We start from the raw sequence: 141526 nt of genomic DNA, 5'->3' as shown, positions 1-141526 counted from the left end.
AATTCAAAGACTCTCTGCTCAGTTCCTTGTGTCATGGTTTTGGGACTTGTTTGGGGTTTTTATTTTTTTTGTTTTGTGTTGTGTTTATTTTGGTGTTTGGTTGGGGTTTTTTGGTTGGTTTGGGGGGTTTTTTTTTGGTACAGGAACAATGTTGACAGCAGGTCAACTTCAGGCCTTACAGGGATTACCGTTTAATGGAAAGCTAAAATTAAATAAATAGTCCCGCCGCAGAAAGTGCGCGCTGTGCGCAGGAGCAAGCGCTTCGGTTTTGAGGCGGTTTACGCTCCGCTGCACGTATGTAAAAAACGCGGTTGAGCTGTAAGGAAACCACAAATGGCAATTCTATAGTACGGCACCAGGGTTTAAAAGGTTGGGATATGAGGCTGAGGCGTGTTTTTTTGTGGTTTGGGTTTTTTGGGGTTTTTTTTTGTTTGTTTGTTTGGGTTTTTTGGGGTTTTTTTTTTGCGTGGGATCTGGGGCTCTTTGATGTGTAAACCTGGGGCGGCAATATTAGTTTGGAAGGGAATCCCTCAGTGCCCGCAGGTCACACAGGGCCTCTCACGGGGCGAGCGAAGACGACTCCAAGACTTCTGCAAAGTTAGGAGTAGGGTTTTTTTTTGGGGGGGGGATGGGGGGGAGAGGAGTGAGAAAAAAAACACTTTCCCCTGTGGCCTCCCTCTTCCCTCCCCCCTGGGAATTCCCTCTGCTGGGAATATTTTTAACCATAAAGGTTCTGCGGCGGGTTGGCGTTTACGATTAAGTGATGGGGAAGGGGGGAAAAAATGGAATAAAACGTTGTTATCGTTTTCGTGAAAAAAGGGGGTCTGGGGAAGGGGTCGGGACCTGCACCCCGGCCACCGCCGCGGGCTCCCCGGGGCCGGGGGACCCCGGCCCCGGGGAGCCCGCGGCGGTGGCCGGGGGTGGCTTAGGGCTTCCCAGCAGCTGTGACAGCGACCCGTTAAGATGGCTGCTGCCATCCCCGGTGCTTTAAAGACGGGCTGGTTAAGGTGGAGGAGCCGCCGCTCTCGGCGCGATGGCTGCCCCAAGCTTTGCAGCAAATTAAAGGCGGGGGGGGGAGGGGAAATAATAATAATAATTAAAAAAAATTAAAAAACGCCGTTTCTCTTAAATTTAGGAGAGAATGAGCTTTTATTATTTTTTATTATAAGCGTATGAGCGGTGTTTCAAAATAACAAATAGCCGCTGTTTGGTAACAGCCACCTAAGAACCTCTTTCTTTACTTGCCTTTTTTTTTTTTTTTTTTTTTTTAATGCCGGTTAGGTTTCTGCTTCTCTCCCCTCGGACTTGAAAATGAAAGTGTCATTGCTTAGTTTCACTTTCAGCTTTCCCACTTCTCTTCCTCGGTAGCGAATGCTACAAGCGCAGAGCGCAGCTGGACCAACACACCGGCTCTTACGGACCCCTTAATGTCCATGCCTGAACATAGGCTCCTAGTTTTGCTGGGAGCTGCTATAGCTTTTACATCCCCCCGATATGTTTTGGTTTTTTTTCTTTTTTCTCTCTCTTTTTTTTTTTTTTTTTTCCAGACCACCAACTTCTCCTTTAAGTGGTAAGCTAATGACATTTAAGCCAGCGTGAAGTTTGCACACCCCCATATAAATGAATTACGAGTTTCATTTCTGAAAATACGTTTACTATTTTCACGCGGGTGGGTAACTCCACTGATATTTATTAAGGCCGCTCAGCGTGCGTTTATGTCCGAAGCTGCACAGGCGAGTGTTCACAGGATCACAGCCCAGGAAAACAACCTTATTCCTTCACCTTATTCTTCAAGGTCCTTAAAAGCCTGAAAAGTTTTTACTTCCATTAAAGTAACATCAAAGATGAAAGTTGTTATGAAGCAGATACTGACTTTGGTTAAATGCCCGCATATTTGTTTACATTTCATGGTGTGCTTATGAGGGTCTAACGGAAAAAAAAAACCTGCTGTATGCATACAGTAAGGCACTGGTTTGTATAAAGGCAAAATACACTTTTACTGCAGTTCCTTCTTGAATCCTCAAAAGCACGGCTGCCTTACGATACTATGACTCTTTTTTTTTTCCTCTTTTTACCTTGCTACTCACTAGATAACCAGAACAGCAAGTCTACCAGCCTGTGGCTACGGATACAGTTACTATAGTAACATTTATAAACACTAATTTCACTACACATGCAGAACTACTGCCTGCTACTGCAGAGGAGCAGCTTGGAAAGAAATCACTCTAACTGCAAATAGGTAAATCTTTCTCTTTTTTAACTTTAAGCCTGACTTAAATCATTGCTCACATTCTAACTTTGTGCAAATATATTGTTTAAAACAAAAAGAAAAAAGCTTGACTTTGTCTTAACTGTTCCAGTGACAGGTAAAATAATACATTCACAATTTTGGCAAGTATAAGGAATGAAAACGTCATTTGCTGACTGGAAACATGGGGCTATAACTTGGGCTGTGTTGACTTGTGGTGGCTTCAGTAAATGTAATTTGGCCATGAGAGGTTACACTACATTAGGAAAAAAAAAATTTTGCTTTGACATATGAGTGTACACATGTCATTCTCAATTTCATATCTCTGAGCTGGCTTTTTCTGTTGACTGAATTTACAAGCAAGTACATGTTAATTTTCTAATTGTAATGCATGCGTAACTCCATTTGAGCACAACAGAATCACTCCGGTGCTTATTTCTCATCATTAAACATGCACTATGAGGATATTAAATTAACTTCAACCTCAAAGCGTTGTCTGAAAAAAACCCTCGCCGCGTTTTTCAGTTCCTGTCCTTGGGGGCACATCGATGGGTTTGCACAAGCCGAACCGACTCTGAGGCCCGTGTTTGGCCACGCTGGTGGGAGCCGAGGGAGCCGGGCTGCCTGCCTGCTCTCTGCAGCTCCCAAACTCGGGTGAGCAGCCGGACGGCTTCGGGAAGGCTACTCATCTGCACCGAATTAAGCCAGCCGGGAGATGGATGAGCCACCAGCGCCAGCTCCTGTGATTCCCAGGTCCCTCTCAGGCTGCTGGTGGTGCCTGCTCGGAGTCCGTGCTCCTGGGAGATCCGCGCCTCGCCTTTGTCGCTCTCGCCCGAAGTTCACTGCGAACACCCGACAGGCTTAAACGTTATTCCAGCAAGGGAGGCGGTTGCACTCTTGGTGCCAGAATGACAAAAGGGGAAATCAAAACGCAGTTTAGGGTGTGCCTGGTCCCTGCTTACTACCCACTTGTCGCTTGGGGCCTATCTCAGTGGCAGAAGTTAAAGAATGACTCAACTAATACCAGCCTCATGCTGAACGCTGCCTCTCTGAGAGGGACCTCCCAGCCTGTGGCCGAGCCCTGGGAGCCCACCCCTACCCCTCATCCCCGTCTCCCAGCCTAGCCGGAGCGAGTGTGCCCAACCCAGCCCGCTCTCCCTCTCCTTTTGTTCAAGATGGGACTTTCTTCCTGCTCTCCCACCTGTTTTTATTCTTGCCATTCAATGCAAATGTAAAAAGCGGAGCTCTTGCCCCTCCGGGAAATTTCTCCGGGTATAAAATCCTATTGTGTCCTTTCATTAGCGCATTCCTTGTGGGTGAAGTGGCCTCCCTCTTGGCCACTGCGCATTCAGGGCTGCTATCAATATTTTATGAATCACTGGAAGTATTAACAGTACAAAAGTTTTGTTCATTATGCTGTCTCTAGCATCTTGTCAGCTTCCCATGGTGCTTACATGTGACTTTAATAATGCAGATGGCAGGCCTTCCCACTAGGCCTTTGTCTGTTATAGGGAACCTCGCACCCCAATTACCCCGTCTTTAAAGGAAAAAAACGCGGGGAAAATAAAAAAGGAGAAAAAGTCACTGCAACGCTCGTGCCTGTTTCAGTAACACAAACTTCTTGTTAGTGATGGAGCACTTAGCAGTTTTTATTCACTTCTTACCCAGAGGACGCTCTTCTTGACAGCAGTCAGAGTTTTGATTTAACACAAGCCAAGCGAGAAAACTAAGGGCTGGGTTCCCGCAGCACAGGACATTCACTGCCTTTGCCAGTACAATGCGTGCTGTGCGTGCCAAGTTCAGAAGCTGCTTGTTAAAGTTATTTAGCCATCCGCAGTCACTACGTAAGCTTACACTGTGTTATTTCGTGGTAGTGAGAGCTGTAGATTGCTTCGCACAAACATGGGATGTACTCTCTATTTTTCCCTTACCTTCACTTTCTTCTGCCTCCCCGCATTTTTTTGTTGTTTGTTTATTCCTTTCTCTGACATCTTTTTGTCTTCTTCCTCCTACTTACTATGTGGCACAGGTCCCCGCGATTCTCTGGGACGCCACGTGTGCTTTGCCTGCCTGTGCTTTGACAGTTTTGCTGACCACCCCGGCCCCACGTAGGGCAGGGGGGTCGGTGCTGGCAGCTTGACAGCCCCCCGGGCGACTGGGAGGGAGGGGGCCTCCTTTCTGCTGCCTGCACTCAAGTAGCTGCCGACCAGCACCCTTGGTGTGACACTGATTTAGATAATAAAACTCCACATGGAAAGTCCCTTTTACTTCTGTAAAATGAATTTACGCTGGCCTAAGCACACGCGACCGTGAAGCCCGGGAATACAAGCAGTAACCCCAGATGTGGGTTTGTGGGGTGGGGGAGGCAGGGTGTCGCTGGGAGGAGAGTGCAGGTGGCACAGTTACCCTATTTTCACCCATCTCCCACCTTCTGCCACAGCTTTCTCCTTGTGGATCGCCAAAACCTCACGCGTCCACTGTGCCTCCCCCGCCACGCTGAGCCCCGCAGGCTCGCCGTTCCCTCTCGATGCTTCACAGCCTCTCTGCATCCCCTTGCTCTGCCCCACGCAGGCACTCGGTGGGCTACAAGCTGCCATTTCCACCCCACCAAGACAGACCCAGCTATCAGGATCAGGTAGAAAACACCTGGTGTGTGGGAAGACCTGGTTTTGCCATTTTTTTTGCTACTCCTGTTTCCCGGTTTGATGCTTTGCCCCAGCTGAGGAGCTGCACCTCTGCCCAAGCAGACGGTGTCACAAATTATAATTCTCATCCCTAACGATGGGGAATGTTTCCTCTTCGTAGGATGACACAAAACCGGTGGGCCTGGAATCCCAAGATTCCAGTTTTGGACAACACTTAGGAAGATAAATCAGGAGACCAATTATCTTAATTTATTCCATAATTATTTTAATTATTAATCACTTCCCTCTTTCTTACCTATTATCACATCTAGAGGTGGGAGTGTTCCCAAGTCCTGAAGGCAGGCTCTGCCCCCGGGATGCTCCTGTGACTCACCAGGTTCATCTTTATCTCTTCCCACACCTTTCATAACAAGACTTTCCTGAAGCTGCATCATGGCTTCTGGGGATACAGTAATTAGGCTACTACGCACACCTGAGTTGACTCACTTGGGAGAAGATGTCCTGTTCCTTCTGCATCGTTTCCTCTGCAGACGGTTTTGGAGAACGAGAGGGCCAGCCGCGCTAAAACTGGTGGGAGGTGCAGGGCACGGCCGCTGGGTTAGCAAATGAGTTTGGCTTTTCAGGTGGAGAGTTTTTCAGAGGTCTTATGAGAGTTTAAGGGTTTTTAAGTTTGAGTTGTGACGTTAAGGCTGCATAAGGGTTTTTACATAAGATACTAGCTCTTTGCTGCTTTGGCTAAAGGTGACCATGTAAAACTGGGGCCTGGCAGGCAGCCCCTGCTCAGGTGACGGTGCTTGCCCGCGCCCTGGCTGGGGCTGTGCCACAGGGCACTGCGACAGCCCCCCTGGCCACCCGTGGTGGCTCCTGGGCAGGTGCCAGTCCTGGCTATGCCGAGAGAGTCCCCGTCATAGTTTCTGTGTGCGGGTGTGATGCATTCACAAACAAATTTCCAGGGGAGGTGCCACTACCAAACCGTGTGACAGGGGGAGGGAAAGGAAATCAGCCGGGAGGAGAGGAGCAGGGCTGAAGGCACAGAGGCAACGGGAGCCATATCGGGGCATCACAGGGACGTGGGGAAGAGGGGATGGAGAGGAAAGCACTGGCTGAGGCATGAGCAGAGGAAAGGCGTAGCAAGAAGTAAAGCAGGGAAGGAGAAAAGACAGGCAAGGGAGCCAGTGCTCATTCAGCAAGAATTCGCAGCGGTGAGGCCTGTTTATACGTATTAGCTGATAACAGCCTGACGAGACTGTGACCTCCATTTTACATGACACAGCCCTTCTCTGCCTCCCCCCATCACCCGCAGGCAGGCAGGCATCTTCCCCGTGCTGCTTTCAGCATCAATAATAGTCACCGTTTCTCTAAGATCACAAGTACGTAGCAAATAGTAATAAATAATGATAAAATAACAAATATCACAGAGGAAGGAGTTCAGGACTAGAGATTGTGTAAGTCAAGTGCTGAGTATGACGAAGGTAAGCAAGGAAGAAGCAGGTTCTGGGTGGAGATAGGAACGACATGCGTCAGAGGGGGATGACTGCGCGCGGGACTCTTCCGTTTGGGTACGAATCAGATGCTGCGTCCTCGAAGCTCGATTAGTGACACCTTCGCTAATTAAAAGAATGAGACTGTCGCAGCGAACTGCAGAAAGAGAAAATAACCTCGCCTCGCGCTATGAACGGCAAGCAGCTCCAAGTGCCGCAGCTGGAGAGGGCTGCCAGAAATACGAGGTTTACTGGGATGATGGCATCCTCTGCCGTGCGCGTCCCCGGCCTGCAGCCGTGGGCTCTGCCCCTCTCAGACAGGGCAGCGGCCGGCGGAGGTGAAGCAGCCCCCTCCTGCCCTTCCTACGAGCAGGACCGAGCACCCATCAAGAGGTTCTCTGTAGTGACACAAACAATAAATATGATTTTTGCCCTTGAAAACACGTAAAACCCCAAACTGCGGTTCACTCCTCATTCTTCTACATCTTCCCTTTTTTTTTTTTTTTTTTAATCTGCTTCTATTTTCAGCTCAGAACATTAAACAGCGCTGAGTTTTGGCTCCCTAAATAGGCACAGGGAAACGGCTGTGAGCTAGAAAGCTGAATTTTATCTTTCGCTGAGGCTGAGAGTGCTTTAGCTTCATGTATTGTGTTGTCGGTATCTCACTGTTATCCTTTAACCTGACAGCAAAAAAACTTGCAAGCCCGTATTTACTCCTGATGAGGGAAATGCAAGGAGAGAAGGAAATACAGGCTAATCTTTTTACTTCATAAGCAATCAACAAAGGAAATGTTTCCTTTTTTCTTTCATTTTCACAAGGTCTTCAGCTTTTAACATAGGCAGTGTATGCAATGCTATAAAAATTTTAACGTCAGGGCTCCCCTTTTAATAATTATGAGCAACATGATTGCAACGGAAGAGTTACAGCATGTCTTGTTGTTCTGAATTATATACATGAATTATTATGTATATTATCCTGGTTATTTGCACATTGTAATAAATTGTAATAAAGTGGAACTGTTCTGGTGCTCCGAAATTGTGATTTGTTAGCACTTAAACTCACAGAGATATAAACACCTATAAAGTATGTTTGTTACAAATTAAGATTACTGACATCAAACTAACATTTTGTTGAAAGTTTTCAATTTCCTGTCTCTAACCCAAGGGGCTTTTACATACACTAAACATAAAAGGGGTTCATATTTAAAAGGCTGTCGAAAAGCAGCTTGCCAGATTTTCTGTATATATTAGTCCTCATTTTTCTCACGCCTGAATGCATCATCATGATGACAGCGGTGAAAAGGCTTGTGTGATCTCCCAGTCTCAAGTTCAAACTACGCAGAATAAAGGAAAAAGGATGCGTGCAAGCACACCTTTCCCCGCTGTTTTAATCACGTGCCTCCTTATCTCGCCCCACCAAAGCGGCGCAGCGTTTCTAGGGGAGGCTGGTGCTCACCTCTTGGATGGACTTTCCCATAAACCGCTCCTACAGCGGATTGAGAGCTGTAGTCACAGATTGAGAGCAAGCTCAACTCTGCCAGGACGAGGTATACTACAGTGTCATAAGGGGTTTTTTTAAGCGCCATCACCCTCTACTGAAGAGATCAGTTATAAAATTTTAAAAAGAAAGTCTACCCCAACTGATCAGAGGCATTTGATTCTTTAAGACATTAAGACTAATTGGAGCTGGAGGAGGCTGGGGCTTTGTCTTTCAACGCTGCTGTAATTCTCAGTCGAAGGAATTTTGTCAAACTGTCACTACAGGAAAAAAAGTGCACGCCTTGAAAAACAAATCATGGAAATGCTTATAACTCAGACGTGATGAACAGAAATAATGAGAGAGAAGAAAATGTACTTCCCAGATCAAATTCTAGAAGAGACAACAGTTGCAAAATAGCTACTTTAAGGTGTGGCTGTATCAAGTTTGAAGAGAGAGCCCCAGAAAATGGATGAGGCTGAAGCAGGATGAAATTACCAAAGGCTACTCTTGTAATGATGCTGTGGGACATTACCGCTGCTAAACCATCGCTGCTTGCCCTGGCGGTGGACTAACAGCAGTTAACATTGGTCACTGAAAGTCAGAAATCTCAGAAGAGAGAATAGAATAAAAACCTATAACAGATGCATTTTTGGCTGAGACTTCTCACCTGTACACACATCAATACTAAATGCTAAATAAATAAGCTTAATAAATATAAACAGTTTTCATACTTAGTAGGCAGATGATGTATAGGCTGGCAAGCTGAGCTTCTCAAGATGCTGTCAGGATTTTGGGCTGTTACGGTGTCTGTACGTGCGTGTTCTGTGCTGATCCAGGGGGAGAGGAGGTTACGCAAGCAGCTGTAAGGCTTAGCTGCACGGCACCCTATGGGACACAGCAGCCCTTCGGACTATTCTAATTTCACCTGCCGCCTAAGCAACATTGATATTTCCTCTGTATGTTATATATGTTTTCTTAACCATTTCAAATTACAGGCAGGATTATTAGTGCTGCTACCAATAGGGTCGCCTCATGTTTTCAACAACTTAAAGCTCTGACAGATATTAACTGTTCATACTGAAGTTCTCCAAGCCTGAAGCAGAACCATTTGAAAAAGTTCCAGGCAATACGGTTTGTCTGTTTCTGAGAACATGATTTGAAAAATATCTTAGCTTTGCTTGCATGAAACCGAAATTCTAATAACTCTTTTATGGAGACGCTCTAAGATTGTCAGGTTTTAAGCCAGGGCTTGGAAATTTGGCTGAGATGGCGTCAATAGCGCATCTGTTGTTATTCTTGTAGATTTACCCAAATCAGAGCAAGTTGCGATATTTATAAAGAAGCATGAGCTTGCCGAGGCATTCCAGCATGCAGGTGCTGCATTCAGGCAGCCCCCTCTGCACCGCCTGGCCTCTGCCAGGGACAGAGCAAGTGCCCCGCTGGGACTTACTCTACACCTCTGACCCTTGGGTTTGTAGCACCAGGTGCCAGACCCACGAATAGTCTCATTTTTTGTCCCAGCTCTCAGTGCTCCTTTTGCTAATACCGGGAAAAGGCTGAAGGTGTCTGTATATGCGCGCATCCCCATCACTAGCTGTAGGAGCGGTATGTGGAAGTAGATATTCAAGAGAACGTTATGTGCAGGAGTGCGGAGATTCCCAGGACTCAGGAGGTTCCTCAGCGTCGAGGAACAAGAATGAGGAGAGAGAGACTGGAACAAGGAGCCGAAGTGGGAGAAAGGAGGTGCATGGGGACAGCAGGAAGAGATTTGCTTGTGTTGGGGAACAGGCAGAGGGGCTTGTGCGGATCAGACCCCGCGTCCTTGCGGTACCTGGCCTTGATTCCCCATTTCCAGCCTCTTTGCTTTTCCGCGAGCTCTGTTGCAGAGCGTGTCTGTCTTCTCCTTCCACCCTGATGGCTGGCGAACACAGAGGGTGCCCGCTGCTGCTGGCAAGTCTCGCAGCTGAAGGAGCAGGGCTGTTTCCCTAAAAGCTCAAACGCTGCTTGGCCCATTTGATAATACTTTTGTTCTTCATTATATTTTCTGGGTTGAGAAACTGACGTATTCAAAATCCACCCTACATTAAAGGAACATGAACATTGCAAAATCTAGCTCTCATAAGCAAGGAAAAAACAATGGAATATTGTCCACATAAGTGTAATTTATCTTCTGTGTGCCTAAACACAATAGTATAAAATAATACAATTTTTTTCCAGCTGTCTCCTGAAGGCCTCATAACTAAAACTGGTGGCAGTGAGAGTGAGATTTGATGAAAGAGATACGAAACAGGGCCAGAAGCATTGGTGTATCTCCCATGCAAGATCGGCAGATTTTTTTTTTAATCTTAATCTTGAATATGCCTATTTTTATTTTTTTTTTTTTAAAGTAGGAATTACACTCCACTACCATGTCTGGAAAGTGATGAAAAAAGACAGAAAAGCTGATGAGGAACTGCTTCATGTTTCCAGTTCTAACAGCGTGAAGGCACAGGGCTACGCATTGAATCACAAGGAGGAAACAACTGAGACCTCATTAGGTACAAGAATAATCTAAATTGTGTTATGAATTCTGTATTTCCAAACTTTTCACTTCTTGAATTTGCTGTATTGATGATTTTTAACGTAGTTATTAGTTACCATTTTTATATAATCTCACACGAGGTTTGCAGTTTCTTGACCACGTATACATTAGTACACAGTGATGCAATTCAGAGTTTGTAAGGGAGCAAGAACAAGGCTTAGGTAAACGTAGTGCTACCTAATATTAAAATATTGAAATATGAAAACTCTTAACATACTCAACTCCTTTATAGAATGACATGGGAAGAAATGTCACAAGACGGAACAAACCCACCTGATTTTGAACATTCCAGAGATGAGGAAGATGAGCTGGAGGCGGCCACAATTGCACCTGAGAACCGCGACTCCAAGCACATTTCAATTTTTTGCTCGGCGTGTCAACAAACAATACATCCACACCGCCTTCTTTATCATAAAAAAACCCACAAAGCCCTAATTTTGCTGGGCTTTGATAGCCCACAAATAAAGACTGACAACAAAACACTTTTAGCTCAGAGACAGAAGCTCATTTCCAAATTGACCAAGATTCCCAAGTATTCTGAGGCATGCAGGCAGAAGATTGATTATTCATTTGAATTCCTTATGGATAACAACGCCCCTACACCATATTGTGATCTTGCTGACACTAACAATCCTAGTACTTTTAAGAAAGTAAATAATTCTTTAATAAAAGCATTATCAATTTGCCAAGATAAAAACTCCACGTGGCAGGCAGACATGGAAGACAGATTTATTGTGCTCGACCGCTATGGAAGTAGGTCAGACGCGTGTTTTCTGGGGTTAGTTGATGGCTCTCACGGTGCGACAGCTGCAGAAACAGTTGCAGCAGAGCTTCCCCTTCTATTTCTTGACCAGCTTGCTCAAACAGATCCCTCCTATAAGAAGAGTAAGGACGAACAGCAAGTTCTAGATTCTTTTGCCACAGTCATCAGGGCAGATTACAGGGAAAAAGAGCAGCTTTTCTCTGGTAAACCAGGCAACGAGAAGACCGACAAGACCAATACTTACGAATGGATTCACAAAGCATACGCAAAGTCCTTTTGGAGAATGGATAGACTTCTACGACTAGGAAGGAATGAGGTTTCCAAAGTTCGCTGGAGTGGCTGTTCAGCCGTTACCTGTTTGGTGGAAAGAATCCCCAGTGAAGAGACAAATGGCACCGAGGAAGAAGGAAAAAAACATTCTGAAGCCGCCACACGCAGCCCATTAACCAGCACGGCCAGAGGTGCTGCTGGGGTACTGCACGTTGCTAACGTAGGTACGTACGTTCCACACCAGGATATTTTTTTTTCCTCCCCCCAATAAGAAGAGAAAAACAAAGCTAATCTAGAGATTTGTCGGCAGCAGATATTTGGGAGATAAAAGGCTACAATTGCTTTAACTTGACAATGTGAAGGAGAAAAATTCCCCTGCAAATGGTATTAGTACTAAGCTTATCTAGTAAGTACCTTCAGTACGATATTTGAGTTACAGCAGTAAATTTACTAATGCAAAAGACACAGTTAAGAAACATTCTATAATACACAACACAGTACACCTCTGTAAGAACAATTTTTTTTTTTTTTTTTTTTTTTTAAATCAGGAAGTTTAAGGTGTCATGATTTTAGGGCAGACAACCATAACTCTTCTGAATTTAGATCTGATAAATCCCTTGTGTCAATGAAACATGCTTCAGATATTATTAATTTGTTTCATTGAGACTAAGTGCCACCACATTTCACTACCAGCAAACTGGAAGCAAGATCTCTGGGGATCATCTGAATTATTAGTTTCTGAAGTAAGAATTGGCTGTTATTTACTGTTTTTATGGAAGATGTATTCAGACCCGTTTCCTTAGGAAGGAGAACCCTGCTTTGCCTTTCTAGTGCAGAAAATCGGTTATTAATTACAATCAGGAACACTGATACGTTCCTAATGCTTCTTCACCCAGCCCTGCTGCAGGCAACACTAGACAAAGCTCTTGCTGTTCTTAGCAACTCATATAGTCATTAGATCTTCCCCCTTGGTGATTTTTGTTACCAGTTGAGTTCTCTTGCATACGTAAGACAGCTGCAAGATTACAAGCAAGACGCGTTTTCCCATAAAGAACACAAGCAGAATTATATTAAAAAAAAAAAAAAAGCTGTTGGGCGAATAGTTTCAAATGGATTTGTGCTACAGTTGTTTTCTTCAGTGTCTTCCAGTCTCTGCTCGAAGCGCATACCGAGCACTATACTGCTTTTCTGTCACTCGCCCCAGCATCAGTAAGGAGTGTGCTAACACTGCAACTCTCCATCAACAGGGGCACTCTATCCTCCTCAGACGAGTGCGTTCACAAAACTTGTAAGACTTCTTCATATGAAGTCTGACTGAAACGAATCAAGAGGGTCAAAGATCAGTAGGAAAAGGGAAAACCGTTTGAGAGACTTCATTTCTTCAGGCAGAAAAAAAACCAAACAAACAAAAAAACCCCCCAAAACCAACCCCAAACCCAAAACATATTCCACACTTGGGAAAACAGATCCCAAATTAAAAAAAAAACAAACCACACACCTATATATATATATATGTTTTTGGTTAACAATAATCCTCTGCCAGTCTGAGGCACACTATAAACCAACTTGAATATGCACTGACATTGAAGTAAGTAACCATGGCCTAACCCCTCCCTTTCCTCTCCTCTATTCTCCCGACGCTTGTTGCTGTATCCACACTTTCTCTACCTCCAACAAGCATTTTTGCAGCCACCAGAACTTCACTGTTACCGGTATCAAAATTGGTAGTTTAGCGCTAGCTCAGGTATTTTTGCAGGAGATGCAGTCACACCTTCAATGGAATACAGCAGTAACTCACATAAAGGTTGTCACGTTTCCAGAGCTAGTAATTGCATTTGATTTCACCTTATTGGGGAAGAAACGCGTTTTTATTACAATAAGCTGGAGAAGTAGGATGAAGGTAAGAGAATGTGGTAGAGAATTCACCCAGCCTAAGTTTTCTCGTTCTAGTTACTTGCTTCCATCCTTCCCTCCCAGCTGAGGTTTTATGCTGGCTGCAATTAAAGATACTGTAAAGCCAAGCTCTGCTAGTGAGTTAAGGCTTGAAGTTGGTCAGAGATACTTTAAGCCTTTTATGATTAAAGTCCACATTTCTGAACCACTTCTAAATACACATTTATTTAATCTAATACACTTAATTTTCCACCAAACGTATCACATCAAAGAAAAAAAGATTTGCACAACATCAAGCTTCATTTTCCCCCCAGGAATGTGTTCTTACAGAGGTATAGACATGTTCCTTCAGCACCAGGTAAGCAACTGAAGAGGATGGTCAGATATGTGGAGCAGGAGATGGTGGCACTGGCCAGCTTTGTCTTCTTCATTTAGTCCCACATTGATAGGCCAGCTTTTGTTGACTCTCTTGCCCTGTCTCTGGCTTGCAGACAAGAAACTTGCATCCAAAACCAAGCAGATTTTACTCTTTCTTGCAGTCAGATTGTTCCACATGGGTTATATTATGCCCTTTGTCAGGCTTACAGCTGGTGGTCTTGCTCCGAGGGTTCAAAGGAAATTCTAGACAATCTTCTAGCTCTCCATGGAAATCAGAAGAAGGAGGAGGGAGCAAGCACAAGGAAAAATTCACACAGCATAACTTAAGGCATCTACATTCTGTAATCAATAAAAAAGTGTGTCCTTCCGTTTGATATTCTGAATCACCTTCTAGAGAAATCTGCCTTCACACAGACTACACTTAGCTGTCTCCTACACTAGACAATGCCAAGAAATACATTGACTGCCCAAGAAATACAACTACCATATAAGCAGTGCCTACTTATAAACACTTCTCAGGGATCTGTGGCCTAGTGTAGCCAGATGATATTAAAAATACAATATAAATGAACACACAGCAGTGTCTGGAAAGCAATCATCCCACTCAAGTTCCTTCTGTAAGACATCACTTTTGCCCTTATGCCAACACTTGGGAGCAGACCAATCACCTCCCTAACGCAAAAAATTGTCTTCTCCCAGTGTAGCCACAGAGGACCTCAAACAATACACCACTGTTTCAGAGCTGCTTTCCTTTACGCTCTGCGTTCAAGTCTGAAAAGACTTGAAAAAGACATGCAGTGTTGCGATTTCTAACACATTTCATTCTCACCCAGCAGATTTCAAGTGTTGAGGGAAAGGTAAAGCACCTATTCTTGCTAAAGGAAAGAAGTCAGTCCTCGATTTCTCATGCTGACTGTGAGAACTCTTGCTCCCTTGGGTCCCTTAACTGAGGAAGAGATTTAAGGCATCGTGTTAGTAAACTGTAAATTCTACATGATGTCCAAATTATTTTCAGGTACTAGAAATTTTATACTGCTAAAAATAGTCTGAACCTGAAACTCCTTGATGAGTTCATTCAGCAATAATAATTTGAAAGCACACACTCTCTTAGGAGATAAAAAAAAAAAAGTATTTGAGAAAAATAAGCACTCTTGCTTAAAAAAAACCCAACAAACAGTCAAGGTGCAACATTTCTATCTGACTGCATTTTAAGCTGAATGAAACGTCACTTAAGACTCCTCACAAGAGTTTAGTTGCAGTCAGAAGAATAAGGTTCTGAGATAGTCTTCTGAATAAGGGGAGGAAAGAAACCCACAGAAAACTGCAGTAAAATAGCAACAGACTCATTGATGGACATATTGTTGCCTGTGGCAGTAGATAATTGAACTATGACCTCAGGTTTTTTCCCCAGTCCTTAGCAAAAGGCTGTTAACGTAACAGCAGTATATTACAAAAAATAGAATCAGTATGCTGTAATTCAAAATACTATCTTATTTCAACTTTAGGTAATGCACATGCAGTCTTATGTAAAAATGGAAAGAGTCACTGCCTCTCGAAAGAGCACAGCACTTCTAATGCAAGCGAGAGAAAACGCATACTTCAGAATGGTGGAAACATCAGCACTAATGAACCAGATGGATTAGTGGAGGGGTACCTGAGAACTACAAGGGGTCTTGGACATCACGGAGATCCGGTACTGAAGAGATCTGTGATACCTGTACCTCACACCATATCTGTCCCTATTGATGATACCTGTCAGTTTCTTATTTTAGCTTCTAATGGGCTTTGGGAGGTTTTGGATTACAATGAAGTACTTGCATTAACTCTAAAAACATTCACTCATTATTTGAAGAGATATGAATGCGTTCAACAAAACAGAACTTCTCCATATAAGTGTCAGCATTTGATGCCCCTCACTGAAGACAACTTAAATGACTCAAAGGCTATTGAAGATCTGCAAGATGGAATAGAGAGACTGTATTCCAATAAGCCAAAATGTTCTCGGAGGAAACATTTGCAAAGTGAAGAGGGAGTTCCTAAGGAAAGTGATGACCACAAAAATCAAGCTGACCCAGAACCGTCTCTTTTCAGTAATGATGAATAAGTTCACAGAACAGAGAGAGAAAGCAGTCTGATTCTAGCACACAAGGTGGCTCTGAAGAGCTGAAACAGTTTGAGGACAGAAATCTTTATCCGTGTAACAGTTTTCAGCCACAGACTGCAGTGCAAGAAGAAACAGACAGTGACGTGTCCTGCACGACAGGTCCAAGCTGCACCCATAAACAGCTGCAAAAGAATGCACTGGCAACAGGGTCTGAAGACATGGAACAGCCCCCAAAAGACATAAAAGCATGCCTATCTAATTATGGCTCAGGTCCACCAGTGGCAGAAAAAATGGATTCCGAGATATTTCGTGACCAACTTGCAAGTTATGCTGCGCAAGAACTGCTAAAGACTGTATCACCAGTGGGTTCTAAACCACCATCGCAGTTTGAAGAGGACACAAAAACATACTCGTCCCGTTGCAAACCACAATCTGCAGGAAGAGGCAGAGTCACCTCTGAGACACTCTACGACAACGCAGCAAGCTACATTAGTGAACAACTGGTAAAGACTGCATTAGCTGCTGGTTCAAGAGATAATATTACTATTTTGATTGTACTTCTAAATGGATGCGATAAGATACCCAATTACCTCAACACCTAAAAATTCATCACAGGATTACTGGGGTGCCACAGTACATATAGTACAAGCTTATATTTAGCCATGTCATGAATTTACTTGTAATCATCTCAAATGCTGACCCATATAGTAAATCAGACATCTTGTCTGGAACTGTGCAAATGCAATAAGACCTTCTGAAACTCTCAATAATAAACAGTAATCAAAAATATCTTTTTTTTTTAAACCACTTTATTCAAACCTGAGCACCTCAATATAAAACTAAACACTGGTGAACTGTCATTTTCCTTGCTAAACCCAGATTACTGCAAATTTTAAATCTGCACAAGTAAGTTTCTGCTATCAGTTCAACATTTAATAGACTAATTCATCTCTTCTGACACACTTGGTAGATTTCATATAATGAAAATAACTAAAAGAATTAGTGCAATATACTGGACAGATCAAAATAAAATGTACTTTGGAAAACAAAGTTGCGAAGTTCATTACTGACAGACAGCAGTACTCATGTTACAGATACAGGAGCATCATTTATTACTGTTCTAGCCGTAAAGGAAGAACTTAGAACCCCCTTTGATTAGAGAGGAAAAAAATTAGCCTTAAGTAACTGTACATTCTGTATACCTTTAAGCAACTCTTAAATATTACAGAAAGTATTAAACAAATGTAGACTACAATGCAGAGTACCTATTTACAGTACATTAATATCCAAATTTAAAATCAAGTTGGATGTACATAATCGTTAGTGCACTATTTTTTTCCTTAGGGGAAAAACAAAAACTGTAATGGCCAGCAATGATCAAAACCAAGAAAGGACTCACAGACACCAAGTTTGTTGTTGTTTTACTTGAAGAGCTCTTACACTTTGTAGAAGGAAAAAAAAAATCCTAAGTCATAAAGTTGAATTTACTGGTCTGTACCCTCTGAACAGATTAGAAATGAAGTTAAACTTGATTTATCACTAATTCCTTTAGATAACTAACTGGGTTGATATAATTTACATACAGTGTACCAACTAAAACTCCACTTTCCTGCAAGCACAGAATTCTTAAAATTGTTAATGCAAGTATTATTTGTAATTAAATTATTAAACTATGGAATGTATAACTAAACAGTAGATACCTGCAGAAACAACTGGTTGCATCAATACTGTGACTAAGTTTAAGTAATTTTTAGACCCTGTTTCTAAAAAGGTTTTAAAGCACAATTGAGAATTATGAAGAGTCCCAATTCTATTTATTATAACAGCAATCAGTATTGAGGCTACAGGAACTGGCCAATTAGGTCCACGGAAAGTAGTTCTTCTACACCTCTAATGGTAAGTGATTTTTAAAACCTTTCAACTGAAGGAAGTTTATTCCGATTCCATCTCTCCTCTACTGCTGAAACATTACAGCCAGTGGTGGATACATGCATGTTAAAATTTTAGGTCAAAAGAAAACTCTGTATCATGAACTTGGCTATTATCATAAGTCTCTTCGCTGTTTGGAAGCTGTACTGGGCCAGGTTAAGCACTCCAATTCCATGGTTATTAACAGTTAGGAAGCAGAAGAATATTCAGAACAGTTTAAAGCAATTGATGTTTTAGTTACTACAACATTGACTCTTGGGTGATTGCGTGGGTTCAGTAAGGTCTACTCCTCTTCCTCTGGCAGAGTTGGCTCCTGCATTCTGTGGTTCATTCTTGGGCAATTTTTTTGCTACAAAATCAACCAGAAACAAGAGTTAAAGCTAAAACTGAATTAAGATTAAATGACCTGAGTACACAGTCAACACTACTACTCTATAAGCATATCAATGTAATCACTCCAAAACCTGGTTTGATTCAGTGTGTTGGTAATAAAAGAAGTTGACACTTAACTTCTTAATGATTAACTACCTTATCTATGATTTTCAAGAGCATTTTTGAAATGCATTAGTAACTTGAGCACTTAAAATGTATCTGCACAGGTATGCTATGCCAGTAAATGACAGCTCTTCTGGGAATCCACCTACACAGAACAGGCTTTAAGATCAGGCTGTTACTGCTGAAACATATACAAAGAATAAAAAAGGGACAAAACACAGACAGAAATGGATCAAACTGCTGCCCAGCTTTCTCTCCAGAATAAGTATTTGCATACAACATACAAAATGGCCCTCAGCACTAGATCAAGTCTCTCCTCTTCCCCCCCCCCAAGCTGTCTCTTCTCTTCAGCTTGTATTAGTCAATTGACTGTGATAATTTCTTTGTTGTCCTTCTAGGTACAAGGCACCTTCTTGTTACCCTTCTGAGCAGTAGCTCCCCCTAGCTTTCTCACCATCAGAAAATTGCTAAATTCTACGTAAAAGGACTTCCATGGGGCTGTCCTGCTCATGTTACTGGGAGCCAACAGCCATTCCTGTTTTACAGTTTGGCTGCATGCTTCGACTCCAAAGTAATTACTTTGGCCAGCTTTTAAAAGAACGAGTTTTCATAAAAGGAATGACACGCAAGTATCACAGCCAGAAATCCATCAGAGTACACATCAACAAGATGTGTTGTGGTGCTGGAAGATCTCAGGATGCTAGATAATCTCATCTAGGCTCCCTTTCCAATGGAAGGCTCGACCAGACTATATTTTGAGGTTCCTTCCAACCTGGGCTGTTCCACAATTCTGTGACAAAACACAAGAATTCACACAATATTAAGTTGCTGAGACAGTACAAAGGGACAAAGCACCATTGAAAAAAAAAAAAGTCTTCAGAGCAGTGTCATTTTGGATTCTAGATACATTCTAGAATTGTAAATTACTATGAATTTTTTCAAGTGGTAGTTCTGAATGAGCTGCAAAGCAGTCCATTTACAAGCAGCTGTAGCTTTCATCCCACAATTCTGTTCATGTTCTCATTTTTCATTTTCTCCCATTTTTGATGATCATATTTATTCATGGTCCTTAGAACCACATCCATGTTGTGCAGAAGGCCATTCCCAGTTCCATGCAATACTTATATCCTTGTATCCTTGTCTAGATTTCCTTTCAGGGACCACTGCCGCACAGATTTTGTTCTGATGCACCAACAAAGCTGAATTTCACCCATCAATGTGAAAGAACACTCACACGGACGACCAACCTTGCAGACAAAATACCCAGGTACTAAATGGGCATTGATTTCTCAGATTTACTTTGTATACTTCATTAAAATACGGAGAGGTAAAAATTATTGTTGATATAACAAATTACCAAGAAAGTTATCAGACTTTGGGGATTCAATTTTCTTTTTTTGAACAGGATGTAAAATGCACCTTTAAGCAAATTAATTTTAAAATTTCACCAGAATGGTGTAATTGAGCATTTCTGTATCATTAAATGCAGGCCTATCTTAAGCATTTATGAGAAAAATATACTTTCTACTTACACAGTTAAATGTTTTTTTCCCCCCAAGTATTTATAGTTAATATGAAGCAAGTACTTGTTATAAAGTGTTGCTATAGTGATAATTTAATTTGCATCTGCTGGAAGTTTGAACCACACCGTAAATTACCTTCTGCTTTACTGATTTGGAAAGCAGAAGATAAGAGCTCTTTAGAAACATGTAATTTTGATAGCAATACTGTTTTTTCACAAAAAGAAGCGGGACAGAAGTCACTGCAGTGCAAAATACGAAACAGATTTAATAATGTTATTTGACAGTATACATTACTATTTCCCAGTAGCAGAACTACTACTGTGATTAAGGTTATTAATATATAGGTTGGTGACCCACCTAAAAATGTATACTTTCTTTTTCTTCCACTTTCAATTTGTTTATTAACAATGGAATACACTTCTGTATCAGTGGAATTCACAAAATTTCTTAGTAATTTATACTTACTATTACATGTTAGCATCTCTATAGAAATCCTGAAGATTGCTGGGGCTAAAAATATGTTAGTAAATTTACTTTTCACATGAAGTGTCCTTTACTTATACTCGGACATTGAATTTAAGCACACATTGTCATCTTTGGCACAACTTTTGGATAGCTACATTTGGAATTCAAACAAAATTTTAACACAAAGTGTATTTAGCAAATATTTTGCTTAGACTAAAATGAATACTTGACTTTTTTTTTTTAAGTCCTTTATCATTCTCCCACTTTGAAATGTTTCCAGCTTCAATTACCATTGTCTCATAAAAAGGAACATCATTCCAGGTTCTGCACCTATTTGATGCAGTGTGGAATCTGCTGCAAAGAACATACCATCAGAAGGCACACATTTATGCACTTTTCACTTACATTCTTATACTAATTTGATAAACAAAGCCAAGTACATCTTACAATTAAGAAAAGCTGTGTAAACCTTTTTTTATGGTTAACCTATACCATGGGAAAGTTGGGGGTTTTATATGTAACAACTAAAGCTTTATTTTGCTTGAACTTAAAGCAGTACAAGTTTTGACCATGAAATCAAAGCAGGTATACACAACTTGCTGATAGAATTCAAAAGTAACCTATATCTTAGCTATTCCAAATTAATCCAAGTGTTTTTGCGCTTGACAGAAGACCTGTGCAATTGTGCTTCAAGTAAGTTTATCTGACTTCTGAACATCAAAAGGGATCTGAAAAGGCCTAAGGAAACTTCAGTGTCAGAAATAATTTAGGTGAAAAACAAAGATCTTGGGTTAGGAAGATTGTGATGGTATGAATCTCATGAAAACAATTCCCTTAAATTCTCTGTTTGTTTGTAAACTCACCAATTGCCATGAATATTTCATTTACGTTCATAGATGTTTTGGCAGACGTCTCCATGAACAATAAGCTGTTGTCATCTGCATAAGCCTGTGCTTCCTGAAAATTAAAATAAGAATGCATTACTTCACTTAAAAAAAAAAATCACCCAATCATTACACATTGTACACTTCCTGTTAGCCAATTCAGCTGAGAATCCTCAGCTTCTTATGATTACATTAACTGCCTTTGCATTCAATAGGAAATCTGAAAAACACCAAACTACAGAATATCTGATGAAAAAAAAAATCTACAGCATTCTACATTCATTTAAGTGACATCTTCTACGATCTATGTAACTATATGTGAAATAACACATTATCAAATACCCAGAAATCTAAAGTGTGCTTTGCAGCGAGGATTGTCAAGCCTGCAAGAAGCCCGTGAATCCACATGAACAAAAAATGAACATTTGAACAATGTTAATATTGTAACTGTACAAAAACCAGTAAACATAGTAAACATAGTTCTACTTTGGTAATTAAATTTGATTAAGTTTTTGACTGCACACATGTATGAAATTTGTTAACTAACACAATTTTTCACAAAACGCAAAGGTTTTCTGTCACACAACTTTATGTTACAATGGACACGGAAATATAAAAATCAGAAAATCAAGTTGTTGAATCGTGGCAGAAAAATACCTAAAACACTGCTAACCTTCATAGTCTGACTCTTACAGTTACAAAACTATATATATATATTACTATATACAGCAGTATCTCACACAGTGACACCAAATACAGATTAAAACCATAGGAGAATTAATGACTAATAAATATGATCTTAATTCAAATTCAACCAATCATGAATGGACCAGAACCATCTGCAGTAAGTTTTATTTGCTTTGGAAGCTATGTTCCAATGACTTGGTTAAACTTTCTAGAAGACAAAACATAGCAGCAAGAGCACAGATACATCCACTAAACCAAAAAGAATGCCATGAAAAGCACAACTAAAACTTGAACACCGCTTCAAGAGTATAGCCCAGCAAGTTAAACACATCAATCAGCTTCGTATCATACAATAACCAAAATTCTCCTGCTGACAAGTCACAACAAATGGTTTGCACCGAGAGTTACTGCTCTCTCATGCACTGAAACCCTAGTTACCCATAATTTCAGGCAGAAGACAGGAAGAGGTCAGATCAAAGAACAGAAATTCAATTAGCCTTAAAGATATGCAAATAAATTAGTTATTCCTCAAAGTCAAACTTAATTATTCAAAAAAGTCTACTGCTACATATCACTTGTACAGAAATAATTTTTCAGTAGCATGTGTAATTTAATTACTCTCAGTTGATGTTTGTATTTAACAGCATGACCTCTATAACTAGCTAGGCTATGCATAGAAGCTCCTTGTAGGTTTATTTACTTTCTATTCCAACAAAATGTTATTTCTATAAATAGAAGTTATGTACATACCTGGAAATCCACAGCTCTTTTGTTAGCTAGATCAGCTTTGTTTCCTGCTAAAGCTATTACAATGTTAGGACTTGCTTGCCGCTGAAGTTCTTTGACCCAATTTTTCGCTCTGGCAAAGGACTCCTGTTAATGATTGCAAAATGATGCAACTGAGTTTTATCATCCTTTTGTACTCATCTATTATCCCAATCTCTGTTATCGATACTTCAAGCAAGAGGCCAACACGAGGCTGCTACCTTTGTCCAAAGGCATTCCAACTTGTCAACTGAGCTTTCAAAATTAAACATTCCAAGCTTAGTTCTCAAATGTGCTTAGTTGAGATAATGCTGAAGTAAGTAAGTAGAGATAGGAAGATCTTTTTGTAGACAGAGTAAGGAAAGAGAAGTGGTTAAGAGAATAAATGGGATTTTTATTTTTTCCTCTAGAGGAATCAAGCTATATTGAAAAGGCCTCAAAACATTTTCTAATTACTGAGCACTGTTCATTATGGTACAGGGTTTCTGGTTTTTTTGAGGGTTTTTAAGTCTCATTTTACCAAAAACAAATGAAGTTTATCCAATCTAAGTTCAAATAAAAAGAAATCAAATAACCTCAGGTTTTGGTCTTGCTACCTTTCCAATCCTTACCCGTAACTTGCAGTAATACAATATTAAAATAATGTCTTTCACTATCAGAAATAAATTGCCACCAGCAACGTGGTAAGAGTAACAGCTCAGTTCTGGTGAACTGATTTATAGGTGGGTTTGAAACACTTCTACAATGAAATTTGCTTTCTTTCTTTTTTTTTTTTTAAAGACAAAAAACCTAGAAACAGTCTTTTCACACGGTAAGTTTACAAACACTATTTAACATTACATAGTCCAATATGCAATAAGCAACCTGATCTAGTGGGAGGTGTCCCTGCCCATGGCAGAGGCACTGGACTAGGTGACCTTTGAAGGTCCCTTCCAACCCATTCTATGATTCTATGAAATGATGAGCTGATTCACACAAGTCAGCAAGAAAAATTAAGGAAAAAAAAAAAAAATCAATGCAAGACTGCTAACTTACAAGTCTCCCTTGTGCCTCCCTAATATATTACTTACCTCATTTGTAATGTCGTATACCACTATAGCTGCTTGCGCTCCTCTGTAGTACATGGGTGCTAAACTGTGGTATCGCTCTTGCCCAGCTGTATCCCAAATTTCAAATTTTACTGTTGTATCGTCGAGACATACAGTCTGGGTTAGAAAAGCAGCTACAAAAAAGATAGAGGTGCTGAAACCAGAAGTCTGCTTATATCTCTATATTCACATAAAATTATATTCAGAGATGCAAATATGATTTCCTTAAACAATTTAAGCCTATTATTAAAATATAGCAGGTCTGAAGCAAGCATTAGCTGATAGACCATAACTCTGTTTAACACAGAACAGCTATTTAAACAACCAATCTTTCCTTAAGTTAAAGACACAAGAATGCAGTAATTGGAAAGAATTCCCTTTTTTTTTTTCCAGTAATAGTTAATCTGAGTAACAACAAGCCTTTTCTTAAGCCTTCTAGATACACTTCATCCTGCTTCAACAGACTGTACAGAGTACCAGTAACAGCATCCCATCAGGCTATAATCCAACAGTTCAGATATTTACAGTTCTACACACATTTATATTACTTGAACAGTATTTTAAAGCCTTGAGTTTCAGCTCCTGACAACTCCACCTTAGCTAACGGGTATGGAAGAAAGAATCACTTCTCAAGAGTCCTTGTTTTTAAAGCAGACATATTTTTGACTTTGCAAGTGATCTCAATAATTAGTTTTAGCATAACTCCAACAGCCTGCAGTTTCAGGGAAACTTGCATCCATTGCAACTACAGCTGAAAGTACCACCATAAATAATGGTCTTCTAAGTGCAGAAAACAGTATCTTATTCCAAGTCTGCAAACACTCCTATTAAAGACTTTCCATTCAGATTAAGGTACTTAATAGCAACATGGAAGCGAGTACCCACACATCATAGATTTCCTTCTACTGAGTTCTCTTAACCCTTTGAGTTTTAACTCAGCCATCTGTTTTACCGTAGCTTTTGAAGTTTAAAAATAAGCACACAGCTATTACAGTGGTCTGACAAGCTGTCTTGATTACCTGCTCTATAGTCACGTTGTTTGCCCAGTTATAGTACATACACAGCAGAAGATGCAACAATCCCAAGAATTTAGATGAAAGTTTGAGCAATCCAGCATAAATGCTTGGAGTTGTTTTCCCAGTCATGACAGACATTAATGAAATACTTTAGACTGGCTTGCCCTTGCTCCTTCCACTAAGAACAACAACAACAAAAAACATTTAAAACCTTCTGCTTGATGAAATGCTAAAGGAGGCCCCCTACTTGGTGAAACTGGAGACTTCCATCACCAAGCATACTGACAGAACGTGACCAATTTAAATCAAATGTCTGAAGAGGCACTGACCCATAAATAACCCTTGCATACCAAGGATATTGCCCTGTCCCACATACTCCAAGACATCACAGCCTATGAATCATTCCAAAACTGCTGCAACTTTCAACTCAAGTTATTACAGCAAACCAAAAGCAAGTCAATCTTGCTTTATAAAGGACATTGTAACTAACATACAGAAGCTGACTAGTTAAGTTGTCAGGTGTTCCTGCTTCAGGGGTATTAGCATCCATCACAGATGAACAGGCAGGTTGGAGATGGTAAGGGCTTTGATGTTCCAATGTTCAATCACCATAAATCTCTCTAAATGCTAAATATCCAAGCACTGGTAAAACAGGCTCCTCTTGGTAGCTCCCTAAGCAGCCCAGAACCAAAATAAAGAGAAAAAAAAAAAATCCTGCACCAGGCTAAAGGTTTCATCCTCAGAACCAGCTCAATATTACATTTCTCCAAGGCAGAGACAACGTGTTAAACAAGTGGAATCTGAAGTTCATACAGGCATTACTCTCTTCAACAGAAGAATTTACCTACATTCCATACATGAAGGGATGTACTCAAAGAGAATTAAAACAAGGGGTTTATTTTAAGACACCTTGTTTTTGTTGAAACAGACATTTCAACCACCGTCAAACGCCAGTTAATTTCTGCAAACAAGGTAACTTTCTTCTATCTTACTACAGCAAGGCCATAGTAAATTGACAATTAATCAGCTGTGTTAATTATCTGAAAGCCTATCTTCCTTAACAGCCATACTTTTGTCTTAAGCAATGAACAGGCATTGCTAGACTAGTCTGAAGTGGCAAAACCACACCACTACCATCCAACATGCCTGCCTTTAACAGCACTCTCTTTCAGATGTTTTTATTCAGATTCACAATGCACATAAGGCCCTCTTTGTTAAAAGGCCCTTCTATATACAAAAAAATTTATGCCTTAGGCAACTGCAAGCTACAGAGTTAGCTTTTAGCTTTCTCTATAGAAAAGTTTTTCTGAATCCCAACATTGCTGCATTTAGGATCTCTCAGCTGTATTATATGGCATTTCCTTGTTTCTATTTTATATAGAAGACACACAAGTTAATACAGAGATTACACTAAACTCTATATACCTGAACTTTAACTTAAGCTCTTGTTTAACCTTTTGTATAGATTTTAAACAGTGTTAAAACGTTTGCGTTATCCCTAGTTCTACCTGTACACTAAATAAAGAAAAAACAAAAAGGAAGTTAAATGAATCGAAGCATGCTGAAATCCAACAATGGATTTCACTTAATTTTAACTTTTTTTTTTAAACTAAAAACCACATTGATATTGGGAAATTAATTCACTATAGATCTTTGAGAAGGCCCTCCACATTACCACGTAGTTGTATGAGATAATACAGAAACCTTTCACACTAACACCTATCCTAAAGCCATTATGAAACATACAAAGCCAAAAGCGAGCATTAATAAGACTGCTAAAGGAGAAAAAAAAAAAAGAGATTCTCCATTTATGCTGACAGATATACAAAATAAACACATGTAACAGCTAGAAATAGGGTAAACAATGGTGGAATGAAATCCAGCTTGTATTTATTTTTGTAAGCTTTGTAGATTTTTTTACATTTCAACAACACGTGTAAAGACACATACAGACCACTGAAACTGCTTCACATAAATATTACAATGAAACAGACTGATTCATGCAAGCAGCAACAGGGACTACTAGAGAATATTTATCAATCCATAAAATCCATATTTTGTTGAAGTCTGTATGCCATTAGGTAGTTTTAGGATAAGTTTAAATTTAACTAAGGAGGAATACAGCTCAAAGAACAACAAATAAAAAGGTGGATAAAATCTGTTCACAGTTAAACAGATTTTCTTTTTTTAATTCTAGTAGCCAGCAGCTGTTTTGTTTGAACTCACAAAATATAAAAACAGTACATTAAATTCTGTGATTACTAACAAAGAAAGGTATATCCAGAAATGTAGCAAGTTCTCCCAAATCAAAAGCAAAGCCAGGATGCATAAGTGACAACACAACCTTTTTGGAAGATGCAGCACTTTTTCTTTTTTTTCCACAGAAACTAAGTTCTTAATTCTTATGAAGCAGTTATTTCACGCATTAAGCATATGGCATAATTAAAACAGCCATACATCCACCCACAAACAAAATGTAACATCAAGCCCAGTTTTCAAAACTATGCAGTTCAAGCACCCATTTGCTTTCTCACTTGACATGGATGTTTGCTACAGCCTTGTGCCAACCACAGCTTTTAGCTTCGAAACTTATAGTTCTCAACTAGAGATAGGGCACAGATTTGATCCTTGCTGTCAATGACCCACTCTAGAAGTGCTGTTACGTTCAAGGTTGTCAAGGGCAATATAAACTCAGCGTGAAACAAATCAACAGGGTAACTTTCTCACCTCCAATCGTACTTTCTTGAAACTCATGAAACTGTCCTTTTACAAAACGAAGCACCAAACTTGATTTGCCAACTGCAGACTCTCCTAAAAGTACTAGTTTGAACTGGCAAATTTTATTTCCAGCATTTGGCCCATTGGGTCTTGTTGCTCCTCGATTAGCCATGCCCAAATTAGAAAGAAGTCCTTTGTTTCAAGCCCTTGAAAGCAAGTTCCAGGATTCAGATCTCAGCGGTGCTTCTGCCAGTAACAACCTGTTTATGAAAAGACAGTGGGTGGTATTAGATTTACAAACCAAGTAAGAAAAATCTAATTCACTAATGCAACACGGATTACATATAACTTGTTCTAATATTTACCAAAGTCAATAGTCCAGAGTACAACTACAGTCACTGTTAAGATGTCAACTATAGACAAAACCTATGACAAAGGAACCAGTTATCATCTTCTATACTCCATCTTCCCACTAAAGCTTCAAATTAGGACATTAAAATCCAATTACGTTTCTTCTTCTAAGACTTCAGTCTCTTTTCTTAACATATCAAGGCTGAAGTATAACACAACAGATTCAGACTTTCACATTATTGGTAAAATATCAAGTGACAAGAAAAAATATTTTTACCCAATGTTTTGCTATTGCTAAGCAATATTCCAAAGTCAGCACCACTAAAGGATGCTAAAAAATTGACCAAATTGTGAAAACTCAATCATCGCATCAAGTTCTTCACAAGTATACTTTGTCATCAATTCACTTCAATCATGTATATCAAATGCAATTTCCTTAAATAAACGTACAGAAGATCTTGACATACAAATCATTAATACCTTCTCTAGTTAACAATTGTACCTTGAGAAGCAAAAATAGAAAGCCTTCCATATGTAGAAAAATGGACTGTCTTGACCAGTAAGAATTCTAGATCACTTTGTTCAAGCCACCAGGGAACTATCATATGATGATAAATTAGTATCTCCAATACTAACACATGTCCTAGCAGATCAATATTCACAACAGAGATCTTCGTTAAGAACAAGTATGAACAGTGTATTCCTTAGTCTGCCTACTCATCTTTCAAACACCTTAAAAAATAAAAATCACAATATTTATTCATATGGACAGGGAAGCCTTCAGACACTGCTGATATCACTTCTGAGCTTAAGATCTATGTTTTTACACACTTAACTGTAGAGATTAAATCTTTTTGCAGGTAGGCATTGCTGTATGAAAGAGTGCCATAACACTTTTCTGTATTCTTCTTCCTCCCAGTTCCCAAAACAAAATTCCAAGTGAGCCCACAGGAAATACACCTAAGTGATGGTCACTCAGCTCTCGCGAGAGAAACTTCTACTTCTGTACTTCTGCTAAAAGAAAAAAATCCCCCCAAAACAGCCTACAACTTTGTCCTACTCCAGTTGATTATTTACTTGAATTGTGCACACTTGTTGGGGATACAGCTTTTCTAGTACATAGGATGCAAGCAAGTTAGTTTGGAGCACATTCTCCTAATGCAGAAAATGGCTTTAATACATATGTTGCAAAAAGGTAAGCAAACCTACTACTTTCAAATTACTTTTTGCTCTTTCTTCCTTATGGTAAAGCAACTGCACTTTAAACCAAGCAGTAGTCTTAGCCATCTTCCCACTTCAAACCACTTAGCACATATATCAGGCACTTGACATTGCAGTTTACTATACATGTAGCTCAGACACTAAGCCTTCATTCTCCTTCCTAACTCTCCCTTTTGTAAACTCCACACAAGTCCTGAAGAATTTTCTTTTCTGGGAAGTGCTTCTAGCACTCTAGCAGAGTGCCATCCTCCACTAAGATGCTCCCTTACAAACTAATTTCCATGCCATAAATGAGAAAGAAATCTTAACATTATTTCTTCAACAACATAACAGTTGAAAAACTGGTATTTTATTTCTCATACTAAACAGACTTGAATATAGGTCTTAGAAAAAAATATTTTTAACATCCTAATGACACTCCTGTTTGGTCATGTTGCTCCGTTCCACATACCTCTCAAAATAACTTAGCTTCTTCCAGTTAGGATATTCTAATCCTGTATTCATCCTTTTCTGTCCTGAGTTTGTGTCCTGTTTGGCTATTATGATATCCTTAAATCAACTGACTTTTTTTAATTTTAGTTGTTCAACATGATCTAATAAATATCTAATTTTACATCCATGTTTTTACAGACATGTGAAAGTATACCACAGTGAAAGAATTTTCACTGTGCAAGTTTGCAGATGACACGAAGCTAAGTGGAAGTGTTGATCTACATGAGGATAGGGAGGCTCTACAGAAAGACTTGGATAGATTGGACCGATGGGCCAATGCTAACGGTATGAGCTTCAACAAGGCCAAGTGCCAGGTCCTGCACTTGGGCCACAACAACCCCATGCATCGCTACAGGCTTGGGGAAGTGTGGCTGGAGAGCTGCCTGGCAGAAAAGGACCTGGGGGTTCTAATGGACAAGCGGCTGAACATGAGCCAGCAGTGTGCCCAGGTGGCCAAGAGGGCCAGAGGGCCAGGGCAATAGTGTGACCAGCAGAAGGAGGGAGGTGATTGTCCCCCTGTACTCAGCACTGGTGAGGCCACACCTTGAGTATTGTGTCCAGTTCTTGGCACCTCAATATGAGAGAGATATCGAGGTGCTGGATCGAGGGCAGAGGAGGGCAACGAAGCTGGTGAAGGGCCTGCAGAATAAATCTTATGAGGAGCGATTGAAGGAGCTGGGACTGTTTAGTTTGAGGAAGAGGAGGCTGAGGGGAGACCTCATCGCTCTCTACAACTACTTGAAAGGACATTGTAGAGAGGTTGGTGCTGGTCTCTTCTCACAGGTGATACAACAAGAGGGAATGGCTTCAAGCTGCAACAGGGTAGGTTTACGCTGGACATTAGGAAAAAATTCCTCACAGAAAGAGTGGTCAGACACTGGAATAGGCTGCCCAGGGAGGTGGTGGAGTCACCATCCCTGAATGTGTTTAAGACTCATTTACATGTGGTGTTAGGGGATATGGTGTAAGGGAGAACTTTGTAGAATGGAGTTGATGGTTGGACTCGATGATCCCAAGGGTCTTTTCCAACCTAAATGATTCTATGATTCTGTGAATGTTTTTATGAAGCAAAAAAGCCCCTGCATATCCCACCACCATTATTATTAAGTACTATGATAATTACATATTAAAATTCTTACTTATTAAATTAATTTTGGTTGAATATTTTAGAACACAGGAATGGATCCAGTTATTTTAAGAACACCAGACCTTTCATCCTTACAGCATAAAACAATTTATGCATAGCTGGTGTGCTGGTTCTCAAGCAAGACTCCTCCCTCCCAACTCATGCTGCTGAAATACACTTCAGAAGTCGCAGAGCAATTTCGATAAAAACAGACCAGTGACACAGTTAATCTCTCCCTGATTATACTACAAGAGAGAAAACAGCAAGGCATAGGCAAAATACAGGTAGCTCAGAATACTGTTAGCCATTTGTTTATCTTTTCCTTTGGAAAAGTAATGAAGACAATTAAGTTATTTCTGTTTTAAAATGAAACGCATCTGTTTGCTGTAGCGTTCTATTGTGTTTGGATAACCATGAAATAATTAAAAACCCTTGACTCTTAATTTATCCCATGTTCTTCTATACTCTGCAGCACTAATAAAGACATAGGGGCTACATCCAATGACCATGTGAGTTAGTACTCTTTGGAGCAAGTGATTTCTAGATGACACACTGCGAGGAATTCAACCCACTACACTGGTTACTCGCTATGACTACTTATTTGCTCCCCATCCCATATTGAAAGCAAAAGGAGGCACGACAGAAAAAAAAAAAAGGCAAGATTGATTTAACTTGCATAATACCTATTTGTTTCAACTGGCCATTTACAGCTTTTAGTTATTCATATTTATATCACTTACAAACCAGTAATTACTACCCCTTGCAAAATTACTTCAGGACCCAGAGCTGAAACAGGTTGTCAAGAAAAATACCTAATTCAATTTTAAAAGATGCCCAAGCTACAGAAGCTGCAGTTATCACAGAACTTCAAAGTTGTTTACACCTTTATAACATCACCTCCCCCCCCCCGAAATCATTCTAGAGACTCAGATACCATGTACAAAAATAACCAGCTGTCAAGCTGATAGAGATCGCGGTACCTGCGAGGAAGGCCATCGAGTCCCAGAAACATACTGCAAACATCATTCATTCAATAGTGATATCAATATATCTAATAATTTAATAATAAAACCTGCCACAGCCATACCACCCACTTTTTAACAGCTCAGGATAAAAAAAACCATACAAGACTGGAAAACTGATAGAGCACATCCAGATGATTTTGCTATACTAAAAAAGCCAGCAACACCTTCTATAAGCGTACATGGAAATCATCACCTTTTGAAGTTCCAGATGATATTGAAACTGTTCAGTAAGTTCACAACATGCCAGCATACAAACATGAAAACAGAAAAAAAATTCTTAATCAGAAGAGAAGCAGTACTACAGTCTGACACAACCATTACAGAATGTTTTTGGCCTCTTCTTTTCACAGTTGTGTGTTGAACACAGTGCCTCACAGGATTTAAAAGTAGACATCAATGCTACAGACCCCACACATGCTCCAGGCCTCAGGCCTCATTCACTCTCCAGTTCCTTAAGTTACCTGTAAAATACTAGCCTTGAGAACCATAAAAAAGCACCACACAGAAGACAGGAATACTACATTCAGTACCCTACACACATACACTGCAAATTCAAGTTTTTGACAAATCAGTTTCAAGACAATTCTGGACACTTACTTCAAGGGCTTAGCAACCTTGCCTATTTCCTACCCTTAGCTCCAGTGAAAATCTCCAGGAAAACATCCACTAATGCACCCCCCACCCCAGTTTCGTATGCTAAGTAAAATTTGCAATCTATTGTAAGTTTGGAACATGTGAAGGACAAAAAACACCTTGAAAAGGCATTTTCATTCATCTACACAAAAGCAAGTACACAAATGTTTGACTTGAACCAAGCTCTTCAACTGATATTATGTAAGGGAATTACTTGTATAAAAATCTGCTGAGGAAAATACTATCAAAGTTTCTTAGATGGATGGCTTCATATGGATAGAAATGAGGGAGATTTTCTTACTTTCATGGAGTTTAATGTGAGAACTCCATCATATGTTAAAAGGCAAGGCCCACTTCAGTCTTGGGCACTACAAATACATAGGTCCTTCTGGTAAGTAGGAACTTTCACTCTTCTCATGAATATCCCCCAAAGGGACAGCAGCTCCATGCTGAAATGCCAGAACAACAAAGTTTGGAGCATATTATTAGAACAGTACTCCAGCTAATCCTACCAGGTAATTTATCAGATGCTGGGTATTCTCACCACTTCAGAAGAGAAATTTATATTCTGCTAGTATTAGCAGTATAATATAGTATAGTATACCATATTAGTATAGTATTTTTTAATGAGTTTTATTTATGAAAGTCATAAGTATTTTAATAGATCACCACACAAATTTTATTGAGTCTGTGTACAAAATAAAATCAGTCCTAGACAACAACTACAAACTCACCATGTAATGACATAATTCAGTCATGTAAGCATTCAGATCTGTGCCTATTTTAAACTACAAGAAAGCTAATACAGAAGTATCAAAATAACACTAGTGACAAAAGCCAGCCTACTAAAGAGATTAAGACAGCTAACACTGCTCCTACAATTAATGCGGTTAAGTGCATTACCAAAGAAAGACCACAACAAAAATTCATGGTAAATTTAAAACTGGAACATTCCACCACTTTTATATTTCAAAACAAATGACAATGCTTCTTACCATGAATACACTTATTATTGTAGTAATTTCTAATGAACTTTTTCACACTTCATGAACAGAGACATATCGACTAATGTTGACGTTGCAATCGTTATCTACTTGAAATTTATTTATGCAGGACTATCTTGAATGTTTTAAAAAGCTGTATCTAAAAAGCCTTCTTTATTAGGCACTCCTACTAACCAACATTTTTGTTATTCCCTTATAGGTCTGGCAGAATTAGCGTGGCATCTTACTGCAGTGTTCAAGACAGTGACATGTACAACTCTCAAAACACTTGCCACATGTAAGCCAGTTTATACTGAAACATAATAAGACTAAGTTGAACAAGTGAATCAACAGTCACTGCAAAATATTCATAGCCTTTCAATTAAAGATAATAGCCGTCTCATAAGCTCACATGAATGATGTGTAGTACCAATTGCTTTCAGATAAACTGGTTTACCTACAGGAAATGTAAGTGATGATGACTGTACTATCATTGTCTTTAGACACCTCACTTCAGCCTTTTTCCTGACATTTTTTATTACAGAATAACAATACACAAATGCCAATCTAGCCTGCCCACAACTCTGAAAAGTCACTATCAAATTGGAAAAAACAAAGATGCCATGTTTTTTACTTGGTTTGAGTGTGATGTGGAAGAAGCTGATTAATTTCAGCTGCTTAATCAGCTGTTCAGCCTCTCTTTTCCATCCCCCGGCCCTGAAAGAGGCATAAGGTAGAAATGGCCCTACTACTTGCAACACTTTGATAGCTCTTAAACAATTCAGCTCTCCTCTAAACGTAAGAGAGCATAGGCTTGCTTCTCCACCATACTCTAGCTTTATGTTTAGTTCCAATTAAGTCTCACGTAGAGCATACTCAGTATACTACGCCTGTCGTGATCCCCCGGATGGCGACGTGTTGTCCAAGTATTTTACTTCCCACCTTATTCGCCGTCCCTCCTCCAGCCGCAAGTGAAAGGGAAAGCAAGGGATCCATCTCCCAACCTCCCCTTCCATACCTCACAAGCAACTCGAAGGGACCAACCCTGCCTCTGCAGCTGGGCTCGGGCAGCGATAACCCACTGCAGGAGAGCCCGCACACAGGGAGGATCGCCGTTCCCTCCGTCTCGCCGCCGTCCCGTGCCCAGCCCCTCCAATCGCCGCCGCCGCCGCCACCACCTCCCCTCCCCAGCGGCTCCCTTCCAGGCCCAGGAATAAGGGGAAGTGGGAAAATCGGGGGCGCCATTTTGAGACGGGAAGAGAGAGACCAGCCTCTCCTGCCCGCACGCCGGGCGGCCCACTGTCCCCGCAAGGCCCGGCAGCGCGGGCAGAGGAGGCGGTCGCCGGCGGGAGCCTCGAACAACAGACGCCCGCCTCCCCCCGGCCTCCTCACCGCCGACGGGCCCCCCCCGGCCTCCTCACCGCCGACGGGCCCCCCCCTGCTCCGCCAGCGCGGCCCCCCACCCGGCCACCGCCTCCTCACCTGTCTGGGCCGCGGCGGTGGGGAAGAAGGGGGAGCCGGGCGGCGGAGCGACGCCTGTCCGTCCGTCCGTCCGGCGGGTGGGCCGGAGGAGGAGGGGGGGGGGGGGGGGTAAGGGGGTGGGGGCGGCTCCTCGGCGGGGCGCGGGCGAGGGGTGGGGGCGAGGGGCGGGGGCGCAGCCGTGCCTCACCCAGCCCACGGCCGACTTCCGCCGCCGCCTCTGCCCCGACCAAAACACACACACACACACACTCACTCACTCACTCACTCACACAACACGTACTTCCGCCACCGCCGCCACGTCACGGCCCGCACGCGGCATGCGCTTCCGGTTCGCCCGCACGTCACGTGACTTATTTCCCACCTTCTCCCCCTTCTTCCTTTTGTTTCCTCTCCCCCCCGCCCCTTCCCCGGGGGCCCGGCCGTTACCATGGCAACGCGGGGGGGCGCCCTAGAACTCCTTCCCTACCCACCCCCCATCTCCGCAACGGGCGCCACGTGCCAGCCCGCGCGGGGGCCTCAGGGAGAGGCGCGAGGCGGCGCGCGCGACGCAGAGCCTGAGGGAGGTGAGGGGAGCCCCGGCCCCGCTTGTCTGGCGGTGTTTTGTAGCCGAGAAGCGACTACAAAGGCGGCCCCTCAGCGGGGTGTGGGAGCTTTGGGCCGTTTAATCCGCTGGGCGTCCCGCACCTCCTGCCTGCAAACATAAGAAAGACACGGACCTGTTGGAGCAGGTGCAGAAGGAGGGTCACGAAGATGCTCAGAGGGGTGGAGCACCTCTGCTATGGAGCCAGGCTGAGAGAGTTGGCGTTGTTCAGTATGGAGAAGAGAAGGCTCCAGGGAGACTTTATAGTGGCCTTTCAGTACCTAAAGAGTGTAGTGACAGGACACTGAGGGCGGTGAGACACCGGAACAGGTTGCCCGGAGAAGCTGTGGATGCCCCATCCCTGGAAGTGTTAAAGGCCAGGCTGGATGGGGCTTTGAGCAGCCTGGTCTAGTGGGAGGTGTCCCTGCCCATGGCAGGGGGCTTGGAACTAGGTGGTCTTTAAGTCCCTTCCAACCCGAACCCTTCTATGGTTCTATGATTCTCCTCAATGTCAAGGAGAAGAGTCTCTGGGATGACTTAGTAGGTGGATACAAACAATCTGACTTAATACATGCAGATATTAAATAACACACCTTGCTGTAGAGACTGTTGGATGTACATTGTTGGTTTTCTTTATTACTGGTGTATTTTCTGAAGACTTTTGTCATCCTGTGTGCCTTTTTTATGTCAATAACTGAGTAATAATGCTGAAAAAAATGATGATAATTCAGAGATGGCCTTTACGAACAGTTAAAAGATTGGAAAACTTGCCTCATAGTGGAAGATGCAAAGACCTTCTGACCTTGTCAGAGAGAAGGGTAAGGATCACTTGGTCGCGGACTATAAGTGGGCTCTATAGAAAACAAAACAGTGATGGTAAGTGTTTCTTCAGTCTAGCAGATTTAACAAGGTCTAATCGTTGGCATTTGAAGGAAATAATAAACAGAGCTGGTAAAGACATTTAATGAGTTTATCAATAATGGTATTTAGTGATTGGTACAATTTAATAAAGATTGTTTAGATACTCCATCACTGGAAATACTGAATCAAGATTTGATGTTTCTGTCTTCTCAAAATATGCTTTAGTTCAACCACATGTATTTAACTGAAGCAAAAATTGAGCTAGGGAAGGCCAGTGTTACACCAGAGCTGAGGCTCCATTATGCCATTCATTCAAAAAATATATGACATTAGTCTTGTCCAGTCAATCCTCCAGCCAATGCAGGTTTATCTTCTCCTGTTGTTGCTGCTCCTTTAGAAGTATGCCGAGAAATGAAAGACAGGTATAATGAATTATGTCACAGCCTTTTTTTTTATCATCTCTACTCTTTAGTGCAGCTTTAGAAATATCTCATTACTTGTAAAATACTATAGCTGATGGCCTTGTAGAATGAGAGGGAAATCAACAGTTCTTATATCTGTCTGCTTTTGTGTTTTCCTTTGTCTTTTTTTCCCTTCCCTAGTACGGACACATCAATACTTTAAAAATTACTGAAGTGAATGGAATAAAATCAGACTGTTCTTTTTCTTTTCTATGTACTTTTCCATTGTTAGCAGATTGTTCTCAGAGTAATGATTTCACCATTCTTATTTACTAAGTAAAAGTTAATCACTTACATAAATGCTTTTTGTAAGACCAATATGTAACTTAAAATAAGAGAAGAACACTTTGAGTTCACCAGTGATGTAGAATGCCAGACTAGCTCCTGAGAAACGTGTCTGAAAGTATGCAAGTTTTCTGAGCTGTGAGTTTGCTGAAGCTTACAGTAAAGACCGCCTTTCAGAATATTTCCAAGAGTTGCCCTTCAAATCAGGTAATCCTGCTCTAATGCACTGCTTATTTGCCATAGCCCTCTGACTGGTTTCAGGATGTTCAACTGGACTGCAGGATTTGCTGAGAAAAAAACATCAGAATCCTGATAAACAGATTTTTTTACTATATACATTATGAGCATACATCCAAGCACCAGCCAGCATCCAACCAACCTGGCAGCTGTTTGCTTGCTTGCTCGCTCGCTCGCACACCTCCCTGCAGTGGGACAGAGAATAGAATAGGAAGAACAAAAGCAAGAACACTTGTGGGTCAAGATAAAGACAGTTTAATAGATGAAGAAAAGAGGAGGGGGAAAAGGCAATATGAAGGGAATCACTTACCACCTCCCACAAACAGAGCAATGTCCAACCAGTCTCCAGGCAGCAGCCGTCTTGGAAGCCAGCTCTTTCTTCCTCTACCTCCAGTTTTTATTGCTGAGCATGATGCTATGGGATATGGAATATCCCTTTGCCAGGTGAGCTGTCCTGGCTGTGTTCCTCTCCCAAGTTTCTTGCCCACCTTGCCGACCCCCAGCATATCTCCTGGGTGGGGGCGATGGCAAAGTGGGGAAAAAGAACAAGCCTTGATCCTGTGCAAGGACTGTTCAGCAGTAGCTGAAGTATTGCTGTGTTATCAACACTGATTTAGTCACAAATCCAAAACACAGCACCATACAGGCTGCTATGAAGAAAATTAACTCCATCCCAGCCAGACCCAATACATACATGGACCATTTTGGATGAAAAAAATAAAAACATTACACTGTGAATCTTTAGAATGACTTGAACTTAAATTCAGTTTAGAGATTAAACGCTCGTGTCATACATGGCATTTCATGTTTCACTTAATCGACTCAAATGAAGAGCCACAGAGGAAAGGTATGATCCTAGTCCATTTCCATTCCCAGCTGCAAGCTTGCACCTCTTAAGTAAGTCGTGATACCCTGCAGCTGCAGAGTGAGCTGCATCGACCACTGATGCCATGCAAAAACTATTCACCAAAAGACATAGTTTTGTGGTGGCTCAGCTGACCGAACCAACTCATCTGTGGCTGCAGGATGACTAGATCTGGTGCAGATGAGAGTAAAGGAGTATGAGTTCAGAGAAGACAAAGAGCCAAGAACCACCTCTTTGGCAGTAAGCTCTGGTTAGACGTAATGTGAAACCACACGCTCAGTTTGCACAGGAAGAATAAGAGAAAATACAAAAAATGCAGCGATGTTCAGAAATGGAGAACTGTAACATTCCGTATGTAGGGATCAGATATTCTGTACTTCTAATATAAATAAAAAAATAAATAAATACTTTCTAAAATCAGAATAATTAGATAATAAAACAGATTATCAAATGTATCTGAAATTCAAGGCTGAATGGAATATTTGATGCAGGGATTATATTCATGTGATATAGTTGTGCTAATAAAAAGGGGGCAAAAGTGTTAAAGAATGCATTACTTTCACATGAGAGATTTTTTTCTCTTCAAAATCCATTGAGCAGACTTAAGTTATGTCACAGTAGGCCATTTTGGTGGAAGTGCTAGCATGAAGGCAAATCTCACATGCTTTTGTCTGTTAAGTATGCAGGTTCGGCTCATGTGATGGATACATTCTGAGACTCAGATGCTACAACAGCCGAGCTACGACACTGGTGTGCTGCTAGAAAGCGTGGGTTACAGGCATGGGATTCCTACTGGCTAACCAGCACCCTGATTGCAACACAGAGCAAGAGTGTATCTTCTTTACTTTGTGAAACTCCCAAATTGTTTATAGCTTGTTGACGCTGGCATACAGGGTCATCAAACAGCAAAAGTTGACTGTGAACGTCTGAAATAGAGGCAGAAGAGCGTGTGGCAGTAATCAAATGAGCGAGTTCCAGTTACTGTATTTTGTGCTTGACAGGTCTCTGTGAATGTTAGTGGTGAAGAAGGGTTCCTTCTGCGGTAGTCTGGGCAAAGAGCTGTTTAAGAAAAGCTCTGAAATCACCCGGATAGCCCTATCAGTGATCATCTTTTCATATTTTATGTCATCTTGGGTCATACGTCAAATACCAGAATTGAAACTGTGTTGGATGATGTTAACAAAAAATATTTGTTAGTGGGTCATGATTTCACCGGATGGATTTCTATTTCAGCATTTCTCTCTGCAGAGTTTAATAATGTGCTCTGTTCAGTCTTTTTGTGTTTAAATCTGACTCTAGATGTGTAATAATAAATGGAAGCTGACTTTAGAGGATGCGCAGAATCTCTTTATTCTGTTTGAACTTCCCAATATTTTTTTTTATGTGCCCATCTGCTATAATATCCCTTTTTGTGTCTTTCTTCTATCTCTCCTTGTGTACATTTTCTCTGTACATCCATTGGTTTGGTCATATCATAGCATATAGACTGTATGCAGCACATAGAAAGCAGTAATTTTCTATCCACTAATGAGTTGAATAAAAAACATGAAAGTAACCAGGCAATAACAAGAGCAAAGTGTATCAGCATAGCTAACACCCTTTAGGAGTTTTACAAAATTTGCAGCATTTTACATCAAGTTCTCTGGCCTTCAGAGACCTTAAGGAATTTACAGACTTAGCGCTTTTACTGCCATCTATGCCAGCACCATAGTCAGAATGAGAACTGTGTTGCAGAACATGGGATCTTTGTCCTTCGTAAAGAAAGTAAAATGCAGGGTTTTAGGAAGTTTCCATTCTTCAGTTTTAGCCTGAACAAGACAGAAAAAGGCACTATATTGTGGGAATTGGATGTCAGCAAGTAGTGGTAACTTTCAAATGACAGCACTGTTTAGTAAAAAAGTACTGCTGTAGAAGGCAGTATTTTGCTCAACTTTTCCAAAACAGATTTCTCTAGAGATCTGATTTTTTAACATAGGAGATGACAAATTCATGCTGTAGTCAAGAAAGTCTTGATCGTTTTTTCCTAAAATAGAGTTGGATTTTTTTGTTGTTGTTAATTCATCGGCTTATCTTTAAAATTTATAGATCCTTCCTACCCTACCAATGTTCTTCCTTTACACCAACTAACTTGGAATCTAAGGAGGAATAAATATGACACTGATTCCTAAAATGAGCAGAAATGTAGGGATAAGGGGCAGCTCTTTTGTTGGATGTACCTACATGGAACTTTGAGTTCACATTTTGTATCTGCACTGTGGGCTTACAAAAATACCTAGAGAACAGAGGTAAGGAACTCTAGCTTTTACTCCCCTTTATCGTATCACGTGTCTATCCATAACATGCTGAGAATGCACTGAGCCTGGCTTTTACCAGTCTGAATCCTATCTACTTTTAATGCAATTCATATGAAGGCAAAATCTTTCCAGATTCATCTACTACTATTTTAGTTTTGTTTCTATGAGTTCAGGATTTACATTTTAAAGAATATCTTTTTTCTCAGATAGGGCATCAAAATATGGATGCCATTTTTACAGCTTAATGGTAGAGTATTTTTTATATAGATGAGAGAGGTGCATTCTTCTCTACCTTTTTACTAGCAAGTTTTCTACAGTATCCACCCTGCAATAGAAATTTATAATAGAAGCAGCTCCTAAAATGTTTTCCTGCTTTCTCTGGCACCTGGATGCATCTCTTGTGGAAAGCAGACAGTGAGGCATTTCCCTCGAAGAGGCTAGAAAATGAGAGCATTTCTAAGAGCAGGTTTTTGGTCTGAGGAGGTTTAGGGTCTGCTTCCAAGTGGTGTGTGAAAGATAGTTATGAGAAGCCATGTATATTAGCAGGTTTCAAATTGATTCACAGGGACCTGCATCTCTGCTGAAAAAAAACAGAGAGGCAAAACAGAGAAGGCTGAGGGCTTCTGCTCTACTTGCTTCTGCAGTAGGCATACTTTTTACATGGCTAAATCATATTTTTCTACTTTTGACACAACACACTCTGTCAATGGTCAGTGTATTCTTCCATTTAGCAAGTGCAGCCACCTACTGGAGAAAGAAACAATGTAAAAATATAATAAATCATAAATAACAGAATGTTCAAAAATGGTAATACCTTCAGCACAGGTAGATAGCCAGCTAGAAATACAATAAACACAAGAACAAAAATTCAAGTCCCAGTTTCCTGTGCCCTAGTATTAACATATAATTTTGGTGATACTATACTTTGTTCTTCCTCAGTATAAATAAGATACCTCTTTTGCCAGCTTTATCTTTACCCAGTTACTCCTCTCCATCAGATCAAATCCATCTCTGATTTCTAACACTTGCAGTTTTGTTGAAACCACAATTTAGCCTTTACTAGATGGAAATTGCACCAGACAGATCACAAGGCAAGACGTAACTGATAATTTTATTTATTAAACTACCAACAATTATTGCTTTATTTGGCAGGAGCACTCTAAACTTCAAGTAACAACAAATATGACTGAAGTATGAATGAACTGAACATGTTAAGAGTTAACGAGAGCTTCTTTAGTTCCCAAGTGGTTGTGGATGTTCTGTATTAGTGGTGTTGTACAGCCTTGTCTGCAGCAGAAAACCACACCTACTTTTGAAAAAGGACACCAGCAAGTGCCACAGCTAGATAATAGCTGAAGATAACATATGTTACCTGGAGAAGATGAATCTACGTTCAGGCGTGTGAAGCTTGCTGATGATAGTACTGATATGCACCGTCGATGCCTGCGGCAGCCGGAGCAGGGAGTCAGGCATCCTTACTGCCTGGTGGCCATGTCATCAGAGAGCTATCGCTGCCCGAGCCTCTCATCTTCCATTTGTAGGGAAGAGTCACAGAGAATTCAGTTTTAATTTAGCTTCCTTCATTTTAAATCCTTATCAAACAAATGTTAGAGCCGAGAATAAAATGGCAACAGCTGGTAATGTTTGTTAATTAATTACGATTAAGGTCTGTATGTTTATGTAAAATTGGTTTTGGCGTCATAGGAGTATAGAGAATGGAGCAGGATGTGATTAAATTTAGATATTTTGCTGGGAAGAAGGGGAGCATTGACTAAATGTCACCTGAGAGGAGAAGTCTTTGTGAGAGCTGAGGGGCTTTTAAACAGGGGTGAAACTTGTTCAGTCTTACCCACCTTGCTTTTCTGAAATAATCCGCATCTGTTTCTGAAAGGCAAATACAGTGGTTTAGATATACGATGTGTTGACTCATTTAAGACAAACACTAAGAGCGTTCACGTGTCCTGGAATATGGGTAGCGCTGACAGGTTTCTGTCACCCACGTCTGTGTGGCTGCCTAGAGGGGAGTTGCTGTTTTCTCTGGAGGAAATCTCAGTATAAGATATTTTATTAATGTTTATACACGTGACAATTGTGAAAGGGGCTGTATTTTTTATTAGAACAATTAGTAAAGATTTCAAGTTCGACCAGACTTCTGACCACGTGTAAGACCTTCTTTCAAACCCAAAGAATGACTCAACCCACCTGCCTTAAATCTGGTGGATTTTCAAGGACTTTAGACAATTGGTCTAAGAACCGTACACGTGCTGTTGAACCTTTATTATTTTCTTAGATCATGGTGGTTACAAAATAGCCTAAATGCAATTTATCTAGGGATGGGAGCTTGGGGGTGGGTGCCGGGTGCGAGGGCGATGGCGGGCTGGCTGGCTGTGAGGGAGGAGGGCGGTGGGTGCCGGGTGCGAGGGCGATGGCGGGCTGGCTGTGAGGGAGGAGGGCGGTGGGTGCCGGGTGCGAGGGCGATGGCGGGCTGGCTGTGAGGGAGGAGGGCGGTGGGTGCCGGGTGCGAGGGCGATGGCGGGCTGGCTGTGAGGGAGGAGGGCGGTGGGTGCCGGGTGCGAGGGCGATGGCGGGCTGGCTGTGAGGGCGGCTGCTCCCGTCGCTGCCTCCGCTGCCGTTACCAAGCAAGCGGGGCAAACGGCCGCCGCGGCCCCCTGCCGCCATGGCGGAGCAGCTCCGGCCCGTCTACGAGGGGAAGTTCACCGACAGGTTTCCCGAGCTGTCGGCCGTGAGTGCCACTGCCGAAGGGGTCCCACCGCTGCCCCAGAGCCGCTCGCCCGCTCTCTGCACCTCTCAGCGGCCGGGATGTCGCCGCGGGCTGAAGGCAGAGGCTGGAGCAGCGGCAGCCTGTGGGGCCGGCGGGCCTGCCTGCCTGCGGGCCTGCCTCCCTGCGGTCCCCCCCGCTCTCCCCACAAAAAGCCCTTTGGCTCCTTTTCTTTCCCCTTTTATCAAAACGGGGAGCAATTAGACAACATCTCTTAAAAGGTGTAAGATCCCAGTTTGACTGGTTGTGCTTATTAGTACAATGGGTTAAGTTATGCTTTATTTTTTGATTGTATTATTTAGGCTGGAAAGTTGCTTCCCACTGGCGAGACGGCTGCGAGTTGCCTCACTGAGGTGTCACCCAGGGTGAGTTGGTTTTTCAGACTCTCCTTGTGAAACTTTTGTAATAATTGCCCATTAGTGATAGTTAGTGATAGTACTTTGAGACAGGTCCTAAAAAATAACAAAAAAAAAAAAAATCTGTGAAACCTTGGTCATTTTTTCTACATCCCTTCTCTTTAGAAATCAATTTTTTCCCCGATGTTAAGTTTTTGTCACAGGGAATCATAAAGAATAGCTGGTAGGACTGTAAAACGCTTCTGGCAGTTATTTTTCACTCTGCATGTTTTGCAAAATTAACTATGCCTGCTTAGATGGGACTAAATAGAATTGTTTTGGACAGTTTTTCTCATATAATACAATTACAGTGATTATTATTAGGAATTGTTATTACTTCTGATGGAGGCCCTTCTTCCTTATCAAGGATGCACCTCAGGATTGTGCATCCCACTGTCCCTTCCCCATGCCCCTGAAGAATCAGAGGGCACTGAAACACAAATGGATCCCTTAAATAGCAGCTCTCCCTTTAAATGGGTAATTAAAAACACACCAGACTGGTTAAAATAATTTCCGAAATTGCTTCATTGATGGTGGAATTGTTGTGAGGTTAAAGGTTTCTGAAGTTGATAAACATCTACTTTTCACGAAGTATACTTGAAGAAGCTGTTATCCATCTCAAAGATGGAACCAGAGAAAGTTGCTAAGTTGAAACTTAGTTGAAACTTAGCAACTTTCTCGTTACTTCTGTTGCTGGTTTGATAAAATTTAGGCTGGGCTATGTTGACCTAATGCTCAGAGTATCAGCATGTACATGTGTTACAGCCCTAAAACATCCTCACGTTTTGTTCTTACCTCTGTGGAATCACACTGAAATGGCTGCAGTATGTTTTCTTTTCATTAATATTTTGTGCATATCTGATGTAAAATTGTTTTTGCTTTGCCTTATATATAGCCCATTACTCCAACTACCGTGCGAAAGTTTCGAAATACAACAAATCCACCTCCTGGTGTTGAAAGAATATTCTACGGCAGAGCAGATGATCCTGACATTGCAGTTCACTTAACCCATGGCATAGAGTCACGTTCTTCTCTCAGTGTAAGAATGTGACTCGTTTACTTTTGTTTAAGAATGGACAGCTTAAGAATGTCTTAAAATTTGCTGTTTTTCCTGCCTCTTGTGTTGTTTGTGATGTCTTTAGGCAGCTTCATTGATAAATCCAATTCCTGAAACTGTTTTTCAACAAAACGTACAAAACAAAAAAGAAGCAATCTACTTTAGTAATCGTCAAGCACCCTTGGGCAGATCACGTGATCAATCTTCTATGTTACCTGAGGGCTTGAATATAATTAATACTACATTTGGAACAAAAGTCATTCAAGGTAGGAAAATCTAGTGATAAAACATTCTTCTTCTAAATACAAGATAATCTGCAGTTTAGTATCTAGCACATATCCTGTGCTTCCAACAATTCTGGCTTAATAGAAAAATTATTATTATACCAGTTATTGAAAGGCATAAAAATGTACTACTATTTTTCAGTTACAGTGAACAAACAAGCAACTGAGAATGTTTGGTAACTAGTAGGGCTTTTGGCTCTGTTCCAGATCTGTCTTTGTAGATTTTCCTGGAGAACTGTTCAGGTAGCTGATAACTTAACCTTCCTTTTCCCAACTATTCTAATAGGTCTAATAAAAGATATTACCTTGACCTGTGAGTCTTCCCTCCATAGATTGGAGCAAATCACATACGTGTTGACCATGTAGCTCTCTTGCAACAGTTATGTTCATCTCAGTTTCTGTGATTTATTTTTTCCCCCTAGTCTTATGTCATTATGCTGTAAGATTCCTATAGATTGACTAGAAATGTGGTAAAAAGTATCATTCTTCCACAGTAGTAGCACCTTCTCTAACAAGATATTGTTTAAAATTAGGAAACAACCAAACAAAATACCCACCCCCCCTTACCTCCCCCAACCATATATTTATTCCTTACTTTGCAGATGCATCAGCTGGAGAGCTCATAAATCCACCAAAAACATTTGAGGAAGTGGATAAAGACTCCAGAGAAGGACACGATCTGTACATCGTGTCACACAATGATTATTATGTGGGTAAGTTCAAGGGCTGATAAGAAACCGGATGAAAAGTTCTAGTATAAATAAAGGTAATTATTCTGCTTTGTGTCTTCAACACATATTGTATGCTAATTTTTGAGATATAAACTATTACTTTTTATTACTGTATTAGTATAATGTAAATTCTTTTTAAAAGTAATGATGTGAAAAAAACCCTCATATGCAATTGAGAGAGCATGACCTGTTTCTAGAACTGTAGATCACTTCATGGTGGGTGTATTAGGCAGTATAATAACTTAATGAAAGTGTTGGAAGCCTGATTTTTGTTGGCTGCTATTTGAAAAGCAAAGTATTTCCAGGAAACTAGAAACTCATAGGTGCCCTGGTTGCTTATCGAGTTTGGTGGTGTTTATGCCAATGAGAGCAGTATCAGGCTTAAAGCCACAGACTGAGCCCAGCTCATTCCAGTGCTTTCACCTCTAAGTTCGTCTCTTTTATCAGTATCCAAACATAACTTCAGTGCAGCTAGACATTCTAATGAGGAGCTCAGCATCAAGCTCTGGTTACAAAGAATTTCAGGCTGCTGACTGGGTCTCTGGAATGCAGGTTCCTCAGCCTGTAGCATCCTGCCCGTGAGTCTGTCCCACAGCCTCTGTCTCTGCCCTGCCAGTGGGCTGTGCCTCGTCTGCTTCAGCTTCTGGAGACTGTACTTGTGTGAAGTGGTCTGCTCAGGGATGGTTACCCTTTATCTCATAGGTCTGCACAGGAACAGTGACAAATAGCACTCTGAAATGAAATACATGTATTACTTTTGCAGACACTTCTATTTTTCTCTGTTCTATCATTTCCACAGGCTGAGAGACTTACATTGCCGCTCTATGAGATTAGTATTATGATAAAATTGCCCATTGTGCTAGTACCAACAGTTTTGTAGGTGTAGGCCAAACAGATAAGAAACTGCAATACAGATATATGAGTTATAATAATGTAAATTTTACATGGAGGCATTTACGTGGAAGTGAAATTACACTACTGTGTTCTCTGACTGAGAAATTCTACTACAAGTACTATTGATACAAATTTAAACTATTGGTATAAATTGGTATAAACTTGTCATTTTATTTCCCCTTTTCCCCACCTTTATTAGGTGTTTTAGTGGAATTACTCATTATCTGTTTCTGTCTCCTTTGGTAACTTCCATCCACAAGATCATGGAGAGGGCAGGCCAAAACCAGACAGGCAGGAAAAAAAAAAAAGTCAACTGTGTGTCCCATTTTTGAACAATAACATAAATGTTCCATGCTGCCATACAGCTAGAGGAAGCCTTTATTAGAAAGCATGCAGAGAAAAATATTTTTTGAAAGTTCTAATTACCGTTCTTTTCAAAAGGTAATTGAAAATAGTAGGAAGAAACAAAATGGCATTTTTTTTCTGTGACAAGAAATATGTGCTTGCAGCTCACTTACATAGAGTACTTACATGGATATTCTTATATGTGAAACTTAATTTGACAGGCAAGACTGGATTAATAAATTAACGAACAAGTACAGTAATATCTTGTTTACAGTGAAGTCAGTGACAAAATTTCCACTGACATCAACATAGCAAGGGTATATCTCAAAGTGCAGCACCTCAAAACCATTTTTTTTTTCCTTTTAGCATTTTTTTTTCAAAATAGTAAATTAAACGGTACACTTCTCTGCTCAGGTACAGACATTACGAAGTCATTTGTTTGCCCGACCCTCACTATTTAGGCTATCTGGTATTTTTTTCATTAATTCTGTTGTGCTTGTCTTTAGTCAGACATAAAAAGGCATCCAACTATTTTACCACTGAGGCAGTTTTTGCTTTTTATTTTGCCTTTTATCTTCATTGTTGATAATGAGATTATTCCTAACTACTTCTAAACATGGGTAATGCAAATTAGTTCTCTTTAATTGAATGGAATTGTTAATTAGTTATTTGCTTTTGTTTCTTCATTGTTTTGTTTTAAGAATTATGATACTTCCTAGGTGTTTTATACAGGTTGAAACAATTACTTTTTCCACAGGGGAAGCAATAGATAGGAAGTATGACTCGCCAAACTTCAGCAAGTCTTTTGTTTATGGAATAGAAACCCCTCACTTTAAAGATGGGCGAAGTGTATCCCAATCCTTAAATTGGCTCTGTGATCTGGAATCGTAAGTTGCAATGAGTGAGCTAGTTAATTAGTGGTGTGAGTTCTCAAGAAGAGTCTTCGTATTTGAAGATAATTTTACATCTCCAAATCCCATCCTTAGCTGTACTGAACTGAATAGAAAATGCAAGGAGTAATTTTGAATATAGTTTATCCAAATCAGTTCTATCATAGTATAACAGCACTTGGCATGTCTTTAGCGTTATGTAAAAACATCTTTGATTTTAAATATTAAATTGATTTTCCAATTACTAAATTTGTCTTTGTCTTGCAGAGAAGTTGTTGTTCCCTTCTAACATATAAAAATGTTTTTGAGTATTATTGAAAAAGTGTTGAATATTGTTAAACAAATATGTGTGAGAGTTATTTTCATAATTTGTAGGAAGAGAGCAGCAAAAATTGTATCAAAGCGAAGTGATGAATTCAAGGAAAAATTTCAACCTCAGCTTGGAAAAGTCCTTGATCCGTAAGTAAGCAAAGATACCTTCCAAGAAGAAAATTCACTCACATTTGCCGAGTCTCCAGTATCTTTTTCTGTCTTGGGTAAAAATTATAACTGTGTGCTCAATACTTCCACTGCAGCATTCACTTGCAGAAAGGGACTTTCTACTTGCCCTAATTAGGCTGATAACTATGCAAGTTACTAATGAGGGCTATGTTGTTTCTATGTGATGAAGTTAAGTCTTACTGTTTAACTGGTCTATATCTGAATTGATCACGCTTGCACCAGATAATGACTACAGTTTTAATTGTTAAACATAAAGATAAAAATAGCATTGCATCTTTTTCAAATTAAGAAAGAAACAAACAGTTCTTTAGTGTCACCAACAGCATCTTAATTTTCTAGTAAATACAACTGGGCCGAGTTTTCCAGGTGGATATTGGCTTGGTTGCTGTTTTTGGTAGACACAAAATTGCATGTGAAAAAGCATGCGAGATGTGATTCAATTTTTCCACTTTAGCCAAAAATTTGGAGACACTTTCAGTTGGAGATCTGGTTTGTCCTAAGCATTCCTATTATTTGACTGGTATATTATAAGGACTTTTCTCACTCATTTCTGTCATTGTCTTAGAAAAAAAAATATTTTAGCATAGACTGTTTTCCTTTTAATAACTATAAATGTTCAAAAAGTTAATGTTTACATTTGGTTGTGTTATATTAAGAACAGCAAATGTTCAAAACTGGTTTATAAAGGGATGCTTTTCTGGAATGGCAACTTTGAAGCAAAATACTGATAAACAAATTTCAGGTGAACGGTGTGTATCATCCCTAGTTATATAACAGATAATCTCATGTTATTTTAGCATAGGGATTATTTTGGCTATTAATAAACTATTTGACAATTAACAAAGAAATGTTCTTATTGACAGTATAGCAGAAACTATGAATGTTCCCCCAGGCCATACATTTGGCATGTTACTGCGTCCAGATGAATATGGTAAGTTCAGGGGCAGAATAAAATCTTATCTTGTTGATGAAACTATGCTGAAGTAATCACTGTTGGTTGTGTAGTGTATAATTTTCCTAAAATCTTGGAGGCAAAATATAAAACTCTAACAGTGATGTAAAATTTTTGGAGGAAAAATTTGAGAATAATTGAAATTGCTTGTTGGAGGAAAAAAAAAAGAATTTCAGAAATAAAAAAACTTTAGGTTTTGGATGTTCATGGGGTTTGGGGTTTTTTTTGTTTCTTTGGGTTTTTTTGTTTTTTTTTTTTTTATTAAAGCCTCTGTGTCTGAATGTAAACAAAAAGGGAAATGGCAGAAACTTACATTGACATCTAAGTGACAGGGTTGAAATGGCTATTTAAATAATTTATGTGTCTTTTCTCTCAATGCTTTTTCCAGCACTTACATAAAAAGAGTAAAAATAACAAGAAACAAATAAGAATAATAAGTTTTTGAAGGTAGCAGAGAGACAGAAAACAGAATAAAATTAAGAAATTATAAATTCTCATTATGACAAAATTTTGAAAACTAGTCAACTCAAATAGCCAATATTGGGATTGGTGGTGTTTTAATATTATGTTTAATGACTGGGAAATACAGTGCATAGTTAGGCAGCAAAAAATATAAGTGGCTCAAAGTTATTTAATTAGTCAAGACCACAAAATGCTTGTTCAAATTCTGCATAAGCTTTTATATGTGCTTTACTATGTAGGGTAATCAAGTTAAATATTTTAAATGTGTAGGTATGCTTGTCCTATAAGGAATGGCAGAAGGAACTGAACAAAAAAAATTCATTCTTAACAAGTAAAAAATAATGCTTTTACATTGCTGTTAGAAGGGTATTAGATAAGGTACTGCTACTTGTTGCTGGACTGTGAATGAACTTGCACTCTAGAAAGTGACCTTGGTGTCTTGGAGATGTGGATGAAGACCGTAGCTCGGTGTGCCAAAGTGTTTAAAAATACTAATGAAGTTAGGTAACGTAAAAAATGGGAAGAGTAACACAAAAATAGTACATTGTCTTTCTAGAAATCAATGGTATATAATTATCTGAAATATTACATTGACTTTTCCATTGGTTCTTGTAAGTATCCTGAAATATGACAGACTGGAAGTGATAGATTAATAATATATGTTCTTTGGCTCTCAACTATCTGGACAACAAGTAACTCTTACTGCTGTCAGAAGCTTTTGGAAGCAGTGGATGGATTTGTGAAGCTATATTAAGATGTTTCAAAATTTCTAGTATTAAGTGCATGTGAGTAGAGAAATCATCATGTGGACCATTTGATCTTTTAATGAAATGGCCGTATCAGATGTTCAGTACTGCTGAAATTCAGCATCTCAAAACTGAAATTCTCCTTTTCCTTAAGACTGTAAACCAATTTTTAAAATGTCTGTTTTCTGTATATGCGCAACCAATTGAGGAAGTGTTTATTATTATAGGAGTTGGTGATCTTCTTCACTGCCAGGTTCCATGTGAGTTCCTCCGTGGTAAAGACCGAGAGAGAGCTATCTTGGCTGCAGTTCGGCAAAGTTTGAAGAAAGCTAACTATGAGAATTTTGACATGTTACTAGAAGCATTCAGGCATTATGATAAGGTTAGTGCTTTGAAAAAATGTAAAGGAATGTGTAACATTAGTGCTCCTGTGCTATGGAGATGCAGACATGAAGAAACACAAGCATAGCAAGGCAAATATAGATGAAGACTATGAACAAGAGGTAACTTCATAGTTATTGTATGTTTAATATACTGTGATACGCTATGGAATTAAACACAACAATACTTGTAGCCTTTCACAACAGTGTTTGGAGTATGCAAATTAACAGCAAGCTAGGGACTTGTGAGCAGGAACAATCTTAGTATTTTTTGCACTTCAAAATTTGGTGTTTCTTCTTAAAAGAAATACAGTTGAAGGGATTACATTCATATTTTCTTCCAAGCTGTACTTTTTGACTGAGTCACCAAGCATCAGAATTCATATCTTTTTTGGTTTTCTCTCTGGAAAAAAAATATAATTGACATTTCATATATAACATTAGTTGCAATGATTGATGCGTCACTTTCAAAAGAAATCTTGGCTTTGCCTCAACATTTATGGTTAGATTGTTATCTGGTCACAACCCTGTCACACTGACTTTCTTTTAATCTTAAATCACTGTATTACTTGTTCAAAATTATTTATTGACACTTTTATATTCAGATTTTTAATTTCTAAATTACTAAGGATTTCTTTTTGTACTCAGCAATGTTACTCTTCTGAATGGTGTGCCTGGCACTATATCTGTATCTATATAACAGATATATATATCTTTACATATAAACACATATGGGTATGTGTTCCTTTTGGTAGAGTCTTTTTATAATGGCTGTTATAGCAACTGTTTTGTTTTATTTATAATAGAATGGTGATGGAATGATAGACAAGGATGACCTGCGAAAGTCCTGTTTTCAGCTTAATCTGAATCTAGATGATGAACTCCTGGATTCCTTGTTTGACTATTGTGATTTGGATAAAGATGGTCAGATTAATTATCTGGAGTTTGCAAAATTTCTCAACTGGAAAGACAAAATGGCTGTTAAAGAATTTGAAGAAAAAATAATTACAAAAGGTAGATAGCTTAATACTGGGAAATTGTGGAAATAATCTTATACTTAGAACAGCTATTGAAAGGACGTTGCTAGTGTAGACTACGTGCTCCTTTAGAAGGGTAGGATTTAGAGAATTGATTTAGTCCTCACCTGCCAACAGCAGAGCCTCAGATACAAATGTATTTCAGAACCCTGGAGTTCTGTGTTGCATGTTGAGAATGTCCCATAAATCAGGAGAAAGTAAAAAATCTTGTAGAATCATAGGATTAATTATCCTATCTTATCTACTTTATAGTTTTTCAAGGATTCAAGCAATGTTTTTTACCTCTTAGTCTATAATGTGCTGATTATAAATCCTGGCTGTACCATAACTTTTGTTTATATGGAAAAATCTAGGTGCTCCTGTTAGGTCTGAAGACACAAAGATAAATGATGAGCCACTGCTGAAGCAGGAAGATCTTGTGTTAAAAGAACCGGGAAGCTCAGAAAAGACACCAAAAACACTTACAAGATCAAGAGATTGTGTATTTGCAAATTATCAAACATCTTCTTCTCAGTACAATGCTGTAGTAGGTGGTCTCCCAACAACCTGTAAGTACAGTGGACTGTACTCACTTCTGAGCATTATTTAAGACAAAATCTGGAACAAGTTTAAAAAGTATTGCTATGGGTTCTATTAATGTACAATAGTGAATTAATTTATCTAATCCAAATTTGTTTAGGATTGTGGCTTTGAAGTTGGCGTGGCTTTGAAGTTGGCATGGCTTGGATGTTTGGCATGGTTAATCAGTTCAAAACATGAAAGTTAATTTAGATGTCTTTTAGAAATTATGCTAGTAATTTTAGGAGAACAATATCTTCTTGGAATCATCTAAAATGTTTTTAGCTGGAAGTACTGGACAAATACTGGAATATTACTGCAAGATTTCCTGTTGTCATGCTTCATGATGTAGCTGAAGCTAGGAATTCTAAAAATATGAAAAAAAGAGATGAGGAATAAAATTATATAAATTCTTATTGAATCTATGTGAGATAAGTATCAAATTTGTTCTCATTTCACACAAAATGTTTTATCCTCCCTGTCACTATCTTACATTCTGTCTTTTCCATGCTACCTGTTGATTGATTTCCACAGATTATCCAGTGTGTGGTGTTCCAACTATTCGTTCAGATATTCCTGCTCCTCGAATTCGCCGCATCAGTGACAGAACTAATTATGGTGATGAGGGCAATGCTTATGCATTGTTGTTCCCTTCTGTCTTCAGTCAAAAGGGAGTGTATGAAAGAGACTTTTTTGAAACAAGACCAAAGGCAGAGGTATAGTGCGTTTCTGCAGAATGGAGTGGAAAGTCATATTATCAAATAAACAGGTTGTAAAATTTGTTGTTGCAACATTACCATCTTTCTTTACATCCATTCAACTATCTGAAAAATACGTACTCTTCACATTCATAATTATTCATAAAGGTGATAGATATTAATTTTATTGAAGTCCAACTTCGATAAGTAATATAAGTAAGTATGTCAGGTTTTGCTACTCACATACTTTAATGCTGTGTCAAACAAGGGTTGGTAATTAACCTAGGGCTTAAGTCTATGACTCATTGTTTCTGTAATGTGAGAAGAGTAAGGCAGTTGTGAAATTTCTATCCTTGCACATACTCAAATTTCTGAGCAAGATCCCAAGCAACATGGTTTAATGGTAAAGTTAGCCCTGCTTTGATTATGTGGTTGGATGGATGGTCTCCAGAGATCTCTTCCTACCTGGGTATTCTATGATTCTATGAGTAAATGTCTTTAAAAGCCCCCCTAAGAATATTTTTACAGGTGTGTCAAACTAGTTTCTATCACAGAGGGATGTTCAGTAGAAAATTTTACCCAAGGTGTCTGTCCTCAAACGAACTTGCGAATTTTGCTAGTGGCAAATTCATCAAACTGCTTGAATATACCTTATAAGTGCTCTGCTGAGTGACAGTTGTAGGCTTGGATCTAGAAAGGACTTGTACAGTGATAGAGAATATAAGGAATCACACACCAATGCTGTGCCATCTCATGTTTCTGAAGAGAAAGACAGGAAGTGAGACTATAGGGACTTACTAGTGGACTCCATGATTTTTCTACCTGGTATCTCTGGGCGCTGCTGCCACTCTGTGGTCTCACAGCCCGGAGTACCTCCCACATAAATACTAAAACAACTTTGCTTCTTCTTCAGTATTGTTTACTCTTTTGCTCCTACATTTGTATGCATTTTCTAATGAAAAAAATGTTAAGAGGTAACTTCATTGCCTGACATACAATTTATGAGACAATTGTTACAAAATGTGAAATTCCAATCTAAAACGAGAAAAATCTTAACAATCTCTCCCTCTCTACTAGCCATTATATTAAATATTCAGTCACATTTGAAAGCGGATCAGGAATTTGAGTATATATTTTACAGAAAAGGATGTTGCTAATTAGTGACTGGGGATGTAAAAGGTGTGGTGTCATGTTCTATACATATCCATAAAACGGCTTGTCAGAATGTTGTGTACATGAGCATTTACCATTTTATAATCTAGCTCCGAAGCAGGAAATCCACGCATGCAGAATATAGCTAACAGTAAACAGAATTCATGCTTCATCGAGAAGCCCATTATACCTGTCAAGCGCTAGATAGAACTTTTTTCTGAAGTTATAATGTGGCCTGAAATGCCATACTCCATTGTAGACCATACAGGCTATACAGGGTTCAATATAGAACCAGCTCCGAGCGTGTTAAATCACCCTACACACATGAAATGGACTGTTTCAGTATTTTAGTGGTGGTCTCTGATTTATTTTGATATGGAGCATTAATATTTTCAAACATGTAATAGATAGTGAAATTATTATATGAAAGTCCAGAGTCATTTAATACTAACAGTTTTTGTATAGGCCTGTAGACATGAATGTGAATTCTGACTATAAAGCAGTTTCATGAGGAGACTCTTCATGTTACAAAAGAACAAAATAGTTCTAGGGCCTGCTATTTTCTTCACTGGAATTCATCCTAGTCTATGAAGAGAATAAAAGTTATGTAACTGAGTAATAGTATGTAATTTATATTCAACTTTATCATGTTGATAATAGGTAAGGGTCAGTTTAACCCTGTCTGCACACTTGATAGTCTGTGCTTTAGTCAGTGATTGTTTTAAGGCTGTTAATGAGCCAGGACCGAGTTGTATTTTAATATGGTGAAGCCGAGTTATGAGAGCATGCAGTCCTTTGTGGTCCCTGCAGTGGTATGCTGTAATGGAATATTGCTTTTAGTTTAACTTTTAAATTTCACTAGCTTGTTGAAGACATTAGATCAAATCTGGTTTCTTTTCCTCATGAGTAATATTATTGATTGCACTGAAAAAACACCTATGCTTAAAGAAACAAAATTTAGTCCACGCTTTTTCCTCCTGTAATTTCAGCTGGCATAAACTGCCACAGATTTATTGGCTAAAATGAAGTTGCAGATTTGCTGTACTGTGAATCAGGCCTATATTTGTACAAAAGACAGTTTTAGAGAAAGATGACAAAGCAAGCATGCATAAAATTTCCAGAGCATAAATATAGCACACGTGCACACACAGATGATACAATTGAAGAAGCCAAATGTTTGCTAATACTAACAAAAGCACGAGTCATGTCAATATTCTTCTAAAGCCACCTTCCTCTAATGGGTCAACAGGTCAGTGTAATGAAGCATGCAGTAGGAAGCATCCAAGTGAGAAAATACAGGAAAAAAGAATATTTCTGTTGGATTACTTTGGTATAAAACTATCGCAAGACCCAGAGTTGATGTGAAACATTTCATTTTAGTCACTTCAACTGTTTATCTATACCAATTGAAGGTCTTGGTTATAGTATTCTTGCTGTGAAATGCAGACAATAATCTGATTTATGTCAATAACTACAAACAGTAAAAATACAGTGGCTAAACAGGACTTAGGGCTTTTCAAAAATATTTACTTTTCCCTGAATCATCTGTGTTTGATTTTTCAAATGTGGAAGTTGCATCAACATTACTTTATTAACTGAAGACAATTTTGTACACCATAGCTTTCATCCCAACAAGATTCAGATTTACTTAAATAGGAACCTTTTTGGTTAAGGATGCAGGATGTGGTCTGTAGATTTTATTAAAGAGTGGGAAAATATTCTTTGGCATATAGAGATTGCTAATACGTGTTAAAAGCCAGATTATACAGTTTAAAGAAAATGCTGACCAGAATTTCATGAATTGTATTATTTTGTAGATTGCACAAATTCTCCGCAACATTGGTGTGAACATTTCAGATGAAAGGTTTGAAGAGATATGGAAGGAAGCCTGTTCAAAACATCAGAAAGAAGAGGTTTGTGTGGAAAGCATCAGGAGTGTACTGGATGAGATACATGGATCACACACCAAAACCAGTTGCTAATTTTAGTCTGGGCATTGCATTTATTTAAGTTGACATCGGTCATAATTCGGATGCTGAATACAATAAACATCTTCCATAACGTGTGTTTACAGAACTGGAATTCACCGTTTATTGTCTTTCTGAATAGTGGGTTCACCACATATATATGAATCTTACTGCTATCCTTGCAGGTAGAAGGCGCTGATATCCATAGGAAGAGAAGAGGATACAACATGTTTGTAAATAGAATGCAAATATTTATCTCATATTCTGTATTTTATGTTTTTTTACAGTGTTTCTGAGTCTAAATAATAATAGTTTGAACATGGACACATTTTGCATTTTTATTTTTTTTTTTCTCTTATAAAAGGAAGGACACTTTTGAAAGTACTTAAGATAAATGTTTCAGATATGCAAGGCCTCTTAAAGATTAATATCACAGAATGGCATCTTGACAACAAAATGGTAGCTAATAGAGATCTGCTTGTGGTAAGTTATTTAACATGTTTAAAAATTTGTGTGAGAAAGTGCTTTACAGTAAGATCCTAAGGAAACTACATAGTCATGGGTGTGGGATCTAAAGTCTTGTCATGATATAGACTCCATAAGAACCAATGGATTAAGAAGTGCAAAAATAAATGCCCAATTGTGTGGCAGAGGGCTCATATTCTTTATGCAAGCTTATGGCTATTAGGTGGCAGTATTTAGCTTTCACAAGGAAGAAAAAAGAATGGATTTTTAGAGGTGTACGTGCATATTACATAAAAACACAGGCTAGGGAGTCAGAGAAGTTTGGGAGGGGTTTCAGGGAGCTAACTGTTCACCTGTGACCAATGCAATTTCTTGGGAAGAGGGATCTTCATAAATGAAAACCAATATATTAATTGGAAATCTCAATGAATATATATGAAGTCCTATAAGAATAAACAATGGAAAGCAAGTAATACTAAAATCTGCAACTTTGAATGGATTGGAATGTTCACTCTTCAGCTACAGTACTGAGCTTGGTGCAAAACAAATGGAAATTTTTCGGTATTGACAGTGAGAATGATTACTATTAGACTTTTTCAAATTAGTTGAAAAGAAAAATCCTTGCCCAATGTAATCTTAACATACAGGATTTCAGGAAGTGTATCACTTTGTCATCTATTGGTGCTTTAAATACCTTAGTAAGATTTGGAGGATGTTGCCAGCCAAAAGTTTTACTGAGTTCTAGAGTGTAAGTAAAGGTTCTATATATCTGAAATACTAGGTATGCATGTGTAATGCCAGCTTAAAATTTCATTGTAACGGTTTACTCACGTGATTGTTAAGATTCCTCTTTTGCCAGTGTTCTAGGAACATGTAATTTACATGAGATTCACAAGCCAGACCCTTTTGTGCATTATTGTTGTGGCGTTAATAGTAGCTGTCTTACATCAAGTAGAAAGAGTTTGCTTTCTGGTATCTCCAGGGAGCAGGTGGTGGAAATGCTGCTTGATGAAGGCAGCTTCCTTCCTGCTGTGAACGAAAGTTGTTCTATGCTGTTGTTGCCTTGCCTTCCCATCCTTCTGGAACTCTGTGCACGCACTGGGAAGCATGCAGGGACCAGACTGTGACTGTCCCAAGTGAAATCATGACAGAAAGATGAATGTGCTCGTAATTTCCATTTAATTTATTATGTCAGGATTTTACTACCTCCAGTGAAATTCTCTAACGCTCCTCTTCTGCTCATATAAGGTGGGAGGGAAGAATCCTTTACCTTCGTTGCAGTGTGCTTCCAAAAGCATCAGACAGAATTGCTTTAAAAAATACTAATTTAGAATAAAAAAAATACTGTTTTTCTCCTTCAATAGAAAGTTTTAGATGAAAGATTTAAACTCACTTCAGGGAAAAATGAAAAAAAACCCCAAACAAATCTCTGTGTGTATGTATATATGTGTGTATGTGTATGTATATATATATGAGATCTGTTGTGTTTGTTCAGCAGCTGGAAATTCTGTGTACTCTATTTTTTGAACCTAATGTAAAGATACCCACTTTCATTCCTCTACTTTCAGTAGAATCTTCTCCTTTGTCAGTGCAATGGAATTCACATTGTTCTTGGGCAGTCTGCTAAATAAATCCAGAATAAAGAAGACGGTTTAGTTTTTTGCCAGTATGTTTCTAACCGCAGACTACAGGTTTCCTTTTCAGCTTGGGTTTGAAATTAACTGGAAGTGGTTTTTACCTACACTTACCCCTTCTGAAGCTTTATAGGATTAATCACTGAACAGAGCTCTAAATTCTACTTGTAGATGCTTGTTTTTAATCACAATATACACAGGAGGCCCCTGAAAGATTGAATTGCTGTGACACAGTTAGTTACTTCTGGGGAGTTTCCCAATCCTTTTATTTTCTTTTGTTAAATGCTTTATGCCCACAGAGTTTTGGTACAGATTTTTCTATTTCATTTCTGTTTGACTTCCCAACACGTGTGAATTCAATGACATATTTATAGGCTTTAGAGCTGCAAGTTGTGTTCTGTGATTTTTATGGTTCCCTTAATATATTCCAATTGAAAGAAAATAAAAAGTTTGCTTTCTTCTATATTGCAGCATGATTTTCTTTATCTAGTTCATTTAACCAGGACAGAGACTACCTTTCGCTAACCTTTGGGTCATACCTTAGGCAAAGTTTTCCAGAAAAAAGGTTAGCAAAACAACCTCCACTATGACAGAAAAGCCATGTGTTCTAGGAGCAAACATACAAATTTAGCACTTGAGTGAATTTATCTGTCAACAGTTATGTTACCAAATCACAGACATTGTAAATACGTTGACTGAGACTTTGTGGACAAAACTAATTGTCCTGGTTTGAGATAAAACAGAATCAATTTTCTGTTCAGTAATTTTATTTCTTAGCTAGGCCTCTTCTAACTCTCTGAAATTAACAGCATGTTGTGCCGAAAACAGTTCGTTCAGAGTGATAAGACCAACAGTTTGTGACAAGGAATGGTAGCAGTGAGGCTCTTGCTTATACTTATTGCTATAACAACCAAGGTCAGCTAATTCTGTTATCTGCCCCGTTAGAGGGCCGGAAGCGGAGAAGCGCAGAGGGGTCCCACCTGCAGGGAGGAGCGGACGGGACAGGTGACCCAAAACTGACCAACAGGGTATTCCATCCCATCTGCCCCATGCTCAGTATAAAAGCTGAGGGATCAAAGGGTCAACTCTCTTCCTTCAGTGGCTGATGTCCGCCTGTTCATCTGCCTTTGATCCCGATCCCTGTGTTCCTGACTCCAACTCTGGAATCCAGTTCCCACCCATCGCTGAGTCCAGCTGGGACTTCCCCAGTGCCTGCCGGTGACGTCATCCTGGGAGCTTAATACGGTTTTGTATATACTGTATCTATTTCATTATTTTCCTTTTTATTTTATTATTAATATTTCATTAAAGTAGTTTAGTTTCTTCTAAACTCATAAATCTCTTTATCTCTCCTCCTCCTCTCCATGAACGAGAGGTCGGGGGGGAGCATCTGTCGCTGGCCATTGGCCAATTTGGACAAAACCAAGATACTAATAAACAGCAAATCCTGGTAAAGGTAAGTATTTTGGTAAAAACCAGTGAGTTGTAGACATTTTGGGCCAAATTTTCTTCATTGAATTTACATAAAAATAGATACTGAATAAAAGACACAGCATGTTATTTGTGCACTATTTCTCCATTAATCCCTTTTTCACTATGATTATTCCAAAGAATAGCATATTTAATAATGACGCATTTTTAATTGGTTCTGTCAAATGAATTGAACTCCTCTTAAGTTCATCTTAGAGCAGATACATCAGTTTCCAGGGACAGAGTGGAGAGGTCTTCCTTTCTACAGAGGTAGAGGCCGGTGTTTTCGTCTCCCCAAAAGCCATGCCAGGGATACTGACTTTCAATACCTGAAAACACCTGTAAAAGATAAGGCTGAAGATTTGAATGGGCAAAATTCTGTTATTCATTCTATATTTCTGTCTCTCAATCTTTAGAAGGTGAATATTAGCACAGAGAAGCGCACATCTAATACGACTCACTTGGCAGTGACTTGTGCTGTGTAAAGCAGATGTTGGACTCCATTATTCTTTCTACTGTTACCCAATGGAAAAAACCGTCTGTGCAATGACTTATGTTTGAGACGCTGGAAGATCCAGCCCACTGTCTTCCACAGAAATGTATGTACAAACAAATGTAGACCTTGCCTTGATATTATTACTACATAACTTTAATACATGTCTTAAAAAGATTAAGTATTTTTTGTTTTCAGTAAATTAAGAATTGCTGGTTTTCAGTGATTTACCTGACTCAAGTAAATTTCCTCGTCCTGGAACTCATTCTTAGCAGTGAATGGCCAGTTTGGCTTGGTTGGTGGGTTTGGTTTTTAAACAACTGTATGTAATTACTTGGGTGCTAAATAGAATGTTAATAACCTTTTATACTAAGAATAATACTTCAAATGGATGTCTAAGCAGAAAAGGAGGTATTGGGGCAAAGTGCCCAGAAATATGATTTAAGACTCCATCTTGCCAACAGATATAAATAGGTAGGATGTTTTTGGAATGGCTTATACACCCTAATTAGTTGGTGTTTGCCATTAGGAGGTATTTTTTTGGAAACGGGTTATTTGCATTTGACAGTCTATCACTGGGCACCATCTGCCTGCGTGGTTTCACCGTGCTGAATGGCCGGAATGCTGTTCTAGCAGATGGGCACGAGTTTAGGCATGCCAAAGAAACACTAAAGGCTACGTGGTTGCGCAGTTGGGATAGGGTCTATATTTCTTAATTACTCTTTTCTTACTCTTAATTACTATATTAGTTTTGAAAATGCCAATATAGATTATGCAAACCTGTAGGAAGGATTTTGGCATCTTTGATCAGGATTAATCTGCAAAGGGAAAGGTGGTTAAAACAGTCTTTGCTGTGTTCTGATTTGCCAAGGTAGGTGCTGCTTGATGTCTGCCAAATGTGCACAACCTCTCTGAGCAGGCTGGAGTAGACAGAGAACTTGTGCACCCCGGCTCTGCATTCCTGACTTCCAAATGTCATAACCATGGAAAATATATATTCCTTGGGACGCAAGTATGTGCAGCTGCGTTCTGAAATTATGCTCTCGGAGATTAGGTGGTAAATTCTATAATACCTAAATAGTAAGTCTTTGGTGTATTCTGCATGTTTTCAAAGCTCACTCCTCGTTCCAGTGCCTAGATGTAAATGGAAATGGCAAAACTAAGGCCTAATCTGAAAAAAAGAGAAGCGTCCGAGTATCACTGGCAGATTTTATTCATGTGGCTTTTGTGAAGTATCTCTTCCTCGAGTAATAGGGATCATACACTCTGCATCTTAAAAATAATAATAATTATGTTGTGTGTGGTGTATACTTACTAGATAAGATTCTACCACAAAATCAGATCAAAAGCAGACGGAGTAGCTTAAGAACACATACTTCTAGAAATAGCTTTTCTGTGAGCCTTGAAATTTTCTGCAGATTCTAGAAAATGTCAAGTATTTCTTTGAATCTGAGGTGGAACAAAGGACTGAAATAAGAGCTGAAGGGTTTTCAAATGGTACCAGTTAACCATGGGGTGATTTTGTTTTCCTAGCAGTTTTCAACAGATTATAGAAACATATGCCATCCCATGTGAATACTACACTAAAGGTGCGTCCCCCCCAGCGAGCGACAAGGCTGAATGCGTAACAGAATTTAGGGCTATATTTTTTGCTAGTGAGCAATGAATATAAAATAAGAATGTAAAGAGTATCTGTGCAGGGCAACCCAAAGATTCTGCCTAGGCCAGTGTCCCATCCGACACTGGCCAAAAATGTGATTAGGGAGAAATAGCAGATCAGGGCAAACATTATGATGGTGCTTCCTAGCAGCCTCCCAGTGCTTCAACCACTTGAACCCTTCTGAAAAGCATGCGTTTTCCTTATATTCAATGATCTTAAACACATTTCTCTTCAGGAACTTACCCAGGCTGCCCTTGACACTTTGTGATACTCTGTCCTCTACAACATCTTTTGACAAGGAGTTCCATAGCTTTAGCAATAAGCTGAACAGAAAAACTACCTCCTTTGCTTGTTTTAAACCGTCTTTCTGATGGCTTAATATGATGGAAGATAAATAAATCAATTTCTAGGCACTGTCAGTGATACAGATATTTATAGACCTTTACCACATCCCTCCTAAATGCTGGCCAGGGACTGCTTGCCTGGGGATTGCGTGTATAGAAATAATTCCGAAGTGTTCTTTGGTATGTTACTTTTCTCTGAAGTTTTTCTCATTCTGCAGCACGTTTTCTGAGATACAGAGAACATGGATTTTTAAAAAAAAAAAAAAAAAAGCAGACAGGAGCCTTCTCTGTGCCGTCAGTTTATTTCCCCTAATAACAGTATTAGGAATGATTACTGTATTTCAAACACAGAGGAGGGGGTAGTTTCAAAGCTGTTTTGTGCAATTACAGGGCAGCTGGCACCGCCCAAGTCAGTAAGGCACTGCTGAGTGCAACAACCTTGTGATACATAGCTATATGCTTAATGCAAACGTAGTCCCCCATGACCTGCTTTGCTCTTAATAAATACACCGAGTCAAGTGGATTTGAGTCCAGTTTGCATGTTGTCGTGAGAACAGAATTTTGGTTCAGTTTATACACCGGGACAGTCTATTGTTTTCTTTCATAAAATGCTTTGGAGGTGTTGGATGGAAGATGAAGCCTAAGATTAAACTGGTTTTGCTTTAATACTCTGTTTCACTGCCGCCATGGTACATATAGCAAGGTAAATTGTTAAGCTGCTAGTGAGAAATGTTTATTGTACTGAGATGTAATTCTTCCTCTGCATAAATTCAGCAAAGGGATCCAGCTACCTCTTACATCTATAATAGGCCTAGATTAGTGCACGAGCTCGTGCTAACCCTGTGAAAATAAAAATCAGATTCAATCTGTTAGCTTTCTTAAATGCCAGGTCTCTTGATCTAGGGCCAAAGCTAATGCTATCTGCCAGTGTTCTTTTTGCTGTTCAGTCGCAGCGGGAGTGTAGAATAATGCTATTTCTGTACTTACTGGTCTTCTTATTCCGGTGGATTTATATGGGTAACAAAACAGCACTCAAAGTACAGTACCGCTGAAAGCCAAATGTGAACGGATTCCAGGCTTCTGATCTCTCAATAACCACCTCCTTTGAAGTCCTTATTTGCACTCTCTTTAGAATGCGAAGCAGCACAAAGAACTTCTGAGGAAGAAACAAGCTAATGATTAATTACCTCATTTGAACTGGACTTAAATTACAGTTAAAATAGTAACATGATGCATAGGCGTATTTTTTTATTTATTTTTTTAAGTATGCTTTTGTCCTTATGCTACAGGGGGGGAAACAAAGAATCATATTGCCATTTTTTAGGACAAATGCGAAACGCATTTTAGCTGTGCAGCTGTCTACTGGAGACTGAATACATGCAGGCACATAATTGTCTGTCACAGACCTGGTTTTCTTTTCTAATTTAATCACACAGGTGGTTAAGTAAACCAGTTAACCCTTGTTAAACCATCAGTTAACCCTTGTTAAACCATCATCAAAGTTTAATATATCCTTGCTTAAGTTAGTACACAGTTCACCTCTAAACTTGCTTTGACATGAAACTTAATACCAGTAACAGAGGGATAAGATTGGGACCAAAAGCTTAAATATCATAACAAGTATTTCTCACTTGAATAATAGGTATTGTTTCTTAAAACCTTTTTTTTTTTTTTTTTTTTTACTGCTGGAAACAATAGCAGTAGCCTGACTACGTTGTCACAGAAAGTGCTAGTACTTCATTACTGACTCATTTTTTTGCTTCAAGCTATTTCCCACCATTTATTGTGTTTGTCAGCTTTTCAGTTCAGACGATTTACTGAGGGATAATATTGAGGACAGTAGGAACACGCAGCCTAATAGTGTTTGCAGGTGGTCAGAGACGCGCTAACAATGCTCTGGTGTCGCCATTATTGGTCTTATTATTTGAGAACAAGAAGAGCCGAGAGATTGTTGAATAAAAGGCTGCATGGCAAACATTTGTTCATAAAACTAGGAATGGTTCGGATGAGCGGTGATTGTTTCCCTTTCTACTGCTTCTCCACTGGAGAATTAGGGAAGCAGAGTGCTATCCTGAAAAGAGCTTTGCATGAACTGCAGAGATTTGGGCCCTGGGGCTTGAAAGATGTCAAATGTCATGTCAAGTTCTGCCTATGGTTAACCAGTTAACAGAAATGGTGGGGGAAAAAGACCTCTCCTCTTTTTTCATTATTCCACTGAAGCAAGTAGAACAAACACGATACGAAGAAAACTGGAGAAAGTGGGGAAATTAGAAATGAGTAACATATGAAAAGTCACAATTTTTCTTTTCACAGAGAAGAAAAACTTGCATCAAAATGACTTTGTTTGTTTGTTTTTCTTTGATAAGAAGAACAAAAGTCTGGAGGGACTTTTCAGTCAGCTCCATCCACTTCTGCAAAAGAGCCTACATGGAAGAAAGCTGTGATTCTCTAAAGGGAAATGCCTGAAAGTCCAGAGTCTTTCTTGAAATACAGCAGAACGTTTGTGAGAAAAGACGTATTGTACCTGTCTGTAGAGTCGCTGTCGTTCTTCAGTATTAGAAGATGATTTGAAATGTTGAGAGAAAGGTTGTGTATTGGATTGTACAAGAGCAGTTTGCCAGCACAATGTGTGCCTGGCTCCCCAGCGTGTGCAATATGCAGCACCTTTTATGGAAAGACTTTTATACAGGATGGTTATACGCTGTATCATATTTGTTTCATGTCCAGCTACACTTTTTAGGACTGTAAGTCTAATTATATATAAATTCCTGTAGTGAAACAGAAAATAAACATCAGAGTTTAGAACTATCTAGAGATTATAAATGGGTTATTGCTTACATAACAATGAAATAAATTTAACAACAACTTCAGTTACCCGGAAGCTTTCAAACTTAAAAGCAAGTCCTAGGTTTTTGGGGGTTTGTTTTTTGGTGTTTTTTTTTTTTCCCTTTTTTTATTTTTTGTTTTGTGTAGCCCTTTTCAAATAGAAAGGGCTCATTTCTAATACAGAGGGCGCATGAGATATTCAGACAGTGCTTTATTATCCCAAGAGCTGTGGGAGGAAACATTCCCTGTTAGGCAAATTATTATTTTGTGGAGGAAATGAGGGAAGGAGCAAAAAGAGTGGGGGCAAAGAAATTTCTACAGAATGTGTTTTTCTCTTCCACCCGCCCCCCCTTATTAAATCACATTAGAATTTTCTATACAGGGGATTTCTTTCTGTCAGTCACCTAATTAGTTAGAAAAAGGCAAGTAAAAGCAATAAAATGATGACTGTCTCCTAATTCCATTCTTACTCTTTTTCTTGACATGCTGAAGAAACACTGACAAGACCCACAGTACTTCTTATATATATCGCTCATTATAAACTAGAATAATTTATTCTGCTGATTCTTTATTTTGAATGACTATAGAAATATGCTCATAAATCATTGTTCTTCACTAAGTTGTTAGCCATGCAATAGAAATATGATATTTTATTATACTCTTTAATTCCACTGAAACCGTGGAAATATCAGTAATTTTGACTGTAGTGAGTGACTGCTGGTGGGGTGATGTGGAAAATACATTCGCCTTAAATATTTTGTAGTGTTTCATACAAGTGGGAGGACATGTTGTATTGCTTCAACTCCATTTGCCTGGCAGCAGTGAGAGCTGCAACAGCACTCTCCGCATTTCTGACAAGCAGCCCATTTGTTTGAGTTTCTAGGCGTCATTCACATCCTTAATTCTAGGATTCCAAGTCAGTAATGTTGTTCTGGAATTGTGAGCTGTCCAGAATGTTTTCATCTAACATTCAAGAATATATTTCATTTTAACTATAAATGTGATGATTGAGATACATATTTATGAGATAGGGTAGTTGGTGATATTAAGCACAAAATCTTTATTCCCGTCGCTTAACTGTAGACAATTTATGGAAGCACCAGCTTGCTTAAAGGTTCTTTTATATAAAACAGAAGAAAAGATGTACGCTTGTGTGGCACTTCGGTTTTTTCAAACATGTTTCTCCCTTTTCAAAGACAAAGGGGAGGTTTAGAACCACTTTGATAACATCAGTTCAGCACTTGAGCTTGGTGAGATGTTTCGAGATTCAGCACTTAATTTACCTTTTTTAGTCCCTGGCCTTCTTGTTCCTTCCACGTATATATACATTTGATTACTATGTGGAAGAGAGTAGTTTTCCTCAAAATTAATTTACTTGTGAGTTTTGTTTACTACTTTTTTTTTTTTTTAACCAAAGGCCTTGTTTGTAGCACAGTGTTGGCTCAACATTTGCTGTTAATGATTCTGGAATTCTGCATCCAGTTCTGGGCTCCCCAGTTCAAGAAAGAGAGGGAACTACTGGAGACAGTCCAGTGGAGAGCTGTGAAGATGATCAAGGGACTGGAGCACTTCTCTTAATGAGGCAAGGCTGAACAGACCTGGGTCCGTTTAGCCTGGAGAAGAGATGATCTCATCAGTGCTTATAAATACTTAAAGGGTGGGTGTCAGGAGGATGGGGCCAGGCTCTTTTCAGTGGTGCCCAGGGACAGGACAAGAGGTAACAGGCACAAACTGGAGCACAGGAGTTCCACCTAAACATGAGGAGGAACTTCCTTACTTTGTGGGTGGCAGAGCACTGGAACAGGCTGCCCAGAGAGGTGGTGGAGTCTCCGTCTCTGGAGACATTCAAAACCCGCCTGGACGCGTTCCTGTGCAACCTGCTGTAGGTGACCCTGCTCTGGCAGGGGGGTTGGACTAGACGATCTCCAGAGGTCCCTTCCAACCCCTACCATTCTGTGATTCTGTGATTTAAAGCTATTTATTTTTACCAGGCGGCAGTAGACAGCGAGGAAAGAAATCCTTGTCTCTGAGATAAAATTTAAAAGTCTAAATTAATTTATCCGCTGCTGTTGCTTTTACAAAAAAGGTAAGATTTTTTTTTTTAATTTTTTTTTTTAAGATATTCCCCCCCACCCCCCCCGGCCCCGTCGAAGGCTCCCTCCGCAGCGGTGGCGCCGCTCCATCGGCAGGGGGCGCTCTAGCATTTCCGCAGGGGGGGGAAGCGCGCGCGCGGGCTGGCGGGCGCGCGGAGGGGGGCGGGACTGCGCGCGGGCGCCACCGCCCACGTCACAGGAGGGCTTCCGCGGCGCGAGGGTGACGGCGGCGGGGCCGGGTGTTTCCCACGGGCTGTCCCGGAGCGGCTGGTGCCGGTGGCGGGTGTCGCCTGTGCCGGAGCACGGGGTACATGGCGGCCCTTCCTCCGTGCGGGATTTTAAGGGGGAAGGTTAATTTTGGGATGTGTAATTCTGTGGGTTTGTTCTGGTCCCGGTAACCGTGTTCTGCGAGAAAAACGAAATTCAGTAATTCCGGAGTCTTGGAGCGTGTAGATAAATACCTTGTCGTACTCTCCTCCCCACCACACGTCTCTATTATTATTAATCATGGGGGTTTTTTGTAGTGTTTGTATGACTCGGTTTCAACACTCGAGCAAGTAACAGGTTTTCAGTCGAGTTCAGTAAGTATTAAACCAACGAGAAAATGTTTATGCAGATGAAGCTGGGAATCACAGAATGGTTCCGGTTGGAAGGGACCGTAAAGATCATCTAGTTCCAACCCCCCTGCCATGGGCAGGGACACCTCCCACTAGACCAGGCTGCTCAAAGCCCCATCCAGCCTGGCCTTTAACACTTCCAGGGATGGGGCATCCACAGCTTCCCTGGGCAGCCTGTTCCAGTGTCTCACCACCCTCACAGAATTTCTTCCTAGTATCTAATCCAAATCTCCCCTCTTTCAGTTTAAAACCGTTACCCCTTGTCCTATCGCTGCACTCCCTGATAAAGATTCCCTCCCCATCTCTCCTATAGGCCCCCTTTAGGTGCTGAAAGGCTGTACGTTTTTGTTTTTGAGGATTAGCATGTCTGTATCTGTAGTTGCCTTAGTTTATACCACAGAGATCTTCAGGAAAAATCACATTTTATCACTGAATAACGGAAAGTGATGTAAAAAATTCTTATCCCTTGAATGGTAAGTTTGTGGTTAGGTGTACGTGGCAGCCATGGTGAATGACAATTAAAATGGGAGAAAGGAAAAATCCTTCAAGGATCTCCAAAGCCACAGGATATTTTATGGTAGTATTGCAATAACAATTTACAATAACTTAACAATTACGGGCATTAGTGAGTGCATGTATTAGAGAAATATTCGTGTCCTGGCTGTTAATATACAGGTTTTCATCTATCAAAAGGCCAAAAAAGTGGGGGTTTTGTTTTGTTTTGGTGTTGTTTTTTTATTTTTTTAAAGCTTTGATAATATGAAATACTCTTGGACTAGAAGGATGGAAAAATTGCTTTAAAATTTTTTAAATGGCTTTTCATATTTTACTACCGATACCCCTGGTAACAAACATGTTTTGAATTAAGCATTTGGCCATGGAATGCTTAAGTATGGGGTTTCAGCAGTGAATTAGTTACTCTGTTGCTCAAACACTTACTGGTAATGCGTTTTATGTTTGATTCCCATATCCTCTCAATGCTAAATTTACTTGGAGTAAAATATACTCCAATTCACCCAGTAACGGATTCACTCTAAATATCTGCCCCCAGGAGCTGTTGCAGAGCAGGGGAGCAGAGCTGGGGAATGTCACATTTCCAGCTCTTGAGTTTGAGCGATACTAGAACCTATCAGTCTTCCTCTGTAGAAAGCAAAATGAAGCCAAAACAAATTGAGCTGAAAATCAATGAAATTGTTCCTGTATTAAGCAAAACCTGAGAGTATATAATTTTTTTCTCTTAAATCCTCATCTGATAAACTTCTTTTTCAAATAAAAACCTAGACTCTAAGCCAATAGACATCTTTCTGTAAGGTCACAGAGATGGGGAAAGGAAATATGAAAACTTCCCTGTGTTCAATAGGACTAATTTCTTTTTTTTCTTTTTAAGTACTGGAGTTATAGCTCACTTTCTATTTTTTTCTGGGACCACTGGAATTACTTTTAGGAGGTCTGGTATTTCAAAGGATAGGCTATCAACATTTTCTAAATGTGAAGGCCATTAAAGTTCCTCCCAGAGTAACTAGAAATGTAGGCACTCACAGGCAGGAGACATTAGAAGCAAAGTAATATATCTTCATATAACTTTACCCATAATCTTCCAGTGATTCATACTCTTAACTTCGTTACAGCGTTCCTGAATTTAACTTCTGCTTTAAAAGAAGTGAATAGGAAGCAAGTCCAAGACTGATTATGACACTCTTGTCTAATGACAAAGAAATTGAGCCAACATCTCAATTCTCCACGTGGCGGTTACTTTTCCTGATTCATATAGGGGAAAATTAAGTCCTAGTCCTGATGTTGTCAGGTTGCCTGATGTTTTATTTTTTTCTTAACATTTTCTTACCGGTTGGTGAAAATTCTGAAATTTCAGCTGAAAGAGCAACTACAACTGTGAGAGTGTTTTGACTCGGATTGAATCGCCCCTTAGGCTTGAATGGGAATCATGCTTTGCTTGCAAAAGCGTATCCTCTCCGGTGCCACCCAGCAGCAAAACATTGCAGCCCTTGCAAAGAATTCTCCATATTAGCAAGAGCTCTTGCTGCCGGCAACACTGCAGAGGGTGACGGTGGTGACACAGAAGTTGCTGACAGGCTGACACTGCATATTAGTCTGGGGACAAATGGTTTGTGGTCAGACCATTGTGCAAGTCACTTGAGCTGTGTTCCCTACTTTGTTCAATGTGTGGGCTCGTATGTGGAAATGAAGTTGTTTAGTTAAGGGCTACCCACTGTTTTCTTATGGTAGTTGAAAATTATTTCAGATGCTTTCCTAAGTATAACTGATTAGATTAAATGGCAATTATTTTATTGCAACTAGCAAAAATTATGTCTTTCGCTGCTTTGTGAAAGTTGAGTTCATTCACTGCCAAGTCTTTCATCTCTGACTATAATCTCAAAACTCCAAATTGATGCTGAATTTTAGTTCTTCCCTTTTTCTGCAAACTCTCATTCCTGACACCTGTCCTGAAGTTCCTACTATGGTCTCATGGTGAAGGCTCCTCTTTGTAAGTCTTCCCTCTCAAACTGCTCTTGTAATTTCACTTTGCTTTCTCTCCCGGGACCACAGTCTTACTGTTTTACTAAAGACTTTTCTTTCCTTGAGTCCATCTTGCATCACAGTCCTTTCTTTCGTCCTCTGAGAGTAATGTAAAGCCCTTCTTCCCTGACTGCTTTAACCTCATCTCCTTTATCTTCCACCGTATCATCTCCTCACCTCTTTGTTCCACTTAAAATGATGCAAATAAAACCATAGTACAATGACTGTACGTTGAACAATGACCCATTGTTCTTTTTCATGTCTGTCTCTAAATCCTTTGATCTTTTCCATGAGGTTTAAGTGTACCGTGTTGTCAGTGAGGCTAACCCAGTCTGGTAGTTTGCCCTCTCTGGTCCTTGTTTCCTTTTACTCCTGCCTTTACTTGTGTTAGCCCGTTGTCTAGAGCTGTAACTACTCCCACTACTATTTTTGTGCCTTTCCCCATCATATTCTTGACACAAAACCTATCTTGCTGTGTACCAAATGGATTCCTTCCCTATACTTAAATCCCTCTCTATACTTAGATCCTTTCTTTTTTCCTTAAGATGCAAATACACCTGTTGTTTTTCAGCAGTGAAATGTTTTAAAGGTACCTGAAGTAGTTTAATAAATAGACCTGCGCTCCGTGGGCTGCATCTGACCCTATGTGTGTGTCACGTACGTTGAGAGATCCTTGAGGAGGGAACTGGACCTTCCTCTGTCTGTGGATAGACACGGATGGTGGTGAAAGTCAAGTGACAAAGTCAGTTCCGAAAAAGGTTGGGATCTGAACTATGTTGTCTTAACATAAAACTACAGGTAGTACAGGGTTCAAAAACTGTGAGGATAGGTAGAGTTTTGAGTTGCATACAGTAGAGCTGGTCAGAGCTGGAAGCTGCTGCCTTTCACAGATGTTTACATTGATGCTTTCAGTTAAATCCCCAAATCGGCGCGAGTCAAGAGGCCTACTTCAAAAGTGCTAAGAGACTTCCAGTCGCCTACTAAGCTACATGGGGCAGCAAATCCTTGCTCCCAATAACCAGAAATGCCCAAATTCAGGGGAAAATAGGAGTGAGAGATGATGCCAACCACTTCTTCAAAAAGCAGTATTTTCCAGCTCTTATTATCTACCTCTGTGATTAATGCTGATTTTGGAAAAGTAAAGTTAAATTAGACATGTGACCCTGAAACATTTGCCGAGTTCTGGCACTGTTTTCTTTAGACAAATTTTAAAGTACAGGACATTCATGTGAGGTATTTCTTCAAAAATTAGTAGATATATACGTATGTCCTCTGCAAAGGAAAAAAAACTTAGAAATAATTATCTCATTGACAGAGCTGACGTTACTATTAGTATATACTTTCAGCACAAAGGAACAAAATAGAGTGATGTTTTATATGGTTTAGTGAAGACAAATACCAGTTGTAAGTTACAATAATAGTAGGGTACTGATCTGAAATTTCCAGTTTCAGAATGTTTCCTCTTCTCTGCTTGTGACAGCGGGTTTTTGTGTGTGTGTGCATGCGTATGCAGGTTGGCGAAGATAAATTTAAACTCTTTGCTGTGAGTTATCATTACTTCTGTTACCTGCTGCTTCCAGCTACTTCAGCCTTTCAAACTGAAGCAGGATAGGGCAGAAACGATTCTTTCGTTGCCCGGGCTTCCTGATTCTGATAATGCTGAATCAAGCTCTGCCAGTTTGTTAAGGATCATTTTGAATAGTTGATTCTATGGGCTATGACAGTTCTGCCATTGAGCATCGACCTCTAACTCTAACATCACTTCTCATGGGTATAAAGCAGAAGAATCTCCACATAGATACAACAGTAAATAACTAATACAAGAAAAAACAGACCCTATGTATAGACTGAAATAAGTATTTGTGTAACTAAGTGCAACTGGTATTGGGCTGAAATGCGAGAAAATATAATTTTAAGTGTATGGTGTTATTAGTTTGAGTCAAGTGGAACTTAATTGCAGATGGTGCTGAATACATTTCTCTCTACTTACTGTGGCTTTTGGACTAAACACAATGATGAAGTTGAATAAAATATGTTGGATTTGAGTGCTTAAACTGCATACCAAAATAATGAAGTAATTAAGTAATTGAGCTCGTGCTTTTGTAGGGACTGCTGAGTGACCAATGCTTCTGTCGTGAGAGTGGTTAAACTATGGGACATGTGAGGCCCTCGTTGACGTTGCTTTGTGAAGAATGCATCTGCTTTGTCTAATACCCTAATGCATATTTTGTATGTGATTTGACAGACAATAAAAATTGAATAACCCAGACATCTGTGCCCAAGAAAAAGAGGGAGAAAATGATTATTTTTCAAAATGATTTGTGGCTAATTTCCCCAAAGAAAAAAATAAAGAAACCCCAGAAACCCAGTGAAAGCTGCTGGATTTTGTTTTGCTTGTTTCATCTCCATTAAAAAACTTTTAAGCAACATCTGCTGTTGAGATCTCTGCAGTGCATTTCCTTTAGGTTTTAACTACCCAAACACAGCAAGCAGCATCAACAGATGCAGTGGACTAAGATTAGTATTAATCCACAGGTGTAAATGCTGTTCCTGAGACAACCTTAGGAAGCTATTTCTATTTTAATTTCTTTAATACGCATTTTGTTTTACACGTAACTGCAGTGATGCTTCTTTATTTGTAGCTTTCTAATCAACTTTTTCTAAGTTTCTTTTAGAAATCCATAGTTAAATAAGGGCTAGCTGCAATACCTAATGCTGTGTCTAACCGCCTCCATTTTTATTATACTCTTCTTATTTCTTTCACTGTCAAAACTATGTGCTTTAATTCAAATACCACATGGTTTTGTGCCTGAATTACACATTCACTATTTGCTAGATAAAGTGAAATTGTCAGGAAATATATTCTCTGTAAGTATGCTTTTTTGTATTCTTAAAGACAGCTGTTACTGCTAAGTCTTTGCAATTTTAAATAATAAACAAAGCTGTATTTACTGTACTTACCCCCTTGTTTTAAAGCCTTAACAAAAATAAGTTTATTGGTCTATATGTCTGGAGTTGATGCATGTTCAAGAGGTGAAAAAAACCTTTAAAGTAAATGGAAAACTTACAGTACTTCAAATATGCTAAGGTATACTGAGTTTCTAGTCTAGTTACTCAAATTTAATAAATATAGGAAATACAGAACAAAAACTAACAATGTATATAAAGCACTAATTTTCAGCATAATCTTGTGTAATAAGACTGATTTTTATTTTTAGGCTTTTATTATATCCACGTAAATATATCTTTACATTTATAAATACATAACCTTCTCATAAAATTTGTCTGGACTCAGAGGGCAATTTGGGAGACGACTGTCTTTTTTCCCATGAAACAGTGTCTTCCTTAGTGAAAATGGTGTTCAGTTATTACTTGTGACTGTGTAATACAATACAAAGAGAGATTATATTGTGTGCGAAATGTATTAGTGAAACAGGAGAGAAGGAAAGCATAGATGCAGGAGTGGAGAAACTGATTCAGTCCTCCCTTTTCCACACAAATTATATCTTACTGGAGCTAACAGTGAAAGGAGCACAAAATATTCTAGCTGTGCCGCTCTTCCTTATACCTGTTCAGGGAAATGGCGATCAAGAATGGGCAGCGTTGGGCCAGTTTTGGTGGATGAGAACTCTAAAAGGAAAGTAAAACTGCTTATTTAGTGTGCTTTTACAGTTAACGGTCACTTTCAGAGCATGACTTCTTAGTCTTTTTGTAAAGCAACCTGTCTGATTAATAGAAATTATCGCATACTTCTGCCCTTCTAGACCAATCTTACCTTCTCTTCTCTAAACCCCCATATTTCCCTCCAGTCTCTTTTGTTCATTCTGCCAGATAAGCATGCTTTAATTGCACTGGGACACTGTGTCAGGGTTTCAATAGCCTGCCCTCAGCCTGAAAGGGAATATGGTAATGTCTTTCACCTGTGAAGAGTCACAGCTGCTGCATTAACTGAAAATAACACTCAGATGAGAAAATGAATACAAGAAAAAAAAAGGCTTTTATCCCCCCATGCCCCTCTTGTTTCATCCACTGCACAATTAGGTTGGGATCATATTCAGGTGTTGCTGCTAATGTCTCCTGGTATTCTCTTTCTGTGGGGGAAAGGGCGGAGAACTTCCGATCTGTGTGGTGTGGCAGAACCAGCTCTCCGCTTTCCCTCGGTCTGCTGATTTGGCCGTTTTGTGGTGGGATCCCAGCTAGTGGTGCGATGATTTCATGTTGAGATGGAATGAAAAGAGGTATGTGATGGTCTTCTCAGCGTTGCTAATTCTTGTGGTATCTCTGTGGTTTGTTTGCTTTGGTTCGAGCTGCAGTCCCAGCGTTAAATGAAAATTTTACTTCTTCCCTTTTTCTTTAAATAAAAGCTTTTCTATTTCTTATGGCTTTAAAGAAATACTTGAAAGGATTACTGGAATATACTGTATAGCTAGAGGCTGGAACTACTTTTCCTAATTCCTAGGAATGTTTATTGATGTTTTTATAAAATACACCATGATCTTTTTTCAAATTGGGCAAATAAGCCTTGAAACTGGGATGTACAAGTGAGGTAACGGCATGCAACTTAAGGTTTGTACTTCTTTGTTTCTCCTTTCCCCCTGGGACCCAAGAAGCTGCCCTAGCAAACACCAAAACAGACTTTATCAAAATTTTTTTGTTCTCCTCAGAAGTTTTGTTTGTTTGCTGTCAATGTTTCTGAAACTCTCTTCTCAATGCAACCCATTGTCTACAACCTTGTTCCTCAGTGCCAGTGCGAACCACTGCCATCTGGATTTCATACGCTTTTCTATCTGCTTTGTATTTTCATAGATGTGTGAATTATTTTATGATGTTCAGACCCATGCTGAGAAGGCCCCTCTTTAGATAAAACAGTCACCATATACAGATCACAAAGGTTATGTGGACTTGGAATATGCAAGCGTTCTGCTTTAACTACCTACGCAGGTATTCCTAGTGTGCGTACCTGAAAGTTAGCTGCTTTCTGTTCATGTGAAAGCGAAGCAAGCTACCTTTCCAGGTGGCACAGGGTGGTAGGAGTAACTTGTCAGTGAAGTGCAGTACAGGGATGGTGGTGTAGCTTCATCGTCGCCTTGCTCTGGATTTCCTCTCTAGGAAAGACTTGTGTACCTTGGTGGAAGACAGCCAAATAACAAACTAGAAGTTATTGGCCCTATACTTTCTGGTATGGAAAAGCACAATGCCGGTTGTAATCTATGAGACATCCACCTTAGGTATGTGACAACTGCTGGGTTACAAGTCTTCTGCGCTTCAGTGCTCTCCCATGTCAAGAATTTGCTTCTGCTTGTAGTGACGCTGGTTATAAACAGGCTGTAAACTATCTTAAGCTAAATGATTTAAGGAAGTTGTGAAAAAGATGAGAGCAGGGCTAATCTTTAAACCTAGCTTAAAACAAAGGCATGGTGCAAATGCTTATTATGGCTTGATTGGTGCAAAATCTGACAATACTGCTGTCCTCAGTGGTATCCTGGATGAGGAATTCAGCTCTACAGAATGATGACTGTTTGTGATTGTCAGTGCTATCCTTAGAGATGGAGGATGCATGACAACTCACTATTTAGTGCCTATGTTTAGGAGATTTGAGTACTGGTTATTCAGCTTAAGAAAATGGACTATAATTCTTGAACCAAATGGCCACATTGGCTTTTTATAAACTGTTGAAAACATTCATATCAGGAAGACAGTGAACTTGCTATGAATAATTGTATATAGAACAGAAGGTGCTCAGACTTCTCTTTTAGCTAGTAATGATGAGGAAATGGTAAATACATGAATAAAAGGGGATTGCAGAGCATTCTGTAGATGAGGCTGCAGAAATGCAGCTGGAATGTTCCTTAATTATTTTAATTTTGTCCTTGTAACACCAGACATTTTTCACCAAGAGTAAATGTTTTTGCTAATGTCACTAACTGCCTTAGGTTTTAAATTCACATGTACTGAGTATTTTTCCCTCTTTCAGTCTAAACGAAAAAATAGAATTATTCTTGGCTTCTCTAGCTAAGAAAACTATAGAAAAGTTATTTTTTGTTCTTTTGTGCCTCCTCCCCCAAAAAGCAGGGGGGGAGGGAGGTGGGTAGGAAAGAATGAAACTGGTTCCTAAATATTCAGTCTGAAGCGTTGTATCTGTTCTTATAACAAGCTTCCTCAAACGAATAACTGTAACTGTATATTTTTGTATTCTGATTATTTTTTTTTCTGCTCAGAAGAAAAATATTAGAAAGCCTTTCTTCTAATTCTGTTTTGTTGAATTATGTTCTTAATTTTTGGCTATTGCTAGTTTTTATTTGCTACTTCAGAGGAAAAATGGCATTGTCCTGCTGCAATAGAACTTGTGATTTGACAGTTCTTCCTTTGTGTCCCCTGAGGCAGAAGAGAACAGGATGAAATGGCTTATTCCCCTTTCATTGCACATAGGTGCACGGGAAAGACAGGCAGCCGTCGCTTCATGCAAAGAAATCTGCTCTGAGGGCAGGGCTGCTGCACCTTGCCCATCAAGGAATACTCCCTGTGTCCTCTCTACAGGTTCGACAGATGTTAGTTATGCACAATGGCTCCTAAACCTCTGGACTGTGTCTTTGTACCCAATTCAGCGCCTAGGGGCTGACCCTCATGTTTCAGAAACATTTCCTGCATGAATGACGCCGTGAAGAGAACGCCGTGACTGCTGCATTTTTCCCCTAGCACTTTGGTCTCCTAGAAAATTAGCTCTGATAAAAGTAACCAAAGTTTGCTAAATAAAAGCTAGCAAAAGGTGCTGCTCCTCTAAAATGCAGGAGATTGTACAGCTGGGAAGCAGTGTTACTGACTAATGCACTGCTTAAACAGGATTGTGACGTGTGCTTTTTTTTTTAATTAGATATATCTTTGATAGTTTAATCGTCGCTATTAAAATACTAACTGAACTTCTGACATTCCTTGAAGTATTTATTCTCTCTTCGGAGACTGGAGTCAAAGGTGCTGATATCTGTCTCCTAAATCTTCCTAGACCTTCATTCCCCCAGTGACGTGTAAGGTTACATGGAGTAGTGGGTGGTAATCCGGGGAGTCCTTCTGAAGAAAAACTTCTTCTGAAGTACACCTTGGAGTTCAAATTACTGAGCAATCCTCTTTTATTGTACAAATGAGAAATACTGACGAGGTAAGTATTGAAACAGTCTTCTTACACTCATGCTCAGGGAATAAAATCTGCCTAACGCTTCAAAGGCTTTTCCGTAATTAAAATGTTGCTGCAAAAATACTGAGAAATGTTTACGTTCGATACTGCATCGTGTTGATATCTGAAAACTATATACCTTGAAAAAAATTATCAACTCTCTGTGGGGTTTTCAGACTAACCAGGTGGTTGATCAGCAATACTTCAAGGAACTGAAATTGTTCCTTTTCTCCATTTTCCTACATACGTCTAAAGATCGGTGTAGTAAAAGAATGAACTGATCTGGTGCAAATTACAAATCAGTTTTGTGTTTTGAAGCTGCTAACAAAGAAAAGAGCAACTGCAATGCAATAATCTGCTATTGAGGAAGTGAGGAGAAACTGAATAATCTCAGTTTGTCTCCCCTCTGACATATTCAGAAATCAGTAGAACATTACTTAGATCAACACTTAAGCCACTAAATTATCATTACGATTCACGCACCATGGTATATGATTTAAAGTCACAGAATATGTTAGTCAATACCTGTTTAAATCTTTGCTTTTGAAGAAAGGAGAGGAAATAAAATAATTTGCTGCAATGTTAAAGAGATTTAGAGTAGTATTTTGTATTTCTTCTAATATCTACTTTGCCTTAGACACGTACAATCATTTCTCAAGACAACCTTTCTAATATTCATTTAGAGCATTTAAATTTATCTGCTACAAAAGTACTTTTTATTTGGCTTGTATAGCCCTCAAAGTGCTTTAGGAACTTTAGAGAGCTATTGGAAGAGGGAGCTTCCTTGAAGAGCTTGCAGTGTATTGAAGTGGTGGCCATGCCCTGGTGGCTGTGCCTTCTTTTCGGTGATGTGGACGGGTACCTGTGTTCTCTTTGAGGATTGTAGGTGTGTGGTAAGGGTGGAGGTCAGCAGGTATATCATGCAGAAGTTATTTTTGAGAAGTCTTGTGGTTTGTTCAGGAGCCTCAGGAGGGTAGGTGTAGAATCATTTATGTTGGAAAAGACCTTTTTCAATCATTGAGTCCAGCTGTAAGCCTAATGCTGCCAAGTCCACTTCTTGTCCAAGAGAATACAGGTGCTAGAAATCACAAAATACTAGAGTCAGAGTGTGAAGGTCTATCTCTAGTTTACATTAATTTTCCTTTCTTTCATGTGGTTTTATCTGTCACTGAAAAAATAACTTTTATGAGCAGAAAAAAATAGTCTTTGCCAGGGCTTTTGGCAGCCTGCCACAAATTTTTTACAAAAAAAACGCAGTTGAAACTAAAGTATACGCAAGCAGTAGCATTTGCTTAGTGACGTTCTTTTCCAAGTCAGAAGAATGGCGTTTGGGTTTTTTTTATTTGTGTGTTGTGTTTTGGGTTTGTTTTTTTTTAATACACAGTTCACCTGTACAGGCAAGGTTGAATATGGAGTCCTTTGTGGAAAAATGAGATCTCTGGTAGAACTATGCAATCTTTTACTTGTATTAAATGGTTTGAGTAAGAATAGGAGACAAAACTGACATCCTTCTAAGTACTTCTTCTCTTAGAGTATATCACCAGTTAAGCCTTTGAGTAAGGTGTTGAAGAATTCCAGTTGCCTTTGTTTGCTTTACTATGCTGCCAGTAATATTTTTTTCTTTATCATAAAGGCTTTTGTTACTTGGACAGCCCCTTTTGAAATTAAATCGATCCACTTTTGTTTGTAGTTTTTTTTTTTTAAATAAAGAGGCAGATATAAAAAAAACCTCAGTATACTCTTCTCCACTCTAACTTAGATTTGTACAAATAGCTGTTAAGTGTTATAAAGTTATCTAGATTCTTTATAAGAGTTCTGCATTTTGACTTTCTTGTGTTACTTTCTTAAGCCAATATAGGACAAAAAAATAATCCCAGAATTTTTCTTAATATTTTGAAGTATACTTCATTAAAGTCAAAACACAGACTTTAATTTTCATAGTAGAAAATAAACACTGTTTCACTGATAACTTCTCCTGTAAAAGAAACCTAAGAGAACAAAACATCCAGCTCTGAACAGGTGACATATAGGACAACTTCCAGAGAGCAAAAGGGGGCAAAAAACCCTCTTTGACCATATTTAGCAGCTGGTAGTTTCAAAGCACCGTTTCTCTGCCTAGACCTCTTACAAATGTCTGACAAAGTAAGCAGCTACAGTATTTAAGTGTGTTCCTTCAGCAATGCCCATGCCCTCCTCGGTGAAAGAGGAGGCACTTTGGTGTAAATTGATGTTGACTGTGCGTCTCTGGCTAAGAAAATATACTACAAACTGGGACAGCTGGGGCCTGAGTGCTTATTCTGTTTTTTCACTCCTGCTATGAGGTCAGTAACTGCAAGGAGCAAAGTATGGGATGAACAGCTGCAGATAATAACACAATAAGCTACCACAACCATATTTACCAATTTTCTGCATCTGTAATATTCATATTTCTACTAATCAGTGGGAAGAGTAGATGCATGTTAATGTATACCAAACAGATCTTCACAGGGCTTTGGAAGCATTTAAGCCACTACTGTTAATGTTTTTCTGAACGTTCACAAAGAAATTCTACTAAGAACTACTACAAAAATTAATATTGGTTGTGATTTTCTTTTTAATAAGAACCTTGCAAGTCCGGGGGAGTTCCAGGAAATGGGAAGAAAAGCTAAGGTCGCTTCAGCACTTTAACAGAATAGACAAAATAACCTAGGTAACTGGGCTGGTTGCCTGGACACTGACACCAGGCAAGATGATTGAGACGGATACAGGATGCAATCAGACAGTAATGTTAGCAAAGGTAATGCCAGTCAGCATGGTGCTATGGAAAGCAGGTTGCCTGTTGTATTTTCTTTTGAATTAGATTGGAAGTGCTAAATGAGACGGTCTTCACTTAGATTTACGTATGACACAGGGCTTAGATACAGTGTAAATTTCCTTAAAGCAGCCTACAATCAGATAGCAGATATGAAACAAACTAGAATGATGTCAATGCATATAAAAATAACTGTAAATGTGGAAGTATCCAGTTATGCAGATATTTTCTAATGGAGTTCCCTGAATTTGGACTTGGTCCAGTTTTTCTTGAATGGGAGTTGTGTTGTGGAAGCATAAAGTCATTGCTGGCTTAAAGTGGGGGGAAAAAAGAAAATGGCAAAACCAGGTACAGTGTGTTAGTGAAAGGGAGAGTGCAGAGTACTTGAAAGCAGTGAGGTTTTAGAATGCAGATCAGCAGTAATCATTGCTTAAGAAAGTATTTTTGGATACTAAATACATGTGCTACATTAACATAGAGGTCTCTAGGTAAATAAGTCTGTAAATGTGTTTATAAAATCATCAGCGGCAAATACATGATCATTTTCTCCTTATAAAGACGTCAATGTTTTATTACTGTATGCGGTGTGAACTGCCTTTTCCCTAGTGTGTGAGTGTAAGATGCAGATCACCAGCATTATTTAGAATGCCTTTATTCATTAGACGGTCATTAGTAGGTAACTTCAAACAAAGCATGCACTTATTTGTTCGTGTAGCTCACTCACACGTTCACTCATAGTACCCTTGGTGGAGCCACAGCTGATGGGCCAGCCCCAGCTGGATGCTGAGGTGCAGAGTGGTGTGCTGGTGCCCCAGGGGCTGCCGGGCAGCTGCTCAAAGAGTCCTCGGTTCCGGCAGGTCTGTAGGGATCCGGGTGGCTTCGTCTCCACATGGTTTGGTTTGCACATCGCCGTGCTGATGCTCGTATGCGCTAGTGGCCTCTTAACACGTTGGGCAGAACCTCGTGGCCTGGGTTTGTCAGTCCTTGCGGATTCAGCGGGACCATCTGTCTCTGGAGCTTGTCAGCCCTTGGGAAATTGTCACACGCGACCTTCCCGCAGAAGCAATGAGAAAGGAAGCATGTGTTACTTGCTTTCCAAAACCTTCAGCTGCCACCACGTGTTTCATCTGCCTCTGAAAATTCAACACTACCTTCTTAAAAAACTTTTATTGTGTTTAGAAAGACTTGAAAACAAGCAACACACCCCCCCCCCCCAAAAAAAAACCCCCAACCTTCAGAGCCTTTAACTGATCCTTTTGAGCAAAACCTATTGTTTTCTTGTGACTTTTGTCAAACAACAACAAAAATTGATATATGCTGCTGGCAAATTGGAGATCTAATTTATTTGGTTATATTTATGCTAAGAGGTACAAAAGCTTTCAGAAATACTGAAGCCATAGTAAATATAGCATTTCTCCATCTCGGAGAATGAGCGAAAAATAACTTTGTGGAGAAAGAAAAGCTGCATGCTTACTGAGACTGTTGACTCATTGTTTGAGGGGAAATGTCTCAGTTATAATTTACCTGTCAGTCCTTCCAGTCTGTGTGGTGTGGGTTTGTTTTTTTTGTTTTTTTTTCTTTTTTTTTTAAATTTTCTTCCAGATTCTCAGTCTTGTCTCAAAATTGGTTTTTGAGTGGTTATTACTTTCAGGCTGCCAAATAATGATAATCCATCAAAAGCCATGTGAAGAAGGTTGGTAGTATCCTAAATGGGACTGCCTGAAAGAAACTTCCTGAAAAATGTATGTCAGCTGATGCATGTTGGATCAGCTGCATCAGTTCTCTGGGGACTGGGTAAAGCCTCACCCGAGGTGGTAGGTGTTAGGACTTTTCAGAAGCCGTTAAACCCTTTTTTAGTGGTTTCATTTTGTTCTAAACATATTGTCAAACACAGGGGACTGAAATCCTGGCCAGAAACAGACCTATGCGTGTTTCGTTTTGGTGATAAGTGACACAGAGAAGCTGCAGAAAATGAAGTGTACAGTCAAACAAACTGTAGAAACGGTCCTCAGAAAAGATTTTTGAGAATGCCTTTGGGGGTAAGAGCTATCTGGAAAGCACCTTGGAACTAAGGAAAAATAAATTGTAGCGTGCCTTTTTTTCCCCTGAAAATGGAGGAATTTGGGCTCTGTTACATGTATATATATATTTTATGAATGAATTGCATGTAGGAAATGCCTGTACATAAACATCTTCCTCTGGAGAGAGGTGTGAGGGAGGTAGGGATTATTTTCTGAAAACAATACAAATAAACTTTTGTACAGCACTTAAATAGATCAGATATGGCTGAGCTTTTCCAAAAATTGCAGGAGAAAGGGTGAACAAGATTGTCTTACCTTGTACTTCAGAGAAGTAAGAGTTACTTTTGGATAATAAATACATTATGTATCCAGATTTATTCAGTATATAATGTCCATAAACATCTTCAACTGGGCATTGATGTTTTAAGCTTTCACAGAGATCAGTGAAGTTTAATTATATATTTCCGAGATACGGAGCCAGGTTATACAACTGAGCCACAAGAGTCAGCTTAAAATATAGACAGCTTGCAAAAAATGCGAACATCACAAGGCATGGTTTAACCTGCCTTGAAAATACTTGCTTTATTATAACGTGAAGCGCAGGTGACAAACTGCAAAGATTAAAACATTGGTTTTACAGAAAACAAATAGAAGCTTCTTCTGTAATCTTTTTTTCCCAGAAGAGCTGATGTGGAAAATGCTGGTATTGCTTGTACTTGATTTAATGCATCTTCGGTTGACTATTTGTGATTACTGTTATCATTAGTATCTCCAGAAGTATTGCTATAAACTATTACGTGGAAATAAATTGCAGCTACCAGTGGTCAGAGCAACATGAAACCGCCTGAACGCTTCCAAAGGGTTCTGCTGCCTGGAGAAGACCTGGCTGAAGAAGACGACCCCAAGGCCTTCCACTGCCGTGAAGAAGGCTGTGCTTCGTCAGCTGGGTCTGTCACCTACAAAGCTACTGTGGCCATCAGATGGTAGCAAGAGCAGCTGCAGCGTCCATCGCTGTCTCCCCTTCTAACCTGCGCCTGCAGTAAGCGAGAATGCAGCACGTACCGGCGCCAGGCGCTAGTGCCAGCTCCTGCTGTGACAAAATGACAGGTGACAGTTTGTGGTGGGTGACAGCCCAGTGGACCAAATGGGAGCTGCTACTGGCGAGCAGCTGTTCTGTGAGGCAGGAGAGACGATTGGCAGGCAGGATGCGGCAGATGACAGGGCTACCCTAACATGCAGCGTCCTAGAAAAATAGACCCGTGTCACTTTTCCAAGGAAAAACCCCAACAAACCAAACCCCAAAACAAAAAAAAAAAAAAAATGGACTTAAAGGCAAATCTCTGCCTTTTTCAACTGCTTTAACAAGATTGGTAATTTTTTTTTTTCCTTCTTCTGTTTCTTGTAAAAAGGGCCCGATTTCATCAGGCCTCTGCTCTCCTTTTTCCTGAACTAAACCTGCAAACCTAAATGGTGTTTTACTACATGCGAATATCAGAAATGTGGTACAAACCTGAATTAGAAACTTTCACGGTAACTGCTTAAGAGGACCATAAGCCCTCCTGCACGCAGTTACATAGTAGATGTTTAATTGAGAAAAATCGTCAGAACATCAGCTTCCTTTCCAAAGATGCTTTCTAAAAAAGCCAAACATTCAGTATGAAGTTTTTGTTTTATTTTTGTGTGTGTGTGTTTTTTGGTTTGGGGTTTTTTTTGTTTGTGGGTTTTTTATTTTTTTTTATTTTTCGTGTTTTTTGTTTTTTTTTTTTTAAATATTTAAAAAAGAAGGGCATAAAGAGCAGGAGATACTGAGGAGGTGATTCATACCTACGTGACGTTGAGGTAGATTAAATATATACAGGAGTTCTTGCAGCTCAGGTCTTAAACAAATACCAGAGGCCAAACCTGTTGTGAGGATAAATGTGAGAACTCCGTGGCAATTGGTTAAGTTATTGCTTCAGATGTCCAGGGTGGATTTAGCTGTTAAGGATACGGAGATATCGCTCTGTTACCCTCCGGCGGGGTGTTTTAGTCATTCTGTGAAAGGTGTACGGCTGCTTTTGACTTTGGATGAAATGAGGCAGGCGAGGATGGCTTTGGTTTGACTGTGGCACAGAAGCATCCGCGCACAGCACCGAGCGGGACCACCAAGTAGGGGTGAGGGAAGGGGGCTGGTCTATCGTCTTCCTCAGTAAATCCACACCTGCGTAAAAGAAACTCTCTGAAATCCTGTAGATCGGAACTGCTGCCAACAGGAAAGAGCTGGTGCTTAAAGGAAATGATCCTTGCCTTTTGATGGCTTATTCAGAATTTGTGCAGAAGGTGAAGCAAAGCATCAAGTGCACCTAAAAGGCAAAATAGATATTTTCTGTTGGCTGACACTTATTTTTATTTTCTTTCATTAGAATGGCTTTAAATATCCACTTGCTCAGGATTTTGAGTGACATTATATGTGTTTCATGTGTTTAAAGAAGAAAAAAAAGATTTGCTGCCTGCATGGTTTTTGGTTTTGTTTTGGTGTTTCATTTTTTTTTTTGTGAAAGGTAACCTTTAAATCTATCACTTTTGCCCAAGATTGACTCAGTAATGTCCTCATGATGGGTAAAAGATCTGGAACTTCTAGAGGAAAGATGGACTGTTGAAACTCCAGCTGCTCAAACTAAACCCAGGGCCATAAAAATTTCTTCTGTGTTGCAATTACATGTGTTCCTAGCTTAAACCATGCTTTTCCAGTAGCTGAGAATGGTCTGGCTAATTTTAATAACTCATTGAAGTGGGATATGGATGAGTAGCTACAAAATCAGCAGTACAATAGGCTTGTTTTCCAACTATTTTTCTTCCAGTTGTGAATGTGGCTGTTATCGCTTCAGATGTGGCTTCCTGTCTCATCTGAAAAAAATAATTCAGGCATTGAAAGGGTTGCGACTGATTCATAATTACTCTTATGATATTTATAACTAGAATGATTTTTATCTGCCTTTTGTTCTCTGTACTTTAAGAGTACTTTTGAGAGTTGGCGTTGTTCAGCCTGGAGAAGAGAAGGCTCCAGGGAGACCTTATAGCGGCCTTCCAGTGCTTAAAGTGGGCCTACAGGAAAGATGGGGAGGGACTCTTTATCAGGGAGTGGAGCAATAGGACAAGGGGTATGGTTTTGAACTGAAGCAAGATAGATTTAGATTAGATATCAGGAAAAAAAAAAATCACTCTGAGGGTGGTGAGGCACTGGAACAGGTTGCCCAGGGAAGCTGTGGATGCCCCATCCCTGGAGGTGTTCAAGGCCAGGCTGGATGGGGCTTTGAGCAGCCTGGTCTAGTGAAAGGTGTCCCTGCCCATGGCAGGGGGGTTGGAACTAGATGATCTTTAAGTCCCTTCCAACCCACACCATTCTATGATTTCAAGGTGGTTTTAGGGGGGAGGTTAAGGTTCTCAGACTGCAGCTCCCTGTTGTCACGAAGTATTGTAGATGTTAAGAAATTGCTACTAGAGCTAATAAGTTCTCTTACTAAAGAATGCTGCTTCTCTCACATTTTGCTGTGGCAGTGGTCATTGAACCTCTACTGAGAATCCAGGCTTGGAGGGACCTGAGGGTGGGCTTCATGACCTCCTACGCTGGCGTAGTAGGGGATCTATGAACTCTGCTAGGATGCTGAGCTCTGGAGGCCTGCATTAACACAACTAAGGTCTGAGGGAATATTACCAGGATGTTATTTTTTGACATTCCTTCTACAGAAGTCATCTTGAAAGATGTCTTTGGAAAACAAGCCATAGAAAGAATGGCCAAAATAAAAGGGTAACTCTGAGCCCTCAGGCTTACTCCTGAAAAATAGTCTGCCATCAGTGGCTCAGTTTTGAAGCTTGAAAAAGAACAGGTCAGCTGTTGATTCCTGGTCCTCCAGCTGAGGTTGTTATACCCAGGAAGTGTGGGGACAGTGGCTGCAGTTGTTTGTTTTATTTTTGATGGTTTGGTTTTGTGTATGGGTTTTTTTTGTTTGCTTGTTTTGTTTTTTTGTTGGGTGTGGGTTTTTTCTTTTTTGTTGTTTGTTTTTTTTTTATTGGTTTTTGTTTGTTTGAGAAGGGTGGTGTTCCTTTAAGGGATCCTGGTCCTGGAAGTCTGCATTGTCCAGGAAGATTATTTTCCTTTAAAGCTAAGGGTGTGATTTATTTTTCTCCTCTGCCCTGCTGCCCCCCTCCTCCCAAAGTGGTAGAATCTAAATTATATACTAAGGAAAGTTCCTCTTGATCTCTCTTCTTCAGAAGAGTTAGATGCATGTTTGAACATTTTTTTTTTCTAAATAGTTGATCTATACAGTTATGTTATATGAGTGATTGGAAATGCCTCATGGCTCTTAAGTTCGCTCCCCTGCGTGAACAGATGAAGCTCAATGAGACGTTCCAATAGATAAGGTTACTGGAGAGGAAAGACCTGAGCAATGAATACAGAGTGGTCCAGAAGCATTCATGTACAACATAATTTCCATTTAAAATTTCCTCTCTCCTACTTTTTAATTGTACTCTGCTCTCAACCGGTAAATGCTACAACTCTTTAAAAGCTTGCTTCTAGTGCTTCTATTTAGGTACTGCAAGGTTTCTTCATGCCTGGAATTTATGCCAAAATGCGGTGACTAATTATAAGTGTGATGTAATGAATGAACAGTTAAATTACAACTTTGTTTTTCTGTGATGTAACTAATCATAGTTTAGCCTCTTTGAGCTAAGTAAAGACCGGAGTAACTTCCTGTGCTCTGTAGAGACTGTGATTAGCATCGCTCAGCTTTCTGTAAACCTTGCTCTTAAGAAGTATTGTAAAAGGTATTATTAAAATATTAGTCTTAAAACTATGTTATATAAACCCATGCTTCCTAACAAAATTCCAAGACTCACAGTTGAACTTGCCTCCAGAAAAATCACTTGTATGGAGAGGGTTAAAAAAAAGAAAAGAAAATAAAAAAAGTAAAGAAGGGAGCGTATCCTTGTTGTCAGAGTCCTACTCAGCCACCGGCAAGCATCGAGTAGTGCAGCAGGTCTGGTAAGACGGGGAAGCACGTTGCTGAGGTCTGGGCTAAAAGCGCTAAGACTTGTTTGCTGGGGAGGAAAAAGCAGTAGATGTCAACAGGAAAGAAAAGAAATGGATGAAATGTGTGGCACGCATCTCCCAGTGTGACTTGTAAAGTACTTTGGGTGTTTGTCCTTGTAGGCTGCCTTTTGTAAGGTCTGGAAAGCGTTAAAGGAAAATATGCGATGCTGGTTCCAGCGGTCTGAGCCTCCTTGTCCCCAGATCCAACCAGCAGCAAGGCGAAAGATGTATTCCCAACAGGCACAAACACACGTGTCTGTGGTGGTCACACAGATTGCGGACAGGCATTCAGAGTGCTCAGTACGAGCACAGGCAGCACCAGTGGTCTCATCCTGCTCCCCTTTCTGGATGAGTAGGATGGAGGCCTGCTGGTGAGGATGCTGCCATCAGGATGAAGCTGCCTCTGCCTGCCTGGCCTTCTCCTGATAACATTTCCAGGTGCTTGGCATCTAAGATTCTGGGCTGGGAGGGAGCAGGACTGGGATTTCAGAGACAGCTTCCAGGAACGGGTATGTATTTTACATTGGACCACGCCTGGGTTTGAAAACAAAAACAACAAGAAAAATCTTACCAATAGGTCAACAATTCCTCTCATCTCTTGTACCGGTCTGAGGGGTGCTAACCATGGAGCTGCGGTGGGTGTCTCTTGCAGGTTCGTGAAAGAAGTGGGGAGGATGCCTGTGGGAGGCAGGGGCTCCATCCCGTCAGTCTCACTGGCGTTTGAGGGCTGGAGCTGGGGCTTTCCTGGGCGAGTGCTCTGCCCTCCAGGCTCTCATGCAAAAAGCGAGCAGCAGGTATGGGAATAATAGCTAACAGCTTAGCACCTGGCTGGAGGCAGGCATCACTTCCTTGTTTCCTTTGGATAGAAACCTGTTAGAACATCACAAGAGGAATGGGGTCACTGCCTGCGTGTTCCCATATTTGGTCAATGAACAAAACGAACTGCCTGAATGGGGCAGATTGAAGTTTTTCAGAGGAAGATGGAAAGAAACCTGGCTTTCTACTGACATCCATAGACCCCTCAGGCAGTGAACATCAGGCAGGCGGGGTTAGGCCCACTGCCATCTGGGCTTAACTTACACGTTTTGTTTTTCTGTGTGTTTTGGGGGGGGTTGGTGTGGGGTTTTTTGTTGGTTGTTGTGTTGTTTTTTGGTTTTGTTTGTTTTGTTTTTGTTTTGTTTTTTTAATTTTCAGCAAATCCAGAGAACTGTTTTAAATAGTGTCCTGGTTTCAGCTGGAAGAGAGTTAACTCTCTAGTGATTGCCGTGAAAGGAATGTCAATAAATACCTGTTGGTTTTAGTTGTTGTTATGTGACATTTACACTCTTCAAGGACTTTCTTCAGCTTCCCATAGAAGCATAGACAGGATGATGGAATGACCAATCAAATATTCCACACCATAGATGTCATGCTCAGTATATAAATGGGGGTTAGCTGGGGGGTGGGAATCTGTGATCGCTGCTCAGGAAGGTGCCAATTCACCGGGCCGTGAGAGTGACCCAAGTCGTCATTATTTTTAATTATTATTGTTGTTTTTTCCTTTTCTGTTATTGTTTCTGTTAAACTTTTTTGATCTCAACCCCATGATTTTTTTTTTTCCCTCCCTTTGCCCCCCTTCTCCCCACACTTCTGGGGAGAAGGGGTGTGCGTGAGTGAGTGGCTCTGTGGTTCTAGTTGTTGGCTGGGGTTAAACCATGACGAATAGAATTTGGCTGTCCTAGCCCATGTAAGGACAGTGAGAAGAGTGCCCTAGTTGCCATTTGAAAGAATTTTTTTTTTTTTTTTTTTACTGTTCAGAAATTTTCCCAACGTAGCCAGTGAAACTGGTGTTTCCTTGCAGCCGCAAGGAGCCAAAATGAAAATCGTGGGAGGCACAAACTGTACAGGACTGTTCCTGCCCCCTGTTAGCAACTATCTGAATCCCATTCCACCTCTCAGTACACACTGCATTTCAATCTCTTTTCTGGCACTGCAACACAAGCCTCAGCTGTCTCAGTAAAGAGTCGAGCCCTGAAAAGACTCTGTGTCCTAAGATCAGGATCCTGGGGAGCCTATTTGTAGTCAAAGGTTTTTCTGCAACGAAGGCAGCTCATCTTTGCAAATGTGCGGTAGGATATTTCCTACCCCCCTTTGCCAATGGCAGTTCCCTAGGATTAAAGGTGTTGCTCTCCTGTGGGCTTCACAGAGAGCCGGTAAATGCTGATTTGTTTGATCTCTGTTTCTTTTCGTTATCCCTAGCTCTTTTCTCAGATTGGAAAATAAAAAGTTGGATAAGTCATCTGTTCAGCTTTCTAATCCTTGTTTTACCTGCTAATTTTACAGCTCCTAATAAACTGTAGGGATTTGTTGACATTCCTAATAGGGAGATAGGACACTGCTATGACAAAGCAAATAAGTGGTGCTGTCTCTCATGGGCTGAGTTTCACCAACTCTCTAACCCCCAGAATAAGCACCAATAATTTAATTGATACTAGACATCAATAATGTAATTAGATTTAACTGCTTACCAGGTCCACCATTATGTGCTCGTTATTTCCCATAGCATGACTTGTTTGAAACGGCATCATTCGTTGAAAAAATTTATTAGCATTGCTTTAGATTAAATGACAGTTCAGCAATGTGGATAGCTGCCTATCGAAATTATCCAAGCAATTTCTTTCTTTTTGCTGTGAGAATAGAGTGGCGGTGTGGGTGGTAATGAATATTTAGAGTGCTTTTATTAAAAAGGAACAAAAGAAATAACACCCCCAACCAAACACACACTTTCTAACAGCATTCATTATAATTTAAGTGGAAGTTTACCAAGATGAATGCAGTTAAGCACTCTGTCACACTAAAGGCAGGGGTTAGATTCATCCCTGGTGCACTTCCAATGGACTGTGGAGCTATGCCAAGAGTGGATTCGGCATGCTTTCCATTTATGTTCTCGAGGCTGTTTGAGAGGAGAGGCGGGGCGGGATGGATACTTAAAGACATGAGTTAAAGCAGCAGATTGGACAGAAAAGTACATCTGTAGTACTTGTGACACTTCAAAGAATTCTGTAGGTTCCATTTTGGGTCTCTTTTCTAAATATGTGTGTAAATAAACGTGTTCTTTTCTGGGAGCTGTTGATAGGCAGGGGGAGGCCTTACTGAAGCAGTGAAGGGACTACACGTAACCCTGTAATAGTCATTCTGTACCGAGAAATGCACTGTGGAGAAAGTGGTCTCCTAAGGCTGTGAATCCATAGCAAAACCCCTTTGTGCTTAACCTTTGAAACAAATTATGGTTCACTTATAGCAATAATGCACTCGGCAAAATTTTGATTTACGTTCACAACTTCTAATCTGGAAGCCACGGGAGCCGTGTGATGGGTATAAGTGACTTAATGTAAGGCTGGGACTGTCTAAACAGCAAAGGAATCCTATTCTTGTTGAGCAGTATGGTTTCAAAGCAGAGTACTTGGCTCAAATGCAGAAAATTTTGGTTTCTTGCCACACAGCAGCTCTGTGATGTTAGGAAAATCTCTTCCTTCCTGTGAGCTTCATTTGTCTTTCTGAAAATTTATAATGACCTCTCTTATGTCATCATGAGCTTCACGGGTCAAAGTCTGCCGCGATTGAGAGACGGGACGCTGCTTGATGCAAGCAAAATGTCAGTTTATTAGACGCATCGGAAAGCCTTTTATACAGCTACTTAACAGTTACATAAATTCTATCATTTCTGATTGGCTTAGCTCTAAATGTTTCATTACAATAATCCCTCCTACTTGCGGTTTCGCTACATGCTAGAAGCTACAGTTATAACTTGTTGCTTACTCCCTACTTCCTCAAGGTTATTTGTCTCAGACCTGCAAGGCCAGCTGTTCCCTGACTCCTCAGAGTTATTTGTCTCAGGTCTGAAAGGTCGGCATGCCCTCGAGTTTCTTGCATACTTGTACTTTTCCGCTGGCAGACCCAACAAAAGTCTGTATAAGACCGGATATAATTTGCAGAATACCCACTTGCAGACTTCATGGAACAAGGGACTTTATGCATTGCAGCCTGTTGCTTTGGATACGGACAGGATATATTATGTATCCGTTTCAGTTCCTTGGCTTAGAAGAATCAAATATTCTTATGGTTAAGAATCAATATTGCACATGTTTGAGCAAAACACTCTGATTGATCTGGAGCTTACAGGCTATGTGATTTGTCTGGCAGTTTATCTTTTGAACGCTTTCAGACAGCCTCTTCACTTTCCTATTTGCCCTCCCTCTGGAGTAGATCTGGGACTCTGCTTCCCACAGGCATCCCAAAACCCAGTGCCCAATGTGTTACCTTCCTCTCCAATGCATCGTGCGTCCTAACTTTCTTCAAGGACCCCCTCCCTCCTGTTCACCTAACCCTTGAAAGCCCTTGTTCTGCAAGTTCTTTTAGCATTGCCTGTTGCTCCCTTTATTTGAGGAGGCCCTGGGGGGGGCACCTTTTGTCCCCCTCCCCCTGCCAAGCTCACTGCAGCTCTGTCTCATGACTGTCCTGCCCTACCTCATTAGCCAGAGCTAGAGAAGGTCAGCTAATGAGACTCTTGCACTGCATGAGAAAAAGGGGCTACTTAAGTCTTTACAAATAAATGTGCAAGCTTCTAGTAACTCTACAGAAAACCCAGCTTTCTGTAGAGGCAAACTCATACCTTCTTGATGGAGAGGGAACTGGAATTCAACACTCAAGCAAGCAAAGTCCTTTATGACGTGTCTAATGAACTGCGGCATCAGAATCTCAGAAATATCTGTTGTATGGTTACAGCTAACTTATTTTTGTGCTAGGTGATGCATGGGCCAGTGAAGAACTTGTGGTCTTGTCAGTCACAGAAAAATTAAATCCACTTTTTCAATACTGAGGTTTCTAATAGAGAAGTCACTTGAATGACTTTCCAAACTTGCTGAAGAACGCTTTAAGAGTCTTTGAAATGAAGCGTGTACTTAAGGATTTTTTTCTTTTTTCTCTCTTATTCACAACTTTCTAATTTTGTCTTTAGTCTGTTGGTTTGAATTAAAGATCAAAGTTGAAATTATTCAATCTATAACTTTTCTGTATCTATTCTGCTTGCAGGTAGGTTTAAATTGTATTTTACCTCTCAAGCTAAGGTTTGGACTTATTTTTTTGTTATGTATGAACTTTAAATTTTAAGAGGGTAGAAGCAGTTTTGTATTGTTTGAAAGCTATCAGTATGACTGAGGTAATCTCCATAAGAACAAAATATCCCTTTGTCCTCAAATTACAATCTTTTAATTGGAATGAAGGAACCTCTTCTCCCTTTTTATTTTACCTATTCCTCATCAAGCAGGTTGCAAGTAATTAACAAACAAGATTTTGGAGACAAGTTCTTTTTCTATTTAATTCCCATCTGCAACAGCGCTGCAAAAAATACTGCTCGGATTTTATTTCCTTCTAGGAATGCTTTGAAGGGGACTTTTCCTGGAAATTGTAGTGTGCTCACGTAAATATTTTGTGGACAGCATTTAACTTCAGGTTAACCCCTGTCTCTTTGCCAGGGTTTCCAGCATGTGTTCTCCAGCTGAAGGAATTTTTCATTTGCTCATGATGTCCTACTTTGCCTGTGGAACACTACTCGCAGTACCTCTTCTTCTCGGCCCCGGGCCAGGGAATAGCACACTGGTTTTTCTTTTCACGCATCCTAGTTTTTCTCCATTTGCTTATCCTCTGCTCTTATTTCTTCCCCAGAGGTAGGCAATAATTCCTCTAATTCCTCCTTTTCCACTTTTTAATTTCTGGATTCTGCCTCCTCTTATGCTTAGACAAAGCTAGCCTTCATGTTGTTTCTTTTTTCTATTGCTGCTTGCGTTTTTCCCTCATCTGTGGTCATGGTCAGAGTTCAGAACTTGTCCCCTCTCTCTTCTCTGCTTGTCACTTGAATTTCTTCCCTCCTGCTGCTGTCTTATCTCCTTTGGTACTGCTCATCCTTCCTTGCCTGTTATATCACACCATTCTGCCACCTCCAGTTCATTAGCATCTGTCCAACAACCCGCTCGTTTGGGAGCGTTTGAGCCATAGGGCACAACTCCACCTAAGGAGAAGTAATGACCTCCACCAGCCCCTGTCCTGCTTCTTGTCTTTGTGTGTGACTCTACACCTAAATCAGTATACCTGACACAAATCCAGACTCTGTCAGAAATGATCAAAGCCATCATAATGCTTCTCTAATGATGAGATAGAGTATTTACATGTTCACCTCTGACCTTTATATAAAGTGGCCACATTTTTGACAGTTTTCTCTCATTAAAGGGCTTTTGCAAGCTAGAGGTTGTCAGAATAAGTAGGACAGCAGTTTCTGGCACCATTTGTTAGGGTGTTCTGACTTGAATGCCATCCTTAAAAGCACCAGCAGAGATATTTGTGTTATCTTTGGTGGCTGCTCACTCTGAACTGTGCCCAGCAAATTTTCAGGGCAAAGGGAATGTTGTACAGGAAGAAAGCTATTGCATGTTTTTTTAACAGTTTATGCAGCATTTTTTTTTTTTCAGTGTTTGCATTTATCTTCATATTCTAGGGCTTTCATGATCACTGGATCAAACAAGCCTCAGTGTGGGCTGCTTGAAGAGGGAGAATGCTTGATGGAGGTCAAGGGTTTATGTATGCCTGGATAGAAGGAGATTAATTCTCAGAACTTGCCTTATTTTCTTTATAAATAACAACTCATAAGGAGAAACTCTTGCAGAATTCAGTTTGTTTTCAGCCAAATTACTCAGCTACCCTTTAATAGAATAAAGTCTCTGAGTCATGGTTGTCCCCAGGATTGCACCACACTCAGCAGCTCTGTGTGTATGTGAAATAGGCTGAGGAAATCCTCCTGCATACCTAAACTTGAAAGTCAAATTGTTCAATTTTCTCATGAAACAAAATTAGTTCTGTGAGATTTAAATAAAATGCAAGGAGTAGATTCATATTGTGATGGTGGTAATGGTGTTGTACTCTCCCTTATAGGCAATATCGAAGGACATTCAAGATCAGAAACGGATCAGTTTGGTTCACATGTTTTTTGTTGTCTGAGTAGAACAGAGACCGAAATGCCAATTTACTCATTTAAATGGGGATTAAAACCCTATTTTCTTCCTGGGTTTGCTAAATATTTCATACAAAATGAGCTAGAGAAAGTTCAGCACAGGAATATTGTGTGTTTCATGGCAAAAATATGTGCCTGTTAATAGAGATGTGAATCAATTTCCCAGTTTAATTCAGTGAATTTTGTAAATGCTGAATGAAAGAATATGAGAAGGCATCTCCACAGCACTGCATTTCCATTCAACCAAAATTATTCCTGAACTGGACTTGATAATTATTCTTGCAAATAACTCTGAATCAACAATCTGTGTTTTTTGATGGATAAACTGTTTTCTAAAATGGTTGTCTATCCATAAGTGTCTTAATTTACAATCTAAATAGTTCTGGGTTAAGTATCAGGGATTCCTCAACTGTGACAAAAAAAGAAAATTATGCATGATTTTTCATACTGATGTCAGTATGACATTGCGATTCATCAAGTTGGTGATATTAGAAACTTTTAAGGTTTTGTGAATGTCCTTCTGTTGTCTTTTTAAACTAGTTGATGTCTTCTTTTTTTTTTTTAAACGGTTATAAAAATATTTTGCAACCAGAATCGGATCCCTGTTATGATATTAATTTTGTATTGCAGAAAACTATTAAATTTTAATAAGGTCTATGATTCACTGAAACATAATCCTACTGTAGAATCACACAGATTCAGGTATTAATGCTTTGTTGTTACGTATTAATTCCAAAAATATGCCTCTGGAGAAAAGAGAACGCCTTACTACCTGAAAATGAACAGTAGCTTGTAATACTGTTTCAGAATTGTAGAGTGGTACAAAATCGCTTGAGCATGAGCCAATGCCAACATCTCTTTAAGTGGTTGAAGGCTTTTCACCTTTCAAAGCACCTAAGCAAGTTTAGCGTTATCTATTGTTTGCGTATTCTGTTGTGTATCCTGGTTTAATCATGATTGAAAATTGTGTGCCATAAAGCTCTTCATGCCTCTTGTTACGTGTGGATAGACTCCTGTGAGGCAAAGCTACTTGACACACAAGATTAAAAAAAAGAAAAAGAGGAAAAAAAAAAAAGCTATTGCTTCAAAAAAAAAAAAAAAATCCAAAAAGGAAGTAAATACCAAGTCAAGATGCTGGGAAATGCAGGTTCAGCAGTGATGACAAGATAACTGTAAAGAGAGACTATCGGAGTGGAATCTATAGAAAGTCTATGTCAGGAGCATAATGCACTGAATGGAAGAAGAAATTCTTGTGCTGATAATGTGCACAGTGGCAGCTATTCTTCTGTACTCTATAGAGTTTTTGTGGCTTTTTTTTTTAAGTGAAGTTTTTTGTGTGAATGTTGATATAGTAAGGGTGTTAGAAATAAGAACTCTTTCACTACATGCAAGCAGGGGAAAATAGGCAATGTCATGGTCAAGCTTCCTCTGTCAGTACTCTTGAATCCTTTTTTTAAAGGTACTATGTGACAGACTAAACCTTCTGAGTTTTACACGCTCGGTTTACAATTCCAGCATTTCAGGGTGTCCATGGAGAATGGCTCTGTCTCAAAGCCCTCCCATTTCCTCTGCTAGTCCCCATGGCTTTGGAGGAGGAACACCTTACAGCATTCATAGTGGTGATTGAAGAGAACTTTAAGTTGGAAGCTTCTAGTGCTCTCGGGCAAGCATATAAACTAACAAAAAAGTTTGATAGGAACTGTGGTGTCTCTTGTTTGCTAGGTGTCGTCTTGCTTTCAGAGGTCTTGGAAGATTTAAAGAAAGCTAAATTTAACACTAAGCTGCTCTCCTCTTCATTCGAAGACCCTAATAAAGGAAAGAGGCAGAGGGACGAAGTCACTACAGACTGTCTCTAAAATAACTTGAAGGTATCCCACCCCGAAATGCTGCTGCAAAAGACCAGGTCTCAAACTATTTCAGTCCCTTGAAAAAATAAATAGAAGAGGCCAAACTGACGTCTTGGGGGGTTGTATAATCCGAATATTTCTGCAGGTCTGCCATACCCTTTCAACCCCTAACCTGGTGGTTCGGTCATCTGCTAGGAACTTGATAATTTCTGAAACATTGTACGATGAAAATGGTTCAGTTTGGCTTCAGTGAAAAAAAAATTGCTTTTGGATTTAAAGGAAAACATTTGGCATTTTTCTTCCCCAATTCTCTCCTCTTACCTGACCTGCATGTTTGCATATTTGTTTGGTTACAAAATATAATCCATATTTTTTCCTCTTCCTGTTCAGCCAGGTTAATGCTCATGTTTGTCTTTTTGCTGTGTTTGGTTTAATTACTGTAGCGGTGTGAATTATTCTTAACAACATGATACCTTTTATTATGCCCATTGTGATAAATTAGTATAAAACATAGTAGGTCAGCATTCTACACTGCAATCAATTTTGCAGCATTTGGGTTGCTGCATCAGTAATACATCAATGGTCTAGAGAATGGTGGAGGAGCTATTTTACAACTGTAACTGCCGATGAAGTATGAAAATTACCTTTGAAGGTGTCTGATAACACCTAGATCCACATGTTCCTTTTCCACTTTACACATCCCCCATGAAGTTTCGGTATCTGTAATGCAGGAGCTGACACACGGAGTGGAAAGTTCTTGATCCAAATGGTTGACAGTGCTCAAATTTATTGAAGCACTAGTCTGAATTTGTTCTTCCTCACCATAGATTCATCCAAAAAAAAAAAAAGGAGATTTCTGGCTGCTTTGCTAGATACATTAATTGTTGATAGTTTTGAGGACTATTTTAATTGATGGTCTGTCATTACGTAGGGTGTTTGATGGAAAACACAAAGCTAAAGTGAAAAGAGGAAATTATTGAAGATTAGACATTTGGCAATTATGCTTTCTGATAGAGGTTTAGACTTGAAAATTTTCATGGCACAGCCATTAGAAGTGCAGCAGTTTTGTATCCCATAAGTAAATTGTTGTTGTCAGATACATCAGATTTATTTTTTTTTTTTTTTTGTAGGTGGTATTCCTGTTCCATGTTATCATGAGGTATCTGTTAGGTATCTTCATTGGGGTTATGGAAGTGCTGTGGTTCAGGTGCACCTTACAATGAGCAAGAGGATTGTGTCTTAAAGCTGAATTGAGACAAGTTGGCATGCTGAGAAGACAAGACTCAAAGAAATTGATCTTTTCTTGTTTTAAAGTGCAACGTGCTGGGTGGCGACGCAGTGTGGTATGACAGTGTAAGGAAACTGATCTTGACCCTGTGAATGTAGCAGAGTATGGGATCTTTTCTGTCTCTTAATTAGTCTAAACGTAGTATTAACCTAATATATTCTTAAACTTTGTTACTGATATTCATCAACAGTAGAGGAAATCAAAAGGCTGCTTCTTAGTGGCAATGTCATCTGGAATGTTTACGTTTCTGTGGAGGAAAATTGTTCCTGCACACACATTCTCAGACAAGCACGAAAAATTAGTAAAGATAGCAATTGAAAAAAGAACAGCCTCTGAAGCCAGAGGACAACTTAAGAGTAGCTGAGCAAAGCACAATTTCAATCTTACTGGCATACAAGTCCTTCGAGATACAGTTTGAAAGGAAGACAAAGCAACTGTGTTTGCTGTAATTTTTCAGGGCTCTTAATCATTTACTCCATGTCAATATTAATGATTAATTGACAAATTGCATGACATGTCTAGAAATACATTGTATTTGGTGTTTGTAGCAACAGCATTTTTCTTATTAGGAGGAAAGAGCATGTAGTAATGTCTCAGAAGTTAGGAAATACTAAAGTTCACAATGAAACCTCAAGGTAATTTTCCCAAAAGTCTCCATCTTGATTTGTTGGGCTGAATATAACTATTTAGAGGGTGATCTAATGAAGGAGGGTTTTTAGAGGGCCTTTTTCTTGCTTGTTGTAAGTCTGGGAAAGTGTTTAGCAGAGCCAGCTAAAACAGAAGTTACTTGTAAACTTTGTGTGAAGTTGGTAAATGTTTTAATCACACGAAAATAAGATGATGATTACAGGAAACAGTATTCTAGGAAAGATTGTATTACATGATACTTGGTCCCTTCTTTCTGTGAGAGCAGAGGGTGCTGTAAGCTGCCCCAGTGGATCAGGTCAGTGACTCTGTAGCATGGTGGTATATCACCATGCTTGTTTTAAGTCAAGGTCTCAGGACTGTAAGAGGGCATGTGTCTTGGGGTGCTGGCAGTGGAACCTAGAACAAACCGCTTAAACTGATTTTCTATAAATGGGAGGAAAAGTTGATCTCCTTCGTTCATTTTCTGTAAACCAGGAAGATCTAGAATTTGAGTGGACTGCAGAGATAGGTACGTGAATGTTGGATAATATATTGATGTATGCTCTAGAAATGTGTAATGTTGTAGATATACAATGTATAACATAAACTAAAAATCTGGTAGAAATGGAACCTTAAGTTTGTCCTGGGACTGAAGTTGAGTACTAATGAAGTAAAGAAAATCTAGACCTCCACATTAACCAAATAATAAGAATACGAAATATTGGACCACTGTTTGCAATGAGTATGTGTCTGTCTGATGCAGAGAATAATGTATGGAGCCTGTAGGGAGAAAAAAGAACAATGTGTGTTCACTAGACCCTTCAATTCAGGATGCCTTTACTTCTGTTCCCTTCAGCTTCTGACTGCTTACGTATTTACGTAAGTATCACTGAATTAATTTTTCTTGATTTAACATTATTCAAACTTTCTGCTTTCAAACAGAAAGATAAAAGCTACAGTTGTGTTGTCATGAGGGATCCATAGGTGCCCAGGATTCCTCAGTGTCACACAGTTAGATATGAGTGCTGGGAAGGGGTAGATTGTGGTGGTGTCGTGTGAACACAAGCTATGAGGGGAGCTGGCAGCTCTTCATCACTCACGTACTCTTCACACTACAACCAGGTAGTCAAGCCTAATAAATGGAGCCTGGAGAGGAAAAGAGGTAATTTCCTAAGGGAAAGAATAAAACCCAAACTGCTTGGAAAGAGGGGGAAAAAAAAAGATAAATGACTATGGAAAGGAGTATTGGAGAAGCTGAGAAAGAGAAGCCAAAGGAAAGAAAGGTAGGAGGAGCCAGCTTCAGGTTAGGTCTATTAAATAGTCAAAGTGTGCAGGTGAAGTGATTGCTACTAAGTGACCAGGAACAAAGCTTGTCTGATACAATCAAAGAGGACACAAAAGCAAGTGCAGAAATGGGTACAGAAGTGGAAAAAAAGTCCACTTAATCATCAAGGCTCATTTTGACAGTTGAGCAAAACTGTACAGAGAGATTATCACTGCAGACTCCTTCACAAAGACAGAATATGGTATAGCTTATAGCAATACTAAATGATATTTGTGTAACACGGTCATATCAGAATTCTAATGTCTGTGGAGTCACACACTGTAAACATTACTAAGCATCAGTATTACTGTAGTATTTATGTGGTCTTCTGCCCTTTTCAGTCTCGTGTTCTACTCTGAGCTGTTACGTACCTGGGCAATGCGTTTTTACAAGACACAAACTTCTGCCCTGGCCATAGGGAGAAGCAAAGGGAAAAGAGCTGGAGATGAGCTCTGTTCGCCCTCTTTTCCCTCTTCCTCCTGTTTCCTGCCCAGCCAGTAGTCCTCTCCCTACCACCACAGCGAAGTGACAGAGCAGGGAGATGCTCTGCTTGTGGGATCTGTGTCAGGGTGAGAGGGGGAAGAAGGGAGCTATTTGTTTCACGGGATGAGTGGGATCCAGGTGCCTCAGGCAGCAGTGTGCCTCTGGGAATGAAGACTCTCAGAGGACAATTCCATCCTCTTTCTCCTCTCGTCCTTTCCTTCCGACCACAGATGTCAAGCAGGGGATTAGAGGTCACAAAGAAAGAAGCTTACATGTACATCCTCTTCCAACCCACAACTATCCTAAATGTTAAACAGTATTACAGTAGCTTTATTTTGGCATCCATGTGGCAGAACATTTAAATGTTGAGGCTGGGGAATTCCCCTAATTTATTGAGACTCCTGGAATAAATCATCCCTTGCTCAAGTTGGGTTTCCTTGTGTACCACCTGCATGAACAATACATCTGTCTCATAAACGGACCTCTTTCTGACTGTTGAATTTAGAGTAAATGCTGGATTAGCTGGGTGGGGGGGGAGGCAAGGGGGACAGTGGTAGGTAATAAGAGCCTCATACCCAGCTGGGAACAAATGTGTTCTGCTATGTGTGTTTTGGCAGTTGTGCATCATATCATCCATTCCCCTTTTCAGGCCAATGAAGCAGAAGCGAGGGGAAGAAATACTCAACTTGTCAAGCTGTGCTAAAAATAAAAAGGTTGAAATGAGTTAATGTTGAAGTTGCTTCCTTTTTTATTTGCTGAACTAATGACTTTTATTGAGAAAAGTTACTGGAATAGTCAATATAAATGATAGACATGAACACTAATCTCTGAAAAATTGAAAGTCTTAATAACTGGAAAATACTTTTTAATTTACTTAGTGTATTTTACTTCTATAAAATTCCTTGCCTTCTATAGTTTCCATAGAAGCAGGACTGTTTCTCTCTGTTATTTTTGTAGCAAATACGATTTTGAAACTGCCATAGAGATGAAGATCAAAATTAGTTCAGGCTCCCAGGCCTGATACTGTCCACTCGTTCTCTTGGAAGGACTAGAATTTATATATTAAAAACTACGCAGTTCAGTTCATAGGTGGAAAAAAATTAGAATATAGTTACAGAGTGTTTTATCACAAAATGGAAGTCATTTAATTGCCATCCTTTTATTTTGTCTTCCTTAATATTTTCTGAAATCTGTAATTTCTAGTAGCCTGCCCACTGGTTTTGTGGTTTGTTTGGGGTTTTTTAGTTTGGTTTGATTTTTTTTCCTTTTTTTTTTGTATATGTGGTGTGTTTGTTTTTGTTCTTTTTTTAAGTGATCATATAAAAGTACTGAATTCTGGGTAGTGGTGAGATCACAACTTTCCCCATGGTGGATCACACATGTATTTCATTTAGTTACTACCTGGGAAGAGATGAGATGTTCCTGCAGTAGGAGCTGGATCCCAGCGAGGAATTGTAAAGCTTCCTCTGGAGAGAAATGTGGAGGTGCTGATTGTGCCTTGTGGCTGGGACTCCAGCCCACCAGTCAGTGCCAGCTCTGCCTTTCCATGGCTACTTGTGACTTTACAGTGAGTAGAGAAAAATAAGATGGAGTGGGATTGGCACAGATGGGAAGTCTGTCTCCAGTGATATCATACAGCACGCCTGAGTCTGGTGCTAGCAAATCAGACCTTTGATCCCAGAATAAGTCTGCTTTGCTATTGACTCATATTGGAGCCCTGGATGAGTAGGTTTGAATATGGCTCAAATGCTTCTGATCTTATTTTGATAGAAATGGATTAAATGGCATTAAAGCAATGGTTTAACCGTAACTCTTTTTAGAGCCGTGTGTCTATGTACTTCAGTATTTAAGTGTCAGTTATTCTTCCAGAGTCCTGGGATGGCAACGTACAATTTCCTAGGTGTATGCAGTTTTGGGATACCACAATATTCCATGTAGTTTGTTCAACTCTGTATGTGCTGTGTGGGAGTGGAACAGAATGAACTGGGTAAATGTCTCGATTTTTATTTTATGGGCTCATCTACCTGAAACACACAACTTCACTTTTCCAGCTTGTATTTTTCTGTAAAAAGTGTTAAACTGCTCTTGGAAAAGTTTATTGTATGCTTGATTTTGACTTATGGCATGATGGAGAGGAATATGTTTTCAGTAACTAGGAAACAACATACTGAGCATAGGACTGGTGAAAATCCTAACGTAAAAAGAGAATGTATTCACAGCAATCTTAACAACTCTGTGTGTGTGTGTATATATATTTCGGTTTTTGCTTCCTGAAAAAAAAATTGTGCTGGCAGAATTTTATGTTCAAAAAAACAATCTTATTTTTTATAAAGAACATAAATTTCTAGCCTCTTATTTTATGAATTATGTTGAATGGATCACACGCTTTTTGGGGTAAATCATGTATTTCAATGTGTGTCAGACTTCAAGGCACTGTAAATAATCTGTTCTAATCTACACTATACAAAGATTTGGCCATTAAAAAACAGTTCTATATGTTTCTGGGAAGGAGCTAATGTGTCTGTCTTTTTTGTGAAAGAATACAGCATCCTTTAATGCTTTGCAGTTTTATTGGTAAAGGGTTTGCATAAAACTAATGAAATGGCTCAGCAGAATTTGTATTTTGAAGCTCCTTCTAGGGTAGAAGTTGTATCCTTATTATTAATTTTTCAGCCTTGATTTAAAAGATTCTCTTTGCGTTTTTTCTCCTAATAAGCAGTATATATTATTCTCATACTCTCAAAGCAAAATACAAACCACTCACCACCCCCCCCCCACCCCCAAAGCCCTTCAGCGTTCAGGTCTTATTTATTTATTTATGTAAATGCTCCAGAGCATAGGGACTTAAGAATTGAAGTTTTCATAGCAAGGATAATGAAGCTATCCAGCATTTTAACAAAGTCATTGCTAGGGCTTTGGAAAGGCTTTTCTTTAATCAAATATTTAATGCTGCAGCAATCAGAAAAGGATAATGGTGCTTTTTTTTTTTTTTCCAGTGGCTTGGAAAATAGAAACAATGGCTATTGTAGTGTGTAGCAATGGACTTAACTGTCAGTCTAACATAGCTAAACACCTATTAAGAGCAGAAGATGTGGTTTTTACCATTTTGAGCAGTTTTCATCATCCTCTATTACTTTTTGCTGTCATGCACCACAAGAATTTACCTGTTATTGTACTGATGAATATCTCATCTTGCTGTGATGACTGAAATCTTTCCTAATTCATAGGGTAAAGCCTAGAAAAGTCTTGAAGATTGCCAAATCCTTTTATTACGGGAACCATATTTCCTTTTTCTTTTAATAGCTACATATTGACTCTCCTCTTAATACTAGTTAGATATTTGAATGACAGGTTACAGTCTGATCCTGAAATTTTGACAAGGAAAGTTTGGTTAAAGTTATTTTAGCCTTTTCTGATTTACATAACGTCTTGCTCATTTGTAATTTACAAAACCCAAAGAGTATCACGAATCTTTTTTGCCGTCAGCAAGCATATTGCAGAATATCTTCACTGATATGATAGACTTCTGTCTGAAGTTATAGCTTTCTATGGCTCTATGAATGGCCACAGAAATAGGATGCCTAGTGGCCATTGGGAACATACTGAATACAGGTCTGTAAGTATTTAATAATTTCACAGAAAAGAACAAATTCAAAACATGATGTTGAAAGAGAACCACCGCAAAAATATCTTAAAGCCAAATCAGGACAGAAAGTTCTTCTGAGAGCAGAAAATTAATTTTCAAATGCTTATTCTAAATAAAACATGAACTTTGGGGACCCAAGTGAGAGTTTTAACTATTAGGAAAGTAATGGAAAATGAGTCTGCATTTAATGGATTTTTGTCTCCAAATTTCTTTCGCTTTTTTTTAATTGACTCATTTTAAAATGTTGTAAGTAAAAGTGGTGTTATATTCCCAATAATCTTATCTGTTCAGAATTTTTCAATAAACTTTTCATTTATGTTGGCAAAAACAACCAACAACCCCCCCCCCGCCCCGCCCCCAAATCCCCCAAATTTAAATCCTCCAAATTTAAATCCTCCAAATTTAAATCCTCCAAATTTAAAGCCCCCCCAAATCTTTTTGGAAGTGAACAGAGGAATACGTTACTCATAGACAGGGAGTCTCAGTTCATGCTACTGGGTTGAAGATCAACCCGAGAGATCTTCCAGCAGTGAAACTCAGAGCTTATGCAAAAATTGCAAATCACATGGTGCTAGCCTGTAAAGAAAAAAAAAAAGTCTAAATAATGCTCAATGACAGAAGAGAATTCAGTTTAATCTTTGCTATACTTTATAAAGATAAAGAACTGAACATGACCTACACGTATGGCATTATATCTCCCTTTCGAATGTGGGGACAAGGAAAAATGGTTGAGAACTTCAGACCAGTAACAGGTGTGATTTTCAGCAAGTTCTTTGACTTGCTTTTTATCTTTAACAACCACCATAGTAAATGAGGTCAGGTGCTTGGTAAATGGGAGACAAATATTATCCCTACTGTGATCCACCCATATGGGAAAAATTGAGGAAAAGTTAGGAAGAGCTTCCTCTGTATGAAGGTTGTCAAGTGATTGTGTGATACCGGTCAGTCAGAGGATAGTTCCAATAGTGCCAACTGGATCCTGTTGGAGCAAGAGCTGTAAGGATTCCAGAATTTTCATGTACTGAATTGATGAGTTTTCCTGGCTCAGAGTGGAAATTTGATCCAATATTTAAGAAAAGATCCTTGTGTTGAGTAAAGGGAGGGCTGGCTGATGATGAACTCTCAGTTTTGTGTAAAAGATTTTTTTCAAACACCTTTCCCCCAGATAAGTCATGTGAGAGATACTTTGTGGATTCAATAGAGGCTTCAAGCAGTTGGAGAAATATTCGTCAAATCAATACTAACATAGCATATACAAGTCAACAGCGGCGATTTACAGGTCGGGCATAAAAGAAAGCATTGAGGTAGTAGGAATCTGTCTATTAATGTTGTCTGTATGAGCTTTTCAGTAATAAAAGTAATAATGGCATCCTAAACCCTTGCCTACAGGAACGAGAAAGCTGGTGTTTTTCTTTCTCCCACTCTTCTAGGTTCCCAGAGTGAACAACTCTGTTGCTATAGAGTCCATGCTGGATCAGGTCCCTCTGTTTAAAAAAGCATGGAAAAAAATATCCTTTATCTATCTCTGGAGTGAATTAGTAACTGTTACACGTAAGAATAAATAATTATTCTGCGGGTACACATACATGGGTGCATGTTATTAGGGACATAGGTGCTGTATACCACACGCACAGCCTGCGAGTGGACAGAATGACTGTCTGTACTGAGCTTATAATGTGTTGCTTCCTCAGCAAAGTAGTGGGAAGCCCTTATACACATAATATACTGTCAAATCTCTATGACTTTTTCCTGAACTATTACAGTTGCGTGGTGTCTTGAACAAGTTTATACAGTGCTGCTCAAAGTATTGCTAGCCTAAAAATCCACAGAAGGCAAGGCATTTAGGCTGTAATGTCTTTTTAAAGGTATGTCAAGTAAAGAAATAGTTGCTTCAGGCTGGATAGGCTAAAGAAGAGATTGCTGCTCTCCGCTTCTCTGTGTCCCTATTGGGCCACTTTATATGATGTAAGATCTCTTTGAAAGTCAGGCTAGTAAACACAGTGTAAGAATATACAGCACAGCTGGCTAGAACACTAATAAAAAAGATATAACCCCTAGCTCTGTGCTCAGCTGGATCTATTTCTACAAAAAAGTCTTAAAAAAAATAAAAAATTCTTGCATTACTGTGCACATCAGTTCTGTTCTCCTTTTCTGCAGCTTTTGATGGGCTGTAATTGTGTTCTTGGCATTCACAGTGAAGCACATTAATTTTGCTTTTAAGTCTTTTGGAATTCAATAGAAAAATATGCAAATGGTTCAGGAGGAAGTATGTCATTCAAAAGAGGTGTTATGTGTGATTTTTTTTTTTTCCCCTAGCTGAAAGAATAGAAGCTTCATTGTCTTTTCAGAACTACTTTATTCATCATGATAAATTGGGAGTCTATTTCCTCCCCAAACTTTTCCAGATCTTGATGAGATTCTAGTGTTTCGTGTGTATGTGGAAGAGAGAGGGGGTTCCTGTTTTTATTCTTATTATTTAATTGTATATATATACTTCCATGATAAAATGGGCTGTTCCTTTATGGATTTTCTTAAAAATAAAACCATCACAGTAGTATTGGCTGTTTTTTAAAATCACCAATGTAGGGAGCAGATTTGCTTTACTCTCGCAGTCTCTTTGTGAATATATCTGCTAATATACCCTTGGGATGTCAGGTGTCCAGTGTATGATTAAGTGCATCTTACAGAAATTAGGTTCATGAAGTGACACTGCCTTCATTGTAGTCTGGAGAGGCATATTTGCCTGTCAAGACTTACAACCCAAGCTGTTAACAGGCTGAGAAAACCCCCTTTGCCAAAATATAATATGAAATTATCCTCAATTTACATGCATGCAGAATATGCCATGGATGGCCACGTAAAAAGGTTTAAGTATACCATATAGAAGCTAACCTTCTGGGTGCCATCTACCTGAATTTGCAGAAGTACTCCTTAATTCCTTCACAGGGCTCGTATGGATAAGCCAAACCCATGTAGGATGCCCCACTGATGATATGATAGGCAAGATCCATACGCGTGACACTTGAAATACCTATTACCCATCTTGGTTTGGATCATTTTTGCCCATGACTTATTACAGAAGTAAGTAGAAATTCTGGTAAGTGCCCTGCTTCCTTTTGTCAAGTCTTGAAGTATTCTGCAGAAACTTTAGGTAAGTTAGGCAACGGGGTTAAGGAGGTTTTATTCACTGGAGCTCATGGTTATTGAATGGAAATTGCTTTGGATTCTAAAGGGGCTTTCTGGCCATTGTTTGAGATGTTGTCAATAAGCTGGAGAAAACTTCTATTTGGGGAATGGTACAATCCAACACGGGCAGCTTTGCTGTAGAGAGAGTCCTGTGAGATGCAGATAAGGAACTTGCAGAAGCAGGAGGCAAGTGGCCTCGTTTGGGACTTGTCACTTTCTAAATTTTCCAGAATTTGGCACCCCAGAAATGTCATCCTTCTGAGGCATAATGGAAAGAGTATACTAACTGAGCAGTGGGGTGGCTTAAATAATACTCCAATAATTAACACTTGTGGCATCAGAACATTTCTGACAAGTTCTCCCAAACTTTGTCCCCCAGCATTCCAGTCTGCCCAGTTCAAATTCAGATCCCAACCTAACTGAGGACCTTTTTTTCCTTATTCCCTTTTGAGTGGAATGCCATATGGATGAGGAATGGAAAAACACCCTGCCAAACAAACTAACCCTCTGTGTGAGCATCACCATTGGAGGGGGGGGATATGAATCTATTCAAACTCCCATAATCTTATGTTTATCTAGATGACAATGCAAAGGTATATTAAAATATATTGCTTGCTGTTGACCTGCAGTGAAGAGAAGATCAGGCCATACATAAAGGCATTGGCCTCTCTTCCGGTGTGAGCTTCGAGAAGTTACTCAATATTATGTGATCACCAGCCCTGTTCCTGACTGCCTTTGCTTTGATTTTCTAGCTCGGTTCCAACAGCTGCCTTTGCCAGAATAAGTTGTCAGTTGGAAAAAGAGAAAAGTCTTACTGCCCTCCACTTACCTTCCAGAGTGCATCTCCTTGGAACTCTTGTGTGTTTTTCTCTTATGAAATCAGGTGAGAATGGAAGATAAAGACACAGTAGCAACATAAATGGCTATTGATAGTCATTTCAATATCTCACAGCTTTCACCAAGGAGCAAGCTATTACCCATCCACTGTACCACACTAAGTTCAAAATAGGAACAATCAAAGGCAGTTGGCGTGGAGAAAACACCTTGTGCCAATGCCCTGTCCTATGAGAGCTTCTGTTCCTAAAGCTTTGAGAAGAATGGAACAATTAATGTCTGTGAGGCTCAAGTGGATATTTCTCATTAAGTTGTACTTCCTGTACATTTCTCATGTTGTGTTTGTGACTTATATTGGCCCCTGGAGGCTAGCTGAGAGATGAAATGTTGCTGCTTTGAGCACGCTGCAGAGTAATACCTACTGTGGCTGCGCTGGGGAGTGGGTACCGCAAGGAGAAGGTGGACACCGAGTAGGGGAAAGGAAGGAGACTGTAGCAGGAATGTGCCTGCTAAATAGGGAGGGAAGCAGTGGACCTTTCCACTTGGCAGGTATGTTTTGTGTGGCAAGTCCTCCAGGCTGCGTGGCCTTGAACCACCTGTTTTAGCCCTACGTTCAGAGTCTGAGTTGCTTTTACTTAGGAGAAAGGTTCATCTGGTGCACTTGGGGATAGGTGTCCTTTTCCGATAAAGTCTGCAAGCGAGGTGTGTATGGGAAATACTGAAAAATTACTAATGCTTCTAAAAGGTTTTTAGTCTTAATGCACTTTCAGTCTGTTTCTGCCTGCAGATGAGGTTCTGCGAATGCTGTTTTTGGCAGTAGGAGAGGCCTAAGAGGTTTCTGACCTCAGTTATTCTTTCCCATCCTTGCACTGAAGTTTTACAAAAATAAACTGAACTGGCTTAAATTTAGAAAGTATTTGAAAGTATTATTTTCACGCTGTGAATGGAAGGAAAGGGGATATATTATTGCAATGACTAGGTTTTTTCTGTGCTATTTCGGGAGTGGACAGTAAGCAGCAATACAAGGTTGACACCTCCCTAAATTAGCTTTCAAAAGAAAGCATTCATGGAACCATAGTTTAAACTTCTTTATTTGTGCAAGCGATCTTTGCTGTTTATCCTGGAATTGCTAATTAAGAGCGTATCACTACCTTCATCCTTTTATGCCAACTACAAGTGTGTCCCTTTAAGCTTGCTGTTGTATGTTTACCTATTTGAAAAAATACTTTGAAAAAATACATTCATTGGCTTGCGTTGCCGCACTGCTGCTTGGTTCTTGTCTGTTGTGGCACGTGTGTATTTTCAAGTACATCAGTCTGAAAACTTAGATCCTGCAATTGTTTCGTAGCAAAGATTGAAATTTAATGGTTGATACTTCAAGGTTTGGTTGTGCAAGAGTACTGTGTTATTTTGATATGAGGCCTGTGGTGGCATTTTGGCTTGGTCCTTGCCTGACAGGTAAACACATAAGGGTCAATGTAAGTCAGCATTTATAACTAAAGCTTTTTCGTAGTCATAGGCATGCTTGTTGTTTTCCGACATAGTTTGTGTGCTTGTTAAAATGACTTCATTGCTTCATTATATTACAGCTGTAAATGAAAATGCTGTAACGCCTGCTTTATTTACGCTGAACCACTTATTCACCTTCCAGCACAATGAACCATTTTAAACATGCTCACAGCTTTGAGGAGTTTATATACCTGACCTCGGATGCCTCCAGTTTGTGTTTCTATTGCTTCTTCACACAATTCCAAATGAACACTAAAAACAGACAGTCCATAATGTGAGCTGTGCTGGTATTTCATATGACTGCTTTTAAAAATGAACAAGCAAAAATGAAAGAGTAAACCAGTGGGAAGGTAAAATTAGTTATTTTCTTATTTTTTGATCAATAAATCAATTTAGAGAGTCAAACTGCCATAGCTTAAATCAAATTCTTAGTCAAGGAAATAGTCAACATAAGGAATTAGCCTCGCATTTTATAAATTAATTCAACTTTTTTTTTTTTTTTACATGAATAGGTCACTATACAGAGAAATGAGAAATTCGGTGAAGATGAAAGAATAGTGGTCAGCCACTAAAAAGCAAATTTGGAATTGTGATTAAACAAAGAAAGGGGCATTTATTATCTGAACAGAAACCCAGATGGCACAGTGTCATCTATGAAAAGACATGCACTTTAAGCATGTTGATGAGTCGAAATAATATTTGAAAAAGACAACCATTCAAAATGGATCAAAACAGATTGGAGCAGAGGTGTGGGAGGTATGTTCAGGAATAATAATATTTGTAATAAAACTGAAGGTGAAAACAGAATTAAGCAAGGATTTGAGTTACAGAGGGGCAACACAGATCCAATGAAATGAATACACAACATAACTATTATGAGACTTTTTCAGCACTGCTGGGGAAATCCAGCTTTTATAAACCTTTTGTAGCTCAGTTAGGGTGAAGGTTATCTCAAACTAATCAAGTGATCCAGAGCAACTTTGAACAAGCAAATAAAGAAATGCTGTATGTTCTCCAAAAACAACCTAAGGAAAAGTCTCAATAGGCCCTGGCGTTCAGGCAGTTGTCTAAGTCACTTGGTTAGTTGTTTTGATGGCACAAATACTGACACAAGTGGATAACAAAAGGTTCAGAAGGCTAAAGCTGAAGTTCTACTGTCAGGCTGTGCACCGTTGTTAGGTGTCATCCCATACAGCAGTAATTCCAACAACTGAGGGAAGTTTTCAGTTTATTACCTTTGGACCTTGGTGTCCCGCTGTATCTGCAGACCTGACCTACAGTGATATGAGGAAATTGCTTTACATCTGGTTTTCTCTCCAGGATATCATATCAGCATCCCACTTGCTAAGATGGTTATTTCAAAGGTAGAATAAGCCTAGTTGACAAAGGTCCTTCCCGCACGCAGAAACTTCTATTTGTTTAAAAGGAAGATGTTCGATGAAAACATTATTATTGATCTATCTTTCAGAGAAAGCTGAAGGAGGTTTACCTTGTTTTTCTGACTGCTTCCCCAACATTGCAACCCATCTGGTAAAGAACTACGTGGGCAAGGCCTGCTGCCACTCCCATGTTTCCCGAAAGCCTCCATACTGAATAGCACAGGTCACTTTTTTTATGGACAACTGAACTTCAGAATGTTTCGGAGACACACCGGAAATAACAAAAAACCCACAGAAGAACAATAACAAAAAATTTTTACACTCTCTTTCAGTTAGAGATTTGGCATTCCCAAAACATTGTTTGACTTCACTTCCAACAAGGTTTAAGGGCTTGTGTTCGCATTCAGAGCAGTGATAAAAGATGTGAAAATATTCATGCTATTCAAGACTAATAAAAAAAAAATTCACGTTATTATTACTCTCTATAAAGTGCAGTTTGACAATCAGTGGAGCCAGCCTAACAGCTTGCTGCCTTGAAGAATAGCATACCCTTGAGATATTTAAAGTGTGGCAAGTGATCATCATTACAGTCCGCCTGACAAAGACGTAAGTGTTAAACAGAATGACAGAAGCAACAACAGTTGGGAACAATAGCTTCTGTAAAGACATTTGCATACAACATCTCTAACAGCAGATCTGTTCTGGTCAAATAATGCCAAGAGTTTTACATGTCGTTGCCCTGTTATGGCCATTACAAACTTTAATAAAGGTTTCCCCAATTACTCATGATGAGTTGAACATAACTGATGTTCATACACACACGTGTCATACCTCCTCAGAAAAAGAGGGCATCTGGTTCTTCTGTGATCCTATACCTTCCAGACAGATACTTCTCAGACTTATTCTTCAAGACTTCCTGTGTTGATAATCCACTACTTTCCAGACAATTCATTCAGACTTTGGTATACTTAAAGTTAGAAGGATTTTCCTGATGCTTAATACTCTCTGCTGTGGCCTAAGCTTATTAGTTCTTGTCCTTTAAACATGAAGATAAATTGCTCTCTCTCTTTATAGGCATTCTTAACACATTTCAAGACTTATGTCTTTTCTTATGTCTCATTTTCAGTATATTAAACCAATTTCAGGTCTGTCTTTCCTTACTGGTTGTTTTTTCTATATTGTGATCATTTCCCCTGCTTTCCTATGACTTCTGGTCTTCTTGGCCTAGTTGGTTCTTGTCTTAACCAAAACTTGCCTCCACATTCCAATTACTTTTTTACTGATATTTAGATTTATTTCGTATTTTTCAAACTTTCATTTTATTTACCTCTGCCCTTCTGATAACTGTGTTACTCTGCTAGCTCATGTTCAGCTTTTGATCCACACTACCTCCCAGATATTTTTTACTGAACTGCTACCCGCACAATTGTTCCTGTGGTTACGCAGAAGTGTAAAATTGAGTGAGCGTCCTCGATTTTATCATCTTAGTAATTGATGAAAAACATGTAATTGTATTTCAGGCAGGAAAGATCCTTGAAGAATCATACTTTGTTTACTCATCAATTCTGTCCCTACAGTAATGAAATTCATAATATATTTATTTTTACTAGTTACATTTTTATTTTTACAAGTTACATTTAAATGTATTAATCTAGTTTGCTTGTGGGAATATTGTGCAAATCAATAACAAAGCTTTACTAAAGACACACAACATCTGTTTCTTTTTCCTATCCAAAAGGCCTGTTACCTTGTCACTGAAAGAAATTAGATTGGTTTGACGTGACTGTTCTCAACAAGTACACATTGGCTGTTACAAATTAGAAGCTTCCCAAACATGTCATGCTGGTTAATAAGATGACTGTGAAAAAACGTCATCAAGATAATACCTGTAGCTTTTATCCAAAAGGAAATCAAAGACATTTTCTTAGCGTTATAGAAGTAGCACCATAGTACACGTTGTATTTTAAATATATTTTAAAATGGTACCAAATTTCCACACTAAAAAAAAAAAAAGTCCGTAGGAAGACAGGGATTAGTAGAACTAAAATGTTCCTTCCTCAAGTACTTTTACAGCGTTTTAAATAGTAGCTATAGAATAGCCAATAGAACAACAGTTATCTCACCAAAAAAAAAAAAAAAAGTTCAGGTTTTAAGGCATGCAACTCCGTCCGAGGCAGGGGAAGAAAATATATTCATCTCAAACAGCAAAAAGCTATATAAAATATGAACACTACCACTCATCACAGTGGACACTAGCTTATACTTTCTGATAAGCATCACCTCTGGTACTCTAAAGTCATTAAACTTACCAAAATTTTAAACCAACAATGGGTTCCATTGATATCAGTGGTCTGATGGGATTACCACGTATGAGGATTATTATGGATTTGTTACTTGGTTTTATAAGGGGTTCGATTGTCCTTTGGGTTACTTAGCACTGATTTTCATAACTACTATTTCAGAACATTTCACTGAAGCCGTTGCTGATTCATATTAATATGAAAGAGGGAGAGAAGACAATTACAGTTTTTCTGAGATAGTTCTTTGCCTGATTTTCACAAAGATCAAGAGAAACACTGAGGGGTTTTGAGGTAAATAGAGTGTGTGCTTTCCTTAAGCACACATATATCAATCAATAAAGCAATTCAAGATTTTTTTTAAATGTAACACGAATATTTAAATTTTCAAGAAAACCTAGCAGGGCCCAGATTTCCATTCCTTTTTTCCATCATACCAGCAAAAATCCAGCTAACAAGTCCCTCTTGATTCAAAGATCAGCAGGATAGGCATTTTTTCCATCCGTAGAGAGGCTAAAAGGGGGGGATTCTAAATAAAAATTAAGCATCTTTCTAAGCAAAACAGTCCTGACGACCGCTCTGAAAGCGCACCCCAAGCATCGAAGAGAAGCCTGCTATTGGAGACAGCAGAAGCTGGGCTGGGTGTGCGTCAAGCACCTTTAGCTCCAGATGCAACCATGAAAGTAAATGCAAACACTTCTGTGTGCAGGAACACTAAGCTGGCTGACAGTACAGACAACAATTAAAAATGAGAACAGCCTTGATTGCAAGGCTCATGCTGTTGAGATAAGAAAATTGGCTCTTACTCCATCTTTCAGCTTATACACCAGTAGTGGAATGGCTTTCAAGGCTGTTTCATTCAGCTCCCTACTGTTCCCTCTGCAAGCTTTACTGCTGCCAACAAACACACACGGCATTTTGCCTACTCTCTGCAACAGCTTTTCCCTTTGTTTTCAAATCACCATATACTTCATCAAATATTTTTTTCCAGGTCTGGAAATCAGTTTGCTTGAATAAAGCGTTCATCAGTATGAGTGGTGGGGGAGAAGGGGAAATATTCATGTCTTTTGAACTAAATATAAGAAAAGATTGCCCTCCCTTCCCCTCTCCTCTCTCAGTCAATAGAGGAAGATAAGCATCCCCTGAGAACAAGTGGGAGCACCTCCCTCTCTGCAGGGATTATGTAGGTGTGTAAATTAAGAGCCAAGGCTCGCTCAGTTAGATGCATCAAATCTCACAGAATAAACAACACTCTTTCCTCTTCAGAGACAAAAAGAGCGTTTATAGCTGTATGAACAAGTAGATTTATAGGCATTTTTGGAGAAGACTCAGAGTCTGCTTCACTTATGTGGTGCTCCTGAATATGTCTGACTCTGCCTTACTGGCACTGAAAAGCAGGATTGTGTAAAAGCCGTGTCATCTATTTAGACAGCCCTGTATTATTAAGCTAGGCTATGTATTCCTCTGCAATATCATATTATAGATCCAGCTGCTCAATAATTGAGAACAATTCACCAAAATTCACTAGACTTTTTCAGAGAAAAACACTCACAGTATGTTTTAGGGTTGAGGGGGAACAATCTGCTTTCAGACTGTAATACATAAGGTACATCCAAACCATCTTTTCAGGCTTGTCTCTATGAGCATGGGATATTTTTTCCCCCTCCATCAAAACTCTTGCTGTTTCTAGCCCAAATTCTCTCCAAGGGAAGGCAACATCAGGTACTGAGACTTTCAGTAAAATTCCAAGAATTCCAGCAGACAGTGGTCCTGACCAGTGGGTCAAACTGCCCACAAAGCGGAGACTAAATGTGAGTGATAGACTTGGAAGGAGCATAAGTGAAGGCGAACCTATATTGGATACTGTTATATTTCAGAATGCCATGGCTACAGCAGCAGTGCCTTTTTTAGGGTTCTGAAGACAATTACCAGGGATATAAAATTTCAGTTTACACATGGGGACAAAGTAGTTTTTCCACTTTCTCTTTCTGTCTTCTCTCTATGTCAGGGGAAAGGATAAATCCTCCCTTTCTTCCATGACTATGCATTGCATAGATAAATTTTCTTTACCAGATACTATTGCAGTAGATAATAATAATTAAAAAAACCCCGTAGTATTCTCAATCTGTTACTAGTGTACGGCAATCCATTTTGAACTACAGACACAGTAAGACAGGCCTGAAGGCTGGCAATAGATTTATGTAAACAGAAACATAGATTTGTTTTATTAAAGGAGAACGCCAAGGGAAATTCCATCCTAAGACAGGCTAGTGAAAACAGGGATGAGTGAGAATGAACAGAGCAAGAACGAGTGAGAAAAGGAGACAGCAAGAAAGGGTTGAGCCAAATGCTTTAGACTCCACTCTTTCACTGAAATCAGGTGTGAACTCCCTAATGATACTCCCATTCACAACTAACAGCCTTGGTTTTGACAGTTGTGTTTGCTTTTCTATAAAAAAATAGCCAGTTAATTATTTTCCTATAATTTCCCACCTCCCAGTTCCCTGTAAGTGCTGCCATTCTGTCGTTAAGGGTTTCTTTGCCTTCACCAAAACAATCGCTATGATCTTAACCTACAGCTTTTACACTGCTTACATAGAAACGCATCTACAATAAAGCTTATCAGAGTGTTCAGGTGTGGAAAAACCTTCCTCCTCTTCCACAGACAGCAACAAACCAACTACCAAGTGCAGAGGTCATTGACATATCCTTATATTAAATATAACTTGGTAATTTCCACTCATCCTAAGTGTTATTGTACTGTTTTAGTAGTTTTAACCAAAAAACATCTGTGAAAATGACCACGAAGATGCCAGAAGATTAGCTTTATTATCCTGCCACTGATAAATTCATTGAAGTACAACGAACAACGAAGCTGAAGCCATCGTCCTTCTCTTTCATGTCTGGAGATGTGTATTTTCAGAAGCCTTTCAATTTTAAAATGTCACTTGCAAGATTCCGAATTTAACTGCACATTGCAAAGAGCCTTACATGCTGCAGCTATTATGTACACCTGGGGTTTTCTCAGTATTTTCTAAAAAAACCCACCAGTTTTGTTTGAAGTCTTGACAGCCACCCCAGTCTTTCTGACTGGAGGATCCAGTTTAGCATAATTTCAAGAGCAGCTTCTCTTCATCTGTCCTAGCAGAGAGAGATATTCAAGCATTTCTCTCAGCCTCCCTGGGTTGGGCCTTTCAGGGATTAATTTAAATATCGGTCATCTCAGATGACAGTGTATTTTAACAGTCAAAGTAATTTACAGGATTCTTAAATAACCATACAACCTGTAGGAGGTATTTTGGAAAAATCTTTATTTATAATCTCTCCTGTTCTTGAGTTAACTTTTTTTTTTTTTTTTAACAAAGTGGAAAATTACTCGGAAGCCTCATTTTTTTACATTGTTTGAAGATAATAGATCAAACACCATCATTACTTATTAAAGTTTTCTTACAACTGAATGAACACATAAAAGATCAACTCATTCTGTAGGAGGAGAGCTGTTCTTTTCCAGGCTGAATTCAGAATAAAATAAACCCTTTGCCCTGCCATAAGTCTGCCTGGTTGCACATGTGTTACTGAGAAATCTGATTCTTGGAACCATACCGCATGGCTGTCAGCTGCAGAATCCCCTTCTGCACATATTTTTGTGTATATATATACGTAGAGGGCTTATTAATGCAGGCAGAGGTTATCTGCTATGGCAAACAGCAGCAGCAGAGTGCTAAAGGCCAGGAAAGTTACTGCCTGCCATAGATATGTACTTAGTGAATGTGGTATCAAAGCTGAACTCTTATTGCCTGCTGTAGACTGCCTTTAATGAAGCAAAAGCATTGGAAATGTCTCCTTTGGCATTGTCTTGGAATATCTTTAGCTTTTCTCTCATTTAGAACAAACAAAATAACTTCATTTCCAGTTAACTGTGAGGTCAACCTGCAACTTTATTCCTTTGTGAATTTATCACACTTTGAAAATGTTGAGTATCTGCTGTGGGGTAGAACAAAAAATCACTTTCTCATAAAAGAACTCTTTCCTGTATAGAAACGTACTGAAATAAGTAATTCTCATTTCACAAATGCTCCACAGCCTTTCTTTTTTCATCAAGGATTAGTGAGTGGAGAGGTTTGGTTTTTTGTTTTTTTGTTTTTACTGTTGTCTGGTAGAAAGGGAGTAATGAAAACAGAGAATAAAGTGGTTGGTATCGTGTTTTGTGTGTGTAAATGTGTTACAACATTTTATGGTGTTTCTCAGGTCATATAAAGTTTGTTGAAGAATTCTCTTTGTGAATTTGCTGCCTCGGGCACTCTGACAGAAATTCGGCTTCTACAGAACAAATCAAAGGATGTATCACATCTTCTGTAGCTCCTAGAAAGTGAGCTTAAAAGTGCAGCTATTTAACTGGATGCTTGTGTAAATAACTGCTCAGAAGGATAGAACTGAACTTTGAAGAAACATTTTGATAATTTTAATTGTCTTTGATAATGAAAACTGAAATACTTTTCTAAGTGGACTTTTACGTAGTATATTCTTCCAATTCTCCATGTGGCTCTTTTTTCTTAATGCTACAGAGTCTGTGAATTCATATTGGACAAAAATAAGATTTAAAAAGTGAGCAAACCCACAGCCTCCTGTACAGCAGGAAGCAGTTCAGTGCTGCAGATGAGTACAACTTTACAGTCTTTCCACTTACAAGGGCATATTTAGAGCTTAATGAACATGGTGTGCCAGTTTGTATTATGGGTTAAGTTTCCAAATAATAACAGAAAATTAGGTTGCTGTTCCCATATGACACTAACAAGCTTCATTGTAGAGAAAGCTCTAGAATGAAGTGGCCATCTAAAATTGAATTTAGGGCTGAAAACCTGGACTCTGTTCCTCATCATCAATTTATCCTGTGCTTTCCATTTTAATTATTCTGTGATGATCTTTGAAAATACAGCTGTCACAAGAATGTCAAATGAACAGAAGTACATGATGTACTGATCCACTGAGGACATTGACCTTCTTTATGTAAACCCATGTTCCCTTTCAATCGAATATGCCATCCCACCACCCATACGTTTACAATGGCTTCATAAAAAGTCAGTGCTGGCACATACAACAGACAATTAGACCATCCCGCTGAGTCCTCTTACAATGAAACAGGATTCAGGAGTGGGTGAAAATCATCAAGTAATAATAAGCATATAGTTTCATTTGTTTGTAATATATTGATTGGGGAAAAGGGCAGCTGTGGAAAGTCAATATGCCTGTATAACTGTTGTCCCAGCTGGACAAATGCACTTAGGGTCTTCTCATTACTGTAATTACAAAAGTAATCAGTTTTAAAGGAAGACCACAGCTACCACGTACACGGGTATTGAATTTAGCAGAGCAGCACCAATTTGTTACTTCTCAGTTTTCCTATATAAAGCAACCCCAAAAAATACCAACAGAAAGGCTGTCCTAGATGGTTTGTTCTGTAGATGTGTTTAACTAATGATATAACATAAAAAGGCACTAAGCGGTCAATTCCAGAAGGGGAAAGAAATAACACACAGAGACACAATTACACCCACCAGAATAGGTGTATTCTAGTAGCATGTAATCCCAGTATTATGTCAAATTCAAGTAACCCTATTAGAAACAGTTCAAGCTTGAGTTAGAAGACTTCCCATGCACCCAAGGTAAACAGAATTGTTGGCAGTGCAAGTAAAACCCTCTTAGAAAAGCTACAGGAGAGGGTGAAGTGGTGGTGGGAACAGAATATGTTACGAGGCAGGAAGTTGTTCAGGTTTACAGCGTCCTTCTCAACTTTTGCTGAGCATGCTACAGATGCTTCTGTTGTGAAGTAAAAGTCGATGGCTTCAAAATGAACGCATCTGAGAAAACTAGCTGTTTTGCTGTAAGCTTGCTTTTATGTGTTTGTGGCGGTAGCAAGAAGAATCACTTCTAACACAAAGCTTTTTTTCAGAATAAGGTGCATCCCACCATCCTTTTAAAAAAAATTCCCACCTCTGTTTATGCTCAGATCGCTATAATAGGGACGATAAAAAGCCTGCCAAGTGCTGCAGTGACATGGTGTGCATGTTTCTCTTCAGTTGAAATTTTTTTTTGGTGATATTAATTCACAAGCATAAAAAGGCATTTCAGCCTTTTTTTTTTTTTTTTTTTCACAGCTAAGAAGGTATTTTGCATTTTTACACTTGTTTAAAATACCAAAGTGAATTTTCTCTTCAGGAAATGTTCAGCTTTAGGTGGAAAATATAGAGGTGTCTTAACCTCAGAGAAATTTTTATGATAAAGGTAGTTTCATACTTTAAACATAGAGATTACAATGAAATATAGACAGCTGCTTACAACAGCTGTCCTTGTATAGATACCAGACATTTTTAGTTGTGAATAAGTAGGGCAAAGGGGAAACTCAAAAAATGTTTTAGGTGAGTTTCTCCTCTCGAGGAAAGAGAATATAATAACTTAAGTGATTAAAATTTTCGTGATTTTCCTTCTTAATGTGTAAAGGCAGGTATGTGCATATATGCCAAGGGGAGGCTGCCTGCACTCCAAACTACAGACCCGGCTGCTCTAGCCAGCTCCCTACCCACCTTCTCCAGCTCTAGCCCTTCTCTCTGCAGCGTCTCCCTTTCCAGCTGTACGTCTGTGCTCCTCATATTTCTCGGGCTGGCCAACACACCACATCTCCCTTTCAGTTTGCGCAGGTGACTCGGAATCAACTGAGGCAAAGAAAGAAATGCTGGTGAAACAGAATAAAGAAAAGAGGGAAGCGTAGCTGTGAGACCGAGTAAGGGACTGGAAGAAATGAAGCACACAAATAAGAAAGGAGCCCTCAGTGTTTTCCACCTGAGATTCAATGCCTAAGCTTGGCCTTGCACGTTGACTGCAGGCAGTGCCGTACGCATTCCTGTGCTTGACGTAGATTAAAGCTGCTTGAAAACATGGGTCGTGTGAGACCTCTCGCCAGCTTTTGATGCTTCTGAGAGTGGAGATGGTGGAAAGCCAGGACAGCCTGCCTTTGGGTTCCCATCACACCCCCAGAAGAAGAGAGCTTGGTCACTCCTATCTCCGCCCTTGCTAATGCTGACCTTACATAGCATAACAACATGAATGCTCATCAGGATGCTCTGATCTGCCAGTCACACAGAGGAGCACAACCTGTCTCCTCACCTCACAAAGGTCTGATAAACTCTGTGCCCAGCTGTCCAGGTGCCAGGTACAGGTAATCTTACAATAGCAGTGCCATGTGAGTTAAAATCCTGCTTTCTTTTGAGCCAGCGGTGACTGTTGGAGACATAGAGACACCTCTTCACGTATTCACGCTATCTGAAAATACATTGGAAGGATGACTTTGCTAGTTTTTCCAGCTCTCGTTCATGTGAATGCAGTCTGTGCTATCATTGCATTTACGTTCTGTCAGGGCTTGAAGTCCAAATTGGAAGCTGGACTTTTCAAGGCATCGGATGTATCTGCATCAAAAATCAGTCCTTTGCCCCAGCGTCTTACTCTTCCTTAGCAAAGTTGAGCGTAATACTGAAAGTAAATAAGTAATAGGTAAAATACTTTGGTGGTAAAACTTTATGGTATGAATCTGAGTTGTTATGGGATTTGGTTACAACTGCTTATGCTTTCTCTTTTTTCTGGTGTGAGAAAATGTTAACACATGCACGTACCACCAATCCAGCTTTGATGAAGTGTGTGTCCGTATGTGTAAACCAGCTTACAGCACTTGGGAGCCCCTTTTGTTAAACTATATGCCGTGTTACCTCTAAAGGCATCACAGCGTTGTGTGAACAGAATATATGCTTAGTCTGTATTTTTCACGACGGCATCTACCTCTCAGGATTTATCTGGCATTTGTAATAATACTTGCTAATTTTTTCCCTGGCTCTTGGTGATGAGGAAGGTTTTATGATGAAAATTATTCTTCTATCTGTCATCATATCATCCAACTTTGCTTTCTCTGGCTTGTCTCATTCCACCTACTAGAGTCAGCATCCCCGCTCCTGCTGGTACAAGCTGTTGTCCCAGTCTGCTCCACACTTTTAATTTGTGAGTCTCGCTGTTTATTCTAAGTCCTCCTTTGCTGTAGTCTCCCTGTGAGTGAGTGGCTACAACTGCTGTTGGCTTTCCTGCCCCCCCAATCTTCCAATATCTTTCCTTCTATTCCTAGATTTCTATTCTCCTGCTGCAGCAAAGTAGATTGTGTTCCTGATATTACTAATTTTTGAAAGGGGCTTTATGCTTTTTATGCTTTTTATTTTAACAGTAAACACCAACATGGTTGCTGCTGCCTGATGGGATGCCTGTGCTGAACTAGCACGCAGCAGCCACTTGTTTTTTTCCCTCCTGCATTGCTATTTTTGTCTCTTGCCATTCTAATTGTTACTAGGTTGTTTTTTTTTTTTTTGGAATCAGCTAACGCTCATTCATGTAATTCTCTTGACCTCATCCGTGCCCTGTGCACCTGCCACGTTTGATTTGCTCTGCCATTTATTTGACTCCTCAGGCTTCACACTCACATATACACCTGTTTTATGTGGACTTGTTTTCTCTTCTTCCCTAATGGCTTTTGCAGTTGTGGACAATTTCAGCCACACCTTAGAGAGGTAAAGTTATCTAGCAGAATTAAGTTTCTACCTTTTCTGTGAAAACAAGCAGCAGTGAAAAAGAGCTCCGTGGTAGGTGTTTTCATGTATGTGTTATTGGACACTAGAGATGCCGTACTGCAGAGAGTGCTTTAAAAGTGCCTTAAGGAGAGACACTCTCAGTTGGAGCTCACAGTTATGGCACACATCCATGTGAAACAAAGCTATATTAGTTCACATTTTGTTTATTTGCAATTTCTATTATTTCAACAGAAGGCACATTTTGAAGAAGTTTCGCTAATGTACATCTTTTTCAGTTGCCAGTATATATGGAACTTGTGTACAATTGCAGGGGAAGCCTCATCAAGTTTGATTGTATATACCTATTTAAAAAGATTAATTTGTTTACTATGGTAAAGAATATAGGATGTAATTTATTTTACCTGAAGCCTTATTTACTTGATAGACTTGTATTTCTGTCTTTGTTGCATGTACCTGAGAGCTGCTTTTGAGACCCTTTTCGCTTTCTCCTTTTTGGGCTTCACAAGCTGCTGTTGGACAATTTCTTGCTATCATATAAATAAATCGTGCCCATATTTAAGTCTTCCGTATGACGTATTTTTTTGCCTGCATTTACCATATGAGTTTATTTTTAGTCCTTATTCTTTCAAAAGATGCTTGATGAACAGAATGTCTCTTTTTTGACTCTGTCTTTCTTGCCAGAGGTTATTCTACTAAGACTGTCAATGGAAATGCGTGAAACTGAAAAATCTGCAGCAGTAAGGGTTGCTCTAATCCTTTAGTGTCATTCCACAGTCAGTGAGGTCTTTCAGGGGTAAAATAAGTTCATGGTTCAGTCTCTAACTGTATCTGTATCGTGTCTCATCCCTGGGATACATTAAGGAATGATTTCTGTTAAAGTATGGATTTCCTGGCATGGAGGATAAGTGTTGGTATGGGTGAGAGCATCTGCTTGGACGGCCGTATTTCTGATTTCTAGAGCTCTTTGAAACAGCTCTGTTACTCTGAGACTTTCTGATATAGCAATTCCTATTTTTGCTTTGCACCATCCAGATGTAATTCCCTTTATCATCCATTACTTTCAGTAATGATTTTCTACCCAGAAACTCTAATATCTGAGGTGAGGCCACTTTAATTGAGTAGAGTTGATCAAAATAAAACAAGAGGCGTTAATGTAAGGCTATGCAAGAAAAGGCTGTGCAATCTAGTGTGCCTCCAAATGGAGGCGATGATGGCTGGCAGGGGGTATAATGCTTATGAGGGGCAAACCTTATCTCTACTGCTACACCTTCGTGGTTTTAAATGGTCTGTCTTGTTCATCTTCCTTCTCCTTATCTGTGTTAACATCGAATGAAAATTCCTTTCTCACAAGGTTTCCCACAACATTTCAGGCAGAGTGAACAGTTTGATATGGCATCTGTGGTTGCATGTTTAATGCTTGCTCCTTGCCTTTACGAGTCCATACATCAAACCATGGCCCAACCACTGTGCTTGCACTGTTAGTTGCTTTCCTTAGCATTGCCTCTTTGGTGGAAGATAGTCCTTCATTGGTGAAGGTGGGCCTGTTTTAGGTGAGGTAAAATAGTGGACAGTAGCAATTGGGTATTTCCTGATTTCTGAATTTTCAGCAAAATCGTAAGGATTCTTTCTGTATGATGTTAGGATGCTTTCTGAAACTAGAGAATTGATTGAATATGTTCTTCAAAATTATGCTGCAGAGAAAGCAAAAAATGTCATTAAGTGACGCTTGCCTTACCCAGCTTTGCTATCATTTGTCAGTGAAATGAGGGAGCTACATCTCCCTCGTACCAGGCTTGAAACCTGAACATACCTATAGTTAGACTGTCTTTCTTTAGGAAAGGAATTAAAAAAAAAAATTGGAAATAAAAGAATGGAAATTGATAGCACCTGGCAGCGTCACTTCAGGGTCTCCAAGAGGGATATTCAAAGACTCTTCATTGCATCATATTAATTTTTATCACTGACTAGGTTTCTCAAAATTGCCTCTAAATACATCTACAGGACTGAAAAATCGTGCACACACTTGCAAAGCATTTTTTACACAATCTGAAGGAGCATGGAGGAGAAGATCCAGGTCTGGGTTATCTGAGGAATGTCTGGTCACTGCATCACCCAAGGAATGGACTATCATAAGAAAAAAATTTGCTGTGAGCAAGTTTTGAAGATTTGCATCGGACGTAGCTGCAATTTTATGATCCCGTTTTATCCAGATGAACAGAATCATTATTGGCATAGTACTACAGAAAGAAAAAATGTAAGTAAGAAAGGACTTAATAGCATAGCAAGACTCATGGTTATGACAGCCTCTGAAAACTCTGTTTCTGTAGCCAGTCAAAATAAAATTCCAAACCTAATCTGCCTGAGATACATACACCTACAATAAAAATTTGAGTTGGAGAGTGCAAGACAAGCAAGACAAAACATGCAAGACAAGTTTGGCTGCTTTAGGAGAGTTCTTCTAATTTGTAATGCAAATCTCAGAAGCTGTGTAATGAACATAAAGAGGAATATAAGATAATTATGTAACTTATAATTACTGTGGAGGAAATTATTCTAAGAACGGTGCAAGTAGGAATAATTTTAAATTACTGTATAGTGCAAAGGATTCTTTATCCATAAGAATGAAAATCATGGAAAGCTTACATCGCAGTTTCTAACAGGAGGCTAGAAAGAAAATCCGTGCAGTGAATTTCTGGAGCAGGAATCTTGCCTTTCAGCAACCCTCTTTACCTCCATTGTAGATCTGAATGGACTGATTATTTCAAGGACGTCCTATAACATCTAGGCCAGTCTCAGATAACTAACAACATTCAATTAACAGAGCCCAGCATAGAGTGAATCTGTCTGTTTTGTAGCATGCTTTGTAGTTTGCTTGTGAAAGCTTTCCTAAGGTAGTATAAGTAAAAAAATAGCATTTTTATTTTGACAGTGATCAACTCTATCCTTTGGTCTTCCATGGAGAGTAAAACTTTGCTTCACAACAGATTATCGCAATAATAAATATATCGGTATTCCATATTCCTTCTCCAAGTAGTGTGGTAGAGATCTAACAGAAACGTTGACCCCAGTATGTCCTTTTGTCCCCAATAAACAGCTAGTTGCAGCTAAGTTCTCACTGTTATGACAGACGGCTTCCAGCACTGATGTATTGTCATCCCTAGCAATTGATTTTGCCACAAAGTTGCTACGCTGGCAAAACTGCTGGTAAGGGTAGTGATACTTGGCCAAACCAGAAGGCTTGAAGGCCACCTCCATGTGACTGACAAGTATGGGGTCTACTAAGACCTCTACTAAGACCTACTAAGACCTCTACTAAGACCTACTAAGACCAGGCGTTCTGCCTGCCTAGCTGTACTACAAGGATGAGCTGGTTTGTGTTGGAGATCACAGAGGGAAGAGTGCTTCGGAGTGCTAAGCAGCAAAAAAGATATAAGGACCCAATGAAGGTGGTCAACTGAATGTCACAGGTACCCTGAAAAAATTCCTGGTCTTGAGGGAATCATTTTGTCCCACGCTGTAATAAGCAAGCTCCATGATTAGGTGCTAAAACAAGTTATGCTCGGAGTGTTGCAATAACATTGGTCCAGCTGTGGATACAGCTTGGTTGGCTCAATGGAAGAATGCCAGAGCATTGAGGAGGACACTAAGGTATGGTAAATTCTTCCATGCTCTCCCATCGAGTGTACTAGAGGTGCTGTGAAGTACTCACACATTGTCACTAGGTGCTACTCTCTCAAACGGAGCAGACTGACTGTGTCTTTGGGTAACCAAACATACGGGAAAACAAGTTGTCAAATTGTAGCTGAAAACTTTCAGATTTTAAAAAAAACAATTTGTGTGTTACATATAATTTGAAAATAAGTCATTGTCAGGATTTTCACTGCACTGTGGTTTGAGAGACAACCAGATTGACAATTAAGGGACAGATGGTATTTAGTTGCAAGGCTGAAGAAAGGAAGCAGAAAACCATTCGATCAGGATGAAGCAGCTCGTGGGGCATGGACGTAACCCTGCAGCATGCAGCTCCCAACCCTTTTGACGTATGATGGCCAGTTTTTGTGGCTGATACATAGGGAAATGAAATGCTCTGAAAGAGTGTCTAAGCGTAACTAAAACTCAAGGGAAATCTAAGGGCTGTGATACTGGAGCAAAATACCTGTTGATGGTTCCACAGAAAAAATGTAAATATGGACAACTATCTTTTGGTACATGCAAGGTCATCTGAAGCCACTTACCTTTTTTTCTTTTTTTTTTTTTTCTTTGCATCGAAGGATAGGATATAGGTGGGGAAGAACAAGCACATGGATAACTGGTATGGTGTATCTGATATGCAGCAGCTAATTTTTATTGTAGTGTCTAAGTCCTATCTGTTTAGTTCAAATATTTGACTTACAAGTGTAACCTAAACCAATTTTAAGCAAGTGCTTAAAATTACTTTAAAGGGTTGATATTAGTAGTTTGTAATGTCTTTCCTTAGTGCATTTGTGATCAATGTGCTTAGTTTTTTAGTATAGTGAAGGCCTTGGTTTGAACTCTGAGTTTCTAAACTTCCTTTGATTATTCTTATTGATCTTAACTTCCATTCTAATACTCATATATTGTTAGAATAGTATTTGATTGTGACAAAAATATGAAGTAATTTGGCAAAACTGAGGGAAAACGTATCACAAGTGGAGTCAACATAGTGCACCAAGACATACAAACAGTATTTCTGAGTAGGAAATTGTTTTGAGAATGATGAAATGTCTCATTGTGTCTAGCATTATTATGTTGACTGTCAAAAATATCTCCCAGTGCGTTAAAATGGATACTTTCTGGCAATAGTTTTGGTTTTGGTGAATTAATATTTTTAACATTTCTCCACCATCTGCCCCCAAAATAAAAAGAACTCAACCCAAATATGTTTTGTCAAAAAAATCGTGACCAGATCAGTCTGACATCATTTGTGTTCAGGGACTGATACATATAAACAAACATTGATATCAGTGTCACTGCTCTGTTTGAAAGCTGGCTCAACATCTGCTACTGTTTGGCAGAAGGGCACAGAAAGTACAGATTTTTAAAGCCCTGTAAAATGCTTTCATGTTTATGTAATGATTGATATTTCATTGCAATTACTAACCTGATAAAATTCTTCACCAGAGGTAGGAGGATGAGAGAAGTTAAGAGACAGGCACATCTGCTAGTCTTTTGGAGATCCAACAAGCTTCTAAATGAGATTCAGACTTTGAACTCCTTTCAAGTTTATTTTCGGCTTAAAACCCAGAGAGGATAGTAATGGGCTGAAAGGAAGCACACTGAATTGCAATAAAATGTATCCCAGAGGAGCCTTTGTGATGGGTCTCTAACCAGTTTCCCTAGTGCCATCTTTTCCTTGGAAATACGAATGAGAGAGAATGGGAAGTTGTTTGTTTTCCTAGTAAGTGAGTAATACTACGCCCATGACACTTCTAAGCTTCTAATATTTATTAAAGGATACTTTAAAATATCCCATCTCACAAATGATAGTAATTTTGCGCTAATAATTAGAATGGAGTAAGACATCTGAAAACACTGCCTAGAAGTACCATGAGCAAGAAGCACATTCAGAAAAATATAGTTCATTAAATGTCAGAAAAGTGAAATTTTGGAATCACAGATGATGACGGTTGTCATCTTAAATGTTGATTTATTCAAGAAATTCTTAATTTGTTTACACTTGAGATACATAAATCTTTAAAATGGTCATTAAAACTTTAGTCTGACTAGATGTTATCCTCAACAAGTTTTGCAGTATCAAAGTCCCTGTGGGCATCTGTGCTGTACTATAAGACGCAAAACAGATCTCGCCAAGCTGATGTTAGAAGAGCTAGAAACAGAACAGTAGAGTCACCTCACTTGCCCCAGCCAATTTGTTGCTTAGCCTGGAAGCAGGTGTTGGAGCTGAGGATCGGCACTGGCATCATTAGTAGTATTTGGAAGTGTTTCATGGATGACGATCCAGTTTCCTTGGAGGCAGGTTGAGATCCCCTGCAAGAAGCACAGCGCCCAGAGCATGTACGCTTCCCTGTGGAGCCCACAGCAAAGTTGGTTTGTCTTTTCCAAGGTTAACTGGCTAAACGTCAGACTCATATCTTTGGTAACGCTGGGGCACTGGGGTATTTGTTAATACTAGAGTAAGGCAAGCCACACAGCTGTGTTTTCAGGCAACTGACTTTACAGAACTAGGGCTTTAAACTTTAAACTCCCTGTACCTTAGCTAGAGCTGGAACAGCCAGTGTTTCCAAGCAAAAGTGCAGGTATGTAAGGGCAGCTCGCAACTCTCTTGAAAAGTACAGTCATAGGTAAAAAGAAGTCATTTTTTATGATGGCATTTTAGAACAAATCTTCATTTCAGTATATTATAGTGACATGCAATTCAAGTTTACAAAATCAAGCAATCAAAATTGGAAAAAGCAAGAATTTAGGTTGTCTGTGAGCTCTCATGAATGTGCATCATGGCATAATCTTTGTTCTTCTTAAGGCATCTCAGTCTCTGTTTGTCCCGGTATATTGTTTCGTGGTTTTGAGCTTGAATTGTTGTGCAAGCAGCAGAGACTATCCTTCTGGTTTTAGTTTCTTTGCTGGAAAAATTGCAGGGGAAACACTGCGCTAGAACAAATCCAGTACAAAGGGAACTTTAATGAGAACACAAGTGCTAGGCAAGCTTCTGTTGATCATGTGTTAATTATAGTGGTTTGTTTTTTTTCTTCCCAGATGCTCTTAATTGTACCTGTTTGAATCTGTTTTTCTGTTAGGTGCATTGCCTCTGTTTTAAAGAATAAAAGTTTTAGTTAATTATGATACAAAGCCCTCCAATCTGAGAAAGCCATAGAAACATGGATTCCCAACCTTGTTCTGGAAAACCACAAAGCCTCTCTCATGAGATTATCCTAAGTGAATAAATACGTTTTTGACTTGAAGCAAAAACAAAGGTTTGAAAAATTTGGCATCGCTGACCCAAATTTTTAATAGTGCAATGACTGAAAACAGGAAAGTGCTGGAATTTTTTACCAAATGCGTTGAACTGAACCTCTTTGCAATAATATTCCCATTTTTTTCAACCCTTGAGTATATTTGTTAGTAGAAATGCTATTTAATCTGTCATTCTCTTCCATGACCAAATTCTTTAGTAGAGGAAAAATGAATGTTTACTAAATATTGCCAGTCTACAATTAAAGAAAAAATAAAATTAAATTGGAATATTTTGATTTCAAAAGCACAAACAATTGATGCTAAAAGTAAAAATCATCTTTCCCAAACATAGCAGACATCAATTTAAGTTTAATTAACAGTAACAGCATCAATGCCGTCTTGTTGTTTGTCAGAATATGGAACAGTTGTTGGCAGATGTCTGGAAATACAGCAGTAATTATGAATCTTTCCCTGTTGTATCATTTCTATTTAACTCACCTTTTAAATGAAATCACACAGTTTATTGACTCTTCAGATATGTTCAGGTCCGTAGTCTATGGTGCACACACAGCACAGCATACGCCAACCTGTTTTCTTAGATGAAATCTATGCAAGTCTAAAAATAACTCTATGAACATATGTGCTAAAGTACTTTGAGGAAACCTTTGTTTTCTCTCAACTTAATGTAATAAATCAAAACCCTAGAGCCAAGCACATGCTGTTGCGGCTCCTCTTGCACAGTCGTACATCACTTCTCAGTGCAAGAAGGAAACTGCTGATACGTATATAATATATAATCTGTAGAAAGTACTTATTATAGGATTTTAAAAAGCAATGTAGTATTTGTGAGGAACTTAACCCTCCACCCCTATAAAAGAAACATGCTAAAAAAAGGCATGGCTCGTAGAAGAGTAACTTTCTATAGAAATTTCTTACCACTTTATGTGCTGTACACTTGCAGAACACCTGCTGGATGATTACTAACTGTTCATTATCTTGTGGCTTGTGTTAAATGAGACCAAGGTCTGTTCACCAGAAGTCTGGCTCGGAGCACCTTGAATAATACATGGACCTCATTCACCATTCTTGTGGCTTTTCTTCAAGGCCAAATAACTGGTGGTCAGAGCTGCTTTTATATCTGAGGACTAAAGCATATTGGTATGAAGCTGAAGAAACATTGCTTTGTTTTGGCATGCCATTTGTGCTCTGTTCAGTGGGAGAAAACTTATCAGGTTATGACTCATGCTTATTAAATTGTCTTGAGCATTTAAAATGTGAAAGCTTGTGGAAAAGAAACTGAGCTTGTGACTCTTAAAAAACAAACAGCCATTCTGCTTAACAGTGAAGGACTAAGGATGCCAAGGACAGGTTGTTGCTGATCATCCTGATGGAATGGAGGGAAGGAGGAAGAGATGAGGAAGCTGATGCTAACATCAGCGGTACAGAGGAGTGTCACGGAGGCAAAAGGAGGGACGTTTAGTACATATGCAAAGCTGAAAAAGGCAGCATGCAAGCCTTCGAAGGTCTGCATGTCCCTAATTACTGAGTATTAATAGACCTTAATAATAACAAATAGTGCAGGAAGGGTGTTATCTGTTTTCTGGTTTTTGTGTCTTGTTTCTTGGCATGGTAGAACTGAGTGGCAAGGTAGCATTCAAGTCCCCAGTTATTTCATTGCGTTTTTGTCTGTTTGTTTGGAACTGCTTTAGGCTCATGCCTTGTCCTTTCTGATAACACCATGTCTTTGTCAATTTTTTAAAAAATCTAAATCTGCAATCTGACATTTTTCTGTGAGTGAGTGAAGGAACAGTCATGTAATTCAGATTTATACCTTTTATCTGGTTTGCCTCAAGCCAACTGAATGAGATACTGCGTTTCTTCTTAAATTTCTTAAATAAAGTGTTTGTTCTCAGTGAATTTTTTTTAAATAAGGTATTTTTACATTACTGTTTACAGTAATGAAACACCTTTGGCCACACTAGTGTTGGGAAGTATGACTTATGCTGATAAAATACAGGTACTGAAAATGTATCAAATTCAATTTTGGATAAAGTAATTTCTAACAGTATATAATAAAATTAAACACAGGCATGATTTATATGCTTTGTCTAATGATCTGCCTGCAAATTAAAAGTTTTGGGTCATGATGCATGTATTGGAACAATGTTATGCAGTAGCTCGTTGTGTGGGATTGACATTGTGCAGGATTTTTTGTCTTGCCTTGCCTTCTGGTTAACTTCTTAATTCTCTTCAATTCTTCTCCATATTTGGTTTTCAAATATCCCTAATATGTGTGAAGTGGGTTATTTTTTTGAGAAGGTAGTAGGAAATAGCGCTAAATATTTGGCTGAGACCTCTTTTTTGCAAACTTTTAAAAAAATTCTAAAATACCAGATTTCACATTACCGTGGTTATTATAACGTTAAGTAAAAGTAGTCAAGGTTGAACAAGCTGTTCATATCGCTTAGATTCTCACACTGACTCTGTTTCTGGGAGTTTAGGGAGACTCCTGTGAGTGAACTACAGGTAACCAGTAATGATAAGTAATTAGCTGCCCACCGGTTGGTAGCAGCCTTTTCAGGTTGTTTGTCTCTTTCTTGGGCTGAGTTAAACGCATTCTCTGCTTAATGTGTTCTCCTAATGCAGACTAGCATTTACTGCTAGTCTGAATGACGAGGCCGGTGCCATGAGGCCAGGCTAGCGCAAAACCTGCTCATTTGCTTGTGGCTTAACGAGGTGCACAGAAAGCAGAAATATCATGGAGTGAGACTGACTTTTCCCCTGTCTGTAATGGCAACTGAAGAATGTCAGGAGAAGATCAGTCTTTTGTCTCACCAAGAACTTTGACTGAAGGCTTCAGCTTCTTTCATCAAAGCAAAACACCTGCTCTTGAGATTGATTTTTAGTGAGCCCTGGTCAGCAAGCAAATAACTAGGTCCATGGTAAAATAAGGAAGGAGAAGGACTTTTAACTTTATTGCTTACCCTTTGGAAAAGATGAGTTACTTGAAGGGAGATGGGAGCGAAGGACCATAGTGCAGCCTCTTTGACAGCCCTGGTGCTGATCACAGATGAAGAAGACAGGCCATCTCTATAGGGAGTGCCAAAATTGGCAGCATTTTTTGTTTCTTATCATAAGGTCACAACGTAGTGGGGCGATGTATTACATACAACTGCCATATGGCACCACTTGACAATACTGCTGTAATTAAAAATAACCTGAACACCATAAGACTACCATGGATTTCAAGAATATGTGCTTTTCAATCTACCCTATTTGCAAGTTTCCCATCACGTTTCATCTGCTGACTGCTTTCATTGACAGGAGGTGAGCTATGCTTTTTACAACAGTAAATTACTAGAAATACTCAAATACAAAATACGGAAGGTAAATAAACAAACACGTCTCTCTTAATACAGCCAGTAATCCCTTTACAGTAAAGTCTGTCAAGCATAGCAAGAGACAAGGTATTCCACTCAGAGTATTTAATCCCTTTCAAGATAGCTTTCTTAGGTTAGGCTTAAATGCAGTGTGTAAAATGTTAATGCAAGTAATTCTTGCATTAAATGCAAGCTTTTATTCCCTGTGAATTACTCAGATCTGAATATCTGTCATGCGTAGTCTGCAAGTTCACAGAAGAATTTTGCCTAACTACTCTGACAGTCAGTCATTAGAAGCTTTAAGCAAGTATAATGTGCTCAAGTACCGTAACTCAGATGATTACGCTAACACAGCTCAAAAAGAAATATTTGTAATACAAAGGTCATTAAGAAAAAGGTAGTTGTGTGTTATGAAGAGAGAACCACGATTATGTCCAGTAAAGCAGATTATCATGCAAAAGCCATAGTATTGGAGTCTTCTTACAATGATAGTTGTCTTTGCCTCAGATGAAACATATGTTTCTTTCAAATGCTTGGGATGGCATGCAGGTATAAAAACAGTTCATCAACAAACAGTCCTTTAAGAATTAGATAACCTTGCCTAGATGCTGAACAAAATGATTAAACGAGTTCAATGATCTAAGACTTGACTTAGCAGAAGGAGAAATAGTTGAGTGGAAACAGAAGCGGTGCAGGCTGGGGCCTGTGTTTTACCTTTCCTGCCTTGTCCTCCTTCCGTCTGCTTGTCTGTTTCTTCAGGACAGAGATCACCTACAACTGCATGTGTGTTGTAGTAAATGACATTGCCCACTGGGGTCTTGGGGCAGGGCTTGCATGTTAAATCATGCCCTTGCAGTTATAGAGTACTGTATAGAGTGTAATAGAGATAATAAGGGTGCTAAGGGGATATGGATGTCATCATGGTTTTTCTCTCGTAACAGTCATTTGTGTAACATGATGATGGCAATAATTTGGCGTATAGAGTGCAAGTGCCTGTGGATGGATAGATTTCTAGGAAAAAGATGTGAAGGTGGAAAAAAAGGCAGTGTGAAACGTAGAAGGTTATAAAAAGAGAACAGACCTGATAAAAAGACTATTTCACATGGAAGGAAAAGTGACCCTGAAATTCTAACAAAACCAAAATCTAACAAAAACATCTTCATATCATTACTCCATATAAAGGATGGGCCAGCTGAGGGGGAGAACAGTAGTGAGTTGTGGAAAGATTTCAAAAAGCAACAAATGATTTGATCCACTTCCATGCCTAGTATCGTAAGCTTTATTTTGAATACAGCATTGCACATGGCACACTTATAGAAGAATGTAGTCATAATGACTGGTCTCAGTACAGGGAAACAAGCCTTTTGGGCAGCTTTTCAGACTTCCAGGGGTCTGGCTATTTGAGGTGGCTCAGCAGTATGGATTGCTGATCTCTTAATACGGCTCTCTGTGCAAGCCTGTTGCAGTCAGCCCCACTAGGGCAGGGCTCAGCTTATTATGAAGGCAGAATGTATTTACCTTTCAGAACAAATGAAGATCTCCGTCCTTTCAAAGGGTACCAAACTATGCATACCACTTAGCGGCCTGCATCCAAACCTGCCCCTGCTTCTCTGGAAGCACGACGACATTTTGCATAGTCAGCAGGAGACAAGCTTCAGCCTCAGAGAGCTGGAGAGGCTCCAAATATGAAGTATAGAGCCCATTCTTTTAAACTCCATTCAGTAGTTTACTAAAGATATTGTTTCCACTGCATCCTTAGCCTATTGCAAGAAATTTTCCTGTTCATTGTATACTGTCGATAGGTACTGGATTCAACTACCTGATTTCTATTTCTCAGCTGTCACCATACACAAATTTCTTTATGTGTGCAGGCTCAGGTTTCTTACCTGGTTCTAATTTCTCAGTATCTGAGTTTCTCCGAATAATTACACAAGGCAGCAAAACGGGAAGAGAACATCACGACTCTGTTTCAGGGCGTATTTAATTCAGACACTAACTAACTTGGAGATATTTTCTGGATGCTTTTCATTATGCCATGATGCTCCGTCTACTGTGCATTTATGGTTCACATAGTGATTTTATGTGGTGATTCTCTTGATAACTGGAAGTAGAACTTCAGGAGCAGCCTAAAGGTAAGCAAAATTGTTAGAGGCATATGCAGTAATTGCTTCGTTCTTCAGGAAGCTTACAATAAGTGGCAGACACTTAAATGAGAACCTTCTTATCCAGGATTTCCTACGAAAGTCAGAGATGAAAAAAGGGGGTAAACTAGACAAGGTCCTTTTGAAAAGCACTCAGAAATGCTTCAGTACACAGCGTTATTACAAACTGCTATTACAAGTCATTTGCTAGGGATGCATGAGTGAGCGAGAATTATTCCTCTTGGTAGCGTCTAGTATTCAAAAAATATTGGACAGTGTTTGGATGTGAAAAATGTGTAAGGATAGATATATAAGGAAACATAAAATATGGTAAAACTATAGTGAGGGAGTGGCAACAGGGAGAGTACTAAAGGGAGGAAAGGTCATAGAGAAAACATGGTGGTTGTTTTTGTTCTTTCGTTGGAAGTTCATAAGCCTCTCAAGGGACACGACAAATGTACAACTTCCTTGAACCTCAGCATCATCCCTCTACCACAAAAGAAGCAAGGGCTTCTTGGGAAAATGAGTTTTCAGTTGCGTAAATAAAGATCACACAGATGTGGTTTAGACTGCAGATGACTGCAGTGAATGCAGTGCGTGATGGCCTCTAAGGAATGGTGGACTGGAGGTCGCGAGGAGGGCAGAATGCTAACAGCAGCCAAGAGAGGAGCCAAGACTAGAAACTTGTGTCAGGAAGCGTAAATTCTCTTCTGACCTGTGAAATGTGTGCAAGTTTTCTTCTGTTGTGTCGAAGAGAGGCTGTTAGGTGCCACCTGAATGTAACACAGTGCAAGCTGTTTGTGTCAGGCTGAAAAAGAGTCTTCAGTGATGGCTTTGTAACTTTAGTGAATTCAGTCTTCATTTACAAAAGAAAAATAAGTGTGAGGTTACACTGCAAATGTGATGTCAGCAGTTTTTGCACTGCAGCTAGTCCTCATGTGAGTTTCCGTGTATGTTTTTCCTACCCCTCTTCATCAAAATCATGCACCCTATGAAAGAGGATACTGTCATCTTACAAATTAGGTAGTATTAAAGAAAACAATCCCAATGCCTAGATGTATTGGACCTTGTTAAATACCCTTGTTTTATCTCAAGGTTTCTTATCACTGTGTAGCTCTAACTATTTTCCTATTTTCCTGTTATCCATATATTGATAGAGACACTCAAAACATTATTGTCTTTCTAGGCCCATGCTTTTGTTGTTTGTCTGCTTTTGCCTTTTTTTTTTATTACGCTTTGCTGCTTGCTCCATGGCAGGGATTGGGTGTTACTAGCAGCCAAAATTGCCTTCAGGAAACGTGCAAATTGCCCGAAGAGCAGTAGAAAGATGTTGCATCCTTTCCTTACTGTAATTGAGTAAGATAACAAGGTCACAGCTTCGACCTTGAGTGTCACCTGCAACTCAGAGCTGGGGGCTGGTGCGCTTTTCAGATGGATCGTGTGATTCTTGCGCGTTTGAATGGCTTGAATAGTGCAAACTAGCAGGGGACGAGGCTGTGGGTGTTGGTGGACAGCCAGTTGCTCAACAAAACACAGGATGTACACGGGTACCAAGGTGGGGTGAGAGCAACCCAGCTTGTTTTATTGCTTAGCAAATTTGGAGAGTCAGCGTGGGCTGTTGGAGGGGAGCTGGCCCGAGGCTCAGGAGATCTCATGCCTGTGTTTGGTTTCATCACCGGTCTGCTGGATATCTGTTACCTGCAAGTTGCTTTTCCTGCCTGTGCTGCTGCTTCTTCGGCAATTTATGTACCCTCTCTATTAAGAAGGAAGCTTCTGGAGGTATGGATTGTCACAGACAATGCATACACAGTTCATTTGTGCCTTGCTGTCAGGTCCTGTCAAAAATCCTGGAGACTTTTTAACTGTCAAAACCTTTCGTTATTCCCCGGCAGAATATTTTGTTGCAGCCGTTCCTGTTTCAGGGCTTCTGCCTGCGTCTTGCCATTCTCTGCAATTACCAGCTCTGCCGCACTTATTTTTTACATACACAAATCTCCCCCATGAATTTTTGCTTTATTGCTTCTCTCCTGGTTTTCCTTGCTCCTCTCCTCTTGTAATAGAAGTGTCTCCCTCCCCAGAGGCTTATCGCCGTGCCTGCTACCTACTCCTGTCGCTCTTCTTTTGGAGGATTATCACAATTGACTAGAAACCTTTTGGCTAGGAAGCAAATGAAAATGGTAGCCAAAGACCACCCAGGGTTTAAAGTCCTTTACATCCTGGACACAGGCATATCCAGATCCCAGTGACAAAACCCGCTGTGTGGGGAAAGGAGCCATCGAGTCTGAGTTGAGATAATTTGATGGAAGTTGATCCAGTTGTTAATGGCCCTAAGGAAACTTAATTTGGGACCACTTGTGAAATGGAGTGCGGCGTGAAATGGAGTAGACAGAAAATAAGTAAGAGAACAAGAAGTAAGAAAGGATTTCAGCTCCAGCTGGGCAGCCTGTTTTGATTTTGCTTTGAATTTTCTTTTTTTTTTTTTTTTCCTCCTTAAGTTGGCTCAACTTTCCAGAATCAAATTTTAGTCTATTCTCAAATTATTTGTAGTTTAAATTTTAGCTATCATCATCTGCAGAAGTACATAGAAGGCAAAAACAAATAAATGCATTTTAAGTTCACTGATAACGTAAATCCTGGGGTGGGGGTAGGGACTATCTCATTTTGAGCAAGAATGAATTAGCTTTGAAATTTTTGCTGAACTGGAAGTTTGAAAATAATTATCTTTTGTGTAGATGTGCAGTGTTTTGCTTTCAGGCTTTTAACACTTGATTTTAAAATGAACGGAAAGGAGCTGTTGAAACAGCAAGAAACTTGTCTTAACAGCACAGCTATATGTTTGGTACAGCACTGGAGCCTTAGAAGTCCTGTCTCTCTTGCTGGAAGCTGTAACTCGGTGATTTTACCTGAAGTGGAGAGTACCTCAGGAAATTTTAGTTTCCAGTTATAATGACAATTATTAGCTATTCCAGTGACTGCTCTCTCCATTTGATGCCTAATGCTTCCTTAGAGAGCTCAGGGACAAAGGTGAGAGAGGTGAGGTTTTTTATTGTTGTTGTTATGGGTCTGCCCAGTGTGGAATCTGATTCTTTCCTTAGCTAATCAAATACTCTGCTGTGACAGTTCAGGCTTCTCAGGGAACTGCACCTGATGACAAAAGTACTGTATAAGTAGACAAGCAGAAAACTACCTGCAGGTTGGAAATTTATGTTCCTGTCCCTACAGCACATTGTGAAAGGCAAGGAACTATCGAAGAAAAAAAACCATGAAATTGTTAATAACGCCCAAGTAATTGAAATCTATCTGAAAATAGTTTTTGTGAATCATGTGAAAAAGTCTATTTTGGCAGCGTGTTGACTGTACGTGTAGAGGAAAAAAGATTACTTACATACTATAAGGCCTTAATTGGCAGCCATCTGAGCAAAATATTCTATTTGGCGTATAAAAAATGTCCCTCCATAGACAATGGTTTAACATAACTTTTCAGGTCTCCTCAAAAAGTTGCTGCTTATACAGTGAGCTGGTTATGCCTCCTGTAGAAGACAAAAAATGCATCCTCCCACTTGTACCAGAAGATAATAGGAAAGTGGTATCTGTGGTGCGCAGGCTGGCTTTGCTTGCAGAGGGAACGCGTCCTTCCTTGACCTTCAAACACCCAGCTAATTGAAAGCACTTGCGAAAAGAAAACGGTCTTTTCACAATAGGTCAAGCAAGGACGGCAAGTGTTTTTCAGTCACTCTATAGTGGTTGTTAATGGAAAAAGAACAGCTCAAAATGATTTTTTAAAATGTTTGGAGAGAAAAAGCATAACAAAGAAGGACGCATGCATTTATTGAGGTAGTATCGGTAAAGTATACATTATCAAGATACCTGAGCTAGAGGGGTCCAAAGCTGGAATTTCTGTTCTATGGGAAACCTGGGGAGTTGGTATTTGAGCTGTATCTGAAGCAAACGGTAGATTTTTTGAAAGCTTTTTGAAACCTTTTATTGTTTAGTTATTTGAAATGAAAGTATTTACCAATGTGCATATGACATAGTTTCTGAAACTTTAAAGCTGAGTTCTCAAAGTCCTTGAGACTAGGAATTAAGGTTTACGGTTCTTTAGTAAACATGGTCCAGTTTGGTATCACAGAAGTGAAAACCTGCGATATTCTGTACAGCGGGGTCTGCCCTGGGAAAGCAGACTTGGAAAGCCCAAAGACTGTTAGGTTCATTTTCTGGGAACTGTCTATATTTTGTTAAACATCAATGGCAACTTAGATATTTTTAGAAGGCATTTCAGGTTCGATAATTCCAAGTTCTCCAGTTAACTCTGTTTCACCTGAAAATTCCCAGTGAGCTGTACTCAGCATACTTCTGTAGCGTCTGAGTTTGTCAGAACTTCACACTTTATGAGTTCATAAAATAAATTGCTATAGTTGTCTTTAAGTTCTTAGTGTACAACTTTTAACCCACCGGTTTGAGTGTAAATCTAATTCTGGTGCCTTTGAAAGTTGCATATGGCTAACTTTGAGGTGCATCAATGCTAGTTCTGCCTTGCACCCTAAAGAATTACAAGTAGAAAGCAGAAGACACGCCAATTTTCTCTTTATCTGAAGCAGAGGCTATGTTAGCTTTAATATGGAAACCCTAAAGCCTGCTGATGGATAGTGATGTTCCCTCTTTAGTGAGCTGGAGAACGTACAGTTAAGCAACTTTTTTTCTTATGGGCAACAACTAACATGAAGGAGAAAAATGCACTGAAGATATGGAACAGAATAACCCAGGATTTAGGAGCAAAGGTAGAAACACCACAAAAGTGCTTTTAGTAAAATGTAATCTAACAAACTGGAATGCGAGTTAAGCTTGACAATAATCTAATAGGCATGGATTCCCCTGGAGGAGCTCCAAGTAGCCTGCAGGTCTCTCTCGTTGCACTGTTTTGTGGCAGGCATTCTTACTAAGGCAAGCTGGGCTTTTCACAGATTTAATACATGGACTCGGTGCCTGCTCAAGGGGAATATATGCCTTACAAGCATTTGAAAATACTAAACACAAATAATAAAGAAAAAATACTAAAAATAGATTATAAATAGGACTTTTCTGAAATGAACTGGAAGCTGAACACCAGAATTAATTTTCCCTTGTGGTAAGCACTACTAGGCGGTAGCGTAATTCAAGTGAAAATAGAAGGGTAATTATTATGGATGTCCATAAAAGCATTCTGTCTCACATTTAGGTCATTTACACTGTGGTGGTGACATTTATATGGCAGAACTTATGCAGAAAAACAAAACAAGGACCCAAGATCAAAAAAACTATGACCTGGGCGGGGGGGGAGAAGACTTTCTGAATAGTTGCATTCTGACGTACCCTAAACCATTAGGAAACTTAGAGCAGGTCCTCATTTTCTGTCATTGCCTTCCTGAAATTTGATTTTTGTTACTGACGCTGACAAGAGAAGAATTCAGTCTTAAAAACTTAAGTCCTGAGGTTCATCTTGTATCACAGAGAGTTCTTGTATCCATCCTATCTTCAGGATAATGCCTACAGATTGCTGTCGAGCCTTAGAGTTAGTAGGCTCATGCAGTCCTCTTCCTGGGTGGTGCAGATTCTTTCGCCTCCCTTGCAGTTAGTCTCTGGCTTTGCTTGTTGTTTTACAGGTTTTTCTTGTTAAATGTTTCCCAGCCGGCAATGAATCATCGTGTGCCGCTTTGTTCTGCTTTCCACTGTTCTGAGGGCTTGTTTATTTATTAATAAGAACAATAACAAACAGAAATCCATGGCTTTTTCATAATCATTAGTTGCAAAGCACGTTGTTCCAGGCTATCTTGCACCTGTGTCATAAATTAAGTCTGTAACAGACACTTAACACACATACAATGAATAATAAAACTAGCGTTTGCTTGGCACCAATTTAAAAATAATATATTTACGCTCTTTGTGGATCAGCAGCTTCAATATTTGGCTGAAGTTCTGAACAGGACAATGAAATCCTTTTATCTTGCGCTTAAGCCATTTATTTTACACTGATGTTACTCACATGGCAGAATTTACACAAGACAAAACAAAACAAGCTCAGGATCAGAAAAGTTGTCCCTGCAGAGAGGAAAAAGGTTATTTCTAAGTCACCACATTCTGGTTTAAACCAAACAATAGTGGGAAAGTAGAAAGTGAAAATGGATTCACATCAATATTAAGAATTAAGAGTTCACTCAGGAAAGTTCAGGGTGGATGAAATTCATAGTCTGGCTGGAGAACTACAATAAAACTGTAGTTAACGAAAAAAAGATTGGTTTCTGCCACTGACATTTACGACTGCAAAAAAAAAATAAATGCTCTTCTACTCTGTAGAACTCAGCCTGGAGCTGGCAAGGGACCCTAGAAATATTGGGAACTTGTCATAAACTCTCTAGGCTAGACTTGGATATGGCTGGAAAGTTCAGTGCTGTTATTAGTGAGAGAGAGAGAGAACTGGGAACTGTTTCATTGTGGGAAACTTTCACTTCCCAAATGTAGTTTGGAGAACAAATGCCACTAACAGTGGTAGGCGAAAAACACGCTGGAGAGATGACAGCTGGCAGATTTAATCACCAAATGGTCTCTGAAAGAACAAGAGGAAGGTCCTGTATCAGGTCTATTTTAGACTTTTAGCAGGGGCGTTGCAGAAGGTAACCTTGGACCAAATGACCACATACAGAGAGTTTAAATTAAATGGAAAATAAAAATCTGAAAGGATATGCATATGACAGTCTGAAGTTAGTTGAACCTAAGTTGCTCAAGGGTATGAAAACTGAGGAGGCTTTGCTTTTCTTCACATCAAAGACAGAACAAAAAAATCTAGACTCCATATTCCTAGAAAGATGACAGTGGTTTTGTCCGGTATTAGCATCATTCATTCACACAAGAAATTGTGACTATGTTAGCCTATTCAGCAACATCTGGCAAAACAGATAAACAGTGAGTTATCAAACTCTGTTAACAATATTGAATTTATTCAGATTGTAAACATGAAGGTTGGCTGTAAATTACTGTAGAGGACCTCATTGCTGCTGATGTGGGGGGAACCTGTTCCCATTCCCAAAGCTGCCAGCTTTTTCCTTAGCCGGGTGAGCGCCTCATTGTATATTCGACTCATACGAAGGTTATACTCAGAGGCAACCTTCAATCATAGAATTGCTTAGGTTGGAAAAGACCTTAAAAGATCATCAAGTCCAACCATTAACCTAGCACTGCCAAGTCCACCTCTAAACTATGCCACAGAATCACAGAATGCTTTGGGTTGGAAGGGACCTTAAAGACCATCTAGGTCCAACTCCCCTGCCATGGGCAGGGACACCTCCCACTACACCAGGCTGCTCAAAGCCTCATCCAGCCTGGCCTTGAACACCTACAGGGATGGGGCATCCACAGCCTCCCTGGGCAACCTGTTCCAGTGCCTCACCACCCTTACAGTAAAGAGTTTTTTCCTGATATCCAATCTAAATCTACCCTCTCTCAACTTGAGGCCGTTACCCTGTGTCCTATCACTACACTCCCTGATAAAGAGTCCCACTCCATCCTTCCTGTAGGCCCCCTTTAGGTACTGGAAGGCTGCTATAAGGTCTCCTCAGAGCCTTCTCTTCTCCAGGCGGAACAACCCCAAGTCTCTCAGCCTGCCCTCATAGGTGCTCCAGTCCTCTGAACGT

The 141526-nt window shown here is 39.6% G+C and overlaps 3 protein-coding genes and 1 long non-coding RNA gene across 10 annotated transcripts; 3 read left to right on the top strand and 1 right to left on the bottom strand.

Moving 5' to 3' along the window:
• Positions 1–10243: 10243 nt before the first annotated feature.
• On the top strand, positions 10244–16445 carry PP2D1 (protein phosphatase 2C like domain containing 1). The gene is given in 3 exon segments (XM_074573526.1): positions 10244–11692; positions 15245–15838; positions 15841–16445. Coding segments are annotated over 3 exon segments (2223 nt in total). The 5' UTR covers positions 10244–10668.
• Positions 16446–16632: 187 nt separating this feature from the next.
• On the bottom strand, positions 16633–35116 carry RAB5A (RAB5A, member RAS oncogene family). Of its 6 annotated transcripts, none has more exons than XM_074575007.1 (7): positions 35007–35062; positions 32563–32710; positions 27423–27673; positions 23662–23813; positions 22577–22699; positions 21119–21212; positions 16633–18121 (listed from the first exon to the last, which is right to left on the bottom strand). In XM_074575007.1, the coding sequence occupies exons 3-7, from the start codon at positions 27583–27585 to the stop codon at positions 18006–18008; spliced, it is 648 nt and encodes a 215-aa protein (XP_074431108.1). In that variant the 5' UTR covers positions 27586–27673; positions 32563–32710; positions 35007–35062; the 3' UTR covers positions 16633–18005. The 6 variants fall into 6 exon arrangements, with proteins under 6 accessions (XP_074431108.1, XP_074431106.1, XP_074431105.1 ...); XM_074575005.1 differs by having other exon boundaries at positions 34727–35010; XM_074575004.1 differs by lacking the exons at positions 32563–32710; positions 35007–35062 and adding exons at positions 31822–31848; positions 34727–34991.
• Positions 35117–42986: 7870 nt separating this feature from the next.
• EFHB (EF-hand domain family member B) lies at positions 42987–56152 on the top strand. Its single transcript, XM_074573472.1, is given in 13 exon segments — positions 42987–43052; positions 43391–43453; positions 44379–44522; positions 44626–44806; positions 45427–45537; positions 47552–47681; positions 48060–48143; positions 49049–49116; positions 50573–50727; positions 51532–51764; positions 52129–52310; positions 52855–53036; positions 55988–56152. Coding segments are annotated over 13 exon segments (1764 nt in total).
• Positions 56153–74359: 18207 nt separating this feature from the next.
• LOC141738894 (uncharacterized) lies at positions 74360–123482 on the top strand. Of its 2 annotated transcripts, none has more exons than XR_012585518.1 (4): positions 74360–74512; positions 106529–106679; positions 107521–107651; positions 123410–123482. It is a non-coding gene; the product is annotated as an uncharacterized LOC141738894 (long non-coding RNA). The 2 variants fall into 2 exon arrangements; XR_012585516.1 differs by lacking the exon at positions 123410–123482 and adding an exon at positions 110580–111352.
• The last annotated feature ends 18044 nt before the right edge of the window (positions 123483–141526 follow it).

The sequence above is a fragment of the Larus michahellis genome, chromosome 2 (genome assembly GCF_964199755.1).
Source record: "Larus michahellis chromosome 2, bLarMic1.1, whole genome shotgun sequence".
Lineage (NCBI taxonomy): Eukaryota > Metazoa > Chordata > Aves > Charadriiformes > Laridae > Larus > Larus michahellis.
Note: the sequence above shows the minus strand (reverse complement) of the source record. Positions and strands in the feature narration are given on the sequence as shown.

What these genes read in the sequence shown, in the direction of transcription:
- RAB5A (XM_074575003.1), bottom strand. Translation starts at nt 27,585, where the DNA reads ATGGCTAATCGAGGAGCAACAAGACCCAATGGGCCAAATGCTGGAAAT. An exon ending in TATACGACATTACAAATGAG is followed by an intron (nt 22,700 to 23,661) that starts GTAAGTAATATA and finishes AATCATTAACAG; the next exon opens with GAGTCCTTTGCCAGAGCGAA. An exon ending in TGAAATATTCATGGCAATTG is followed by an intron (nt 18,122 to 21,118) that starts GTGAGTTTACAA and finishes TTGATTTTGTAG; the next exon opens with CAAAAAAATTGCCCAAGAAT.